Raw genomic sequence first — 132,936 nt, 5'->3', positions numbered from 1 at the left:
GGCTGGACCGAATGGGCTGAATTTTTTTGTTGACACTCACGGGTGGCCGGGTGTGTAATAGGCTAAAAAATTGGAATTTTTTTTTCCACGGTCAACGCCGGGATCTACAGCTAGTATAATATGTAGAAGATGACAATCTAAACCATTCGCCAACTGTTCCGTGGGACACCCTGTATTAAACTTTACTTATAAATACACCAGACATAAAGGATGATATTTTAATGACTATTATCGGCCGAATCAAAATAAAGTCTTGAAATAACACAAAAGATAATTAGGCAAAGAAATACTAAGTATGGCACAGCTGTAGTGAACAAAGAATGTGAGAGAAAATATCAAATAAATTCAGAAGTCTCTACCACTTCTGAGTAAACCGGTACATAAATAATAAACTAGGTTATCTTGAGATTAGACTGTTTTCAATTCTAAATTAATTAGGTCAGTTGATCTGTTTTTCACGCGATATTGCATAAAAATGAAATTTACAAGAGAGTTCAAGAATATTGTTTTAAATATTAGAAAATCAATTAAACAACGTCGAGGATTAACAAAGATTAAACCCAAAAGCGTAATTTCAAGTGTCCCTTAAAATGCAAAGGTGGCAATATCTAATTTATAATACAGTGAATCCCAGATATATGAATACATAGACCGTCATAAGTTGTTAGATAATTCTAAATAAACTTATTCTTACTTTTACTTCAAGGTAAAATATAAATGCAATTGATAAATTAATATTGAACTCATTTTTTCGCAGCATTTAATCCTAAATTTGTAATACGACGTTATAAAAAAACTTGCTATGTATTCATATTCATATATCTGGGATTCACTACAGCATCCTTGAAACATAGATCTGATAAAAAATGTGGAATAAACGTCGTTTCTCCGACTAAAAAATATATAATTTCAACAATTGTTCAATTTATTCTTATAATAAAAACAAATAAAAAAAGTTATGGATTTCTAACTCGTATTTGATGAGACAATTCAGAGCACCGTTGTATATCGGGCATTGTCATCTTTGTATCACTTGAAATAACGCTTACTTGTTTTGAATAACTAAACTTTTAACTTGGAATTCCTAAAACCTTGTACGTTCCATTCATGTAATGAAAAATATATTAATTACCAATGGATTATTTTCTTGTTAATGTATAATTTGTTTTAAAGACTGTATTATGAGATCTACGTTGTAAACCGCAATCCTGCGAATTGTATATCTCCTGCCACTTTAATATGTTAACATGTTATTGTGCAATAAATATTACTTACTTACTTACTTACTTAAAACCTGTTTGTCAATTCCTAAAAATACTTTGCATAACAATTTAGAAAATCATAAAAGTTAATAATAAACATTTTAACCTTTGAAAGCCCTACAGCGCGAAACAAAACATATTAAGTGGTCATATGAGTGAACTAGCTGAAGGGCCCGGCGGGCGTTGCCCGTGGAAAAAAAATCGTATTTTTTGTAGTCTATAACACCCCTCGGCCACCTGTGAGTGTCCACAAAAAATTTCAGCCCAATCGGTTCCGCCGTTTGGCCGGATATATGCAACATATACATATACGAATGTCTTGTTTTATCATATAGATAATCTAACAGTATGGCCCATTACACTGGAAAGGTTAATTTCAAGCCTCTGGAAAGTAGATTTGCCTGAAAACAACATCAAATGCACAAAAGATTGCTTTATTCCACAGTTTGAGAGGCCCCACTGTAAGTCTATTATATCGAATTGATTAATCTTAAAACGTGCAATTAATTGTGTTCACAGATAACAACAATTAAAAATAAAATCTTAAAGAAAGTATGCTAATTCTGGATTTCAATATATTCAGATTTTTAAATTGTAAAACCAAGCAGACTGTGACCGAATTTAAAGAATTTGAGCGGTGGTTTAAATATGGTTGGTTCCACTAAAAATTATATCAATTGTTTCAAGATTTAAGCCGGCGCTTAATTTAAACTGGGTTTTGGCAGATTTAAACCGCGGCTCAAATTCTTTAAATTCCATCTCTGATCTTATGTAATTAGCATATTGCATACCTATATTAAACATTTTTTTAAATACTCATTTTATGCCTGTAAAGAATAAGATATGAGACAGTTTTTTGGATTAATGGAGCTTTAAACTTTTCCATTTTTTGTAAAAATTGCCCAGTTTTGAGGGAGAAGGTGGATATCTGCGTCAAAAATAACCCTGTAGGACCAACTTTATGTATAAAATTTGGTTCCATGATATTAAGAAGAAAGATTATATCATGAAAAAATTGAACCGCCTTTTGACCATAATTACAGACCTAGGATTCCGCCAACCGAGGGAAATTAAGTTACTGGTTACTACTGTCCCTTGGGACAATTTAGAAAAATAACCACCCCCTCTGCGAAGTTTTCGTTAAAAAAAATTCGACTTTTCATCTCAAAAGACGATAAAATTGTGTACAACTACTTATTCGTAAAATAGTTGTAAAATAGTTGTAAATACATAATTGTAACTTTTCCAAAGCCTACTTAATCGACTGGATTAATTTTTTTCTTAAAATCGTGTCTACCCATTATGGTTTAGGATGTCCAGTTGGTGAATAGTTTAAAATGTCTTCTTCAATAACTTGTTATGCTGTTTGATACCGAAAAGAATGATAAAAAATATTATGGCAGTTATATTATATTTAAATTGATATCGAAATAAAGTATATTTTAGTAAAAGATTTTTTAAACGAAATATGCTGCAAAAAGTTTTAATTTATGTAAAGTATATAAAAGAAGACACTCAAAACTATTCGCAAACTGTCATGTTTCATGGGACACCCTGTATAAAAGGGCTATATTTCAGCATCACAAAAAAGATGCTGGAGGCATTTGATGAGTCAATACACTCTAATTCTTCGTTCATGTTCCCTACATTATTAAAAGGTCAAAGGAAATAATTTTTTTATCGCAAACGTTTTTTTAGTCCCTTAATCTTTGCAACCCGATGTGATAAACCTTTGATATTTCAAACTATGAATTCTGTTAGATATGATAGTCTGAGTTTGACACATCAGAGGTATATACCAGGTTTCAAATACAGGGTGTCCCACGAAACATGATAATAGGTAGACGACTTGAAAGTCGTCTTTGGTATTTGAATTTATTTGTGACATTTAGTCTTCTATCTACTTTAACATGTATGATTCTTGAAACAATTATCACATAATTCTCCTAGCCCTGGCATTTCCAAAAAGTGGTCTGCGTTTTTTGTGCTTTCACTGAGATATAAAGAGTTTGGTGCAGATTTCAATTTTGTTAAATTAAAGCAAAATTGTCGAAATCTGAACGAAATTCTTCATATCTCGGGCAATATTGAAAGCACAAAAAAGGCAGACCACATTTTGGAAATGGCAGGACAAGGGAAAATTTGTGATATTATCTCTAGAAATTTACTTCTAAAATTAGGTTGACAAATAAACGCAGCAAATTATATCAAAAATCAAGACGACATTCAAGTCTTCCTGCATACTGTCATGTTTCGTGGGACACCCTGTATAAAAGGTTTAGTAACGACCTTTGTAATCATTTTATATTTAAAACCAGGTATAGTGTATATACCTCTGATTTGTCAAACTCAGTTCCTAAGTTGGTTTTGCTTTCCTACAAAGAAACTTTATGAATTGATGAAGTGGTCGTCAAAATAAACCGTATTTGGAAGACGACAATTCAATTCGATTTTCTCCTACAAAGTAAGCGATTATCAAACACTGAAGAAGGAAAAAAATAAAAAGAGAACTGATCAATGTTGCCCTTTTCCATTCTTTCTGTCTCAATAAATACTCCTGTATTCCGTTATATGGTTGCTCATTAGGTCGAATCGGAACACATGTCACAGATATCTGTTGTAAGTATGAAGTTAAAGGGAGTGTTCGCGAAAAATGAAAAGGGGTATAGGCTTAATGCGATATAAAAGCGCTTTTGATCGCTAATAATCTTATTGAAAATATGTACAAGATTCTATAAAATTTCTCAGGGTGTCAAGTTTCTCTCCACTGTAAGATATTTACTGTAGACCCACTCGTAGACCCCCCACGAGAGATCAGAGATATCGACGCGGCGAAAATAAATGCAAAGAACCATGATACCCGACACTGAACACACCACCAGAATTACAGATCAGAACTTGACAACGCACAGAGAATTCTAAAAAAACGTTGGAAAATTTTTCAAAATATTTTAGGGAATTACTTGGCATTAGTTTTCTCAAAAAGAACCAAAAATAATGACCAGAGTGTTTTCTTAGATTAATTTTATTTTAATTTATTTTGACGAGTAAATCCATATATAAACTAAAATTGAACTTTTTCTTATTTCAAATATTTTTTTGGGACCCTCTTCCTCCCCTAGTTATAAACTTATATATAAAGTTTATATAGTTTATATAGTGTTTATAAATTCTACCGGATTGCTTACCCCATATACATAGCTCCGGTTTCTAGTTTCTCCTGGTTATCCTGGTAGAGATTTTATACCTGTAAACCAGTGCGAACCTGTGATCTTTCAACTATAGAAATATTTATGCAAAATACTACATTTCATTACAGACATAAACTGTGCTTTTTTCAATCCTTTCCCTGCCCCCTCTCATTCATTCCATCCTTCCAATCGATCCCTCCCTTCAACCTCCTTCATCCCTCCCTTTACCACACCTCCTCCATCCCTTCTTTCACCACACCTCCTCCATCCCTCCTTTCACCACTTTCACCACACCTCCTTCATCCCTCCCTTCACCACACCTCCTCCATCCCTCCATTCACCACACCTCCTCCTTCCCTTCCTTCACCACACCTCCTCAATCCCTCCCTTTACTACACCTCCTCCATCCCTCCCTTTACCACACCTCCTCCATCCCTCCTATCACCACACCTCCTCCATCCTCCTCCTTCACCACACCTCCTCCTTCCCTTCCTTCACCACACCTCCTCAATCCCTCCCTTTACCACACCTTCTCCATCCCTCCCTTTACCACACCTCCTCCTTCCCTTCCTTCACCACACCTCCTCAATCCCTCACTTCTCCACCCCTCCCGCCTCCATCCTTTTTGTCTCTAAACCTCCTCTTTCCCTCACTTCTCAACCCCTCCCTCCTCCATATTTTCCTTCTTCATTCCTCCCACTTATATCCTCTGCTTCTCCATTATATTAGCGTACATTCTGGTTATACTTTAATGTTCCCCACCCCTTCTCCTCCACCCCCTTCCTTCTCAACTTCACAATGCACCCTTCCCACCTTTCACCTTTTATCCCTCTCTCTTCAATTCCTCTCTGCTCACACCCTTTCTACTCAATCCCTCTCTTCTCAATCCCTATCTCCTCAATCCCTCTCTCCACAATCCCTCTCTCCTCAATCCCTCTCTCCTCAATCCCTCTCTTCTCAATCCCTCTCTCCTCAATCCCTCTCTTCTCAATCCCTCTCCCCTCAATGCCTCTCTCCTCAATCCCTCTCTTCTCAATCCCTCTCTCCTCAATCCCTCTTTCCTTAATCCCTCTCTCCTCAATCCCTCTCTTCTCAATCCCTCTCTCCTCAATCCCTCTCTTCTCAATCCCTCTCTCCTCAATCCCTCTCTCCTCAATCCCTCTCTTCTCAATCCCTCTCTCCTCAATCCCTCTCTTCTCAATCCCTCTCTTCTCAATCCCTCTCTCCTCAATCCTTCTCTTCTCAATCCCTCTCTCCACAATCCCTCTCTTCTCAATCCCTCTCTTCTAAATCCCTCTCTCCTCAATCCCTCTCTTCTCAATCCCTCTCTTCTCAATCCCTCTCTCCACAATCCCTCTCTTCTAAATCCCTCTCTTCTAAATCCCTCTCTCCTCAATCCCTCTCTCCTCAATCCCTCTCTCCACAATCCCTCTCTCTTCAATCCCTTTCTCCTCAATCCCTCTCTTCTCAATCTCTCTCTCCTCAATCCCTCTCTCTTCAATCCCTGTCTCCTCAATCCCTCTCTCTTCAATCCCTGTCTCCTCAATCCCTCTCTCTTCAATCCCTCTCTTCTCAATCCCTCTCTCCTCAATCCCTCTCTCTTCAATCCCTCTCTCCTCAATCCCTCTCTCCTCAATCCCTCTTTCTACTTTTCTCCTTCTCTGTTTTTACTTTTTGCATTCTCTGTTTCTTTTTCTACTTGTTCCTTTCTCTGTTTCTACTTCTCCTCTTCTCTATTTCTACTTCCCTCTACTTTATTTTTCTTCTTCCTCTTTTTCTGTTTCTACTTCCCTCATTCTCTTTTTCTACTTCTCTAATTCTCTGTTTCTACTTCTCTCCTTATCTTTATTACCTTCTCTTCTCTGTTTCTATTTCTCGCCTCTTCTGTTTCTACTTCCCTTTTCTATTTCTATCTTTTTCTGTTTGTCTAACTTGAGCATGTTTCCATGTCTGCTAGTCCCCGTATACCGCCCTGTGTAGGTTCAGGTTGAATCTCAGGAGTTGGTTTCCAGTTTAGTTGCTCACAGGGTTGCCAACCGGGCATAATGGATGCCGTTTTTTCTAAAAACAGCATAATTGGAAAGGTGCAAAGCATCCAATATTTTGAAAGAGCATAATGGCACAATTTAGCATAATTTTAGAATATGTCCGAAAAAAGCACAATTTTTCTTAAAAATCAGCATAATTTTAGACTTTGTCTCAAAAATTTATTTTTTCTTAAATATATCAGCATTTAGTTTGAAAATATGTACAAGATTCTATAAAATTTCTCAGGGTGTCAAGTTTCTCTCCACTGTAAGATATTTACTGTAGACCCACTCGTAGACCCCCCACTCCCCCCACCCTTTTTCAGAGTAGGGGGAGTCTCACATGTTCATAAATATTTAGAGATTTTATTCTCGCCTAAGACCAGTCTGCGCAGGCGCAAGAAAAAAAATACATACCAAAACAGCATAATATGGCATAATTTGCTAAATTTTGAAATTGTAGCTTTAAAAATGGAATAAAACGGCATATTTTTCAATTTTATAGAAAAAAGCATAAAATGGCATAATTTGAATAGCTGGAATAGCATCTGAGCTCCAGTCAAGGTTGGCAACCCTGGTTGCTCAGTGTGTTAGCTGAGTATAGGGGGCAGGACGTATATGGATACGCTCCGAGTATAAACAGTGAACTCAGTTTTACAGTGTTTATTAGTCCTTATCAGTGTATGCATAGCATACAGAAATATTATAATGTGATTAACAAAAGTTGAAAGATTATAGTGAGGAGTTAATAATTGTGTTAAAAGCAACAAAATGTGAATAAAGTATGTATCTAATCCAGCAGTAATTTTGTTTGTAAACACTGGACTGCAGTACTTTGTTTGTATTGGCCTGAATCCCAGCATCTCCATTCTCCATAGGTTTCAGAAAGTTGTGTCGTATCAAATAGCAAGTTTAGATAAATATACAAAAATTTTAACGAACAGTTATTGGTCTGTGGCTGAGTTTTAAGATCTGTATGATATGGGATTGCTTCCTTAAAGAAGTGTATGAAACTATTGTATTCTAAGTTGGAAAGTGTATGAAACTATTGTATCCTAAGTTATAAAGTGTATGAAACTATTGTATCCTAAGTTATAAAGTGAAAGAAACTATTGTATCCTAGGTTATAAAGTGTGTGAAACTATTGTATCCTAAGTTAAAAAGTGTATGAAACTATTGTATCCTAAGTTATAAAGTGTAAGAAACTATTGTATCCTAAGTTGGAAAGTGTATGAAACTATTGTATCCTAAGTTGGAAAGTGTATGAAACTATTGTATCCTAAGTTATAAAGTGTGTGAAACTATTGTATCCTAAGTTATAAAGTGTGTGAAACTATTGTATCCTAAGTTATAAAGTGTGTGAAACTATTGTATCGTAAGTTATAAAGTGTGTGAAACTTTTGTATTCTAAGTTATAAAGTGTGTGAAACTATTGCATCCTAAGTTATAAAGTGTATGAAACTATTGTATCCTAAGTTGGAAAGTGTATGAAACTATTGTATCCTAAGTTGGAGAGTGTATGAAACTATTGTATCCTAAGTTGGGGAGTGTATGAAACTATTGTATTCTTAGTTACGAAGTGCATGAAACTAAAGCCGACCCTAGGGCTGCTTATTGTTGGGCTGGGTTTAAAAGGAGGGAGTGCTGGAGAATTGAAGAATTATTGATTGGTTTTCATTTGAAGATAAACCCCCGGGCATTTTCTATAATTCAGTAATACATTTCATCTTTAGGTTTACCAATTTTCAATATTTTTTACCTAATCCCAGACTTTGTTCCTTATCTTTGTCTTGGTTTTCAAATAAAAAAAAAATGTTTGGTCCCACATCCACTGCCCCGACGATTTATTAAAAACATTTTAATAAATTTCTTTGATGGGCTTCTTGAAGAATCATTTACACTTTTTGCATGCAAATGACAAGCTTAAGTTTCATATTTCTTGAGACTCATCGTGTTTAATGTAAGGTTACTACAGTGTTGTGTTAAATGAGTCATAGAGGCAGGAAATATATATAAAATAAAGGACGACACCTGAATGAACATATTTACTGTAAAGATCAAACAAAAATATTGAGATTTTAACATGAACTCAGATTTTACACATTCTCAATTTAAACTCAGTTCGAGTTCGAATTAAGAACTTAAGACATGGAGCTGATCAAGGAGTAAATATTATATCTGAGGTCATAATTTAGTAAAAGTAAAGAGGTCATAATTTAGTGTAAAAAAGGTGGAATTGTCCTGCTCCCAGAACTGAATTACTAAAATGTTTAATTTTACATTATTATATGATACATTATTGTACGTAGAAGGGTAGAGGGGCGCAGGTAGTTGCGGTTTTGTTAAAATAGTACGAAATATAGTTTTATAGATTGCTTTATCCTGTATATATATACGGAGAAACTGGCTTGGATTCTGCCTCAAGCAATTAGAGTTTCTCAGGCAGTCAGAATTTCATAACTCTAAGGGGGGGGGGACACAAATGAGTTCAGCTATGAAGACTTAAAGTTGAACTAAAGANTCTTTTATATAAATATTTCATGACGATTTTTTTTCTGATTTATACGATCCATTTAAAATAGATTAAGTTGGCTCCGGCTATTTATTTCTTTTTAAGTCCGTATGTAATTAAAACTGAGATGATATACTTTCTATGATATTTGATATTTACATTTTACCATCTCTAAATCTAAACAATAAAAATGGCAATGCATAGATAGTGTATAACGTAATGAACAATATATGCTAAACATCAAACATTTAACAATTGATAAATAATATGAAACTAAACCTAAGGCTAAAGTAATAAGCCTTGAGAAAACATGGCTAATTTAAAACTTAACCAAAATAATGAAATTGTAAATATTAGTGTTTATATACATATATTTTAACATTGTCTAACAAAAAATCAAAAATACTTTTGCAAAATTTAAATATTTTTAAAACAGACATACGCAAAACCGCTTTCGAATTGAAAATATGTGACTCCATCTTCCAAAGATCTGATAAGCTTTTAAAGAAAGTTTTTTTCTCAGATCAGGTTGAATGTCTGTACTGTAAATAAAATGTCTGGTTCAAATATTTGTTTAATGGTATGCACGGAAAATTGCTTTGCATTTCAATTTGAAACTTGTTGAATTGTTGTACCATATTTATAGCGTACATCTGAATAAAAAAGAGTGTAGCCCAAAGATGTAAAGCAAAGAAAGTTATTTCAGAAGTGTACGCATCTTTTGTACTGCAATGTACTGTCTCTGGGCGGTAATGTATACACAAGACGGATGGTACTGTCTGACATTGGATCCATTTGTCACATAAAAAAATCAATGAAATATTCTGGTCGTAGGAAACTATTATGTGAATTATCTCAATTATAAAATTTTTGCTTTTAACCTCCTCGGATACTAAAAGAACACTGATGCATCTATTCTTGTTTACAAATTCCGCCCAAAGAAAACTGGTTTCAATATGTACGCACTACGCAGAGTATACACGACCGCAATTAACTTTCCTTGCATTACACCCTTGGTGTAGCCTAAATCCTGTACCCTCTGCCAGCCACTATACCCTGTTTCCTGTACGTTGGATACTGTACATTTTATCTTGTGCCTTGTATTTTGTATCATGTACCCTATATACCTCGTCCTGCACCCTATTCTCTGTATTTATCCTACAGGGTGTCCCACGAAACATGACAATAGCAAGACGAATTGAAAGTCGTCTTTGGTATTTGAATTTATTTGTGACATTTAGTCTTTTATCTACTTTAACATGGATGATTCTTGAAACAATTATCACATAATTCTCCTAGCCCTGGCATTTCCAAAAAGTGGTCTGCGTTTTTTGTGCTTTCAATATTACCGGAGATATAAAGAGTTTGGTTCAGATTTCAATTTTGTTAAATAAAAGCAAAATTGTCGAAATCTGAACGAAATTCTTCATATCTCGGGCAATATTGAAAGCACAAAAAAGGCAGACCACATTTTGGAAATGGCAGGACAAGGGAAATTTTGTGATTATTATCTCTAGAAATTTACTTCTAAAATTAGGTTGACAAATAAACGCAGCAAATTATATCAAAAATCAAGACGACATTCAAGTCGTCCTGCATACTGTCATGTTTCGTGGGACACCCTGTATATATACCCTTTATGTACCATGTATGTACCCTGTACCCTGATTATTTACTCTGCATTGTACCAGTATGTACTCTGCATGGACCAATATGTACTCTGCATGTACCAGTTAGCACTCTGCATGTACCAGTATGTACCCTGTATGTACCCTATACCCTGCCTTAATTGACTTAATTTTGTATGAAAATGATTAATTACAGATAAATTAACAATGCTCAATTGTTTTATTGTTTTTCATCGGTAGTTAAACTTCAATGATATATCCTCATGGGATCGAAACTTTGGATTTTAACTGTAACAATTCAGGACGCTTTCCACCCCTCATTCTTCACTTTTTGATTTTAAGACGCTTTCCATTATTAATTCTACACTTTTTAGTTGTAGGACGCTTTCCACGCTTCAATTTACACTTTTTAATTTTAGGACGTTTTCCATCCTTCATTGTACACTTTTTAATTTTAGGAAGTTTTTCATCCTTCATTGTACACTTTTTAATTTTAGGACGTTTTCCATCCTTCATTGTACACTTTTTAATTTTATGAAGTTTTTCATCCTTCATTGTACACTTTTTAATTTTAGGATGCTTTCCATCCTCATTGCACACTTTTTAATTTTAGGACACTTTCCATCCTTCATTGTACACTTTTTTATTTTAGGACACTTTCCATCTTTCACTGTACACTTTTTAGTTCTTGGACTTTTTCCATCCTCATTGTACGCTTTTTAATTTTAGGACACTTTCCATCTTTCATTGTGCACTTTTCAGTTTTAGGACGCTTTCCAACCCTCCTGCTACTTTAGACCAAATTGTTTAATCCGCAAACCACACAGACCATATCAGGAACCAGATTTAATGAAGGGGGGGGGGGGATTACCACTTCTTTGGAGCTTAAACCAGCATCTCATAGTTCAACTACTTCTCACTGAGATCTAGACAGCTTTAAAAGTTAGTCATCAAATTTTTTAGACAGCCTCGGCTTAAAGTGTTGCAAAGCCTTGGCCTTTGGCTTTACTTTTACCTCACCAAGTCACTTATACTGTTTTGCAGTCTAGAGTCATAAACAAACGTGCTTTAATTAAATTATCGCTATTCATTAAATGTAATCCTCGGTTTGCAGTAAATTATCGCTATACATTAAATGTGATCCCAGGTCCCTTAAATGATTGTGCCAACCAAGGGTGTAATGCAAGGAAAGTCAATTGCGGTTGTGTATACTCTGTGTACATATTGAAACCAGTTCTCTCTGGGCGGAATTTGTAAACAATAATAGATGCATCAGTGTTCGTTCAGTATTCGAGGAGGGGGGTTCAATGGAGAAATTACTTCTCCTTAGTACTGTCTGTGAAAACATTGATCCAACTTGTATGTTTATTGGGTCTCATTGTTAAATAATTAAATAATGCATTTATGTTATAAATTCCTATGACCATAATATTTCATTGATTTTTTATTTGAAAGATGGATCCCATGTCAGGCTGTGGCACCCCTACTCTTGTGTTTACATTAGAGCCCAAAGACAGTACACTGCAGTACAAAAAATTCACACCACTGAAATAACTTTCCTTGGATTACACCCTTGGTGCCAACTTAGTTCATAAGTTTTAACGTTTTTTAGCAAAGAGTAGTTTAATGCAAGACCTAAAAACCTCACGAGCTGAGTTTAAATTATTAAAGATACCTTGCATCCTTTATGTTTCATTTCTCTCAATTACACCTTTTCCTGTAATTTCCCGCCATTTTTATTCTTATATTTTGGTTTCCTTTTTACATTTACCATTCATGGTCTTGAACTTGAGTTTCTGAAATAGAATTAACTCATTTCCTCCTCCCCCCCATCTTCTACCCTTCCCCTCCCTCACACCACCCCCTTCCCATCTCAAGTTTTTGCAACCTTCAAACTTTATTTTTATTCTTGATTTGTGTCCTTTCCAATCTAAAAACAAGATTTTCAATTTAAATCGGAATTTTTTAGCTGAAGGTCTGTTTACCTTTTCTCCTTCAATCCGATCATGATGTTATCTCTAGGGCTATCCAGTTTTTTGTTCTTTTTTACAAAATACACCTCACCCTCTCGATAACATTCTGGATTCCTCTACATTCATATCTCGAGCACTTTTCATTTTCAATTGCAGTTTGTCCATTCACACCGTGAGTCACAAGAAATACAGTGATAACCAAAAACTCCAGAATATGAAGACGACTTTTAGACTCAAGTTATGACTTTCAACAGTGATATCTAAAAAACTCCGGAATATGTAGACGACTTTAAGACTCAAGTTATGACTTTAAATAATGCAACAAGCAGGAGACACAGAAATTGTGCAGTGTAAATAAGCCCCTTTCACTTAATAAGTGATTTGATAAGTGTTTAGTAAAAGTATCTGCTTTATAACAAATCAAATAAACTTACGTAATGCTAAAAAGTCGTCTTCCTTTTTCAGAGTTTTGTGGTTATTACTGTAAGTAGTTAAGGTTTTCAAATCTTTACAAATTTATCTTAGAAATATTAAGAGATTTTGTAAATTTAGCAATTTTAGTTATAATATATTTGATTTGTAAAATCAGAAAAAAAATTTTATTTTAATAATTTCAAGAATACTTGTAAATCTAGATTCAAGAGGAAGCCTTTAGATTTTTAATTATATAAAGGTCCATGTTTGTTGGGACACCCTGTATATATGCAATGCATCAAAGTATTTTTATGCCTAATTTTGAAGCCAGGTGGGACTGCATCAAGACGGGGTTAAGGGTGCAAGGTTTTAATGTTTAGAGTGGAGGTGATATCCTGAGTTATAAAGTCTAGATCTAGGTACAGGATATACAACGTGATATCCTGAGTTATAAAGTCTAGATCTAGGTACAGGATATACAAGGTGATATCCTGAGTTATAAAGTCTAGATCTAGGTACAGGATATATAAGGTGATATCCTGAGTTATAAAGTCTAGATCTTGGTACAGGATATACAAGGTGATATCCTGAGTTATAAAGTATAGATCTAGGTACAGGATATACAAGGTGATATCCTGAGTTATAAAGTCTAGTTCTAGGTATAGGATATACAAGGTGATATCCTGAGTTATAAAGTCTATTTCTAGCTAGAAGGGTATACGAGGTGATATCCTGAGTTATAAAGTCTATTTCTAGCTAGAAGGGTATACAAGGTGATATCCTGAGTTATAAAGTCTATTTCTAGCTAGAAGGGTATAGGTGATATCCTGAGTTATAAAGTCTATTTCTAGCTAGAAGGGTATACGAGGTGATATCCTGAGTTATAAAGTCTATTTCTAGCTAGAAGGGTATAAAAAAATATAGATTATTTTCTGTTATGGTTTTTCTGCAAAAGGGATTTGTGCATTTCTATATCTGCAGGAAAACATAGGAAATATCAGAATTAAACACGGGACCTCATTTTTTGATTAATTATTGATTTATTTTCAATACTTGAGTTGACTGTAATTATAAATCAAAGATACCTTTACTTGAACTGAAACGTGAATAGGAAGTGTATTTAAATGTTAATTTATAACCCTTACAGAGATTTAACATTATAGAGCAACTCATACTAAAGTAATTCTTTATTCTGAACTCCTTTTACTTACGTATTGCTAGTCCATGTTTTTAATTTTATTCAATTGGATATCTACATTTGAAATTGCTAAAAACAGAAAGTATGACCGGAAATTTTCTAAATGCAAAAGAGAAAAAATGTAGTTTTTTTCTATAAAATGTATCTTAAAAAGTTTGAAGTCATTTAAAATTATATATTTCTACCTCCAGTTCAATATTATTGTTTTTCAATTTGAATTATCTTTTATTGTTCAATGATAAAAAATTTCTATTTATCCATAATCATTGAGATTTTTAGAAATTTTCATGTTTTTTCCCGATTTAAATTATTCATGTTTATGTTGAATTTATGATTTTCTAGTTAGCGTATGAAAATTAACCTTTTAACCGGTATTCTTTAGATTTCGTGTTTATCATGGGTAGAGGGCAGGGACCAGAGTAGTATATGCATAGAATAGGCTATTTTCATGCATATTTATAATCTACATGAAAATACGTTATTATTCAAATGGATTTTTATTATACTGTCCAATCAATTTATGAAAAAAATAGACGATAAAGAAAATTCCATCTAAATAAAAATGAAAATGATAATTTGAAGATTAAAGTTTATATTTGTTTATAATTTTGTTTAAGCAAAGATTTGCACAATCTCATGAAATATTAACATATTTTGATTTGCATATCTACAAGTAAATATTTTGACCCTCTTTCATTTTATCAATAAAAAAATATTTGATATCGGTTTTGTACGGGATGATGGTTGATCATTTATTCATTTATTCATTTATTTGAAGTGACAACCTGTTTTACAATTTCAAGTTGACCCAAAAATAAAAAAATTTAAATTTTTTTTTATATTTTAAAATTTTCTAAATTATTTAGATCTGTATCTAATCCTTATAAATGATAATATATATAATTAAATGTTTAGAAGTCAGAAATTGATCTCTATACTTATGCGGTAAAATTTAAGTCCTCTTCAATATCCTGTGTTGGTCAATGGCCATCCCTTTTAGGAATAACTAAATTAAAGGGATCAAGCATTGATCTTCATTTTTAGAAATACCCACATAGGATTTCGAGATCAAGAATCAGAATTAACGATGCATCAAAGGAAAGATCCCACCTCGGAGCACTTATTTAAAAATGAATCAGATACAAATCACAAAATCACAAACAATCCAATATTACCACTATAAGAAAAATATAAATAATCTTCTAAGGATGATCTCGGAGTTCCCCTGAATATATATATATTATATATATATTAGAGAGAATGCCGATTGAGCAATATTTCACAGTTTCCTTCTGGAACCTGTATCCTAGTCAATATTAGGTAATCAGTGTCAGGGACATATAATATTCTCTCTTCCATGGTTCTTAGTTCTGGTTTGAGTAAGGTTAAGCGTGCCGCTTTAATTCTCCTTCCTTAAAATACCTGCTGCTTGCAATAGATCAATTAAAGGGGTAAATTACGGAACCCTGTTAAAGGGATAAATTACAAAATTTGTTGATCATTCAAGTTTGTAAATTATACGCACAAACACAGTCACACGCTTATTAGTATTTTTTCCCTAGATATTTTCGGAATTCATGTAATAAATCTAGTTCCCGAGATTACTCAACTATTAGTCTAATCTTGTCTCTCAGACTATCTCCCTGGCCAAAACTAAAGGCTCTATGTCTCGTCCGTTTCAATCAACGTCTCATTCATTACTAATTTATTTATACAGGTAAATAGGACTGACCGGAATGGCGGTCAGGGTCAATATGAACACAGATAAAATAGATAACGAAACATCGATAATAGAGATCGTACTAATCATGGTAACATATATTTTACTACATTCACTTCCATATTAACCCCCTCAAAAAATATAAGGACAAACACTTAAAACAGGTATATGGAAGATAAACAACATAGGACAGTAAAAAGCAAAAAAGTATCAGTATTGAGGACCAAAATTATGGACGGACAACAAATTGTAGAAAAAATGACTGTGCTATTTATTTATTTACTCCAAGTACTTTTTATGTACAGTGACAGTGGAACGTGAAATTATATATAAGTATAACGCAAGACTGAATAAAATCTGTACAGAGTGCTGTCTTTTCTGAAGTCTCATCCTTTGAGGGTAACCCTGTATACTACTCCAAGTGCAGATTTAAATGATGATAATGGACTAATGTTGCCAGCTGTAGCAGATACAAGATACCACCCATACATGACAATTTTAAATTTACACCATGCAACCCACCCCACCCTATCTAATACACCCCCTCCCCCCTGTCTGTATTTCATGTCATTACACCTACTAAATTGCATCCTAGCTCCCGCCCTTAAATTACATAACATTTTATGTGAGAAAATAAAAAGGTCTCAAATTAGGCAAACTTTTGAGGTCTTAGAGATTAGGTATTTGCAACAAAAAATTGTTCATTTAAATTTTCTTTTGGATTGCAAAATTTAAACATGCTTGTTAACAATATTTGAATATAGAGCGTTCAGTTTTCATGGTGGTTTCATTTCAGGAAGATAAAAGACAAATATGTTGACAGAATAACACTTTTCTTAAAAGAAAACTACTTTACATATTTAGCATATTGTTACTATAAGAGAGGTTCATATTTTAAGTAATTTAAGTGAATCAGACAAGGCCAGTCTTTAAATGGAGGGTTACTCGAAATTAAGAATACAGTCCCTTTAAAAACAATTGCACCAAAAGCACAACACTTCAATCATTTTAAAGATATATATATATATAATTAATGATTATGGTTTCATTAATTTCAATTTAAGTACAAACATTTTATCTTTTATAATGAATTATATAATCGTAATACAAAATCTAGATACATGATATGAAATAAATTAATGTATGTACTTTGATTTATAAAAAGTACAATGAAGCAGAAAACTCGGGAATGGTTCTAAGACAATATTTAAGAAATAGATAAGTGTATTTGATGTTGTTACAAAGCAAATAGTTTTTCAATTAACAATTATTAATTCACTTATTATGTGAAATTGGTTTGTTAACACTGCACAGTTAGCTCTAAATTATGGACCATTTATAAAGTAGAAACTTGAGTATAAAAGGTGTCTTCCTATTCCAGAGTTTTATATTGACGTTATAATAAAAATTTTACATGTTTATGTTTGGCAAAAAACAAAAACAAAATCAGGGGGCGGAAACGTCATGTGTGTGTGTCTGTTCCAAAAAGAGTGTGTGTTAGTTTAAAGTACCAAAGGTGTGTACTACTACTTACTGTAGGTATATAGAGTACATACGAATCTCAGTATTTGTACAGTCTAGGAGAGTACATTTGTACATTTGCAATTTTCTTGACTGTAATCATGTTGTGTGTCTGTACCAAAAGAGTGTGTGTTAGTTTAAAGTACTGGTCTGCAAAGCAGTGCGACTGGCTTTCTCTTGGCAGACCAGCGCCATTTCCATTCCCTTTATTCCTATTCCATGGACAAAATTGACAGAATTAACTGCACAATTAAAATATGCAGATATATATTAACATATGGCATTAGAGAACTGGTTAAAGTAATGTTCTACTGAGGTCGGATTATTAGAAAATTAATTTGTTTATTCAACCATTTGACGCAAAAACGACATATTTCAGTGTATTCTTATTTTTTGATTTTTTAATAACAATTTTTTTCTTCAGAAAAATGGAAATGTTAAAAAAATGTTGAATGATGTTACTTTCTGAATTCAAATATACTGCAAAGTTTAGTGAACAAAGTGTGACTGTATACGTGCAGTACAGTGAAGTGTGTACAGTGTACAATTGTACTATTGTACTGGTATTAGTTTAAAATGAACGTGAAGAAATGTGAAGAAAAATAGTCCGGACGAAAAAATAGTGTTTAACAATGAGGACTTTAACTATCGGAGACCGGACTATAAGTTTTGATACTGGACTCAACTATGTCACTTCGCCACTATCTTCCTCAGGTAATTAAAAGTGTTTAAGTAACTTTTTTGTAAATAGCCCCCACCCCCTTTAAAAGGATGATTCCCCCCCCCCCCTCCCCCTTCTGACTCGTTGCAGTTTACTCATAAGACTCAGAATGACACTAATAATATCAACAAATGTATTTATACAGTTAACATCTCAACTAAACCTCAATTTAAACATAAACAAAATGGACGTATATCATTATCTTACCTTTAAATATGTATTTTGCATTATACGTCGTAATACATGTTTACGAAAAATTACGGATTGGTGTTCTTTTTATACGATCTTAATGTATATAATAACAATATTTTGTCTTATTAATCTACAGAATTTTGCAACAGTTAAGTTGTGCGAACTCTAGCAATATATTTTGCACGTGCTAAAATAGATCGTGCGCTCTAATAATACAGGAAGAAAACAGTTATTAATAATTCACACCCCCTTCCTCCCCCTCTCTTTCTGACTTAAAATATTTTATTAAAAAAATGTTGAGATCCGTAGGTTAGGTTTGTTGGTTGGATTAAATAGTTGCCAAGAGAATTGTCACATAAGTTGCCAGGACGGTTGGTATGGTTGCCACTGGTTAGATAGTTGCCAGGACTGTTGGTATGGTTGCCACAGGTTAGATAGTTGCCAGGACGGTTGGTATGGTTGCCACTGGTTAGATAGTTGCCAAGACTGTTGGTATGGTTGCCACAGGTTAGATAGTTGCCAGGCCGGTTGGTAGGGTTGCCACTGATTAGATAGTTTCCAGGACTGTTGGTGTGGTTGCCACAGGTTAGATAGTTGCCAGGCCGGTTGGTAGGGTTGCCACTGGTTAGATAGTTGTCAGGACGGTTGGTATGGTTGCCACTGGTTAGATAGTTGCCAGGACGGTTGGTAGGGTTGCCACTGGTTAGATAGTTGCCAGGACTGTTGGTATGGTTGCCACAGGTTAGATAGTTGCCAGGACGGTTGGTATGTTTGCCACTGGTTTGATACTTGCCAGGACGGTTGGTATGGTTGCCACTGGTTAGATAGTTGCCAGGACGGTTGGTAGGGTTGCCACTGGTTAGATAGTTGCCAGGACGGTTGGTATGGTTGCCACTAGTTAGATAGTTGCCAGGACTGTTGGTATGGTTGCCACAGGTTAGATAGTTGCCAGGACTGTTGGTATGGTTGCCACTGGATTGATAGTTGCCACGACGGTTGGTAGGGTTGCCACTAGTTAGATAGTTGCCAGGACGGATGGTAGGGTCACCTTTAATGGTTGCCAGGATGGTTGGTATAGGGTTGCAACTGGTTAGATAGTTGCCAGGACGGTTAGCAGGGTTGCCACTGGTAAGATAGTTGCCAAGCCAGTTGGTAGGGTTGCCACTTGTAAGATAGTTGCCAAGTCAGTTGGTAGGGTTGCCACTGGTTAGATAGTTGCCAGGACGGTTGGTAGGGTTGCCACTGGTTAGATGGTTGCCATGGAGGTCGGTAGAGTTACCCCTGGTTAGATAGTTGCCAGGACTGTTGGTAGGGTTGCCACTAGTTAGATAGTTGCCAGGACGGATGGTAGGGTTACCTTTTATGGTTTCCAGGATGGTTGGTAGGGTTGCCACTGGTAAGATAGTTGCCAAGTCAGTTGGTAGGGTTGCCACTGGTAAGATAGTTGCCAAGCCAGTTGGTAGGGTTGCCACTGGTTAGATAGTTGCCAAGTCAGTTGGTAGGGTTGCCACTGGTTAGATGGTTGCCAAGTCAGTTGGTAGGGTTGCCACTGGTTAGATAGTTGCCAGGATAGTTGGTAGGGTTGCCACTGGTTAGATAGTTGCCAAGTCAGTTGGTAGGGTTGCCACTTGTAAGATAGTTTCCAAGTCAGTTGGTAGGGTTGCCACCGAATGTATCATTAAAAGTGGAAATTTTGAAATTCAATTCTTTGTTTGTAATAAAATCTTTTTCAAGCAGAATTAATTGTCATAATTATATTCTTGTTAAAAGATTAAGTTTTATTGTTTTCTTTATATGTTTGTTAAATAGGCATGAAATTGGATTGGATTTTGACATTTAAAACTTTTTTTTAAAATGCCTTTCATATTTATGTTTCATATTTCATATTCATGTTGCCTTGTCTACAATTCAAGCCTTCAAGCCAAATTTGACCATACACGGAAGTATGATGATAGATAGATAGCTAGGCAGGGATCAAACCTCTATAAGCCATCTACCATTCCTTTATCCGATATACATCATACCAAAGACTCTCTATGTTGAGAGTCTTTGGTACGTTCTAAATAGTAGCTCTGCGTTATAATATACAGGGTTACCCGCAAATGATGCCACTTCAGAGAAGAGTTGTACACATTCTGCTTTGTCACCTTTTGTACTATTTGCATGTATGCAGTTCTTCATTCTGCGTGCATATCTTTTATGTATCCTTAATCCTTCCTAGGATTCTTCACTGTATCCTTGTATAACATATTCTTTCTCCGTTTCCTGATATCCAACATTCTTCTTTTATATCCAAGTATCCAATTTCCTTTTTTGTATCAAATTCAAATTGTTTCTATTTTGCTTCTCTGTATTCTTGTATCTCCTATTCTTATCTGTATCCAATTGTATCTATTATCCTTCTATGTATCCAGTTGTATCTACTATCCTTCTATCTATCCAATCGTATCTACTATATGCGTCTCTGTATCCTTGTATCTCCTATTCTTCTCTTTATCTATTTATCTATATTTTTCGTCTCTGTATCCTTGTATCTCCTACTCTTCTCTTTATCTATTTATCTCTATTTTTCGTCTCTGTATCCTTGTCTTCATTATCCTTCTATTTATTCAATTGTATCTACTTTGCTATTCTGTATCCTTGTATTCACTGTCTTCTTCTGTACCTAATTGTATTTACTTTGCTGTTCTTTATTCTTAAATCGACTGTCGTCTTCTGTACGGTGTACCTAATTGTATTTACTTTGCTGTTCTGTATCCTTATGTTTACTTTTCTCATCTGAATTAAATTTGTGTACTCTGCTTCTTTGTATCCTTGTATCTCCTTTGCTTCTCTGTATCCCTGTATCTCATTTGCTTCTCTGTATCCCTGTATCTCATTTGCTTCTCTGTATCCTTGTATCTCATTTGCTTCTCTGTATCCTTGTAAACCATATCCTTTTAAGATTTCCAATTAAATAAGTAACTCGCCATCTCATATATGAATCTAAGTATCTTGTAAACCATGTATCAACCTTGTATCAACTATGTATCTAATAATCATTAACCCCTCCCTCCCACATCGATTAACCCCCCCACCCCCACACCATTCAATCCCCCCTACACCAACCAACCTTATATACCCTCCCAAATTGAATTATTATCTATATATGAACTATGTTCTGTATTTCATTACAACCAGTAATCTCGAAAATCCAAAATCCGGTATCCTCAAAATTTCTGATACATCCGACTCACTCCATTGATAAAAATGTACTCTTATGATTATAATATCCTCGTTTTCTCTATGTGACTGCAAGTTTTATCCATCAAATACCAATAACTTAACAGAATTCGTCAGTTATACTCAAAATAGAACCCTTACTTGTTGTTTTTTATTGTTTCAATAATAATTAATTTAATCTATTTTGAAACTGATAATACATGATTGACAAGCTTTTAATTTCTTGTCTAGTTTTCACAACGATTAGTCTATTTCTTAACATGGGTTTTCATTTATCAGTGTCATAGCATTCATTATAACACTGATGACCCCTATATTTTAGGACGGTAAAGGTTGGTATAACCCCATAAAGTATGCATGGTGCACAGTGCACATGTTTGGCGCGCAGTATAGTTTATATTTATCTTGAGATCTTGACGTGTGTTTATTTCACAATAAGAATTGGCTTGGCTTGGTGACGATGAATTGTAATCTATCTATGCTTGAAGAATGTTGAATTAGGAGCAAAAACTTTGTCAATTTCTCAAACAATTGAAACAATTTAAACTTTTTAAATTTTATCTACTTTTCCGTAAGTAATCTTTTTTAGTTCTTCTCTTATGTATGTTATTTTTTACTCCCTCGATCTTTACTCCCGCCTCCATACAATCTCCATCTTTACTCCCTTTATTCCTCATCTTTACTAACGCCTCCATTATTATAACCTCCATCTTTACTCCCTTTATTCCTCATCTTTACTAACGCCTCCATTATTATGACCTCCATCTTTACTCCCTTTATTCCTCAAATTTAGTCCCGCCTCCATCTTAACTCCCATCATCCCTTGATCACTCTCGCCTCCATTGTTACAACCTCCATCTTTACTCCCTTTATTCCTCATCTTTACTAACGCCTCCATTATTATAACCTCCATCTTTACTCCCTTTATTCCTGAATTTTAGTCCCGCCTCCATCTTTACTCCCTTCATCCTTCATCTTTACTCCCGCCCTCATCTTTACTCTATTTATCTCCTATCTTCACTCCCGCCTCAATCTTTACTCTATTTATCTCCTATCTTTACTCCCGCCTCCATCTTTACTCTATTTATCTCCTATCTTTACTCCCGCCCTCATCTTTACTCTATTTATCTCCTATCTTTACTCCCGCTTCCATCTTTACTACCTTCATCTCCAATCTATACGTCCTTCATCTCCCATCTTTACTCCCGCCTTCATATTTACTCCCTTCATCTCCCATCTTTACTCCCTCCTCCTTCCATCTTTACTCCCTCCTTAATTTTTATTCCCATCATCTCCCATCTTTACTCCCTCCTCCATCCATCTTTACTCCCTCCTCAATTTTTACTCCCTTCATCTCCCATCTTTACTCCCTCCTCCATCCAACTTTACTCCCTCTACCCTCCTTCTACACTGTGATCTCTTGAAGGTCAAATTAATCCCTGTTTTATCATTCTTAGTTCTTGGAACGACAGTTTCATATTACGCAGAATACTGGGTTCAGTTAGTATTCATATATTTGCAACCTTATTTTGGCCTTTGTTTGGGGCCTATGAACATTTTTTATTTCCATTTTTTTGGTAATTTTAAACAATTTTCCTTGGTTCCATATTTTGTTTGTGTATATTTATGCACGTATTCATATTCTATTTAATATCTGTCATTGAATACTGCTTATGCAAATCCAATACATAAATACTGAATGCGTGGGAAGGGGGAGGGGGGGGGATATTCACTAATAATATTTACTTATTGAATATTTTATTTACTAAATCTATTTTTGTCTTGTCAGAGTTGACAACATCCTAAACAACATTTTATACAGAGTTGATGACGATTAGCTTTTCTTGGTCCTTTTTCCAAACCTTCAAGGACTATATGCATGACAAAGTGTTAAATATATTTTTTTTAAACGTTCCCTCTTGCTAACATTTTAATATCAGAGCACAATAATTAGGACTGTTAAATGAAAAAATCTACGAAACATGAGTTTTGAAAACTCGCAAATCTTCAGCGTAACTTGGAATCAATTTTGCAAAGTTTTGATGGTGAATCCTTCGATTTTTATTTTCCCAGAACTATAGCTTGTACAAACAAGTCTTTAGGGTCGTAATTTTTGATATTCTACCTTTTTATCGGCTCATAGAGAAGGTTAGAAGAGAGGGGGTATGAGAAGTGAGATAAGGTTGTTTTTTTACTATAATTTGATACCCCCTATCCCCCACACCACCCACCCCTCATTATAGCCTGGGTTACAAAGAAGGCTTTGATTAAAATAATAATCACTATAATGCCCTCAAGATAGATCAGGGGTATACTTCCTGTTCTTTAAATTATCCTGCTTCAAATAATTGGTTCTTGTTTTCAGTGTCTTGACTGCACATTTATTTTAAGCGAGATCCATTTTAGTTTTTTAAAACCTGAAGGTTTCCGAAATTTCTTTCTTGTAGAGGAGTTTTAAGTGAAAAGAATGAGATAAACTTATTTTTTCTATGGAAATTTAATAAATTAAACCTTCAAAAGTTTTGACCAATTAAAACTCTAATAATCTTATATTCACGCGAATTAAATGCGTTGAACTCATTCAGTTTATTTAAAAGTTCCCACCACATGAACTCCCGGAATTTTGAGCCCCTTAATACCTTACGCCCCTTTGCCCCCCTCCTTTCCACTTGTCCAACACTTCCTGTATCTGAATGTTGCATGACCGGAACTATAGTTTTATAATCTTGAAATTTTCTTATGTTTAAATTCAACAGCGCGCATTTATATGATTTTTATGAATATTTTAACTCTGTGAGAAATGAGAATATTCAGTCAATTGATATTATTGAAAAGGATTTGACCATTTTATTTATGAATAATAACATTGCATGTGTATTTTCTAATTTTGTTTTGGTAAATATATTACGCACGCCTTTGGCATGATTCAGGCCCGTAGCCAGGGGGCAGGGGGGGGGGGTGCAAGGGGTCAGGTAGGGAGGGGTGGCTGCTCTCAGGGTTTCGGAATTGCTCCCAGGGTTTTGGAGTGCTCCCAGGACTTTGAAGTTGCTCCCTGGGATTTAGAGTAAAATGTCAAAATTTTTCCGACCTTTTATGAAAAGACCTTAATAAAGGGTACTTTAAATCCAAAAATTGAAAAAATGGCTCTGCTGGGTTTTAAGATATTTTTTTAGATGGATACATTGAGGTTTCATTTGAGATGGTCTAATTCATCTGCAACATCTTTATAAGTTATTTCCAAGTTTTTTTTTCAGAAAAATCCAATTTTTCGCCTAAAAAAATCTTGAATTGATTTGTGCCATTAAAAAAGTCACAAAATATAAATTGTTTTATATCAAATTTAGAGCCTTCTCCATGGCGCGCACTATACCAAAAAATTATCAAATTATTGAGATATCTGAGGAAAACTCTTGGATCCTGCTCCATTCTACAACACCCCTCTTTGCAACTCCCTTGGAAAAATCCTATTGCTAATTTTCTTTAGTTGTCCCTTGGGATAATAAAGTGAATTAGCATCCCGGTCTGCAAACTTTTGTACAATATTTTTAAATGATTTATATTCTAAAACCGAAAAATTGTATACAAATACTTTTTTCTTTAAATCTAAATTTCCCCTTAATGTTTGTAATATCTCCTGTGAATCATACTTTAAAGTCATGTTTATGGGTTAGGTAACAACTTCTGTTTATGTTTGATTGACGCTAAAGGTTGTTAGACAGTAACCAGGGACAGGGCGGGGGGAAGTGTGCAAGATAGTTCTATTGTTTACAAATAGATGTCGCAAGAGAAACTACACGCTAGGTGGCCTTTATACTAGAATAGAAGGAATTCATTGAATTCATTCAGATCTATTCGTAGTATCACATCATCTAATCCAGATCCATAATCACATGATCCAATCCAGATCCATAATCACATCATCTAATCCAGATCCACAATCACATCATCTAATCCGGATCCATAATCTCATCATCCAATCCAGATCCATTATCACATCATCCAATACAGATTAATAATCACATCATCCAATCCAGATCCTTAATCACATCATCTAATCCAGATCCATAATCACATCATCCAATCCAGATCTATAATCACATCATCTAATCCAGATCCAAAATCACATCATCTAATCCAGATCATAATCTCATCATCCAATTCAGATCCATAATCACATCATCTAATCCAGATCCATAATCACATCATCCAATCCAGATCCATAATCTCATCATAGGAACCAGATCCATAATCACATCATCTAATCCAGATCCATAATCTCATCATCCAATCCAGATCCATAATTTCATCATCGGAACCAAATCCATTATCCACATCATCCAATCCAGAACCATATGCGATCCCATTTATCCCATTCAGATCACATTCATCTCATCTAGATCTCGTTCAGATCCCACCATTCATTCAGATCCCATCTAAATCCTCTCATTTCATCCAAATACCATTCCAATCCCTTCCAGATCCCATCATTCCATTCAGATCCATTCATTCCATCTAGATCCATTTATATTCCATCATTTCATCCAGATCCCATCATTCCTTCTAAATCCCATCTTTCCATCCTAATACAATCTAAATCCCAGCATTAAAAAAACCTTTCAATCACGAGTTATTGAATTCATCAATTTTGGATTTGATTCAAGTCGAGACGAGTTTTTAAACCAAGTTATTGAGTTGACTAATTTTCATCCTACCATGCCAAGTTTCTCTGGTCGAAAGTTTATGCTGAGACTCAGGGGCGTTTACAGGAATGTATTTAGGCCAACCTCCCCACCCCCCTTTAGGGCTTCTAAGATTGAATAGATAACGAATATGACAATACAATATGATATTGTATCCTTCATTTATATATTTTGAGCTTGTTGTGATTAATAGGATTAACACATTTTTGTTTCATCCGTTTCAGTAGATTTTTGTTTCGAATTAAAATGTTATGACAATTTAAACAGCTTTAATATTATTTTTTTTAAAGAATGTTGAATTTTTTCCTTTATGTTTTAATTGGAGTAATTTTTGATATTTTTATCAGAAACCTCAAAACATTCAATAAAAGATGTTCGTGAAATATAAATGATAAATCTTCAAATGTTATTTTTAAATTTTTTAACTTTAATTATTTGAAAATAAAATGCAGATTTGTAATGCCTTGATTTTTCACGCTATGATGGCTTAAGACTATAAGAAAAGAAATCTGAAAAAGAGGTCCCGTTATGAACCCCCCAGACTGCGCAATGTGCATATGCTTTAAACCCAACTAAGAAATGTTAATCATTGTTAACATCCAGCTGAGATTTGAATGATTTAATTGTTGTATGATGTGTTTCAGCAACTCATCAAAAACTTGCGATCTTATGTCATTGCAGCCTGATGTCGTCAACCTTTGATATTCCAAACCTAAACCAAATAGTCAAATATTGAAATATAAATATTATCACCACTTTCAAAAATTCGAAATTTGAAAATTTGAGTTTGTGGCGGGTACTAAAATTGATTTAAAAATAATCTAAACTTTTTTTTCCAGGAATGTCCCAAGGAGTTGAGGGACTTGAGGTAGAAAGCAATACAGGCAGTTCTGAGGCAGACGGGAGTACCACGGGTAGTTCGGAGGCAGATTACTCAGGAAATGCCTCCGTATGTTCGGAGGATCACGAGGAGGGTGAGGGACCTTGTTCCCTCGCGAGAGAGGGGAGTAGGAAATTGATAAAACCAGATTTGCTAGCAATGAGTCAACTTCTAAATTTTGATGAGGTTAGTGAATGAATTTCTAGAACAGTACAACAGACAGTACGGTACAGTGCATCATAGAACAGTACAGTACAACACTTTACAGTACAGCACTTTACAGTACAGTACTTTACAGCGCAATACTTTACCGTGCAGCACTTTACAGTACAGTACTTTAGAGCACAGTAGTTTACAGTACAGTACTTTACAGTACAGTACTTTACAGTACAGTACTTTACAGTACAGTACTTTACAGTACAGTACTTTACAGTACAGTACTTTACAGTACAGTACTTTACAGTACAGTACTTTACAGTACAGTACTTTACAGTACAGTACTTTACAGTACAGTACTTTACAGTACAGTACTTTACAGTACAGTACTTTACAGTACAGTACTTTACAGTACAGTACTTTACAGTACAGTACTTTACAGTACAGTACTTTACAGTACAGTACTTTACAGTACAGTACTTTACAGTACAGTACTTTACAGTACAGTACTTTACAGTACAGTACTTTACAGTACAGTACTTTACAGTACAGTACTTTACAGTACAGTACTTTACAGTACAGTANAATACTCTTTCTGCATTCGTGGAGATTAGGCATGTAAGATGCGTATTATGAGTATTATGCACGAATTATGACTTTTATGTCTTTAGCTTGAGAATTTCAACATCTTCACGATGTGAATGATGAATCTTGATTAAAAATCCAAGTTGTGTCATGGGTTTATTCTTCATAGAGAACCCGACTCATCATTCTTCATTGTTCATTTTATAACCTTTCAAACCTTTCATTTAACCTACATACAATGAGTTGCATGGAATGAAAATCTTAAACCTTTTTTACCTATTCTTATAAATGTGTTGCACATAGGGTTTCCATTTTTCCCGAAAAAAATTTCCATTTTGGAAATGGAATGATCCGGAAATTTGTTGCGTAAACCGGAATTCCGGGATTTCCCCTCATCCCTTTTATCAGACCACCTCATTCTTCATGCACGGGGTATTGCGGAGTCTATAAAACCGGGCTAAATTATCATTTTTGTTCATTATAGTTTCAGATTATGTCCCAGTGTTCAGTTCATTTTAGTTGTTTAAATATCATTTTTTTCTTCTTCAACACTTCCAGGCCAACTGTGAACGTAATATAAAGGTACCCTTCATTGAGCGAAGAACATGTCGGATTCACAACGGTATATTTTAATTTTTCAAGTGATTTTTTAAAGTGTATCCGCTGTCAGTCATTTTTATAGTCTCATTTTTTTGTGGGCAACCCTGTAACGTAAAATGTGGAACTAGAATCTTGCAGTAAAAACAAGCACACTTTTATTTCATTCTATTCATGATTTTTCTCGCAATATTTTGCATGATTTAAAGTAAACCATTTAGTGTATAAATTCCATTAAGTTGATCAAATACTAGATCATGCAATATCTAAGAGTATATGTTTCAGTAAGTCTCAGTCAGTTGTACAATTTAATTGCACAATAAATTGAATTCCGCTGGGTTTTTTACAGCACCCATTGTGCAAACGTTATTCAATTAGATCTATATATGATACATGTTGAATTAAAAAAAATTGTTTAATGAATATGATAGGATAAAGAAAAGTGTAAAAGATATTATATTGTAAAATATATTAAGTAAATGGCAAAAAATGTTAAAGATAGAGCCCTCAATGTTTTTCTTAGTTTTTAAAATACCGTTAGATTATAATAAAACATCAATCCTAGCTGTTTCTACACTGTCTGTACAATTGTGAATTTTCAAACAGCTTAATTTGAGAAGACCTCCACTCCTGGCCCCTTCATTCCAGTAGTTTTTTTGTCTAATGGTAAAGAATTCTGAAAATTTCCTCCAATCTGCTTTGGTAGCAGAAAACCGCAATTTACTTTTAAAGGAGAAGCCAAAATTGAAAAGTATATGATTTTATGGGTACATAGTCGGATGACAGAGGCTTCAGACCCTACAGATCTAATTTTTTTATCATTAAATACATTGCAAAGTTTGAAACTGATCCCTTGTGGTAAAAGAAAACCAAAAATATGAGAAAATTGACAGTTCAATGAAAGTGAGAATGAAATTAATTCAAAGTGATTAATCCTGTCTGATAAATCCAGGAAAAGTGGACAGAGGTTGGAACTTCTGTGCGGCGTTTAATTAATCTTGAACGATTGATCTCAATATCCATTGTGGGGACGATAGATGCTTGACAACTAAAGTTATGACCCCGAAGGGATATCGAAGAGGAGTTAAACTAATCCGCAGAGGATGGAGATCAATGCTTGATCCCGAGCACAAAAGTTCTGAGCTTTGGATTATTTTCCTATATCATGTCTTGGCGTAAACTATGAGTATATAGTGTATACAATATAATTAGAGTATTGTTGTATACAATCTTCATTCTACTTCCTGTATTTAGGTTTATTATGTTACAAGATAATTAAACTTCAATCTAACCTTCTTTATACATTATCTTCAGTTCTAGACCTTCTCCATACCTCATCTTTAGTAATAGAGCTTCTCCATATCTCATCATTACTAGACCTTCTCCATACCTAATCTTCATTACTAGACCTTTGCTATACCTCATCATCATTACTAGGCCTTCTCCATACCTGTTCAGTACTAGAACTTCTCCATACTTCATCTTCATTGCTACACCTTCTCCATACGTTATCTTCATTTCTACACCTTCTCCAAACCTCATCTTTATTACTAGACCTTCTCCATACCTCATCTTCATTACTAGATATTCTCCAAACTTCATTTTTATTACTAGACCTTCTCCATACCTCATCATCATTACTAGGCCTTCTCCATACCTCATCATTACTAGAACTTCTCCATACTTCATCTTCATTTCCAGACCTTCTCCATACCTCATCTTCATTGCTAGACCTTCTCCATACGTTATCTTCATTACTAGACCTTCTCCATAACTCATCATCATTACTAGATCTTCTCTATACCTCATCATTACTAGACCTTCTCCATACCTCATCATCATTACTAGACCTTCTCCTTACCTAATCTTCATTACTAGACCTTTGTCATACGTCATCTTCATTACTAGACCTTCTCCATACCTCATCATCATTACTAGGCCTTCTCCATACCTCATCATTACTAGAACTTCTCCATACTTCATCTTCATTTCCAGACCTTCTCCTTACCTCATCATCATTGCTAGACCTTCTCCATACGTTATCTTCATTATTAGACCTTCTCCATAACTCATCATCATTACTAGATCTTCTCTATACCTAATCTTCATTACTAAACCTTCTCCATACCTCATTATCATTACTAGACCTTCTCCATACCTCATCTTCATTACTAGACCTTCTCTATACCTAATCTTCATTACTAGACCTTCTACATACCTCATCATCATTACTAGGCCTTCTCCATACCTCATCATTACTAGACCTTCTCCATACCTCATCATCATTACTAGACCTTCTCCGTACCTAATCTTTATTACTAGACCTTTGCCATACGTCATCTTCATTACTAGACCTTCTCCATACCTCATCATCATTACTAGGCCTTCTCCATACCTCATCATTACTAGACCTTCTACATACCTAATCTTCATTACTAGACCTTCTCCATACCTCATCTTCATTACTAGATCTTCTCCATACCTCATCATCATTACTAGGCCTTCTCCAAACCCTGTCATGACTACCAGGCCTTCTCCAAGACTTTACACACTTTAATATAAGACCTTCTCTATGCCGCATCTTTAAAACTATAAAGTTCTCCATACTAATTTTTAATCTAATACCATCTCCAAACCAAACACCAGTTAAAGACAACCTCCATACCTTATATTTTCATATGACGTATCCGCGTATGAAGACCTCCTAAGAAGACCAATGAAGCAACTTTAAACAAATCATAACTTCACCAAACTCTGTGCTTCAGTTCCTAATAATTCCATAACCCATCTTTAGTACACATAGACCTGTTTTAACTACGAAATCAATCTTTACTCTTGAAGCTACATCTTACTTCCTATTCCTGGCTTATATGGGGGTTCTGTTGCACCGCCACAAGATTGGGCGGTAGAAAAATATTCAAGGTCATTCATGGTTGTATAGTGCAGAAATATAGGCGTATTCTAGTATATATACTTACATATATCTTGTATACACGGTTATATTTAAATCATTAATTAACACTGTCACAATTTGTCAAAATATACATATAAACTCTCCCTCCCCCACCCCTGAATCCGAAGTCCCTCAAATATTCAGAAGAAGATGCTGTATTTATGAAAATTTCAGGAGAAAAACGGAATAGATTTTACATTTTTTGTTTTTCCCTTGGTCTCCTTGGTCTACTCTTGAAATTTTAATTCTGCAACTGGACTTAAGTTTGCTTCTTATGTATTTTTGTTTGGTTGGATATTTCAATTCTTAATTCATTTTTTTTCCAAAATATTTCGATTTTTTTTTCGAACATAGATTTAGGTTTTCTGATAGGTTCAGTTCATCTTGAAATAGTTTATTTATCTGAAGATGAGTTTTTCTAGTATTTAAGTGAAGTTTATGTTCTCTAAAATTCTGGTCTCTGTTAACCTTGTGTGAAACCATGAAAACAGTATGATACACTATACTTTTAGGATTTATTTCGAAATTTCATTTTCTGTTTTATATCAAGAAACAGAAACAATGATTTATTCATTGCATTCAGAAATTTATTTACGATCGATTGCAAATCATTTCTAAATTCAATAATATTTATTCCAGGGGGTTATATTTCACCTTAAAATATAAATTTCTCCATCTTTCGATTTGAATTTCCTTCTTTGAAGAAAACGAATGATTTGAAAGGGAAAAATAAGTTTTCCATGAAACTATTAAAAATATCTTAGGAAATAATTTTCCATCCATTTTTCATTAATATGACCTGAAGTATTTAAAGAGCTATTAATTTATTTATGCATTCATTCATTTCTTATTATTTGCATATCACATGGTTCTCATGCACATTTTTAAAACTTTTAATCATCCTTTCATTCTTCATCACTCTTTTTTCTTTAAAATTTTTCTGTATTTTGTTAAAGGAGGACGAAGATGACCTGGAGAGTGAGGAGGAGGATGAGAATGAAGAGAAAGCTCCAAGTCCAACAGACTGGCAGAAAACAGGTTAATCCACGCCCTCTTCTTTAATACCAACTCCCGTCCACTCTTCTCCCCCTCATATCTCCCTCTTATCATCATTTCTTCTCCCCTTATTCTTCCCCCTCCCTTATTTTCAATTTTTAATCTCCCTCTTCCTTCTTCTATTTTCATTCTTAATACCTATTTTTCTTTGCCATGTTAAATAATCCTTCCTTTTCTTGCAAATTAAATCTCTTTTCTTTCTCCTTTTATGATAATTCAGCGCTCGGCCCAGAAATAGTCTTAACCTAACCTAACCCTCAATAATAGGAGTTTTATCTATCCCCCCCTCCGCCAAGCTAGGAACCATCCCGATTATTTAGGAATCTCGTTTTTCCTTTGTTGAGACTAATTGCGCCTTTTTCTAGTAACAATTTTAACTTTTAACTCATTTCTTCTCCGTTCTAAAAAGAACTATTTTTTTTGTGGATTTTTCGAAATAAATTCTTGCATTTTCAAAAATAATAAATGTCGACATTTTTTCTAGACAATATTTTTTTTAATTTGACTTTCCTTAAATATTTGGGCCCGATCGGTTCAACCCTTTTGATGTTTATGGATACAAAGTTTACAAACAGACAGACTTAAACATGCAAAGTAAATTTAGATAAATACTTGGTCTGGCTTTTTATAGTCTGGTGGAGCATGATCTTTATAGTCTGGTTGAACATATCCTAAGTCTGATAGAACAGGTTCCATAGTCTGGTTGAACAATGAACATATTCCTTAGTGTGATTGCAAACATGAATATGTTCCTAAGTATGCAGTTTAACAACGAATATGTCCATTAGTCTTCTGGTTGAACAATGAACATGCTCCTTGTCTGGTTGAACAATAAACATGTTCCTCAGTCTGATTGGACAATGAACATTCCCCTTGTCTGGTTGAACAATGAACATGCTCCTCAGTCTGGTTGAACAATGAACATGCTCCTTGTCTGGTTGAAAAATGAACATGCTCCTTGTCTGGTTGAACAATGAACATGCTCTTCACTCGTGATAATACACATATAAATAAACAATTACTAGATCTAAAAAGAAAAATCAAATAACGCATATAGTCCTTCATAACATTTATAGCAGAGATTTAGCTGTAAATTAAAACATAAAACTAGAGAACCGTGAGAACTAGTTTTGATTTTTTGCATCTTGATATTTTATGTTGGATTGGAAGTATGCCAGTGTGTTTCTCTGAATTTATGTATTTAAGGACAAATATAATGTAATGTAATGTCGTAGTCTCATTCCTTTTATAAACCTGTACTGAAAAATTTATCATAAATTCTCACCCAGAGTTAAACCCAATTATAGTTAATTAGGATTGGCAACAAACCTTATAGTTCAAATTGATTTAATTTGATATCTTTATTTTATTCAATTCTTTCCCGGATTTTTTAGATTTGTGAATTCAAAAATTCTTGCTAATACGGTGATATTATATCTCGTTCTTTTGTGCAATTTTAACTTATAAGTGAAATTTTTAAAATTGATTTGAGATGAACAGTGTAGAAAACAGATTTGGATAAAGCAAAGAAATTGAAAATTTTTAACGAATATAATGTTTTAATTAAAAACACGGTTTGTTTCTTTGGAAGTAAAAACCTACAAATTATTCATTAAGTAAATTCTCATCATGAATTGAATAAAAGATTAGGCCTAGGCATGCAGTGAGCATCAGGCCGTCGAATTCAGGGCTATTAAACAATAAACTTAAGTTAAACAATGGATTATCAATTTAAATGCCCGTAACGTTTAAGGTATTTAGACAATGCAGTTGGAATATCAGAAGAAGATCATGAGGGGGGTGGGGAGGGAATGGGATCAATTAGAAGTATTCTCAGGGAATGGATGCAAGGGGGTCAAATAGAAGTATTATAAGATAAGGGAAGGCAAGGTGGGTCAATTTGAAGTATTCCAATGGTGGGGAGGGCAAGGGGGTCAATTAGAAGTACAATAAGGAAGAGGAGGCAAGGTGGGTCAATTAGAAGTACAATAAGGAAGGGAGGCAAGGTGGGTCTATTAGAAGTACAATAAGGAAGGGGAGGCAATGTAGGTCAATTAGAAGTACAATAAGGAAGGGGAGGCAAGGTGGGTCTATTAGAAGTACAATAAGGAAGGGGAGGCAAGGTGGGTCTATTAAAAGTTTTCTAAGGTGGGGAGGGCAAGGGGGTCTATTAGAAGTTTTCTAAGGTGGGGAGGCAAGGTGGTCAATTAGAAGTGTTCTAAGGTGGGGAGGGAAAGGTGGTCTATTAGAAGTATTATAAGGGAAAGGAAGGGGAGGCAAGGTGGTCAATTTGAAGTATTCCAATGGTGGGGAGGGCAAGGGGGCCAATTAGTTCAGTGGGGGAGGGAACAAGTATTAAAATGTGTCTGCAAATATTTAATTACTTGTTTGTTAACTCCTTCTCCCTCTCTTGGCTTAGATTTCATGTAAAATCTATATTTAATTATTATGAAGATTGGTACGCGCCCCCACGCACAGTGCATGCAAAGGAATAAATTGCACGAGCCAATATCAGGTTTTTACTCTCTTTGTATCGATACTGGAGTGCTGAAATTTCTGAAATTCTGATGTCAGCACTGGACTTTGAATTTATATCGATAATCTTAGACACGTCTTTGTTCATCTTTTAAACAATGCAATATGGAAAGGTTTTTTTGTTGATTTTTTTGGAATTGGTGTTTCATTGCTCATTCAATCCACATTGGTAATATATGGATGACTCTTCTAAAAATAGTTCAAAGTAATAATCTCTGTTTGTCTGTCTGTTAGGATGTCCGATCATAACTCAGGAACCCCTTCACCAATTTGCTTTAATTTGATAGGGGAACTCGGGAGAACCACGGTAATGTTTTTAGCTTGGTTTTAAGTGTTGAGTGGATCGACTTAGCAAACGTTTAGTTTCGCGGTAAAATCGACCTAGTGTGGGTAAACGGCGGGAGAAACTATGAGTAACTAGGGAAATGCTGGGTTCCCAAGCTAGTCTAAAAAAACGTTAAGCTGCTGAGTGTAAAAATCCGCCAAATGTTCTTTTTCCCAATGTCGTCGGACAGATTTTTTTTAAAAGACCATCTTAATGTTTTAACTGCTTCAACTTTTGTTTCTTATTTCGTCTAATTTGTTTTATATAAAACTACTTTTTTATAGGAGATCCTAAAATATTTTCATGCGTCTTCAAGGCCCAGAATTTCTTATCAGTGCATATGTTGTAAATTTTTTAAACTGTCGGAAATTAATCTAAATGATGGAATAATTTGCATTGTTTTTATTAAACATGAAAATAATTGATTTTTTATCCAGGTTTTAAACTCATGAATTCCTGGTCAAATTCATATTCTCAACAATAAATCAAACTGTCTTCTCACACGATAGTTTATATAAATAAACAATTACTAGATCTAAAAAGAAAAANTTACAGGAAATAAAGTGAAGGAAACAATATAAAGGACGATGGAACTAACGGATTAAAGAAGTGATTGTCAATCTTCAGGGTGAAGAAAGTTACATAAGTAAAAAGAAGTGACATTAGTTAAGTACAAAGGAAGGAACATAAGTACACAGGAAGGAACAAAAGTACAAATAAACTGACAATATGATTAAAAAGGAAGTAACATAAAGAACCAAGAAAGTTTCATTTTGGACAAAGAGACTGATTTGAACGACTTTCAAAGCATAATATATGAAGGCAAACGAAGTGTGAAGTATAAGACAAAGACCAAAGGAAATGATAAGATTGGCTATAAAAGTGATACAACCTCAATGCCCCATTGGCAAATGGCATATTATGATATTTAATATTCTTGCTTTCTAATTACAAACTATGTAATCAATATTGATTAGAATTCAACCATATAGAATTTTTGTCAAAATATTTTTTTTTCAGTTGTGAAAGATCTGGCTCAGAGGAGTACTGAGAGGGTGGAAAGACGACATTCTATTTCAAACTGCGAGAATACATACAGGCAAACATACACAAACAAACTGTATGAATTATATCAGTCCTTTTCCATGTTTAACGAGTAAAAAATTTGATTTACTTTATAGGAATATTAATTTCATCATCATTAGATAGTTGTATTTTTTAGTTTTATCCTGGGGATCCTGGGTGGGTCATTAATGGGTTCTTGCAATTTGTTTTCTGCTTTAATTAAGTTTTTAATTATTAACCAATTTCATTGATTTGAACTAACCTTGCACACAAATACAGTTTATCTAAACATCTTTACTGCCTTATTAATGTGTATGGTTGAATTCAGGAGAAAACAATCCGGTTCTAGTTCCAGCTCCGGGTCTAGTTCTAGCTCTGGTACTCCTTGCAGCTCCGGGAAACCCTCTCCGAAGAACTCTATGTCCAGTTCCAATGATAATAGTCAGTAAGTGAAGGACCCTTTTTTTTGAGAAAAATATTTAGGTGGAAATGGAATTGTCTGAAAGGAGGGGAAGATTGAAATAGAAGAAGGTATTAATGAGGGGCAAGGTTAAAGAAAAAAAAGTAAGGAGGATATAAGGAAATAGAGCACAAGAGAAAACACGCAGTTGAATGAGAGAGAGCTAAATGTGAAAAAGTGGTAAATGGGAAAATAGAAAAATGGGAAAATAGGGAAAGAGAAATGGAAAAAAGAAAAAATGCGGGGGGGGGAAGGCAAGTAAGATTAAAGTCATGATACGCAGACAAATATATGGACTTTCTGAGTGTGCATTCTGTACTTCCATTTATGGCCGGGTAAGAGTACATTGATGTACATGTATTTATGCATTGAACTGTCTAGGTAACAGAGTAGTGTACATGTATTTATGTATTGTACTGTCTAGGCATGAAAGTAGTGTACATTTATTTATGTACTGTACTGTCTAGGTATGAGAGTAGTGTACATTTATTTATGTACTGTACTGTCTATGTATGAAAGGAGCCCGTTGTTTATGTATTTATGTACTGTACTGTCTAGGTATGAGAGTAGCCCTGTGTACAGATTGAACACAAGCCAGATGTACGCTAACCTGCAGGAGGAGTATAATAGTCCTGAATGGCAGAGAGCTCTACAGACTCTAAACCTCTCTCTAGAAGAGGTCGCACATATCAGATCTGTCCTAACCAAAGCAGAGCTTGAGGTAGGTTTATAATTCTATATATGTTTCTAAACCTCTCTCTAGAAGAGGTCGCACATATCAGATCTGTCCTAACCAAAGCAGAGCTTGTGGTAGATTTACAATTCTGTATTTGTTTTTGGAAAATTGTCGTAATTGTCCCAATTTTTGCCCTGCAAATTTCCGTTTTCTCCCGTCAGAGGAGCTTGGGCTAACTGTTGAACTGAAACTTTTAACTGTTCACTATCATCCTTTTTTTCTTTAACTCCCTTATTTATGAATACTGGAATATGTATATTATATGTACTTTGTACAAACATACAATGTAAGATCTTTCACACTGTCCTTTTCTGTAAAATCCATGTGTAACTTTTTTGCTGAAATTGTATAACGTTTCAAATACAATTATTTCAACTAACCCATTTATGCTTCCTTATATTTCAATTAACCCATTTATGCTTCCTTATATTTCAATCCCCCCTGGCCTGAATCTCCATGCAGACATTGATTCCTGTCAATGTTGAAAGGTGTTGTAACGGTAATATATAAAAATACTCCTTTATCTATAAAAAATGTAAATTGTTCATGAACTATCAAATCTTTACAATCTTAAACTTAACAACTTAACAATGAGATCATATCTTAACTGTACATTATAACAAAAGGTATATGTTAGACTTTAATATTTTATGAGAATTATGTATTTAAATCTTCAAAATGTTTCTTTTAAATTAACTTTTATCTTTTGTCTTTGATTATCAAAAAGACAATAAAGGCAGCGGATTTTCTCTGTAAAAATGCAATATAAACAGCTTGAAAGAAATACGTTACTAATCAGCTCTCTATCCCTCCCTACTCTTTTATTGTTCATGGATTGATTACGAAACAAGGAGAAATTTCTTAAACCATTAAACCATTGATTCTTTAATTCATCAATTCATCGATTTTTGTATGTTCAATGTATGTACATTGTTCATTATGTAGTATTTTTCTGTCAAGATGGAAAATATCTCTAACCCCCCCCCCCATCATATGGTTTGTGTTTAGGAAGGGGTAGGAAGGGGGGGGCTATATTTCAAGTTATCATGTTTGATCATCATCTGTCAAGATTTCTCCAGTCTTCTCTTTATATAACAGATGCAATAAATGTCATAATCTCAGTATTTTCGTCTTCAATATCATAATTAATTGTAGAGAATGTTGTAAACTTTTAAACTATGCCTTTTAATTTGAAATTATTTAATCTTGATTGGAAAAAGGCATTATTTGTAAATATTTTCTAAACTCAAAAAAGAACAAATTGCAAGCGCAAGTTTTTATTAAATAAAGAAATTATCATACTTCCAAGTTGAATTATCCTGGATAGAAGTGGTTTATTTGAGATAGCTGGGGTTTTTGTCGCTGGTCCGGTCTTAGAAGTATCAAGGAGCTGAAGTTCTTGATCAACCAGGGTTGGTAGTCCTAAGCCTAACCAAACCTTTCCAGACGAAATTCTGTGGCAGTACGAACTTCGGATTGTATAATGCATAAACAAAAGAATTAATGAAAAACGTGAATTATTATAATAAGATTTATATTGAAGGCTATTTTAAAATTACACTTTCACTTTTCTTGTTTTTCTTACTTGACTATAGTTGCATTGTTTCTCTTAACAGTGTCCACATCCCCCCTTCCTCTGATTTCATCTCCCCCCCACCAATCCAATCCAATGAAGTGTGTGAAGAACTATTTTTGAATTGGTGAAATAAAGTTTCTCAGCCAACTTCATGAAAACGTGACAAAACAAAATAGTGAAATCAAATCCTTAATGCTATGGGAAACTAAAACAACTCTAATGACTGTTATGTGACAGCTAGGTTGAGAATGATAGCTGTTATGTGACAGCTAGGTTGAGAATGATAGCTATTATGTGACAGCTAGGTTGAGAATGATAGCTGTTATGAGAATGATAGCTGTTATGTGACAGCTAGGTTTGAATGATAGCTGTTATGTGACAGCTAGGTTGAGAATGATAGCTGTTATGTGACAGCTAGGTTGAGAATGATAGCTGTTATGCGCTTATTTTAAGGAAAATGCGATCCACGTCTGTTCATAACCGCCTTAAGAATAACAAAGCTGGTTCAAAAGATGTTATATATGTAGTTTTGACAAATATATAACAAAATTGATAGCCGTTAAATCAGATCTTGACGTGAAATTTTTACATCAATTTTAAACGAAAGTTTAACTTTAAAAACTGTTTTGTACCCAAACAGCTGTTACAAATTTTTATCTTTTTTTATTTTTAAATTGCTATAATCAGAATTTGGTAGCTGTTATGTAACAGCTATTCTCCTGTCTGTTATGACAGCTATTAGTTATGAAGCATGACATTAAAAAGACTCGCACCTTTCTCAGTTTTATCTAAACTGAACCAGTTTTATTTCTACTTAAAAGAAACTTGAATATTGGGTTTAGCGTGGGCTGATAGAGGGTGTTTATCTAGAGATTTAGCCTAATTTTATTGCACATTATACACACCCTTTTATAATCTTTATGCATTTAATATAGATTAAATTATCTTTTGGCAGCTATGATATTCATCTCAATTAAGTTCGCGATCTGGGTAATAATCGGATTTTTTCCGACTTTTCCCAACTCTATGCGTTTTCGAAAAAAAGTAAAGCAAATATAAAAATGCCAAAAATGTTTTTATTTTGGAACACTTTGTAATGTTTTTTTTTTACGTTTTGTATTCAGGGCCTACCCCTGGATGGATCGGTGAAGGAGAATGTAGGACGGGGTAAGGTCTGCTTCCTTTGCATGAAGACCAGGTTCGGCCTGTTCTCCAGGGGGCAGAAGTGCGACATGTGCAAACAGATGGTCTGTGCCAAGTGTCACACCAAGGTAATTGTGTAAAAGGGATTCATTACTTTTTTAGGAATGACACGGGGTTTACCAAAAGATCTTGAATTATGAATATTACACTTTATAATCAAAAATAACATTTTGACGCGAAAATGGATTTCAACACTAAATCAAACGAAACAGAGCATTAATGATTTTGCAGGTTACTTTGAGTTAGAAAATACTTTTGATGAAGAAAAAATTGTTTAGTCTAGGTTCACTAAAATACTCCATTAGTTTTGAAGGGGTATTATATTAACCCTAACTTAATTATGAATCAAAAATAAAAAAATCAATAAAAAAGTTTGCGATCAAAACTTCATGAGGGGGGATGGTTGATGGGAAAAAATTTAACTGATTTTAAAATGTTGCTATTACAATCTACAACAAAACTTAATGGGGAAAAAATTTGATATTCTATATAAAGGGATTTCAAATCTATCTTTTTATTAATTTGTGCAGTAGTATTTGTAAACGGGGAATCAAGTTAGTTGTGTAAAAAATAATGGAATCTGAGTTTCCAAGTGTGCAATCTGCAAAATATGAACCTATATCTTGTCTGCAAAATTGTAAAATGTTAATGTTTTTGCGAAATATGGACGTACGTGTTAATGCTATTATAGGTTTAGTGCGTAACAAAAGAAAGAGAAAATATTGTTTTCGTGAGATGACAAGATCTTAATGTGTTTTCTCAACTATTAGATCTTCAAACTATACATTTACGCATACTGATCATGAATACATTTAGCGTTCTACTTGTGAGAATATGAGTGGGTTTAACCCCCCCCCCCCCCCCCCCCCCCCCCCCCCCAAGGGGAGGGGGGGGGGGGGGGGGGGGGGGGTGGTAAGCATTTTGAGTTTACACCATAAACCTCATATTCGAGTCAAATAAGACTCGGTCGCTTGAGTCTCGTAAGTCATCGTAATACGACGGAAAACTGGTAATTTCCTTGAAAACTCTTATATTTTATATTTACACGAATCAGAGCCCAACCCAATACTTGGGCTGGCTTGTGGCGCCCCTGCATCTTTAATTAATGGTTGTTAGAATCTATTTATATATCTAGATTATCCTGAATCCGTTGTATTTTGTGTAAAAAAAGCTATAATAAGTAATTATAAATTGAAATCATTATAAATCAATACAAGCTACAATTAATAGAATGTTTGTAAATGAAAAGATTATCAGAATATATTGATTTTGTCCATTCTCACCAAGAATGCATTTTAATAGGAGTATTGTGACAAAACAGTCACCCCCGGCCCATGACCCCCTAAGATACTCGACGTTGGGGGGGGGGGAGGTCAATTTGCAAAGATGTTACCAACGCTTTCATTTGTCCACTTGTTTAAAGTGTTGTATTTTAAGAAAAGATTTTGACAATTTTTTCCCATTAAACTTCGTGTGGGTTTATATTATATCTATTAAACCCTTTTTTAGAAATACATAAATATTTATTTAACTGCCCACCTTCTCTAGACTAAACAAATACTACAGATTCAAGATTTAAATAAATAATAATTCATACAAATTCATCTTTTCATCTTCAAGCTTTAAACCGCACCTAGATACTTCATTCATCTCGAAGTATAGGTCAGGGATGGATATGTTTCATATTAAATTCATAGAAATTTTTAAATTCTTTTTAAGATACTAAAAGATATTTCTTATTTTTCTTTTATTTTTTCTTCTTTTGTAGCTTGTTATTATCTACCCCTGAATAAAGTGCAGACCAAGGATTAATGATTTAAAATGTTTGAATTTTGAAGTACTAAGTCCAGTAATGAGCCTACAAAGAACTTCAAATACAAACATACAACACCTTGAGGCTACTAGTGTACACACGATGCAAAAATTAGGATTAGTTAAGCTGCATGTAACCGGATTAACATATTTTAGTATATTCGTGTTTGGATCTTTCTTCAATCCGGTTAAAGGGATTATAGTTAAAGGCGACCTTCGACATGTCTAATGCATTTATCTGAAATGTGTTTAATTCTGACAATGTTCTACATTGGTTCTAAAACATAAATGCACAAGACTCTTTACAGAGAAACCACAATCGAAAATAATCAATTTTCCAAGAGACAATGATAAATATCTCATTCATTTTGACAAAGCTTTTAGGGTACTGTTGTTAATGGGGAAAGTAAATCTACAAATGGAAAGTCACTTGAAGTATGTCTACAGTCTCTTTAAGCTTAACCTGAAACCTGAAAGGATATTGTCAAAAAAAAATGAAATATAGAAGCAGCCTTTTCAAAATAATTGTTCATTATTAGAGAATGATCATTGATAATGAAAGAGGAGGGAAGGAGGTCTATTATTTGATTCAACTTGTAATACCGTCTAAATTTGTTAAATGATTAAAAGTCTATAGTTCTCAACTATACATAATTCACTCTACAATATTGAATAAAATAATTAATTAATACATGATTATTTAGATGAATATACCTGTGGAACACTTTACTGCAACCCCAGTCTACGCCCTCTCCCCATCCCAGGATATAGGGGGAAAACAAAAACAAAGTTTGAACTACGGAAACCGTCTTCCCCTTTTTAAACTTGGAGTTCCTTCACTACCAGGTTAGTTCCTAGGAGTTCCTTCACTACTAGGTCAGTTTCTAGATGTTCCTTCACTACCAGGTCAGTTCCTAGGAGTTCCTTCACTACCAGGTCAGTTTCTAGGTGTTCCTTCACTACCAGGTCAGTTCCTAGGAGTTCCTTCACTACTAGGTCAGTTTCTAGTTCCTTCACTACCAGGTCAGTTCCTAGGAGTTCCTTCACTACTAGGTCAGTTTCTAGGTGTTCCTTCACTACCAGGTCAGTTCCTAGGAGTTCCTTCACTACTAGGTCAGTTTCTAGATGTTCCTTCACTACCAGGTCAGTTCCTGGGTGTTCCTTCAGTACCAGGACAGTTCAGCAAACATTTTTAGTGAATTTGTAAGTTTTGCAAAATAAAAGATTTGTTTCAATTTGTTTTCTTTCAGGGGGTATGAACAGTGCAGGGTCAGCTCCCAGCAGTCCGGGGTCAACAAGACGAATCAGTGAGGGAGGTTTAACCCAGCAGTCCGGCTCAAACTCAATAGATAACTCTCTATTCAGAGAAGACGGTAAAAATTAATTTATTTCGAACAATTAATTTGTAACGATGATTTATTTAAAAAACTTATTGCTTGAAATGATAAATGAATCAATGAATTTTGATATAATGAATTATTTGAAACTATGAGTTATTTAAGATAATGAATTATTTGAACTACAATTAAGGCTTTCAAATAATGAATTATTAAAAACACCGAATTGTCAAGAAAATTTTTTTAAAATATATTTCTAATTTAACGATTTTTTCAGGTTTCTTACTTTTTGCCTAGCAAAAATAACCCCATTGTTTATATTGCAGGCATTAGTACTATCAGTGGAATGACCAGCCTGCCACCGACCAGCCTGACCCCTAGTTTATTCCAGCCGTTCAGCCTGCCACCTATACATGATAAATATAATACACTACCTAAAAAGTAACAATTCAGTATTTATATTTATATTTTATTATTTACAATAGTTAAGTTTCTTTTGCATACTTCTGTTGAGTTAAAATATAGTTTCTTGCCAGTAATTGATTACAAGGGGTTTTTTAATTATTAGGTTTTGGTCAGCAATAGATTGCAGGGGAGGGGGGGGGGGTTGAGAATAAAAGTAGTTTTTTTTTTGTCAGCATTGCATTGCAAAGGGGTTTTGGGTATATATAAAAGTATTTTTTGGCCGGCAATTAATTGCAAAGGGTTTTTGATTTTTAAAGTAAGTTTTGGTCGGCAATGGATTTCAACTTGAAAATGGGGTTTGATTATTTAAGTAGTGTCTAATTAGCATTGGATAAAAAGGGGGTTTTAAGTATAAAAGTAGGTTTTGGTCACCATTGGATTGCAAAGGAGTTTTGAGTTTGAAAGGAGTTTTTAGTCAGCCGAACTGTTAAACTAATTAATTCTTTTTCCAGGGTGAGTAGAAGATGGAGTATGGTCTCCTCCAGGAGTATTGAGAGAGAGAAGCTTGAAGGATCTCCTCTAGCTGTGTGTTTAGACTGTAAGGAGATGGTCCTCCAGGTAAATATAATTTGGTTCATATTTGATACAGTGGTAGGCGATCATATCAATACAACGAAGACGACTTTTTATTTAAGTTTTGATTGTTAACAAACTTTTTTCAAATTACAAGTTTAAAAGTAATCAAAGAGAAGCTTTTTTATTTAACAGCTTCTCTTGACTTCTATATCCATATGTTGTTTAAGAGCTTGATATAAATCAAAATTGGAATCAAAAGTCGTCTTAATTGTATTGATTTGTGCAACGACGACTGTAAGTAAAATACTTTGGAGAACAAAAAAAATGCAGCCTGCAACCATACACTTTGGAAGAGGAAGTTTTAAAGTTGATCATCTTTTATAATAGAAATAAATCATTGTTTACAAAATGCTTTTTTTTACATTTTTCAGGTTATTCGAACCTCCCGCACCACCAAGAAGATGCAAATTGCCCGGTCCATGTTCTTCAATAACTTGAACCCTAACTCCTCGTACTCTATGCATAGGATGTAGATCAGCTGTTATCCACCTGCTTTATGAGTATATCAGGCTATCAGCTGTTCTGTAAAACAAATCAGCAGCTGTGTCAGCTTTTGAGATTCTGTCAGCTACTTTTTTTCGGCTTTAGCTGTTCGCCAGCTGTTCTGGACTGTTGGACAGGATTTAGGAGTCATGTTTGTCGGCTGCGGGTTGATTGTGTGATTTGTGTACTAATATCAGCTGTTTGATCAGAAGTTGTACTTGATTTATTTTGGATTTAAAAGTGATCAGAAATATTTTCTGGATTTATGAAGCCGGTTAACTTGATCTGAGACAGATAAACTGCTGTAATCGATCAACTATAGTTTTTAGACAAACATTCGAGGAAACTTTTAAATTTGAAATTAAGATTAATTTCTTGAATAAATATTTTAATATTTTTTTAGTACTAAGTATGTCTGAATAATTGTATGAATGCTGTATTTACCAAATATTGTACTGCGCTACCCACTTTCTAATTGGCAAAGATATTACACTGCAATTTTTTCCAATAAATCCTATCTTATTTTCATTAATCAATTGTAGTTCAATATTTACAACTGTGATACCTAGTAATACTAATATTATATTTACCCTCTTTACCTTAATCATACTATCCCTGAAATATATTTTGGAATCTGAAAAAAAGATTATTTGAATAAAAGTATACTACATGATTTACAAGATATCAATAAAACCTAGCAGGTAACTTCAACGTTATATAAACAGGTATCGTTTACACTCTTTTTAAATTCGTAGTATTATAGACAAGCCTCTAATTCTAGTAACAATTTTGCTGTTGAATAATATTTTAATCCTGAATGGCCATATGATTAAACACAACTATGAATTCTTGTATGAAAAATATGTTCTTGTACAGAGTTTCCCACAAAGGATGAAACTTCAGAGACGACGAATTTATACGATTTGTTTCAATATATCAATGATTTCCTGCAACTGAAAATTTGTTTTTCTTTTCTTAATCACTAAATTCAAGGCAGAATCCCAAACCTAAGCTTGGAATCATCAGATCAGGTCGTCTTTACACAATCATCATTTGTGGGTAAACCTGCAAATAAATTTGACTTGTCTGTTCGTTTGTTTTATTAAAAAATGTCGTACTGCAGTTGGAATTCTCGGGACCATTTTTTTTTATGGGAACTCACATTAACCGCAAGGGAAGATTTATAGCCGATCAAAATCTTTAAACTTTGCCCCCACAACATTTTTGAAATCTACCAATAAAACAGGAAACCACTCGAAATTTTACATTGTTAAAAATTTGGAAGATAAAAAAGAAACATGGTTTCCGTTAAACAAACATTGGCCATATAAGCTAAATCTAGTGCGAGAAAGGCTCTATGAACTGTGGAAGCCTAGTATCATAGATTAATAACAATACTGATAGATAGGGTTTCGTCTTTTCCCCAGCGCAACTTCCCCGACACAAATTCCCCCGTTACAACTTCTCCACAGCAATTTCCCCAACCGCTAATTTCCCAAATACTAACTTTCCCCGGTCACTAATTTGCCCAACAGCAACTGCCCCAACCAGTTAAATTCTTAATTTCCCCTACAGAAACTTCCCCAACAACGATTTTTCAAATGCAGTAAAACTCTTTAATTAAAATAAATTAATTAACCCTATTCCCGCTGGGGGGGTGACCCCCCCCTGTAGTTTTTTTTACATAACTCAAAAAGTATTAGTCTGAGGCTGTTGAAATTTTCTAACTTTTCTAACATACCCAAAGCCCTCCCTTTAGGCCTAAAACCGGGCTTTAATACTAACTGCCTGAGTCCTCAGGCACACTGCCTGAATGACTGCTTTTGCCTGTAACAAACTAAATCTTTGTTTTGACCCACTTTCACTTATCAGATTTTGATAAAATTTAGCTTTTTGGAAAGCCTATGACATAAGGAAACGGATTGCACAAGTTTTGCGAAAAAAAATTGCAAATTTTTTGCAAACAACCTGTCAAAGGAAATTTGCACATTTTTAGTTTTTCTTGATTAAAAATCAGGTTATTTAAAATTTTGCAAAAATTTTTGCATATTTGAAATGGCATGGTCAAGGGCTTTTCAAAAATGTATAATTTGTCATTTTTTGGACAAATTTTTTTTTGCAAACATTTTTACTATAAAACTGGATTTTGCGATAAAAAATTCAATTTTCGCAAATTTGCAAATTTTTTGCAGATTCTAAAAGTAGAGCACAAGAGCTTTCTAATGATGTATCATTTGTCATATTTGGACATAAAACATGGGATTTAGAGGGGGGGGGGGGGCAAATTGACCCCCCCCCAGCGTATCCTGGTTTTCAAGTACCCCAGCAGGGATAGGGTTAAATATTTAAACACTTTTTTAAAGACTTTACAAAATCCCAAATAACCAAATTCTCAATATCTGGCCGAGCATCTCTCACATTATTTTGAATTAGGTTAAGACCATTTCTGGGCCGAGCGCTGGGGGTTAGTATGGGTTAGGGGGCTGAATAATGTGCTATTCTCATTATTTTTTTTGGGGGGGGGAGGGGGTAAAGACTACTTTGGGGGCAAGTGCTTTGGCTAGAACAGACTATTACAGTTATGCAAAAGTTTAAAAAAAAACCTGAAGAAGAAGCGTGAAATAATCAGCTAAAATCAACATTCAACATTTAAGAGGCCGCAGCGCACTCGGCCCCCTATCTGCAATTATAGCTGCAGTGCTCGGCCCAGAAATTGTCATTAGAATAATGTTTAAAAACGGAAATATTTAACATTTTGCTGCCTGGGGAAGTTGTTGTTGGGAAAATTGCTATTTTTACTGCATGGGGAAATTGTTGTTGGGGAAGCTTCTGTTAAGAAAATTAGTGATTGGGGAAATTGTTGGGGTAATCGGCTGATGGGGAAATTGCTTTTGGGGAAGTTGCGTTAGGGAAATAATTTAACAGGTCGGTTATTGTGAACTAAATTACCTTTAATCTTGAAAAGACGACATCTAGTGTTCTATCTGAATTGTTATTAATCTATGCCTATTTATCTGTTGTATAGATATATATGTATAAAATATAAATCTAAATAGATACAATAAACGAACATTTTTGTGGATATGTTAAGATAATTTTGAAAATCGGAAAATTTTTCCTGTGACCATTTTTCAATTTCAACCAGCTATAACTCTTCCATGGGGTCATTTGCCTCATTTGGGTCCTATCGGTTTAACGGTTTTGAGATTTATCGGATCGATTACAAACAAGGAAAATATAAACATACAGTGAATCGCAGATATATGAATACATAGCAAGAGTTTTTATAATGTCGTATTACATATTTAAGATCAAATGCCGCGGAAAAATGAGTTTAAAACTAATATATTAATTGCATTTAAATCTTACCTTGAATTAAAAATAAAAAGAAGTTTCTTTAGAATTATCAAAAAACTTATGACGGTCTATGTATTCATATATCTGGGATTCACTGTACTACATACATAGATTTGAACACTGCGAGAGTCGGTGTTAATATTACAGAGTTTCGTTCATATTCGATCAAGATAATTGACAATAATTGATCAGATCAATTGTAAATACACAGGAAGACTGAAAGATTACAGAAAATTGCAGAGACGGAAGCAAATTGGAGGATGGATTTCCGATTCATAGTATATATGATCTAAGGGGAGGGGTAGATATGCAATTAGAACTGCAGCATTATTACAAGATATGCAATTAGAACTGCAGTATTATTACAAGATATGCAATTGCGTTACTAACAATACTCACAAAGAGAGAGGAGGGGAATACGTATAGGGGGGATGAGTATATAAAGGGAGGAGGAAAGGAGTATTAAGGGAGGAGGGGGTGGGTGGGTTGATTGAATGGCATGGAAGGTGTTAAGTCGTGATTTTCATCCTTTTTAAAGCGTTTCATGATTAAATACAACCTTGTATAGATAAACCTTGAAGATTGTAAATATCCTATAAATCAAACAGATTCATAATTCTTTCTTTCTTTCAGCCATTGTCTTTAGATACAGATATCCTATTCCAAAGAAACTGGGGAATGGAGAGAACAGATTTTTCTTGTATTTTCTTATCTTTTATTCATAATTTGCCAACTTCTGAAAAAGTCACCCATATCTCATCCATATTCTCATCCAACCTTGGATAAGTTGGGATGAGATAAAATATGGACATCGTGACATGTGATGAGGTATTGAAAATATATGTGGAGGAATGATAGATGATCTCAGGATTTGGACAGAGAACTAAGGACAATACAAAAAAAGGAAAAATAAAGGATATAATGATGGAAAAAATATGTAACATGGCCTTGCCTTTTCAGCTAGAATAGCCATTTATAGTCGACCACTGTTAAAGGGAACTATAAATTTTGATCTCACATAAATGCGTTAAACTTTCTAAAAGTTTTTTTTTTGATTTTTTTCGAAATTTTAAAGGAATTTATTTTTAATAATTTTGATTTCCACAAATTTATATCTTCTTATAACTTATATGTAGAAAAACGACAGCTAGGTGGTGCATGCAGTATAGTTTTAAAATCAAATATAATAGTCAACAATTATAGTACCTAAAAAAATCTTATTTTCTTGAAAATCGACAAAAAAAAATACTCAAAATTATGTAGTTTTCTTATCTTTCGAATGCAAAATAAGATAAAAAATCAGAACACATTTCAAAATCCGAAAACGTGAAATATTTTATTCCTTGCAGTTGTTTCCGCGCCTATTAATTATATTGTTGAAAAGATTGAATGCATAATTATGGCCTTGAATTAGATTAATGTGATTTATCATATTTAAACAATTCCTTCCAATTATGCTAAAATAAATAATGTTCAAGAATACAACATGAGAACTTTAAGTTTAAAGTGTGATACACCTTATAAGGCTGAGGGNGGGGGGGGATATAAACAGTAAAGTAAAAAGTATTTTCTGAATTTATATTATCAAAGCTTTGCCTATAGAACTATATGTATTTTTTTAAGTCAACCTAATCAAATTAGAACTTTAAAACCAAGCTAGAGCATTTCCTTGTTTCTTCCAAGTTACCCAATCAAAATGTCAGGCTAATCAGCCAAGGGGCTCATGAGTTATGATTGGGCATACAAAGTTCTCGTTTCCCGTTTTTTCTTCTTTCTCTTCCCTATTCCTCTTTCCTATTCTCATCCCATCCCCTTTGTCTTTTCCTCCCCCTTTCCCCTTTCCCCCCTCCTTTTTCTCATTTCTCACTTTCCCTTCCTGTTTTCTTTTCCTCTGTATACCTTCCGTTTCCCTTTTCTTTTTCTTTCCTCTTTCCATTTTCCTTCCCACTTCCCTTCGTCTATCCTATTTCCCCTTTCCCTTAGCCTTTCTCTGCCTCTTTCCCGTCCCTTTTCCCTTTCAACCTTCCTCTTTCACCTTTCCCATCCCCTTTCCTTTCCCCTCCTCTTTCCCCTCACCTTTCCCTTTTCCTCCGTGTTCCCCTATCAATTTCCCCTTTCTCTTTCCCATTCCCTACCCCTTCACTTACCTTTATTCCCTTTCCCATTCCCTTTCTCTTCCCCCCATTTCCTTACCCATCCCCTTTCCGATCTGCTTTCCTTTCCTATTCCCCCTTTCCCCCTTCTTGTACAAAATTAAGCCTGCATATCACATGGAAAGCTTCATCAAACATTAAACTCATATAAACCCTCCCCATGTGAGAAGGCCTGGCTGATTATCAGGTATTTCAAGAAGTAACTGTTTTCTAAACGTATAAACCAACAGTCTTTGCAGCAGTCTATTGATTGGACATAATCATTAGAGTCGGAGCAGCAAAAGTGCCAATATCATCCATAGGATGTAACAACGGTTGGATTGGAATTATATTTTATAAACGCATTTATCATTTGAACAGCAAGACATATTGATGGCTAAATTTGAAAAGAAAAAAGACAGCAACGTAGAAGGTCAATTATTGTGTTACTTACTTGATACTTGTGTGTTGATACTCAGTGTTCCATCTAGGAATATGTAGAGGATTTTTTCAGGAACTAATGATCATCTGCTGGAAGAATGGTATCTTCTAGATTTGTGAATGTATCCCAGTGATCATTGTGAATCTAATGTAGTGGTCATACTTGTTTTTGCAGAATACATTAATATTTTTGGCGGATTTAACATCTTGTGGTAATCTATTCCTATACTCTATTACTAAACTCTATTAAAAAATATATAACTTTGTTTGCATTGTAAAAGGTTGGTTTACAGTAACTATCGGAAAATTAAAGTATTTAGTTAATTGATCCATAGAATGGGCGGCTTAAACTTTATACATTTAATTGAACATGAACAAACATGGTTCTACGAACCAATATTTTTAATAAATTTTACACACCAAATTGAAAGAAAGGGTAATTTGGAAACAAGGCACAGGGGTAAGGGGGGACGGGGTGCTATATTTATTTTGGAACAAAAAAATTAATTATCTTGATTTAGGAAGCAAAAGAACCGCCACAGGTGAACATTTTTTTTTTGACTTGAAAAGACTTAAAAAAAGTCAAAATTAATGATTAAAGACTAAAAAACTAAATTTTTAACTTATCACACATTATAGTTTATTAAGATAGATATTTTTCCTGTTTTGTACCAGGTTTTCTGCCCCTTAAAGTGCTATTGAGAAAAAGGAACAAATAATTCCAAAAATAGAATCAAAAACATCAAAATGCTAAGCACAATTTTATTTTCTTCTGAAAAAAATCACAAATTTGAAAAGTAATTTAATGATTCAATAATTCAATAAACATTATAATCCCATTAAAAAATCAAATAACTTGAAAAAGTCATACACATACTATGTATCAAATTGGAAACATTTTTTGCCTCGTTAAACCTCAGGGGGTTGCGAAGGTCCTGCCGCCCCCCTGTATCCGCCCCTGACAAGTCAAATATTATCATGACTGCTGAATAGTTGAATCAATGTTCAAGACTGGGTCCACTTCGACTTTACCTAAGTAACTCACGTATACTTTTTTGATAGCCCTGAACCTTTAAAAAATGGAACAGTGAAGCACTTGTTTATATCTTTAGCGTTTAAGAAGTAATTAGAAAAATTATGATTGCTTTTTGTTTGAGAGCTTGCAACCTTGGATAACTTTGGGAAGGAGATTGGAGGGATGAGGGGAGGAGTATTGAGGGAAGACGGTATAGTATGGAGGGAGGAGGATGGAGAGAGGAGGGGAATACGTATAGGGGGGATGAGTATATAAAGGGAGGAGGAAAGGAGTATTAAGGGAGGACGGTAGAGAATGGAGGGATGAGGGGAGGAGTATGGAGGGATAAATATGTTACAGGAACCGGGGTGAGGAGTTTGGAGGGAGGAGGGGAGGAGTAGGGAGGAGGGGAGAAGTATGGAAGAAGGAGAAGAGGACTATGGACATGGAGTGTGGAGGAAAGAAGCATGGAGGTAGAGGGGAGAAATATGGAGGGAGAAGGGTATAGGAGTATGGAGGGAATAAGGCCGGGGGGTGGGGTATGGAAACTGGATAGGGACACAGTAGGAGTTAAGAAGTATGAAGAGAGGAGGGAGAAGGGGAGGAGAATGGAGTATGGAAGGGTGAGGGAAGAAATATAGGAGGAGTATGCAGAGAGCCGTTAAAATTATTTAACTGCTACATTAATTAATTCTTGTTGCTGAAATTGTTGCGTTTTTTAAATCATTGTTGCAATCTCCCAATATTTTGATTAGCGCGGACTGAATGCCGCATCAATATCACAGATGTGTTATAATTTTTGAATGAAAACACACGTGTCGTCACAATTTCAGACGAATTTTCGCCAATTTGACGATATTTCTGGGTAATTTTCTAGAGAACGATTTTTGGGTCTGTCCTAGTATACGATTTTTGGACCCCCCCCCCTCCTATCAATTTTGTACATGACCATTTATTTTTCAGCAAATTTATTATTTATTTTTTTGTTATTTAGGGTTAGGTTAGGTTAAGACACTTTCTGGGCCGAGCGCTGCGGCTAGGACAGGCTAGGGGGCCGAGCGCTGCGGCCACGGGTTAGGTTAAGTTAAGATACTTTCTGTCAAACCAATGTACAAAATTGATAGGAGGAAAGTGTCTTAACTAACCTAACCCGTGGCCGCAGCGCTCGGCCCCCTAGCCCTTCCTAGCCGCAGCGCTCGGCCCAGAAAGTGTCCTAACCTAACCTAACCCTAAATAACAAAAATAAATAATAATAAATTTGGTGAAAAATAAATGGTCATGTACAAAATTGATAGGAGGGGGCCCCCCCAAAAATCGTTCACTAGGACAGACCCAAATTTTGAATTTGCGTAAAGGCTATATTATTTTAAATATAGATTTATGACGACACAAGTCTTGTGCGAATTTATTTCTACGATTGTTAAACGTGAAACATGTCAAATAAAGTGAAATATTGTTTCAGAACTATCTGTAGCATATATTGAAGATGAGTAAGGTAGAGATGACCCCCGAGGAGATGGAGGCGAGGGAGCAGGAGGAGTTTAACACGGGACCACTTCGTGTTCTCACAGACAGTGTAAAGAACAACACTCAGGTACGTGTGCATGTTGTCGTTAACACAAGTCGAAAGGTAGTTATCAAAACAGTAGGATCACAGTTCATTTTGACAAGTCTAAGTTCCCCTATCAATTTCCCCTTTCTCTTTCCCATTCCCTACCCCTTCACTTACCTTTATTCCCTTTCCCATTCCCTTTCTCTTCCCCCCATTTCCTTACCCATCCCCTTTCCGATCTGCTTTCCTTTCCTATTCCCCCTTTCCCCCTTCTTGTACAAAATTAAGCCTGCATATCACATGGAAAGCTTCATCAAACATTAAACTCATATAAACCCTCCCCATGTGAGAAGGCCTGGCTGATTNCCCCCCCCTCTGTTCAGAATATGCATAAGAGCATTCTGTAGGAAACTGCTGTTTTCTCGCTGTGATGTGTTCACTTTTATAACTTTTGTCTGAACATTGAATTGCTAAGGTATAATTAAGTCTAAATTCCGATTAATAATAACTTTTGGCTAACGTGATTGATGAGTTGTTTCTAGGGCTTTAAAAAAGTTATGACTCAAAGATAAAGAAAATTTTTTTTTATTTTTTCCCAGGTTTTGATCAACTGTAGAAACAACAAGAAGCTGTTGGGCCGAGTGAAGGCTTTTGACAGGCATTGCAACATGGTTCTAGAACAGGAAATGATAACTTTATCCATTAACAACTTTGGAACCCAGCATTGTCTGGAAACAACTTTATTCTTAAACAACTTTGGAAGCCAGCATTGGAAACCAAACTTTCTCGTTTAAAACCAACCCACTAAAATTAATTTTTAAACCAAATTGGAGACTCTCTTGTATTTTTTCCGAGTTCGTATAAATAAACAGAGATTTCTACTTTATATAAATAGATAAATCATTATTTCTGATCTTTAATTATTTGAGCAGAAAGGAAAATTATTTCCAAAAGTTGCATATTGCTTAAAAGTTTTACATCAAGTTTCATTTGTGTTGGACCAGGTTAAAGAGATGTGGACTGAGATGCCAAAGACCGGAAAGGGACAGAAGAAGGGTAAACCCGTGAACAAGGACAGGTTTATCGCCAAGATGTTCCTGCGCGGAGACTCCGTTATCCTTGTTCTTAAGAACCCCCTCGCAGCCGCAGCACCATAAATCTCTCTCTTTAGCTCAAATCAATCCATGACAGAACTCGCCGCAGATCATGATTCTACGGAACTCTCTGTTTGTGAGATGTGTGAAAGTTACCATAATATTGTATTCTCAATATAAAAGCATTTTTAGTGTCTTTTTTTTCTGAACTGTATTTTTGTGCTATATAACTGTAAATGGTTTACTTTTTGAAAATGCTCAAATATCACTGCCGTTCATTTTTTTTTAAATTTGTTTTTTCAGAAATGCATTGTGATAGTCGGGAATCCTTCCTGAAAAATGGATTTATTTTCCCCGTCCAAGTTCTTGATTCAGCAGAAACAGAGTATTATATGAATAAATATAAAGAATATCTACGACGCTATGGATCACAAGGTTAGTAAAATATTCTAGTTTTATTATTATTAATTAGCTTTGTTCTTGGTTATCGTTCTACCCAGAATTTAAGAATCGCTGACATTTTTGTTTTTGTTTAAATCGAAAATTATATCGCACAAGACATGAATTTATTATGGTACCCTTAAAAGCGTTGAATTATATGCCCAAAGTGACTTACGCGTTTTTATTGCAAGAAAACCTATGGGCATTATTCGAATTAAACACTGTTCCAACCTAGAAAACTGACAATATCTTCCACATTATAATTAGATATTAGACAATGGTTTTAGATTTACCGTTGTGAATCGGGCACGTCTCTATTTTATTTCATTTTTTATATTTGGGGTCACCAAAAACTACCACCATTGGAATTGGGACATTAATTGGGTCTTTTAAAATCTCTCGTAACTTTATCGTTTTAACAGTGTTTTAGTGTTATTAGGCAAGGATGGGATCAAAAGAATTCGTGGAAACCGGATATTTCGGCTTCATATGGTAGCAAAGTGGGCTGCAGACCTTGTCAGGCATCCTAGGCTTATTCAGGCAGTTTCTCAGGTAACCTTATCAAACATTAAAAATAATAAAACAATAAAGATTATGATGAAGGAAATATGGCCTCTCTTCCAATGGCAATCTGGGGATTCCATTTCGGGGATCTGTTCAGACTTTTCTTTTTATTCTTATGCTTTTCAAATAACCAAGGGTTTATATTCCCATAAGAAAAACTCCCGTTTGAAAAAGTTTTCAAGGTAATTTGTCCTCGTTTATTAAATGAACACGAACTACCGAGCTAGCAATCCACGCCATAGGAGAAACTAGAAAGAACAGGAAGAGAACAGATCACCTAAATACAGGGAAGAGAGGGGTAAACAGGAAACTCGGTCAGTCGGATAAAGCGAACCAAAACCAAGCCGGGGGTTTGCGAATAACACACGGTAGTGTAATATAAAACTCAGGTACAGTTCTATGGAAATACGGAAACGGAGAACCATAAATAAACCCATAGTAAAACAATAGTAACAGGGTAAAACCGTAACCGTAAACCATAACACAGAAATATTATCACCAGAAACAAAGAAGTTATGATGGGAGGGAAGGAGGGATAAAAGAACTAAGTGAAGCAAAGAAAGGTAGAAGACTGAAGAGTGAACACTAAACAGGCTGTAATGACGTGTCAAAACCAGCTGCGCAAAAGGTGCAGTACAGTACACAGGAAGAGGAGAGAGAGAGCGTGGAACCCTGCAGCAAAAGTCGTCGTCCTCATGAAGTTTAACCCACGGATCCAGGGATTATCGGGCTAACCAAACAGAGGAAGGAGCACGAATTTTGAGAAAGACTTGTCTCGTATTTTCTAAGCCCATTTTTTTATGACTAAAATTAGCATTTTATGTTAGGTGTTGAATACAAGTGATATATTAATCTGGAGTTCAGATCTAACTGTTAAACCAAAGAGAAGTAGTGAATGCTTTGGTTGGCACCAGGACGAGGCATATGCGCATCTAGGTAAATAATTCAACATATTTTCCTAATCTCCGTCCTTAGACCAGATCTAATAAACTGTAAGACGTAGTTACACCACGTAGACTTAGTTGACCCGGCTCTCATCAACTTGAACCGGCTCAAAAGAGATTTGGCTCAAGTACATTTACAATACATAGTTTCTTGCTATTCATTAAATCTGGCTCTAAAAGCTTTATTTATAACCTTTAAATTCCTTTTAAGATTGATGGGGATATAAGGATGTGTATCGTTTGATGTAGAAAAATTTCTATTGTCTTCCGGTGCCATTTTTATTCGTTTTTATTTTGCAATTTATTTTTTTGTGTTAAAGGTCCTGAGACTAAGCTCGTGACTGCCTGGATTGCTTTGTCTGATTCTAGAACTGAAAATGGCTGTGTTAAGTTTATAAGGTGAATTTATATATAAATATACAACTTCTACTTGAAATAATCGTTTGTGTTACAACATAAAAAGTGTTCTAATCGGGTATTGAATAAAACTGAAACTATTTAAACATCTAAATTTTGAAATCTAGCCCGTCGTTGTCAATTTTTAAGTTACATCAAGAAGATTAAGTGAAAGTATAAATATCAATATTATCAACAAATATATTAATGAATAAAATGTCGATTTTTTCACCACCGGCATGATTAGTATACGATAAGCAATTAAAATTAACAATGTTATGTTTTTAAAACTGTAGTATTATTTTAAGTTGTGCAATTAGAACTGAAATATCATTATGAGATGTTACTGCAGCATTATTACAAGATATGCAATTAGAACTGCAGCATTATTACAAGATATGCAATTAGAACTGCAGTATTATTACAAGATATGCAATTGCGTTACTAACAATACTCATAAAGGTTGATTTGTCCACTGTAAAGAAGTTTAACGCTGTGAATCCTCCTTCCTGTTCGATCATTGATAGAACTAAAATAAAAAGGGGATTATATTTTTTCAAAATTCACCCCCCCCCCCTCCCAAAAAAAATCGTGTTCCCGCAGTATTGGGGTTTTTTAAGGTTCAAAACACAGAATATGTTTGGGATAAAATGAAGGTTGCTCTTTTAAATTTTTATCAAAGCTTCGAAAATAATATTTAATTTCAGAATTTTGAAAAGAACGGTTGTTTTGTTTCCAGAAAAATAGTTTTTATTTAAATATATTTAACCTGCTAATATTTCAAACTTCTCTGAATCTGTGCTGTCCTTGCAAACTAATCTAAATATAAACAAATTTTATGACATTTTTTTTAATACTAAAGGATTTTAGGACTTTTTTCCTTGCATCATTACACAAAAACAACTTCCCAGATTTTTTTGTTCTCTTTAGAAAATGGCGACAAAGATTTCAACATCAAAAGAAAATTGGAAGGGATTTATTCCAAAGGTTGATATTTTTGATAGATAAAACTCTTTTAAAATTTAGAAACAAAAAACCAAACATTTATTTTCTGACCTGAGATGATCATTGTTTGTAGAGAGAACTCTAAATGTCTGATGACACTGAGATGTTAGTTTATAAAGGATTGCAAGAGCTAATATTCCGTTACTGATATTCAAAGTAACGACAAGACCATTAGCTAATAGTGATTTAACGGCGAAGAATAGCAAGAGTGTAGTTAGACCCAATAGCAAGATAATAATAAAGAGGATTGGACTCAAACCTTCTTTAATATTTCTGAATGTCTTGACGAGCTCGGTTTGCTGCCAGATCAAAGTTTTAGCATGTTTAAGTCTTCCCAATTCCAAAACTCGATCTTTAAAATCGTCACAAATGAGCTGAATGGTCAGAAGTAGGCTAAGAATCCCTAATGTTAGAACACAAAATGTTATTATCGTCATCACTAAATTAAGAAAAGCAAATTTCATCGACGAGGCTAGTGGTAACATCATTACAGTTACTAAAAAGATGTTGAATACTACGGCAGTTATACAAGAAATTATTGTGATAATATTTTTCTTGATTGTCGTGGTTGTATCCAGGTCTATCTTGGACTTATCGACCAAGTTTGTCATTAACCTCGGAATTAGAAGAAGTAAGACACCACTAGATAAAATCATAGATTTACTTGCCAAGTTATAGGCATCTAAGGAAAAGAATGCAGACCATGATGAATAAGACAAATAAGGAAATATTAATTGAAAAATTAAACAGCCAATTGGGACACCAATCCATATCATGTAGGAAATTGCCCTCCTTGGGGAGAACATTTTGAACTTGGATTTATCGGTTTCTTCTTCAACAGAAATAAGTCCTAAACATGGTTTTGATTTGTTTATTATTGAACAAGAAATTTCCAATTAAGCTTGGCCTAGCAAAACAAACATTCCCTCAAATAAGACTTATTAAGGTTTCATCACTAAACTTATAAAGGCGATAAATGATTTTATAAGGAAAAAAAATAAAAGTAAATGGTATTAAAACAAATGAAAGAAGCGTGCAAAAAGTTATGGATGTGATTTGTAACATTACTTTGATTGTCCAATTAAGCATTTTTCGTTAAAAAAAAAAGAATTAGGAAAAATGTCAACGGGGTAATAAACTCAAATAAATTATATTCAAATCCACATAAAAAAGTGAAATTGTATATTTATATGTATAAAGCTGCAGTGGCATAATTTTTTTTTTACAATACTTACCAATCAAAGCTAGAAGCCTTAACAGTTTCATTCTCGCAGTTCTCTATTTTTCCTTAAAATCAAGAAAATACAAACTGTTCATTCTAGATAAAAAAGGGATAAATAGTTAAAAGAGTGGTCTTGGTCATTGGTCAAACTTCCAGTTGATGTCCAATCTTATTTTATTTTCACCAAAAAATATAATATTTTAAACCTAAATATTACCTTGTTCCTGTGCAACTGAACTCAAGGATTAATTATTGGATTTTCTTTAGCGTTTACTCTGTTTGCTTTTTGACTTGTTTTGGAAACGCTTTTGTATGCACTACATTATAATCAATACTGTTCACATGAAAACTGAAACACAAAAAATGAAAAATAGGCTAACATTGATTAGGTTTTTACAAAATTTGGCGTTTTTGTTAAGGAATATGTTATAGGTACTTGGGAGTTTTAGTTTTTTCCTTATAATGCTTAAAACATAAAAAGCTATTTTTCAGTTTTTATTGTTGTTATTCATTAGAATCAAAATTCAAAAAGTTCAATATTTTAGAGGATCGAATAGTTTTGGTCAGCTTGCACACATGTCTCGGAGAAGAACGGAGGATTGTAATCTGGTTTTAGGTCAGGTGGTTGCAGATCAATTACTTATCCAGGTACAGAGTACAATCTGGTTCTAGGTCAGCTTATCCAGTTACAGAGTACAATCTGGTTCTAGTTCAGCTTATCCAGGTACAGAGTACAATCTGGTTCTAGGTCAGCTTATCCAGGTACAGATTACAATCTGGTTCTAGGTCAGGTGGTTGCAGATCAACTACTTATCCAGGTACAGAGTGCAATCTGGTTCTAGGTCAGGTGGTTGCAGATCAACTAGCTTATCCAGGTACAGATTACAATCTGGTTCTAGGTCAGGTGGTTGCAGATCAACTACTTATCCAGGTACAGAGTGCAATCTGGTTCTAGGTCAGGCGGTTGCAGATCAACTACTTATCCAGGTACAGAGTACAATCTGGTTCTAGGTCTGGTGGTTGCAGATCAACTGCTTATCTACGTACAGAGTACAATCTGGTTCTAGGTCAACTTATCCATGTACAGAGTACAATCTGGTTCTAGGTCAGGTGGTTGCAGATCAACAACTTATCCAGGTACAGAGTACCATCTTGTCCTAGGTCAACTTATCCAGGTACAGGATCAAACTTGTGAACACGCACTTATTTTTCATAACGCTTTTTTCTCATTTTTTAGCGTACTTTAGCTAGTTAATCTAGGAACATAAGAAGGATGTAGTTGATTGCAATCTTCTGGCTGGAGAAGCATCACTTCATGCCTGGAGAACTATTCATTCTTCTCAACCAAACCATTCCGACCAGGATAGAATAGGTAACATTATTGGAAATAAACCCCTTCCTCCCTAAAAAGTGTGTCCTTAATTACATTCAAAATTATTAATCAATTATTTTTTTTCTGATATATTATAACTTCAAGACTTTCTCTTCGATATAAGGCTTAAATGTTGTATCCTCCTGTTCAAATAAACATTAATTTGTTTATGGACTTCCTGTTCGATATATGGCCTGTGATGTATCCTCCTGTTCAATTAAATATTATCACTTGTTAAAGGACTTGCTGTTCGATATATGGCCTGTGTTGTATCCTCCTATTCAAATAAACACAAATTTGTTTATGGACTTGCTGTTCGCTATATGGCCGGTGATGTTGTATCCTCCTGTTCAAATAAACATTAATTTGTTTATGGACTTTCTGTTCCATATATGGCCGGTGATGTTGAATCCTCCTGTTCAATTAAATATTATTAAGTTTGTTAAAGGACTTGCTGTTCGATATGTGGCCTATGTTTTGGTATCCTTCTGTTCAATTATATGGTTATTTGTTTTAAGGACTTGCTGTTCGATATATGGCCGGTGATGTTGTATCCTCCTGTACAGTAATAAATGAGTTGGTCACCTTGGCTGCTGGTCAGTACAAGGGAGACTCTTTCGAAATAGGTAAATTTGATATTTTCTTAAAACCAATCGGCATTCACCATGAAAATAATTAATTAATTAATTTAGACTTAAGAAACTGACAATACGGATTCTTATTATTCATAACCAATCGTTCTTTTCACGGGGGGGGGGGGGGGGCTAATTTTACAATTGAAAACCCAACGTATATTAAGTATGTAACTATGTATTATGGCAAAGTGAAAGTTATCTTTTTTATTTTTGTAGAAAACATTCCTGAAGGAGAGTACGGAAAAGAAGAGTGGGCCCTCCACAAGTAAGAATTAATTTCAGAATATTTTATCAGAAATTATTAGAAAATTAGAAGATCTAGAGTACTTAATTTTAAAAGCTTGTCGTTACAAACTACTCTGTTTAGAAAGTCCATGGACAGGGAATGGGAGAGGAGAAAAAAGAGCAAAGAACTAGGTGAGTTTAGTTTTACTAAAACATAGTTAACTGATTTTCTTAATCGCTGAATTGTTTTGTAGGTTTACTCCCAAGTCAAGAGTTTGAGAACAGGAACGGATGAAGGAAAACGAAACCAAGAGAGGAAAATAAGAAGAAGGAGAATTTGACAGATTTGTGTCCTGTTAACACCATTATGTTAGATTGTGTTAAATTTTTAAATTATATTTCAGAAAGCTTGGTCAAAAATCATGGCTCTGCCGGATAAAATTTTGGCTCGAAAATTAAAAAAGAAAGAAAAGAAAAAACAACAAATGCTCCAAGAAAAGAAAGAAGACGCAAATACATCCGTAAATGGTAATTTATCATTAAAAATAAAATTTGTTAATAAAGGAAAAATTTGAACTAAAAAGATTTTTGCTCCTCGATTACGATTTGTCCATTCATCTTAAATTTTGACAATAATTTTGACTAATTATGATTTTAGAAGAAGGTTCTGATGAAGAGAGTGGGTTAGATACTTCTGTAGCAGAGAATATTGAACCCGAACCTATCAAGGGAAAACATAAACTCGAGGAAGAAGAATCAGGGAGCCCCAAGAAGAAGAAAAAGAAGAAGAATAAAAGTAAGAAACTTTAAAGTAATCTGATTTAGAATTTAGTCTCAACATTAAATTTGTTTTAATTTCAAGTGACCTTTTTTTTAAGAGATGCATGTCTGATTCACCCCCTTAAAGCTTTGTATTGACAAGAATGAATGAAATATCCATTTTCCTAACTTTAAAATTGATTATTTTCAAATAATCAGTATCTTCATAAAAGTGAATTTCGGATTTCTTGTCGAGAAACATGGGAAGAAAATTGTCAGAATAAAATGGAGATCACTTAAAATTAAACAACTTTCATTTTAACCGTTATTTTACCAGCCTGATATCCAGTTTTTCTTCAATGATTATTTATTCCAGATCCAGAAAGTAAGACCAATAGTGTAGAAGATGCTACTGAAAGCGAGGAACGGGTTGACAATGTAGAAACAGGTTCGAGTTTAAACGTTTTTTAAAAGATGATTTCAAAATTGAATTAAAAATCAACCCAATATTTCTCAATTAACAAATCCCAAGAGAACATTCGTTACCCCTAGTGATTTACGACTTGAAGTATTTTTTTTGGGAGGCGGGGAATTAAGCTTTTTTTTCAAAATTAAAAGAATTTAACAGTTAAAACCTTAGATGTGATAGATCATAGCGAGGGAAAAACAAAGAGAGGGGGAGGGTTTCTATATAAAATATTTCCTATTGTAACCTCCTTTTGTTTTCAGGAGATAACGATAGGACCGGTGGGTCAGCTCTCCCTGGTTCAAGGCTCGGAGCAGGAATCCTCTCCGATAGATCTTTCTCCGGACTCAAGGATTCAGTATCAGAAGCTACTCTCAAGGTACAGCAGAATATTGTAGATAAATGAATAACAAGAACAAGAGCAACTAGTCTGAGGGATCATTGTAGGAAAGTAGAACATAAAAGTCTCAGAAATAACCAGTTATGATGATTTAGTTATTAGACTTTCGATGAGCCAGCTGTGAACGGTAGCTGACGTTCATAGCAGTGAAGATCGGGATGTTTTGTTCGAACCAATCCTGTCCAGTGTCCAACTTTAGGATTACGCCTTAGTAACTATTTACTTTTACTAATAGTAAAATCGTTCAAATTAAGAAGAGGCTGTCGACGGTATTTCAAAAGACCGTTCATGGGAAGAGTTTCATGCACGCCTGATTAAGAACGTTACCCTTTAAAGCTTTTTTTGAGTGACAATGTAGAGTTATTTCAAATTAAGTTAACATCCCATTTAATTATGAGGTTGCAATTTATATTAAACTAACAAAAAAAAGGTTCTAATATCACTGCGGTTCAAAGCTTTCAGCTGTGTACTTGAATTAGTTTGTTCAGAAAAGATGGTTCTTGCTATTCATAAGTTTCGACCTTATATTTATTGATAGAGAGAAGTGGCTCAACCAGTGATTAACTGGTTTAACTACGGTTTAACAACTTCTCAGTGTCCAACTCTGTATTAATATTCTGTTGTGCAGGGTATTGAAGAGATGGGATTCTCTATGATGACAGAGATCCAAGCTCAGACTATTCCTCATCTTCTGGAAGGAAGGGATCTAGTGGGAGCAGCTAAAACAGGTGCAGTTTATGATCAACATATAAAAAATCAGCGAGCTCTTATTTTTTAAAGAAAAATATAAATATTTGTTAACGATAATTCATTTTTAGGTTCCGGTAAAACACTAGCTTTCCTGATCCCCGCTGTGGAGTTAATCTTTAAACTCAAGTTTATGCCAAGGAAAAAACCCAATTCTTATTTTTAACAGTTGTTATCGATGATTTTCGGCAATTATACATGCCTTTACCCCACAAGTGCAGTAATAAAACAAATATCCCTGACCCTCATTTGTGGTTTGCAATCTCCCTCTTTAACTTATGCTTTTAATCTTAATTTCTTGAAATATATTTCCTAGTTTTCCGAGTCATTTGATTTTTTTTGCCACTTGCAGATTTCCCAGAGACCTGTCCCAGATTTAAATGTTTAGAATATTAATAAGATTGTTATGAAATCAGGAACGGGACTGGAGTTATCATGATTTCTCCAACCCGAGAACTGGCAATGCAAACCTTCGGAGTGCTCAGGTTAATCATTTATTAATTGCTAATAATGTTTGAATGATCTTGGAATATTGATTTTCTCATTTTGGGGTGTTCCCTTTCTTACAGGATTTTTCTTGTTCCTATTCCCTTCAGTTTTCAATATCTTTCTCCTTGGCGGAGTTAGTGGACTGTTTCTAACGTTCCCAGTTTCAGTCGCCATTGTAATCCCTTTTTAAATTAATCTTAATCTTCTCCCTGTTTTGTTCCCCCCCCCCCTTACCCCTTTCGCAATTTTTCCTCAAATTTGTATCACTTATCTTCTCGAATTCCTTTCTTTTTTAATTGAGATAAAAGTTTGAATATAAATTCATATACAGGGAACTGCTGAAGCACCATTACCACACCTACGGACTAATAATGGGAGGAGCAAACAGGAACTCGGAGGCCCAGAAGCTGGCCAAGGGAATTAACATCGTGGTCGCGACCCCGGGGCGTCTCCTAGACCACCTCCAGAACACTAAGGATTTCCTGTACAAGAACCTGCAGTGCCTCATCATAGACGAGGCGGATCGAATCCTTGACGTAGGGTTCGAGGAGGAGATGAAAAAGATCGTGAAGCTGTTGCCAAAGAAGAGGCAGACGATGCTGTTTAGCGCCACCACCACCAAGAAGACGGAAGACCTGATAGCTGTCGCGTTGAAGAAGGAACCTATATATATCGGGATTGAAGAAAAGAATACGGTAAATTTTATTTATTTTACATAATACCATCTAGTGTAAATCCAATGTCAAGTATTTTTTAAGCTCTGAGTATCTGCGTTTTTTCATATGAAATCCACATATTGCTTTTGCAGAAATCGAAAAGCCTCTCATGGATTTCAACTGTGCGACATTTGTCTTCAAATAACTAAAGAACGAATTACCGCAAATTTTTTTTGGTTCATTGTAATTATTCTGATATTCAGGGGAACATGGCTACAGTTGCTGGGTTAGAGCAGGGATATGTCGTCTGTCCCTCTGAGAAGAGGTTCCTGCTCCTCTTCACCTTCTTGAAGAAGAACAGGAAGAAGAAGGTGATGGTCTTCTTCTCCTCTTGTATGTCCGTCAAGTTCCACCACGAGCTCCTCAACTATATTGGTGAGATATTAATTCTACTTGTTTATCTTAATAACTGTTACAACCCTTGGTAAATCAAATTAATAAAGGGATTGTCAACAGTTATTAAAACATGTCATATTTTATTTGGATTACAAAGTCCTTTGTTAATTGATTGATACGTGGCATACTTCTGTTTGGGTCCATAGTAGTAAACCTATCGTGTACGAATTCCCATTATTAAACAGTTCAGAAGAAAAATCTTCAAATATTGTTCGCTTCCTGGCGTTTTAGAATGCTTATTCTTACACTGAAGGTTTAGAATTTTCATTCTTTAACGCTCAGACCGTGTAAGAATGGAAATTATTACACGGTCAGAGCGTGAAAGGATGTATATTCTTACACGCTCCAAGCAATAAAGAATGGAAACTATTACACTAGTTGGAAGAAAATTCATTCTTACACGCTCCTTTTATTGATCTTTTCAAATTAGATCAGTATTGATAGTAACTTTATTATTTTGTACGAACAACATGCACACTCACCTTTTTCATTTATAAGGACATGAAAACTTACTTTTTATACTTCATAACATCATGCTTACTTACCCTTTCATTTGTAGACATATTGATAAACCTTAATTCAGAATTTTCCATTCAAATCTTGACCTAGCTCAGTCCTGACAGAAGAGTGGAAGGGGGACCCCCCCCCCCTCTCCCCGGTGTATAATTAACATATCTCATTATGAATGATTCAGCGTTAGGCATTTTCATCAAACTGTCTGAGTCTCCAAGCATACTGCCCGACTGCCTACTTTATTCAAACAATTTTTTAGTTTTTCTTTATTGCAAACCAAGTTTTGTAAGCTTTTGGAAAGCTCTGCATATTTCTAATAGAACGTTCAGAGCTTTTCCAAAATGTAAAGGTTATCATGTTTTTCACAATTTCAATCAACTGCTTTTCCACTGGAAACTGAACCAATAGAGCTTTATAACTGGATACTGAACAAAAAGAGATTTTCCAAAATTCCACATTTGGACAAAATAGACAGCTAAAACTGTGTTTTGAAGTACCTCAGCAGTCATGAATAAAAGACAAAGATCATCATTTAATTTCTTGAACTAGTTCTTGCGAGATAACCTGATTTTCTCTCCTCTTTTTGGAAGATTTAGGATCTAATATCCAGCAAACGATTTCTTCTGTAAATGATTTCACGCTTTTGTTCAGTCAGTAGATTGAGACAACCCACTACTATTATCTACCTTCTCTCCATCATAAAAAACTATGAGCACATTCAACATGCAAAATCTAAATGTAGCATCAACTGCTGCCTTTGTTAAAGAATACATCATGATTTTTTTATCTTGTTTAAGAATTTCCATATTACATTTTTTCCACATAAGATTATCGTACTCTAAAGCATCCTCAATTCTATAAAAAGTCGAAAAACGAAACTTATTATACTTCATAGTGTGACGTACAGAGCAACTTTTTCAGAAACCAAATTATGAATTAATATTTGCGTGCAATCTTTCAGTATTAACTCATTGAAATATTGAAAATAGTTGTCCAACGTTCGAATAAACCTTGCTATAAACATTTTCATTTCCTTTAGATCTTCCTGTTGCCTGTATTCATGGTAAGCAGAAGCAGACTAAACGAACGACGACATTCTTTTCCTTCTGTAACGCGGACTCGGGTATTCTTCTCTGTACAGATGTAGCAGCTAGAGGTAGGTCAGGGGGATGATCAATGTTGATAATTTTTAGACAATTTTATTTTTGCAATCCTAAAATCTGAAATAAAAAATAGGTCTAGACTCAAGCTTAAGTTTGAATGCAATGCTATTTTATTGAACTGACAGAATTTAAATGACATAATTAAGGAACTGAACACTGGTAACAAACTCTAATTTTCTAATCCCTTCCCTTAATTTATCTGTTCAACCTGAGGCTGAATTCAATGAATTTTCAACCGCGTATTTGAACCGCCAATCACCGGTTAAAATTGCTCGCTGGCTCTAAATCTCGATTATTTGATGTAACGGAATTCGTAGTTAGAAATAGTAAAGATATACGTCATTGAATGATTAGAAAATTAGAATTTGTAACAAATGGTCAGTTTCTTTCAAGATAAAACTTATATAGTTTTATAAAAAGGGGATGGTGGAGTTGGCACATTTCATGTAGGGGGGGGGGGGCCCTGCCTTCATTTTTGGTTCAAATCTTCCAATTTTTTGGGTGCACGCCTAATTAGGGTTCGAAATTCCTATAATAAAATCAAATTGAACTTTAATGACCTCTAATGACCTCAACAAATAGAAAATATTTCAACTATGGCTTAATGCATATCAAACGAAAGCTAGGAACCCAGGGAATACAGTAGCAGNGATATGCATAAAGCCATAGTTAAAACATTTTCATTTTTGGAGGTCATTTAGGTCATTAGAGGTCGTAAGAGGTCATTAGAAGGTCAAACACTGGATTTGTTGCTGCTACTGGACTCCTAGCTTTCGTTTGATATACATAAAGCCATAATTGAAACATTTTCTATTTGTGGAGGTCATTAGAGGTCATTAGAGGTCATTAAAGTTCAATTTGAATTTATTATAGGAATTTCGAACCCTAATTAGGCGTGCACCCAAAAAATTGTAAGATTTGAACCAAAAATGAAGGCAGGCCCCCCCCCCCTACATAAAATGTGCCAACTCCACCATCCCCTTTGTAGTTTTATTATTTTGATGGTTTTGTGCAGGTTTGGATATCCCTGACGTGGATTGGATTGTCCAGTTCGATCCCCCAGATGATCCTAAAGAGTATATTCACAGGTAAAACTAAAATTACTTTTATCTATTCATTAACTATGCTAAAGCGCATGTCTTAGATTTAAACTATTATTTGTCGCTCCAACTGCGGCAATTTTGTTTTTAAATTATCAATAAAACAACAAAAAATTCGCGGATTTATCAACTTTTTTGCTTTGAACATCCGAAAACCTTTATACAAAAAATTTGGGTCCGATAGCCTTTTTACATCCATTGGATACAAACAAACAAGCAAGCAAAGTATATTTATATAGATTGTAGATGAGATTGTTGAATAATCATTTTTTTGGTTGTAGAGTTGGTCGAACTGCTAGAGGAGAGGGTGGACAGGGACACGCCCTTATGATCCTGCGTCCTGAGGAGTTGGGGTTCCTGAGGTACCTCAAACAGGCCAATGTTCCTCTTAACGAGTTTGAGTTCTCATGGAACAAGGTTGCAAATATTCAGGTAACAAATTTACACAATCCGGAAATCCCCCTCCTCCACCTTTAAAGGGTTTAAAGGGACTGTTAATGTAATTTGAAGTGTCCCTTAGTTTTCAATTACATGATTGCAAAAACAGGCAAATCACTTATGTAAAGCAACTATTAATAACTCATTTTTCAAATAAGAATATCTCCAATAGTTCTGACAAAAGTTTAAAGGGTACCATGATTAATCAGACATATCAGGAGTATCAAGAGAAAGATTTGGAGAACCCTGACCTTTCTAAAAAAAGATCTATTATGTTCACATACATGAATTAATTTTTATGCGTATACAAACGGTATTAGTCTGAGGGGTGGGTTTCTGTAGTCCCTAGAGGGTGCAGACGCGACATAATAGATAGATAGATGAAAATTATTTTAGATATATAGATAGATAGATATTAGATAGAAACAGAAATGGATTTGACAGGGAAATTTATTCTTCTTACTAATTTGACTAAATCTTTGATTTAAACAGATGATTCGAATAAAATGTTATTTAGTTTCCTATTTTTTGATAATATTAATTTCTGTTTAGGCTCAGTTGGAGAAACTAATCTCCAAGAACTATTTCTTAAATTTGAGTGCTAAGGAAGCATACAAAGCGTACGTGAGAGCCTACGAATCCCATTCTCTCAAACATATATACGACGTCCAAAATCTAGGTCAGTTTTTAAATTAAGAACTATTTATAAATACACCAAAAGTCACTGCAAATACCAACAAATATCAACGGCAAATACAAATGTGAAATCGGATACAACAGTGCAACAAATATGACAATAACTATCTCAATTCTTAACAAATACCACACCAATTATTGGATCGAATACTATATAAAGTATCTCAACTAATACCGCAATAGTTACAACAAAGATGACAACAAATATTTTACCAAATACAACAACAAACACGTGACAAATTCAACATCAAACGAGGCTACATATGCCGTAAAGTTGCCGCATCATATGCCAATACAAAAACTGCATCAAATACCTTTATTACTCACAAGACACATGTTGAGTGTTGACACAGAGTTATTTAACTTTTTCATGATTTAATGTTTATTCTAGACTTGAAGGCCGTTGGTAACTCCTACGGGTTTGTAGTTCCACCTCACATTGATATCGGTGTGGCACCGAGTAAGAAGGGTCGGGCAAGACAAGGAAAAGGCGACAACAACTACAAGAAGACGAAAATTTTCCGGCAGCCCAACTCCAAGGGCAAATTTTCTAGATAGGACGCTTCGCATTTTCATTATTTCAGGTTTAAAAATGGGTAAAATGAAGAAGGGAAGGGTGTCTGGGAAGAAGAAAGTGAAGAAATCGTTTTTAGATATTCAAAAAAGGAAACGAAATGAATTTAAGAAGAAAACTAGCGGGAAAAAGTAAGTTTATGTTTTCATAAATTGATTTCATATCTTCAGGAATATTAATAAAATATTTCCTAAACTGTTGCGAAGCGCTTTTAATTTTTAGTATTAATGGTTTTTTTCTAGGAACCCTGATGAAGAGGCTAAACCTCGAAAAGCTTTCAGATTTGAGAACTTTGCTGATCAGATTGCTAGTGTTGATTACAGTATTGTTTATCAACTGGCGGGGGCAGCTAATCTTACAAAGGTACAAAATGACATTTTTTAGGGGAAACTATGTTTTATTTCTGCTTATTTTCAATTGTTTAATTGTCTTACCTTCAAAAAATGAAAAAAGAATAAAACGTCGATAAATAGAATTTTCCAAGAAGAGCTTCAAAAAGATAATAATTTTTTGTTCACAAAATTTACGACAAAAAGTCGGAAGACTCAGCCGAGAAAAATTTTGGGTCTTAAAAAATCTAATTGGTTTTTTTAAATAGGTTTCTGACGAGTTGAAAACTAGTGTATTCCGTGAAACCTTCGAGCATTGGAGAGAGTTAAACCTGACCGCAGAGTTTACAGAAATTGTGAAGAAATTAAACCAATTCGTTACTTTGCCACAGGTATTCTTTTATTACAGAATCTAAACTTTAAGTACCTCCTATTTAAAGAGTTAGTTATATGTCCAATAGGGTGTTCCATTTTGACCCTGAATCATGAAGTGCAATATCAAATAACACTATGGCTTATATTGTCAACAATGTCGAATTGGTCGTTATAAAATGATAATTTAATTTCTTCTCTGTCGCACAAATTTGCAATTGGAAATTATCAAACAGAAAAACTAGAAAATCTTTATAACTTTTGCTCATACAAAATTTGTCGAGGTTACAGTTGTAAATCGGACATGGTCCTCTGTTGTTAAAATTATGTCGACATATCCTGTCAATTAGAACAAATGCTTCCCAAGACTTTGTAAAATCTTTCAACTGATTGTGTTCCTCCATTGCCGACATATTTTTTCTTTAGGTTATCTTCAGTCAGAGCAGTATAGTTGAAATACTCCGGGATGGGTTAAAAGATAGTACTCCGCTCAGCGTTCAGCCAATACTGGAGCTTATTGCAGGTACATTGTTCTTTTTAGTGTGTTAACAACAAATACTATTTTAATAGCAGTGTTTTAGAAAAAAGTTTAGTTCAAAATAAGTCTTATTTCTGTCAAGAGTAAATTATCTAACTGGAAGAGACAACAAATATTTGATTTTTAGACGTAACGTGTTTAGGATTAGCCACTGATCTGCAGCATGAGTTCTACCCCAACCTGGAGATCTTTGTCGAGCTGATCACCAGCACCACGCTTAAGGTTCAGGATGCCAACGTGATCAAATGGGCCTTCAGGTGCCTGGGACATTTACTCAAAATACTGTGGAGACCCATCAGCTCGAACCTGGAACAGGTCTACGGGTATTTCAAGAACCTATTCGAGCTCAAGCAACCAGACTACATCAGGTTAGAGAATTAATTTTCATCTTTTTCTTAAAATTATTTTAGTTATTTTTTGTCTTCACTTTCTTCAGAATGTTTAATTAAAATATTTTTTATCTCTGAACTCTTCCAAGCTATCTCAAGTTAATTTTTTTACTTTTTTCTCTATTCGTTCGCTCATTTTCATTCTCTTAAATATTTTTTTTTTAAGCCTGCTTATTCTTTTCCATTGACTGGTTTCCTTTTTTGGCATTAATTTTTCTGTTTTCTTTTTCTCGACTTAGCTCTTAAATATTTGTCTTTCTGTTAAGATATCTTGGAGCCGAAACCGTCTCTTTTCTCATCAGAAAATCCAGAGACAAAGAAAATTTTTGCAAATTTATTCTCACACAGGAAAGAGTTATTTCAAGATCTAGTGGCATTTTTTGGGTTTAATGGATGTACAGTGCCAGGTTGAATCGGTGGGGGTCTTTCACGATCTTTTTCATTTCATTTCACACTGTACATAACAATGATCAGTATTCACCCAGATTAATCTTAGATGAGCTTTAAGCCATTCCCCCCCCCCCCCCCCCCCTCCTAAACAGTACACAGTGGGATTCAAGCTTGCAAGCACATTTTTGACTATTTCCTCGATGAAAAGTGCAAACCAAAACCATTTAACAAAACTTACTATTATCAATCATATTCAGAAAAAAGTATATCTTTTAAAGGGAAATTCTACCCCATATGCATTGAAAATGAATTTTTAAATAACTCTAAAAACAGATGACTGGAACTACTGACCACGTGGCGGTTGCCAAACTATTTTTTGAGAGCATCAAGACGGTTAATGCGCAATTCAACAACAATCTGGAGCCGTCTTGGCGGATTTTCCTTCGACTACTTCCGGGAGATTTCAACGAAATTTTGAAAAACATTTTCCAATTTAGCTGTGATCACACCGGTCCAGAAAACGTAGATCCTATACTCAGGATTACCCTGGAGAAGGTGGATGAAACCATGGAGAATATAAATAAAACCTCCGAGATATCCAATGAGGAAATAGAATTATCAAAAGCTGGTCAAGATGTTCAGACAAACATTATTCTTGAATGCTTAGAAATCTTAATAACTAATAAACAGGGTAGATTGATTAAAGATTTCAAATCTCTGCTCTGCTTTTTTAACGGATTGGTGAAGAAAGGCTGTGCGTCGGACGAATTAATGAACTGCATCAAGTCTGTGGTAGAATCTGAGAAGATCGTTAAAACTGAAGATCAGGTTCGGGAAACAGTTTGTTTAGTTCTTGAAACCGGATTTTCCAATCAACAAAAAATGGATTTTGTCTCCCAGTTCGACGATGAATCCATTTTCGACCGTTATCTAATAAAACCCTATCTTTCATTTGTCCAGAGAGAGATAAAAGAGAACTTTGAACCTCTATCAGCCCATCTTGCTGCAATTCTGTTGCAGAGAAATCCTGCTTGTGAAAATGGATCCGAAATGGAATCTTACTCAAGCTTCTCCATTGATCTTCAGCTTGTTCCTGCACTGAGGAAGATAAAAACCGAGGATCTTTTCCCAACACTGTGCCTGGATAAGATTGACCAGCATTACTCAGCGGAGACGATTAAACACGCTCTAGTCATCTGCTCTTCTATCCGTCCTATCAGCAGTGAGAAAGTTCTTAAGAAAATCACGACACTATCCCGGCAGGTTTTGGCAAAAAAGGATTGGTCTCTAGTTCCTGTTTTACCCCTGGCCCTGCAAGCTGTCTCCTCTCTCTCTTGTCCCAAGACCGTGGTAGAGTACTTCGACGTAGCTAGTATTGCTGAGCTGTTTCTAGAAGATCCAAACAGAGATATTCTAAAACTTTTCAACTTTGCTCTGACTTGTGAATCTTGGACAGAGACTTGTAGACTGAGTTCGGAAACATTGGAGCTAATTATAACCCGTCTCCTTCCTCTTTTATCTGACCCAAGACCTCAGGTGAGACAACTCACCCTGCACAGTCTCTCCCTCATCCTCTCCAGTCTAGGGGAGAAGTACACCAAGGTCCCGGAGGAGAACTATCTCTCTGTCCTGAACCTGGTTGAGACGATGCTAGCTGCAGAACGGACCCCGGAGAATCTGTCCGAGTATAAGAAGAAACTGAACCTTCTCCAGAGAGTAGAAGCGGAAAGATTACACTCAAGTATCAGGTATAAAAAAAACAATTGGAAAAAAATCGATGACGTTTTTGTATACTTTGGATTATTATATTTGTTTTATTAGTTTGTTAATTATCGTTCTTAATTTAATTTTGTATATTTTCTTTATTGGTAAATTGCCTTTTAATACCATTTTGTTTAGAAATGATGAACGATTGAATACTATGCCTCTCCGATATTTATTAGGTAAGTGATTTAGAGATGTTAATGATATTTATCATAAAATATTTTGATATGGGGTTAAAAGCAGTGTTCTGATCGCCAGATTGAAATTTGAAAATTATAGTTTATTTTTCGATACATCATCTACAATTAACATGTAAGTTGGTATTTAAAAAAAGTAAACCGAAGTAATAACCTTAGTTACTTTACAGCCCATTACACCCAAGGAACTCTTTCTCGGTAGAACTATGTAAATTCTACCTTTCTGAACAAGACCAGGCTTTATTTTTAAATATCAAATCTCTGGTTTCTATTTATGTATTTATTTTACTCCCAGGTTGTCTGTACACCAATTTCACCCTGCTCTGGGTGCCTGTACAAAGTCTGGTGGCCGGATATGGAAACTATATCAAGAGAGAACATTTCTGGAATATCTTCGGAGCAAAGCTGCTCTCAGCAGATCAGGATATTCAAACCTATCTCCGGGAGCTGCAGGACGGATCCTTTTCCCGGAGTAATGAGGCTAGCAAGAGGGTAGATTATATCAAGGTAGGAGAAATGCAATAGAAATTGATTTATTTACAGGAAATTATGGGAAAGGACGGGAACTTCTCCTTGCAAGGATATTATAAATCTGATCGATCCTGCGGTCTATTGAGATATTCTTTAATATTTCTGAACCTAGGAATCCTGATATAATCTTCTATATTTGAAACAGGAACCAGCTCTAGTATCTATTGAGAAAGTTCTCCGATATATCTGAACCTTTGAACCCTGATCTAATCTTCTATATTTTGTTCAAGAATTAGCTCTGGAGTTTCTTGACAAATTCTCCGGTAAATCTGAACCTAGGATCTGATCTAAGCTCTTAAATTTAATTCAGAAATCAGTCTGCGGTCTCTTGAACAAGTTCTCCGATATATCTGAACATTGGAACCCTGATCTAAGCTCCTATATTTAGAACAGGAACCAGCTCTGGGGTATCTTGAACAAGTTCTCCTATATATCTGAACCTAGGAACCCTGATCTAATCTCCTATATTTAGTTCAGGAACCAACTCTGGTGTCTTTTGAACAAGTTCTCTGATGTATCTGAGCCTAGGAACCCTGATATAATCTCCTATATTTAGTACAGAAACCAGCTCTGGGGTCTCTTGAACAAGTTCTCTGATGTATCTGAAGCAAAGAATCGTGACCTTGTTTCCTTGTTCTTGGATAATTTCTGCACGGTAGAATATAAAACCATCAGGTACAAACCTTTGAAATAACGTGTAAGTTCTTTAAACTTGAATATTTAAACATTTCCAGAAGAAATTCTGTGCCTATTCATTTTTCCAAATGTATATTGTAAATAAATTAATTTTAAAAAGTCCTTTGGGTTCTTTTTGAAACTTGTAGATTCTCGCATGGAAACGTGGATCCTTTTGCTGACTTTTCTTCATCTTGAATAGAAATTCTCAGCTCCCAACTTTCATTGATTAAGTCTAAACTACATTTAATTTTAAAGTTTCCAGCTCGTGATTATCTATATAATTAAAAAATACATTCGTTTATATGTTCCAAATTGCCGGCCAAACGGCTGGACCGAATGGACTGAAATTTTTTGAGGGCACCCAGGCGTATCCCGGGGGTAACACAAATTCTAATTTATTTTTTCCCCAATAATTTTTTTTTAATTCCACAGGCAACGCCGGGCACCTCATTTAGTCTTTAATATTATTGTATTTGAAGAGGATTGTCGGATAACCGTGATGTTTGGTTAAATCATAAAGAAGTAATCAACTCTACAATCAACTCTCTCATCGCACATCTTAACGTTTTCACTTCCTTCAAGGTAGGGATTTATTTTTGAACTTTTTTCCTGATATTTTTCAAGTACTCATATTTTTTTCTAACTTGTGTTTTCTTCCTCTTAAATTTGAACTTTTTTCAGAGAAAATGAATTATTTTTTTTTACCCATGTTGGATTATTATGACGATTTAATTATATTTGATCTATATAATAAAACAAGAAATTCGTATATATATATGTTGCCTATAGCCGGTCAAACGGCTGGACCGATTGGGCTGAATTTTTTTTTGTAGACCCTCAGGGGTGGCCGGGGAGTGTTATTGGCTATACAAAAATCGGAATTTAAAAAAAAAAAATTTAAAAACATTTTTTTCACGGGCAACCCGGGTCCTTCAGCTAATAAGCTGATATATTCAGTCAGGAAGAAGCTGTTAGTTTATGTTTATGTGGTATTGATTCTCAGGACTCCTATTGGAGTATAATGAGAATTTCTTGATTTAACTGTAAATGATATTAGTTCACTATAGTTCTGGCCATCATTGTTCATCATAGTGTTAAACGAAAAATCCAAGTCAACCTTAGTTATTTTGTTTTGTTTTGCTGTTCGCTTCTCTGCTTTAATTACAAAGGAACTGAGATTTTACCACTAACATAAATTTTCTTAGTTTCTATATCTCTTTGCAACCTGATGGTACAAACCTTTCATATTTAACACTTAGACTATTTGATCTAACGGAAATCATAAAGTGAAATATCTTTGGCTTAAGACATTGGATTGCGAAGATAATGGGATTAAAAAATAAGAGATTGTTGCAAAAGCTCAATTTCTTTATTCTGAGCTGAAAACTTTAGAATGGTAGATATTGAAATTAATGCTTGATCTTCTCTTTTTCTTAATATCGAGACGAACCTAATCTTGTACTTGTGTCCTAAAAAGTGTATAAAATTCAACCAATCAGAGTCGCATATCAGAACCCGATAAATTTGAAATTTTGCGCGCCATTGAAGATAACTAAACAGAAACGGGAGGGACTCGCTAATTTAAAAAACCGGTTTTTGATTTTTCTCTGCTATATCCAAGAAAGAGTGGTTTAAGAAGAAAATCCAAAGTGTGTCCATTGGATACTCAGATTTAGTAATCGGGATTAAGGATATCTCATTCTAAAGTTTTCAGCTCAGTTGTTATGAATGCACACATAATAAATTTATGATCAAGTCAGATATAATGCTGTAAACCACCTTTTGATTAATATTTTTTATGCTAAACCTTATTTCCCGATTAAATTATGAATCTTATGAACATTTCAATATATTCATCGGAAGTTTTTCCTGCATTTTTTTATGCCAACTTTGACGTTTCTAGGATTTGAAGAGTTTACATCGAGTAGATGAGGTGAAGAGCAAAGTAGACGAGCTCCTCAGCCATCGTGTAGCTCCGGTACAGAGGATAGCTCTAGAGATACTCATTGCTTTCAAACTCAAGTTTATTCTACCATATAAGGTGAGACAATTTTTTAAACATTCTTTTCATTTTATGATATGATTTAATATTGAAAAAAAAACACAAAATAACCTCAGTTATTTTTAATATCCGGTAAATTAAGATCTGGTTAAATTTTCACTAAGTGAAAAAATTATTGACTCTGAAATTATAAATTTGAAGAAAGGATTGCCTGTATTTCTGGTATTTTGCAACAAAAAGATTGGTTGCCTGTAAACAATTATTGTTTACAGGGAGTTTCATAAAACCGTGAATTAACGAAAGACGACTGCTAGACTCAAGTTTTGATTTTAAGGATAAAAACATAAAGCACAGCAATCGTGGAGTTTAAACTGACCCATTTACCTTAATAAATTGTTTTCAAGCAACTGGTAAACCTAGGTTGCTTTATAGCAACATAAAGTACACACAAGATTGCTTGAATGTCGTCTTCTATGAGTCTCACTGTATCTTCACAAAAAGAAACCGTAAAAGCCCTTAAAAGTTTAAATTTTTCTGTTGCGATTGAAAAACAATCAAAACTTGAAATTTCTGTTTTGTTTAGGATAACTTATTGAAACTGCTGGATGACAAGGATTTTAAAAGTGAACTGGTGGGGTTCCCTTTAGGAGAAGAGAGTTCTGAAATCAAGCAGGAACACAGAGACCAAGTTATCCCGGTAGTACTAAGAATCCTCTATGGGCGCATGCGTGCCGTTAAGAAGGGAAAGAAGGACGGGGGCAAAGGTGCAGTATCGTCGCGTCGAACTCTAATCCTTCATCATCTGATGGATCTATCCGAGGCGCACATTCGATACTTCCTAGATCTAGTCTACACGGAGTTATACAGTGGGTCGGGGATCAAGGAAGGGCAGAACGTGTATGAGTATATTCTCCAGGGTGGGAAGGCCCCAGAGAAGAGTATAAAGATGATTCAGGCCAGTGTAGAGATGATTCAGTCCGTGATCAATAAGCTGGGGAAGTTGATGGTGAAGAACCTGGATTACATCCTGGAGACCATTGTCTGGATCGGTTTTATCTTGAGTTCACACCATAATACCCATGGGAAGGTTGTCGGATACAAGGCTGTGAGAAATGCTATCTATTCTCAGCTTGCAAGTTTCTTCTCTAGGTTTACAGAGTACGAATATTCCTCCCAGGCTGAGACGACCATTTTTCAGATGTTTGTTTGGAAACCCTTGGAAAACTTTGACAAGGACTATATTCATAGTCCGAGCGGATTACTTCAGTTGATCCTATGCTGGTCCAGGGAGCCGAAGTATAGAAGATATCTCCAGGTTAAACAACCCAAACTTCGGACCAGGATACTTCAGAATGTTGTCAAGGTTCTCCTTAAACCTACCACTGCCGGGAAGGTTGTTGACTGCGTCCTGGAGGTTATCAACAACCTCGTCACTCCGGTTGATGACATGGAGACGGAAGAAGAGACCAACTATGATCAGATCGGAATTGAAATTGCACTAGCAGAGCTGGACACAGTCCTGATACACTTCAACACCTGGATCCAAGCGTCCAATAAGAACGTGAAGATGTTAAAAAAGGTTGGATTGAAGTTGGATATTCTCACGCAGCTTGCTCCGCATATATCTAAACCAGAGGTTGCTTCTGACTTCTTAAACCAACTTTTCATCATGCTCGGATCAATCAAGAAACCTGAAACTATCTGTAAAGTTCTCGTGATAACCCAGTACCTAGTGGAGAAGGTTCCCCTGGAGAACCTAAAAAGTATAGTCGAGCTAACCGTCCCATACTTCAGCAAGCTCGCCACAAGACAGGAGAGAACCGAACTCAGCAATTTCATGTGTAAGCTCTCGGAGAAGGAGGAATCTTTAAAAACTCTGTGTGATATTTGTATAAATCTGAACGCCTATGACCGGAAAAGGTTTGAAGAGCCAGACTTTGAAGTGAGAATGAATGAGTTTATCAAGATCCGTGATAACCTGAGAAAGGATGTAGAGTTTTCACTGGAGGAACTGAGAGCTGTATTCTTTAACTGTAGTTTCTTCCTACAGCATGAGAAGGATTCCTCCTTGAGATCCAACAGTTTAGACACTTTGGTCACAGTGTGTCAGGGGATCAAGAAACTTGGGGAGAGGGATCAAGACTCCGCTAGGAAGATGATCAACAAGGTCTGCTTGGAGCAGATCAAACGCGGGATCAAGTCTAAGGATGACATGGTCCGTTGTGACTTTATCTCCGTCCTTCACAAGCTCGTGCTGTCTTGTCAAGATATAAACTCCAGACTCAAGGATCTTGCAAAACTGTCTATCTCTGCTGACATTGATACAGATTTCTTCGAGAATGTTCGTCATGTTCAGCTTCATCGACGCGGCAGAGCGCTGACTCGATTAGCTAAACAGTTAGACTTAGAGGTAAAATAAAAATAAAAAATCACGATCATAGTTAACCTTTGAATTCTCTTATCTAAAAATTGTATTTCAGAACGATGAGAAGTATTTATCCGAGAGAAACCTGACCCAATTAATCCTGCCCCTGTGCACCACCTACCTGCTCAACCCCGACTATGTGAAGCACTCCCAGCTGGTGGAGCAAGCAATAGTTCTATTCGGAGCTATTTGTAAAACCCTGCCCTGGGCTCAGTACGAAATTTACATCAAATACTATACTGGACTCTTCAACAAGGTAAAAAACAAAATGGCGGAAATTATGAAATGGCGCCTAACATTTTTGTTTTAGCAAGAGACTCCACATCAGAGACAGCTGGTGAAGATTACAACTGAGATACTGAATGCTTTCCACTTCTCTCTGAACCCCAATGAGGAAGGGTTGGAGGAGAAGGAAAAAGAACTAAGAAAAAAAATACATTTCACCGTCAATAATTCCCTCCTGCCTAACTTAACTGGCACTCTTGCGGGGAAAACAAAAGGTAAAATTTTGAATTAAACTGTTCCATGTAAACTTTAATTAGTTCATACATGTTTTCAAACAGGTTCAAAAAATAGTTATAAGGGCTGTAATCCTTGTAATCCCAAAGTGTACAATGTACATGATAGTCTTGAACCCAAAGTTTTAGCTTGTAACTCCTATAATGTTGTAAGTTGTAAACCCAATGACAACAGTTGTAATCCCCAGCCAGTATGCTTAAAGGGGACTGCGGAATTATCACTCTTATAAAAAATGTAATGGAAATAATAATTGAATGAAACAAATCATTTGAGAAGTTTCAAATGAAGCTGTTCGTTTTATTAAGATTTTGAAGTAAAAAGTTTTTTTCTTTCCCAACTTATTTAAGAATAAAGGGATTTAAGTTGAATTTACACTTTAAGTTTGCATGAAAGGGGAATATAAAATTTAAGGCGAGAAGTTAGTGAGAGGTGGGGGTATTTAAATTTTAAAGGTCATGGATATTTAGGTTGTTTTTTTGTTAAGGCCCTATTGCCCTGTCTGACGAGGATCAACTGATCCAACGAGTTCCCCTGGCAGTTCCTATAGTTCGGATCCTGCAGTTAAACACTAAACAGGTTCTAGAGAGATCTGTTCCGGGGATTATTGCTAAAATTGCATCATTCCTCAGATCCAAGGTTAGAAACAGATCTTTTTGTACACGCATATAGTACTGCAATGTTGCAAGAGTTTTTATGTATCAGTACAAAGTGCTGCGGCAGGTTTCATGTTCGAGTTCAAAGTACTGAAACATTTACCGCAATATGTTTTATGTACAAACTCAATTTACTATAATAAATGGTTTACATTGTAACAATTCTCAAAAAAGTGACATGCAAACCAAAGTCATGTACGCTTAATTATAGTATCTAATTTACAGAACATTTAAATTGCACAATTTATGTACCTAACAAGGTTGATGTACACGTTTTATGCAAAATGTAGTGCAACATATTTCTATTCCCATTATATCGAAACCGGTTTCAATTACTTGATAAATTTAATGTTGTAAAATAATAAAGGATCATTCTATAATTGAGTAAGAGCATATTGTATACTCCGCAAATCTTACTCGTTGTTAAGGCAGTAGAGATCCGTGAGGCTGCCAGAAGCACTCTATGCTCCGTGATGGAACTCCTAGGAGCACGGTTTATATCATTCGTGGTTCGGGAGCTCTCTAGTTTCCTTACTAGAGGATACCAGGTTAGGGGGTTCAATATCTGACCCATTCTAAACCCCTGATCCTTCATCCTTTCGTTTCTTAACTCTTTTTGATTAGTCGGGTGCATTTCTTAAACTCCGTTGGGTCTTTCAAGATGGAGAAACTTTCAGATCTTCATTCATACAGCGAGTGTATAATCATAATTGTCCTATATATTATATATTTGATCCTTAATCTCTTCTTTAACCTTAATTCTTATATCTTCCTAAACTGAGATCCTAATCTGATCTTAAATCCTGATCCTTTATCTCTTCTTTGATCCTTGACCTCTTCTTTGATCCGTCGTCTATTTTTAAATCTTGATCCTTCATCTCTTTTTAAAACTTTGTTTTTTTTCTCTGCTTGATCCTTGATTCTTCTTCAAGCTTAATCTTCAATAGTCGTGTATCACTTCTTGATCCTTTATCTCTTCCTGAACCTTGATCCTTTATCTCCGCTAGAACCTTGATACTGTATATCTCTTCTTGAACCTTGATCCTGTAGTTTCTGAACCTTTATCCTGATCTCTTCTTCAACTTTAATATTAGATATCTCTTTCATCCATTATTTCTTCTCATGCTTAACTGTGATCTCAAGTCGTTTACATTTCAATCTTTATCCCCTTGTTTTTTCGTAATCTTCCCTTTAACTTATTTTCATTCTTGTGAAATTATATTGTGCAGGTTCACGTCTTGACTTACACTATTCACAATATGCTCCATTTTATGGCGGAGAAATCTCTAATCCAACCTGGAGATATAGGTAATTTATTCTTACACTTCAGTATTCACAATATGCTCCATTTTATGGCGGAGAAATCTCTAATCCAACCTGGAGATATAGGTAATTTATTCTTACACTTTAGTATTCACAATATGCTCCATTTTATGGCGGAGAAATCTCTAATCCAACCTGGAGATATAATTCTTACACTTTAGTATTCACAATATGCTCCATTTTATGGCGGAGAAATCTCTAATCCAACCTGGAGATATAGGTAATTTATTCTTACACTTTAATATTCACAATATGCTCAATTTTATGGCGGAGAAGTAACATATCCAACCTGAGCTGAAAACTTTAGAATGGTGGATACCGAGATTTAGGCTTAATCCACTCTTTTTCTTTATCTCGAGATTAAATATTGCTTGTTCTCCACTCATTTTTAATCTCCAGATTAATTATACGCTCAGGATTAAGGATATCCCATTCTAAAGTTTTCAGCTCTGGAGATATAGGTAATTTATCCTTTGTCTTCGGGTTTTAACAGCTGTTTGCAACTTAAAGCAACCCTCTATTTAAAGAATGTAACATCGGTATCCTTATAAGTTTTGTCTGATAAAGAACGAATGATATAACCATGTTTTCTTTTTAAAAAATTTGCTTTTTAAGTTGTTGTTTTACGTTCCATTATAATTCCAAACTTGACTCTCATGATCCACTTTTGTATATTTTGCAGATTTTAAGATAAAATCTTTTTTTCATAGTAAGCTGAGAATAATGTCATCCACTCTAGATTTAGGTCAAATTATCGTCCGTCATTAATGAATTCTGGATAGCGCTGTAAAAAGAAAAAATTTTGGACAATTGTTTAAATTTTATTGAGATGCTTTAAGATCTTTTCACTGGTACTCCTGATCATTAATTCTTTTTCATCAAACTGTAAAATCAAAGTCTATTACTGATATTGTACAGTCAATAGTCACCTTCGATTTTGGGACAGGAGATTAGGACTTAAATAATTGATTTGATTTGTCAGTATGTTATGCACGCGTTATTGAATCCGATTATTAGTCATTTATGAATAAATGTGGAACTAACATCTACTTTTTTACTCTACAGAGGTTTGGTCCATCACCATCACTGAATTTTAAATCATTTATGAATGTTAGATATTTAAGCTCTGTAAAATGACTGGCCCCATATTCTAGATAGTTCTGTCGGTCAACTTGCAGAGCTGGCGCTGTCTGAGATGTTCGGGGTTACAGCTGAAGAGAAGGATGTTAAGAAGATTACAGGTATGCAAACAAACTAGTTTAGAACAATGGATATGAAGAATATATATTGATAGATTTGTTTTTAAATTATATTGGGGGGTGGTTCATAATTTTTAACATTTTATTGCAAAAATAGGACTCACTTTTTCTCATGCATTTATTCCAATCTAATGAGGAGGCGCTGCTAGGGACGCACGGAAAGAACGTACATTAAACAATGGATTGAAAACTTAAAATAAGAACCAGGGTTGGAAAAAACCCGGTTAAAAAACAAACAAACAAAAAAACAGCCCAATGGGTTTCACTGGGTTTTATTGTTTTTTTTATTTAGTTTTATTGGGCTTTTTTGGGGTTTTCAATATAGAAGTAGTTTAAACCTATTTAAAGCACTATTAAAAGTATACTAATTTATAATAATAAGACTATTTAAGCAATAAAGAATAATAATATTGTTGTGATGATAGGCTATGCCCATAATAAATACTCTTCAAATACAATAATATCAACTTCTTTCTTCATAAGGGGATATTAAAGGGGGGGGGGGAATACTGAATTTTTTTATATTATAGTTCGATGAAGTTCTGTTTTCTCACTTGGATACGTATTTATGATTGGGGGTGGGGCTACTCAGATTAATCGGTGGATGTTTATATGCTCAAGAATGAAGACCACTGTTAAATACCGAAAAACTTCATAACTAATACTAATTAACCGTACATTAATAACTTAAAATGAAATATAATTGAGTTTTTAAATTGAAACTTTTCACCTGTAGGTAAACTTCTGGAGGCTAAGAACACGAAGTCCTACGACACCTTACAGATCACCGCCAGGTTCCTTTCCAACCAGGAGCTCATGTCACTTGTCAAACCTTTTTCTGAGAAACTTTCAAACCTCTCCGCTTTCAAGAACATTGTCAAAATCAAGGTGAACACACTTCTCCTCACTTAACTTAAAGGGACTGACCGGAATAACTTAAAGGGGCAGACCGGCAATGTATGGTGGTTGAACCGAATATGCATTATTGTGGACAACTTTTTTAGCATTCATTTGAGACATATAAAAAGTTTCCACGGTGTACGAGTACTGAGTTTAAGTGCAAAATCGACGTTCAAAATCCTGAATTTGGGTGGGTACGTTTTCAGAACTGTTTTTTTTTTAATTATTAAAAACAACGACAAAAAATTTAAAGAAAATTCTACAGTAAACTTATTAGTTGTTTAGGAACAGGTTGAGAAAATGAAAATTAACTCTTATTATCGAAAATAAGTAATCTTATTTAATATTAGTTTCTATAATCTCTCATTATTCTCAAAGATTATCTGCAGATTTTCTGGAATGTTTAATGAAAAGACGACATTTGAACAATTTGTAGAAATATGCGAACAAATTCATAGAAAATAAGAAATTCAATATAATGATGAAAACGAAATAATTGATTCTAGCATTGATTTATTGACAAATTTCGTTTGAGAAATATGTTCCTAAACATCTAAATAGTTTACTGTATAATTTAACTATATTTTTTGTCGTCGTTATTTAATAATTTAAGAAAAACCGATTCTGGAAACGTGTCCACCCAAATTCATAATTTTAAAGGTCGACTTTGCACTCAAACTCAGTAATCGTACACCGTGGAAACGTTTCTTAAGTCTCAAATGAATACAAAAAAAAATTCTACAATGCTGCATACTCAGTTTAATCACCATACATTGCTGGTCACTCCCTTAACTTACGGAACCTTTCGTAATTTCAATTGACAGTCCATTTAAAAAGAGGGACTATCCCGATTTAAAATGGTACCCTTTTTTCTAGCTTTAACGCTGTTCTATTCCAACAATTTCCACATTTGAGAATAATTATTTTCAATGAGAAAATTATGGATATTTCATAAAATTAAAATTACCGTTTTTCGGACATGGCAATCGAGAAAAAAGTCCCTTTAATCTGTCAAACAATAATAGGACCTCTTCCTCTTTCCTCAAGGCACAAATTTTTACTTTAAAAATTATTGGTTTTTGTCATTTTCTAGATTTTTACCAAGTTTACATGATTTCTCACCTGGTTCAAATAAAGATAAAAATAAACTTTATTGTTTGTTGTAGGAATGTATGAGAAATATTGTTCTTGGATTACTAGCCAACACAGCGCTTGATCCAATCTTTGCGATGACGTTTATCTTCGGAGTGATAACGGATCAGATCAAGCTAGGACGGGATCAGAAAGTAAAAAAGGAGAAACCGAAACCGATTTATGAAATCCCCGACTCATTCCTAGTTCCTAAAGCTCCAAAGAGAGGCGGAGCCGTGGCAAAAACTGCAGCTTCTACCAGCCAGTATGTTATTCATGAGTTTGGTTTGAACCTTCTCTACTTCCTGCTGAAGCGCGCCAGCATTGATCCGACTAATCCGGAGCATCAAGCGCGTTTGAGTCCGTTCTTTCCCGTGCTCACAAACTTTTTAAGCGCATCTCATTCCTCTGTGGTGACGGTTTCGCTGCGTTGCTTCCAGTGGGTAGTCAAGGTACCCTTGGAGACTAAGACCGACGAGAACGTGATGGAGTTGACCAACAAGGTGTTTGGGCTCCTGAAGAAGTATGGAGGAGGGACGGACGGAAGAGGAGAAAATCATGATTTAGGTAATACTGTCAAGGTTAACGTAAAAGGTGCACTACCATGGCTTCACTTGTTTGTACATTACAAACTAGAATTTAAAATATATACAGCAATACCAAATCCGAAATTGCGTAACAAAAGGCAAAAATCTTGAAATATGCAAGTTTATGTTCTAAGCCTTCGTTTATCGTTATGTCTCAATGCAATATTTTTTTAGTTGTGATGGCTTCCAAACTTCTGGTGATTCTCATTCGTGACGTAAAACTGACACAAATAAAAGATGACCAGTTGAAGCTGATCTTCGACTATATCCTTGTCGACGTCTTGGATCCGTTGAAACAAACCACAGCCTTCGGTCTCCTAGCCGCTGTTCTTGGTCGCAAACTTGTCTCCCCTGACTTACACGACATAATGATGAAACTTATCGAAATGAGCATTCAGTCGCATAGTCAGCAGGTTCGGCAATCGGCCAAAATGGCTGTTATCACATACGTTGCTAACTACGACTTAAAAAAGAAACTGGGACGAATACTGGACGTTTATACGGCGCAGCTCAGTTACGAGGTAGAGGTTGGCCGGCTTATGGCAGCTGACGCTATCAGATCAATCATCATCACATTAGGTAGTATTCTATTTCTTGACATTTGTTAAGGACAAAAAACAAAAGATGAATTGATAATTAAGCTTTATCAAATTCATGAATATTTTAATGTACATTGCAAGGATATCCCATTTTTTCAGGAAATAAGGTTAATCCACATGCCCCCTTCCTCTTTATTTCCATAGCACCCTTCCTTATCAACGAGGAGAGCGCAGAGTGCAAGAAGGCGCTGGCGAACACGCTTAGTGCTCTGTTGAATGTGCTCCCCGAGGCCACTATTGAAACACTAAAGAAGAGCACGATGACCTGGTTCCGCGGGAAGAATATTGCGCATTCTCAACTTGCCTGTAGGATTCTTGTCATTTTCATTGATACACTAGGAATACAACCCCATCAGAATACTGGTTTTAGAAATATAATTCTTTCTTCATTAAAGGGACTGTCGACGTAATTTAAGTGATTCATAATTATAAGTGATTTCCATAAATTCTCAAGTAACATATTAAAAACTGCAATTAAAAGTAAATAAATTTGAGATGGGAAAACATGGATAAATCCATCATATTTTTTAAGCATAGCAGTTAAAAAAGGGTAACAGTGTAAATTGGACATAAAATGAAATTACTAAATTTGACTCTGGGGTTGTGTTGAAGGCATAAAAGTTCTGAGGCTTGAACTGACCGAAATTTCTGAAAAACTACCAGAGTTCTTTCGGGGGTCGGATTCACTCTGCATACAGGTAATATTACTTTGAATAGGCAGTTCTTATTGCAATAATTACAAATTAATAAATGATAGGATCCTATATTAGTAATTTTTATGAAATAAAATTCAAAACTTTGGGAGATTTAATTCACCGTGAAACGTTGGTAACAATTTACAAAGTACAACTGATAATAAATGAAAATATTTTTCCTTAATATTAGGAGATGCTAAAGTAAAAGATTTTTGAGGTAAAAACTGTAAATAATTTAGGCGTTGAGTTTGCTGCAGAGGATCGTAAGATTAGATATAGAGAATATATTTTGGAAATCAAGGTATTTTTCGAAATATTCAAAGTTACCAAATCTTATTAACTAAGGGCACTTGCACTTGCACTTGCACTTGCACTTGCACTTGCACTTGCACTTGCACTTGCACTTGCACTTGCACTTGCACTTGCACTTGCACTTGCACTAATGTGAACTGTTATTGCATATATATCTGTTACATGACTTTTTTTGCACCCTTTTTCCAATGAAAATTATGGGTTTACTGGTATTTTTAATTAACTTCCAATTCTTTAAAAAACGGTATAATTCTAGTGATATCTGTGCTGGGGTTCACTCGTGTTTGCTCCATCCTCATGCCTGGGTTCGTCTTCTCTCGTCCCAGCTAATTGGACTCTTCCTCTCCAGACTCCTGGAGAACCCGAAGCTAACCTGGCTCAACGACATGGACACACTCAAGAGCATTATCTTAGATAGTTTCGAACAGTTGAACCTAACCGACTGTGTAACTGAGGACACGAGTTTACAGGTTGTCAAGAATCTTGTCGCTCTCACTAAACTTATCATCAGTAGGACGGATGAGAAACTAACCCTGAAGTATGTGATGAAAAAGGCTGTGAAAATATCCAACAATGAATTGATCTCTGCTCCGAAGAACACTGTGAGACGAACCTTGATCTTCAACTATATAGCAGCAGTTTGCCTCCAGTGCTCGCCGAGCCAGGTCGAAGATCTGCTCCGAGTTATCCTTCCTCCGCTCCAAAGAGAAATCTCTAGTTCTAGTTCTAACCCGGAGCTTAAGTCTCACACCCATGAGGTGCTGGAGCTAGTGAAGACCAAGGTGGATGACGAGGTCTACACCAGAACCCTCCTCGAGGTCCAGATGGACATCACGAAGAAGAGAGGGGAACGATCTGCCGCCAGAAAACAAACTTTAATCCTTCATCCTAAAGTTGCCGCCAAGAGGAAAATCCAGCAGAACCAAGCCAAGAAGAATGCAAAGAAGGCACGACGAATGAATTAATATTTTTTCAGAAAGAATGGGAATAGGGTTCGAGAACTGTGATGTATGTTCTGACAGTGGAAAGTATAAATGCCCCGGATGTTCCACTATCTCTTGTTCAGTAGAGTGTGTTAACCAGCATAAGAAATTATCAGGTAAAAAGTCTCCCATCAATTAATTATCAAGATTATATAAGAAAAGGAAAAATATTGTATTTTAAATATTTTTTCACAATTTCTCTTTTAGATTCTTAAATATCTCCGTCTTTTTATTAAGAACTTCGAGTTGCTCAATTTCTTTTCTCCTTTTTTTCTTTTTGAACATCCCTTTGTCTTGCTCTTTGTGTTTTCCACTTATCCTATTCGTTTCTTTCTCCGTAATCAAGGCTTTTGGCACTCCTGTTTTCCAGCAAGGCGCTAGTTTTTCTTCCCTCCCTTAGGGAAAGTGAATAATTAGAAATGTGCGAAAAAGAGAGGGAACGAATATCCAGATCGTTCCTTTCTCCATGTTCTTTAAAAATCTTCTAATTATATACCCTGAGGCCCACATCTCCTTATCTAATGGCCTGGGGGTTCTGGCAGGTTGGGTTTTTCTTCAAAGTTTACTTAGAGGACAAATGAGTCCCTTCGGTATAAATAAATACAAAATTATTACAGTTGGACCCACAAAACACTGTGGATTAGAATTATGATTCTTAACAGTCCAATGAACATGAAACACGGCAATTGAGCAGAATACACAACACAGACCTTTTTCAGGCCTAATGTTTTTCTAGCAATTGGTAAAACTATTTTCTTCATTACAAGATCAAATAGACAGAAGATTACTTAAATTTTCGTTTCCCAAGTCTACAGTTTCATGGGTCCAACTGTACCAATTCTTTTTGATAAACCTTTCCTATTTTTCCTTGTTATGATGATTTACTATGCTAAGGTTGTGATGGGTTGAGAAAGAAGACTAAATATATTCCTTTGAATGAGTTTACGGAGTTGGATCTGGTTTCAGATTTCAGGATTCTAGAGAATGCAACCTCAACCGTAGATAAGTAAGCAATCTCTTTGATTCATATTAACACCAAATCTTCTAATTCTGATAAGGATTTTTCTTCTTTTTTTTACTTTTTTTCTCGATATTTCTATGGATTTTTTTCTTTACCTTTTGTTGTTAAAACTATCAGTATATTGACATATTTTACCTCTTTATTATCTTAGTTAAATTTCCCCTTTTTTCTAATATTAAATTCTAATCTGATTTTTTCTATATTTTTTCTCTTCCATCAGTTAATTTGTTTTCTTCGTATTTGAATATATTTATTTCCTACTAGCTGCAGAACCCGGCGTTGCCCGTGAAATCTTTTTATCTAATTAAAATTTTTTTTTTTCTAATGAAAATGCTTTTTGAAAATAAAAAAAATTGAAGAAAAAAAATTCGATTTATTTTTACCTATAACACTCCCCGGCCACCCATGAGTGTCCACAAAAAATTTCAGCCTAATCAGTCCAGCCGTTTGGCCGGCTTTAGGCAACATATTTATATACGAATGTCTTATTTTATTATATAGCTATCATAATATTTCTTCCCTCCGGTAGAGGAGTAAGTTCTCCATAGCGATAATTAAAAATTTTTTTAATATAGTATGAACATTTAACAATTTAACATAAACCATTTTTCTAGATGCAGACGGGATAAGCTGAAGCGGTCAACCCGCCAGGCTGTTGATGGTTTCTGTGCTCCTAGGTTCCCTAAAGCACTGAAAAGGCTCCAAACAGAGGCTTACAGGTAGAATAAGCATAATGTGATCCAAATTAAGTTTGACATTCGGCTTTGGATCCATGTAGCAAAACATCGAAAAAAATCTTGTTGCCATCTAAAATCATTTTAAGTGTCAAACTATGAGATATCATTAAACATTCTTAATTATCGAATCAAGAAAGAAAGAAGAAATCATTGGAAATTTTTATTTAAAAAAAGCAAAAATTAAAATTAAATTTTATGTGATCTTGTTAATGTCAAATGATATAGTTTTTGATTGTCAAAAAAATTAATATTCTTTACACAGGTTATTTTTTCTGTTCTTGTTTTGTGAACATCAAGAATCAAGATTATTTCATTTCTTATTAATTTTTCTTTCTGTACTAGATCTGGAGTAAAACTGAAAATTCTTCCTCCGCATTTTGTTCGCAGAAAAGCCAACACATCAAACTACGACTTGAAAACCAAGGTATCCATTTAAAGCAAGATTATCAAAACTTTTTATAAAAAAGTATTCTCTGTTATTTATCTGACCATACTAAAAAGTATAGATGCTTTAATTTTATTTTGAAAACCTAGGATTAATATTATGTAATGAATTACTAAATGAAGAGAGGATAAGACTTAAACAATTTTTTTTTAGCGGTTATACTGGCATGTAGAGCTTGTTTTGCCGCATATAAGCAAAACTATTTCTGTTCCAAGCATCTGTGATAAAACCAAAATGTGGAAACTAATCGAATCTCTGATGGAGCCTGGAGAAAACTCAATTGATTTGTCCGTGTCTGGGGCGGATCTGGATGTGTACCGGTCCGTCGGCTATGGCGGTGTACAAATGTACATGAAGTGTGAAAGTTTACCAAACCAGCAAGATGAAATTAGACATTATTATCCTATCAACATGAAACATTCCTTAAGGTGTGTGAAAAGATGACTTATTACTCTAAAACTTTTTAAAAATTTAATCTTTGTAGATATAATTTGCGGGAGCGAGTAGTTGTGGAGCATCCAGTAATTCATGTTATAATGAAGTCAGAGGAATGTAATTACAGGTTAGATAATATATTTAGTAGCTGGAGTACCCTATTTTTATTTTTTATTTTCTAGGTTTTTGTAGTTTTATGCTCTAATGGGTTCAAATCAGTTTTAATACTATATTTGGGATTTTTCTTGTATTTAACTAATGTTGATGATTAACTTCTTTGGTATATTCATGATTAACATTTGTTTATGCAAAGACCTACCACTTATTCAGGTCGTATCCAAGTATCAAACGTTGTGGTTAACTGCATTCTCATATTTGCAGGGATGACTCTGATGCGTTTTGTGTGAACGGAGATATTTATCAACAGGATAAAGAACGTGAGAACAAGGAGAAAGAAGGCGCTCATTCTGTTGGAATGGTTTTAGGTAATATTAATCCTCGTAAATAAATATCATTGGCCATGAAAGGAAATAAATTAACATTTGACACAGAAAAATAATCGTAGCTGTTTGCTGATTTTTTCCCTTCAAGTACAGAGTTGTATCTTAAACATCTTAATTTATAATTTCTAGGAGCTGAGGAAAATATGAAGGCTGACCCTGAAGCATACAAGCAATATTTCGACTTTTATCTGAAGTATTATACGCAGAAGTACGAACATCAACCTCCACCTAAGACCTTCTCTTTCCCACCTCCTCCATCTCAAAATACACAATCTCTACCCAGTGCGCTCACTCAGTTCAACACTTTCTCAACTCCACCCCCTAATATCCAATCCTATGGTCAGCCATACGCTGGTAGTCACAGTCAACCTTCGAAATTTACACCCCCTTCATTTAGACCTATGCCGGCTTCAAGCAATGGAACAGCAGCTGTGAACAAGTCAAATTTGGAAAATGCGCGAAAAATTCAGGCAGAAATCCGGGAAGAGGCGCGGAGCGGTGGACTCAGTGCCCTAGCTGCTTATGATGATTCAGACTCAGACGAATAAATTTTTAAGACTTGATATTGTTTCAGAAAATGATGTTAAATGTAAGCTTTTTATGTTGATATGCCTTTATAGCTTCCTGTGTGCACCTGATTCAGAGGAAGGACTTAAAGGTTAGTTTCTATTTTTGAAAGATATAGTTCTTGACGTTGACTAACCATACTTAAAGCTTCTGATTTTTGTGCTGTCAAAAATATCAAATTCATTTTTTAAATCTGCTCAAATTCTTAGTTTTTTGATCCATTAACCATTCATCAGTGTTTTACAACCATAAATAAAAATCTCAAGACGTTCGCTTGTTTCAACTTTTGCACCTTAAATGGTTAGTTCGACACAATTGCGTAATTTGGCATGTTCAAAAACTTAGATTTTAGATGAAAAGTCTAGAGTTTGATGCTGCTGGATTCATTTGTAATTACTTCTCGAAAAAAGAAATGACTTCAGCAGGTACACTCAATACACAATATAAAGGTTCGTTTCTTTCTGATTTTTAAGATGTCTATAGTTGTTGGTCTAGTTGTTGCCAAAACGAGCTGAATAATTGTGCAAGTGTTCTGTTCAAAGGTTGATCGATTTCTGACTTTTTGGAAATCACCTAACCACCCAGCAGAGGTCGACATATGTAAAAAATGAACAATTTTTTCCTGTTGGCCAAAAATTTAAAAATTTTAAATGACAATAAAAATTTACTGTTGAAATGCATAATTTTTTAAAAAAATTTATGCTGAATTAAGTTTGAAAACATGCTTAAAATATGTTGAAAATTTAATGAGTTAGATGATCCAGGGGCGTACCAAAACAACATCTCGGGGTGGGGGGGGGGATTGAAAAAGCAGTAAATTTCCAATTTCTTATTTTTTATCACATTTCGAGATTTAAATATCGAAAATGAAACATTTTTATTGAGATTGATTAAGCATAAGTATCTTATCGGTAATTAATAAATAAACAATTAAGTTGCTGTCAAATTCATAATTCGAATAGGAATTTAAACTTTTTACCAATTAAAACGAATTTTCCGTGATAAACAATATGGAGCATTTTAGCATTTTTAACATTTTTACATATATAACCAAAGGTAATAATGTTGGTGATCATCTTTTCTTTTTTGAGCGCTTACTAATAATTTAACAAATCCTTTTATTACGTGTTTAATGAATTTTTAGTGATAACTATTAAACTCAAGTTATGACTGTGTTCAATGAACATTAGACATAGCAATTGTACAGTGTAAATAGACCCTTCTCACTTAAATTGTGCTTTGCTAAGTTACTAGTGAGCGTATTTGCTTTTTGTTCCATTGTTTTCTGGTCATCACTGTATGAGAAAGCGATTTTAAAAGGTATTTCAGTTTAGGTCATTATACTATTTTCGTTGTATCTGTCATCCCTTTCTTCTATTTCATATGCCCCCCCCCCTCCAGGAGCTCAGGGGGGTGCCTATGGGCCCAGGCCCCTCCCCTCTTGTCCGCCCCTGGTTGGATCGCGAAAACCTACCAAAAATAATTTAAAAGATAATGCAGTTTTTGTTTTGTTATTTAGCTTTAACCTTTTCAATTTTTAATATTTTTAAAAAGGGTTTTCGAATCTGAATTCAGCATATATTTCAAAGAAAATGATGGGTAACATGAAATTTCCGATTTTTTCCCTAATGTTGGTTCATTTTGTATAAAATATCAACTCAAAAGGCTAAAATTTGGCAGAAAGCCTATTCAATATCTGGACGGTTAGATTCGTTAGACGATTTTTAAAAAAGTATAAAATCGATCACCCCTAAAAACAAGGAACAAAGCTAGTTAATATATATTTCTTGGATAAAATTATTTTCGTTTGTTTTAAACAAATTTTTTCACCCAAAAAAAGTATTTTTCATAAAAATATACAAGACCAGTATTTTGAACGTGTGTTTTCAAATTAAAACAGTACTTTTAAAATTCCTTCCCCTCACTTAACGTTGAATATGTTTGTATTATTTTGGTTTCTTTGATAAATGTGATACTTATTGCACCCTCCCAGTATACGCATGCGCACTAGCGCCGAATTTTGTTTTTCTCCGCGTAGCGTTAGTTGTACAAGGGTCGGGAAATGCAGGTTTACCCAGAAACCGGCTTTGGATCAATATTTAAAAACAGTATTTTATTTTTTAGTGAACTCGTCCAAGTGTTAATACATTTTTTTCCAATGAGTTGTTGTGTGATATTAATTGATTATTTGGTATCTTATTATGTTCTTTTTCATTTTTCTGTTAAGTCCAGAATAGAATTATGTTTATAAAATTCATGTGATTTTAACTGATTTGTAAATGTGTTTTTACCCATTGCAGGATTAAGAAAAGTTACTTTCTTGTTTTTGGGTACTGGAGAGGATTATTTTTGATATTTAAGACGAATTTGGATCGGAAATGCCGTTTCATCGGAGTGACCGAGAAGAGGGTTGCTCTCGGCGGGTGTATGGAGCAGATTCTCCAGAATACAAAGATGGACCTGAATGGGATTCTGGATATCAGGGGGGTCTCAATATTTCGAGATATGAGTTTTTAGACGAAGATGGCGTTCCGTCCCAGTTTGAAGATGGTAGATCTCAGTCGCCGATTCCTCAGTCCCATCATAGACACATTTCTTCCACTTCAGGGTTCAATATGAAAATATCCATCCCCGTCTCGAGAATTTATGATGCTTCGTCCCAGAATTCCCGCAGTGGTATGTTTCCAATTGAGCAAGATAATTCATTCAGAAGATCGATAGATACAGAGGATTCATTACTGCACAACCACTCTGTTTCGGGTTTTAAGAATCCCTACTTTATTTCTCAAGAAAATACATCCGGGAAAAGAATGAGATCATCAGACATTTTTGAAGACGGTACATTGCGTCAACCTAAATCGACCGATCGACAAGTTTCAGTTAAAGATCAAATCAAATTAAAGATCAAATCAAAATCTCCGCGAAAGGATCGACGTTCAAGGTCTCCGAGAAGTAGTAACTCCAGACCAAGATTGTCTTCAAGAGAACTTAATTCACATTCGAGAACACCATTAATGGATATATCACCTCAAAGGGAGCATAGAACTGAATCTCTGGTGGTCGAGTTAAGAAATAGATCTCCGATCGGAGAAAATACATGCAAGGTAACCGTCAGATCTCAAATTAATGTTCCTTCAAATAAAAAACCAAATAAAGACTCGCAAAGAAGATCACGGAAGACAAGTCCTCGAACTAAATCGCCAACCAGAGATCTGTTAAGATCGCCGATTAGAAATCCAAGAAAATCGTACATCAGAGATCTAAGAAGATCACCTATTAGAGTTTCTAAAAGTTCGTCTGTTAGAAGTCTAAGAGGATCACCAATCAGAGATCTAAGAAAGTTGCCTATTAGTGATGTTAGAAGCAGAACGTCTATCAAAGACCTGAGAAATAAATTGCCTGTTACGGATCGTAAATCAGGACATGATTATGATCAGAGAACGAAATTATCCTGTGAAGATCGCTTGGGATCTTCGTCAAAGAAATCTCGATCACCTAGTTTAACGAAGATGTCAGTTAAAGCTCGCTTAGGTTCGCCAGTAAGAAAAAGACGCTCAAAATCGCTTCAGCGGAAAACTTGTCGAAATTCGTCTGATAGCTCTTCAAAGCGCAGCAATGACCGCCGATCCTCTCAACGAAAGAGATCACGATCTCCATTGAAAGATAATTCACTGAGTGAACTGCTTAGATCTGCGAGAGAATTGGATTATTTAGCTAAAGAGAAGAACGAGCTAGAGAAGGAGTGCATGGAGTTCTATCAAACCAAACCTAAGGAGAATGAGAAGGAACCTGAACCTAGACTGAGGCTGGTCAGAGTAAAAGATATCAGCCTCCTGATAAATCCTGAGCCCTCTAGTAAAGACGACATGAGGTGAGGGGACCAATAAGTTATACAAAAAAGAATTCTAGATTTTGATTAGCACTTTGATTTTTATATTATCTGCTTTGTTTTTTCATGTCAAAATATTTACTAAATATTTTCTAAAATAGAACAAATGCGCTGGTTGGAAATATAGACTTGGAGACAAACAGAAAGGGTTTCGAGATTCTTCAGAATGAGAGTGCTTTTGAAATAGAAGACCCCGGAGAAGATAGAAGAACTCTGCCGTCGACTAGGCTTTACCCTCCGCTAGATCCTAAGGCGGACACTGGTTCTGGAAGAAAATCTGATGACAGAACTAGCTCAAGATATGGCTATGTATCCCGGAAGGATGGAAAATCTTCCCGAAAATCTCCCAGAACCTTATCGCCAGGGAGAAAAAGGAAGAGTTCGAGGGAGATAACTAGATCAAGAGAAAGGCAGGAATTGGGACAAACTGAGCAGCGTAAATCCACTTCCATGGAGAAGACTGTTTTCACTCGGCTTCAGCCCAGGTAAACAATTTGAATTATTTTTAGATGGAATATAGACGTAATTAGTCCGATCCACAACGGTACCCTAAACAGATTAAAAAATAAGCTATTTATATTTTTTGGTTTGGTATCTCTGTGACTTACAGTTCACAAAACAAATTTCAGAATTAAATACTTGTTAAAGCTAGAAAAACGACTGATTTTACTTGTGAAGTCGACTTCGAAAATAGAACATATTTACATCACATTCTTTATAAGATATCGTTGTGAATATGGCATATCCCTCATTAAATAGAAAGCTACAATCCCTTTCGGCTGGGATGAAAATTCCTTGACACAACTTTTAAAATTGTTTACATATTCTCCACCTCTTAAACTCTGTTTAATTTTGGTCATAAATATCATTGGCGATTTGTGTTACTCCTTCAAATTTAAAAATGCGCCAAGATTTTTGATTAGAAATATTTAAAAATAAGTATTCTTAACAAATATAATATTAAATATTTTTAGTTTGCCTCGAGAAGAGACAGACTTGCAAAAAAAGGTATTATTTTTTTATATTAAAAAATTTCACTTTATTAAATTATCTTTATGGAAAAATGATGATACATACTTTTCCTATTTTTGCAAATATAGTGGATATTAAAAAATCATTCTGTAGACAGTAAGTCACAAGCAAGTTTTTTCCACTTTGGACTTTATGCAAAGATGGAAATGACCGATTCACACAGGAACCCCTAAAACCATAATCTGATGAGAAAAAAAAAATTGGAAGATTTCGTCGGTTTTCACTCTGGAAAATTGTTTATTGTAATTGTTTATTTGTAATAATTTCTTCATTGAAAGAAATGCATTAGTCGCTTTCGAAGAGAAACCGCTAATGAAATTAAACTGATTACAGAAGCAAAAACAGGGATGAGCATTGAGCAAGTTTTGACAGGGGGTGGGAACGATAGTCCTCAATAAATAATCACTGCCACCAAACTTGTTTTGCGACATGCGCGCTCCTCAATTAGTATTCTCCACCACCGCAATAGGTAATCAGACAAAAAAAGTGTAACATTAAATCATTTATTTCTTAGAAATAAAACCATAATGACCTCTGTTAACGGCCCTATGGTGTACAATATTGTTAAAGCTTTTTTTATTGCTCCTCAGTTTCGAAAATAATGCCACATGGAGCGCTAGAAATAAAATTAGTTTTAAACCTTTGCGCATGCGCCATTCTCAATTAGCAATGAAGCACTAGAGATAATTAGTGAACTTAATACTTAATTTTCACTAGTGGGTGCAATGAGACCAATTTTTCTAAATTTTTGTTCTTTCTATGCATTTTATTAGTTTTGTTGTTGATGTTGAACTCGGATAAACAAATAAAAAATCTAAACACTGTAAAAGGAACTTTTAGTATCTTAACTCCAATAATGAAATGCAGTCATTAAATTGGCGAATTTGATCTGAGATTCGTAATTTGTTTTTAGCACTTCATGTGGCTTACTTACAAATTTATTTTCGAAACTGAGGAGCAATAAAGAAAGCTTTAACAATATTGTACGCCATAGGGCCATTAACAGAGGTCACTATATTCTTATTTCTAAGAAACAAACGGCTTAATGTTCACTTTTTGATTTTTGATTACCAATTGAGGAGCGCGCATGCTGCAAAACACGTTTGGGGGCGTTTGTTTACTTTTGCACTCCCCCCTCCCCCCATTGTGAGCCATGAAAAGCCAGAAGCTGTCGATCATAGCAGTGTTGAATAGGACGTATTGTTCGATTTATTCTGTCCGCTTTTATGACTAAGTCCTAGTGTCTATGTACTTTTTAGTGATATTTTGTATCTAATTTATACTTGATCAGAAAAAGATTTCAAGGGTACCGTTGTAAATTGGATAATTGCCATCTTTGTATGGAGGGTAACTTGAAATTATTCTTTAAAAAGAATGTGTAGATAAAATATTAAATTAAGGTTAATATTCTTAGATGTGTGTGGTAAATGAATTCAAACATTTTTTTCATATTCCATATTTTTATTCAACTACAAATAACGAGATAGTTCAAATAAAAAATCAAAATATACTTTCTAGTTTGGACCCGTCTAACCAAGGTAGGTTGAAATCTAAAATAAATTTTTGTCTAGGGAAAGAAGAGTAAGAAGACAAGATGGAGCAGTGGCGAGGACAACATGATTTCTGGAAAATCTCGAGATGAACTTATTCTTTTTAGTAAACCGCTTCCACCTCCTAAAGCAATTATACTTAAAAAGATGGCTCTAAATATTATGACAAGCCAGGCAGCAAATCTGGCCACTTCAACGACTCATTGCCTGTCAGCATCAATGGCTAAGACGCCGACAGCAACCCTTGCCCAGACACTTGCTTTAGCGCAGGCAGCAGCTCTGGAAAAATACAAACCCTCCAAGGAGGTTCTGGTGGCACAGATGAGAAACAAAATCAGAAACCAGAGGAGTTTGCTTAATGCTAAGGTTTCCAAGTCTCTCGAGATCCCTAAGCTGGGTTCTAGTGAACCCCTGGGATATCCTGAAGATATTGAGGATACAACTGAGTCTTCTGATAACACTGCTCCTGCCAAATCACTTATGGTTCACTACTGTGATTATCTAAGGTAAAAACAAAACAGAACCTTATGAAAGAATATTCTTTTCCAACTTACAAATTCTTGAAGTCACAGCCACTAGTCTTGAATAATCGCATCGTACTATGCTTGTCTTAGCTAAACCAGCCGTTTAGAAATTACTCAATTTCCTTTAGAGAAGATACATATTTTTGTTACTTGTTATACAATTAGATGAACTGAAGTCATAACGTTTATGTTCAGGATCAAGCATTAATCTGCATCTTATGAAGGTCTGTAGGCAATTATTATTAATTAAATTATTAATGTTTGATATCCCGTGGTTGTCATACCCTGCAGGTATAACTTTATTGAGAGAAAGTATTGATCCTAAAGTGCCCACAATGGATATCAAGATTTAAGATTGCCTATCTCCAATCAAAAGTTCTGAGGAAAATTAGTTGAGCTGATATTATTTCAGGAAGGAGGATAAGCCCCTGGGTTACTGTGATGATATGATGACAACCTGGATACTGGCGGGGATACAGGACGAGAAATCTCTCCGGGAGTATATAAACATGGAGAACCCGAGGTCGGTGGATAAACTCAGGTACTGATTTATACTCATCCGGAGATGTGTTCATATCAGCAGTTAGCATCCTAATATATTAAGCTGCAAAGTAATTTAGTCCATATTATAGGCCTACAACAGTATTAAAATAGGAGTCCTGAGAATCGGCACCATATAAACATAAACAAACAATTCTCATACTATTTTTATTATTTGTATGATTAGGGTAGTACTGGCGCAGCTGATAACTCGTATACCTGGAGCAAGGATACCCAAGTCTGTAAACGTGACAGACCTGCTGGACCAAACCATCAAGTTCTTTGTGACGGAGAACCCGGACCTGTACAACAACACGGAGACAACTAATCAATCAATCAACACAGAGGTTTCCTTCTTACTGGACAGGACGGAAAGCCAAGAGCCCGGGTACTATACCTCGGAGTATCTCGGTGGAAGTGGAAAATCATCTAATTCACAGGTTTATGTTTATGTTTATGTGGTATTGATTCTCAGGACTCCTATTGGAGTATAATGAGAATTTCTTGATTTAACTGTAAATGATTTTAGTTCACTATAGTTCTGGCCATCCTTGTTCATATCATTCACATTTTCACATGTTCATCGTACATTCTTTTGAAACTGTCTACATTCTTGGCATTCTGAATAGTTGCAGGTAAATTGTTCCATGGTTGGACAACTCGATTGCTGAAAAATTTCCTTCGAATTTCACCTTTGCACTGTTTTATTTGTAGATTCATATAGTTGTCAGATTGACGAGTGGTTCTTAGGCTGATGTCTTGGACCCTGGTAAACCATATATCTGGATTAACAGCTATCTTATGGTTCAGAGTTTTGTATGTATGTATCATGTCAAACCTTAACCTCCTAGCTTCCAAGGTTTGGATACCAACTTCCTTTATTTTGTCCTCATATGAAACACTTTGCAGGTTTGAGATCATATTTATGGCTCGCTTTTGTACATTTTCTAGGACTCGGATGTCCTCAAGTGTCCAGGGACACCAAGCTGATACAGCAAATTCTAAGTGAGGTCGGACATAAGACTTGTACAAGTTGAGAAATGTGATTTTATCTCTGAAGTGGAATGCCCTTGATATTTGTCCAAGAACAAAATTTGCCTTTTTTGCAGCAGATAAACACTGGGTTGACGGCTTGAGTGATTCGTGGGTTATAACACCAATGTCTTTTTCCTGGCTAACATTTGTCACCATTGAACCATTCATGTAATAGGTGTAATTATTATTATTTCTGTAAGCTACATTAGCTGCCACAGTCATTCAGTTATTTTGTCCCTGTCTGTCTCAAAATTACTATTTCATTTGCTTAACAAAGGTTCTATCATTATTCATCATATTCATTTGGTTCTTAGTTATTTCTGACAGTAATCTATATAATAACAAGACATTCGTATGTATGTTTCCTCTGGCCGGCCAAATGTCCGGACCGAATTTTTTAAATTTTTTTTTGTGGACATTCATGAGTAGCCTAGGGGTGACAAAGGCTATAAAATTCAGCTAGATGTAGATGTTTTGTTTACTATTTGATTACAAAGCCAAATATTTTATAAAAAAAATTGAACTTATTTATTTTTGAATTATTTATTTTAACTTTTAGGATATGCATACCTCTCACGCTTCAGTTCTTCCGCATTCTGTGTATACTGGCGCATTTCCGGACAAATCCTTTCCGTTGTTCGGCCGAAATATTCCTGACTCAACCAAACCTAGCCAACCCAGTTTAGGATCATGTACGCTTAGTTTCCCTCCTCCAGTTCTAGCTGTGGAGGGGATACCTAGAGCACAATCTTTATCAAAATCTCCATTTGCCCCAGTAGACTCAAAACCACAGGCCTTTACATCACCCCCGCCGCCTGCCACATTAACCTCCCAACCAAAACCTTTTACGGTACCTCCACCTGCAACATTAACCTCCCAACCAAAACCTTTTACAGTACCCCCACCAGCCACATTAACCTCCCAACCAAAACCTTTCACAATACCACCACCTGCCACATTGACCTCCCAACCAAAACCTTCAATCGTACCCCCACCTGCCACATTCACCTCCCAATCACAACCTTTTTCATTACCCCCACCGGCTAAATTAACCTCTGATCCCCCAGTTGAAAAATTAACCTCCCAACCACAGTCCTATACTGCACCCCCGCCGGTCAAAGTAACCTCTAAACCTGATTCCTATTTGAAAACGGTAAGCCGGTCAAGTAAATATAAACCCTGGATACCCCAAACTAGATGTTTAAGATATCTGGAACGTGGAATCCCACTAGATGAAAATATAGGTTCGGTGCAGTCAGACTCCAACTTGTCATCCAACTTCACTCAAGCCTCAAACTGGTCATCCTACACCACTCCATGCTCCAACCTACAATCTTATTCTACTCAAGGCTCCAATCTACCAACTTACTCCACTCAAGACTCCAACCTGCCATCCTGCTCTACTCAAGCCTCCAACCTGCATTCCAACTCCACTTCAGGCTCCAATCTGCCAACTTTCTCCACTCAAGTCTCCAACATGTCATTCTTCTCTACTCCAGGTTCCAATCTGCCAACCAACTCAACTCAATCCTCGAACCTGCCAAACAACTCCACCCCACGCTCCAACATGTCATCCTACTCTTCTTCTGGCCCCAAGATGTCATCCTACCCTTCTTCTGGCCCCAACTTGAAAACCTACTCCACTACAGGCTCCATATTGCCCAACTACTCCACTCAAGTCTCCAACCTTCCAACTTCTTCAACTACGGTTTCCGGTAAGCCAACTTATGCAAATTTGTTCTCATTCTCTAAATCTATCACATTACCACCATTAACCATGTCTACCGAAAGTACTCCAAGATACGAAGCATGTCCTGGTAAACCAAATACCTCCCACCTCCAAACTGTAGGATCTACCCAAATCTCTTACTCAACTCCAGGATCAACTGTCCCTTCATTCTTTAACTCTAATACTCTACCTAAACCCGGAGGTCCAACCCAGAAGTTGTTTACGAACTCACTCCCCCAGCATGCGTATACTATCCTCCAGAATATATTCGGTACAGATCCTACCTTCTCCGCAAAGTACGCTAGTCTGCAGGATCTATATGAGTATTTCAGCAAGAAGTTTTCAGTCATGACAAATTTTGGATATGACGGCAGTTACATAGAGGTAATTTGCTTTATGCTCATTTAATTTAGTTTTTCTTAATACTATGAGGCTTTTTTGTTTTAATTTTTACTATCACCTTCTAAGAAACTAATGTTAAGCTTAGGATGTATCAATTTGCTGCATACAGTGAGAACCGTAAAACTTTGTTAAAAGAAGACAACTTTTACCCAGCCTTGTGTGTTGATGTGTTGTTTAAGGCAAATGATTTACCAGTTGTTGTGTTCATTGTACATTATTTTTCAAATCTAAATGGTTCGAAAACGCATCAAAAAAGAACAATTATAAAACGGTTTATATGTATCTTACTACGATTTCAAAATTGATACTTTAAATGTAGAATCGTTTTACTTGACAGATAATTTCTTCAGTGGCCGAATTTAAAGAATTTAAGCGGCGGTTTAAATTTAAGCCGCGGTTTAAATATGATTGGTTCCACTTAAAATTGTATCAAATGTTTTAAGATTTAAGATTTAAATGTAGAATCGTTTTACTTGACAGATAATTTCNATTATCTGAGATGGAATTTAAAGAATTTGAGCCGCGGTTTAAATATGATTGGTTCCACTTAAAATTGTATCAAATGTTTTAAGATTTAAGATTTAAATGTAGAATCGTTTTACTTGACAGATAATTTCTTCAGGATTCTGATAAATTTTCGCCAGAAAGATAAGAGCTATATTTTAAAGAAATTTTCTGCTTTACATAAAGAAAAAAAAAATATTTAAATGGAGCAGACACGGGCATAAAAATAATTTTAAAAAAAATTGCAAACCTAGACATTTTTAGGTACAATTTATTCAATTCAAATCATAATTTGACTCTAATAGTCATCTCCTTATTCTACAGTTGTTTTGCGCCTTAGCATATTTTTGTGAACTAAAAAATAATTCCTCAAATGATCAAAGCATCATAATTCTTGAAATATACTTCTTAAGTTCTTATGTTATATTTTTGTTGTGAAAATTATAAATTCATTCTTAAACCTACTGTAGGGCCTGGCACGAGGAGGTAGAGAGCTGCTGGCTAGAGCAGGATGGAATATATCCAGTCTCCGCCAGCTCTGGCTAACCTCTGGCAGAGACGGAGTTACTGTGAGGTGTGTTCAACCTTCTCCTGTTAGATATAATTTAAATCTAAATGTTTTATTACTTAAACCCAGTTTGTTATGTTTTTTGTTCTTAAACTCAATTCCTTCAAAACCGACCTTTTTAAAAGTCAATTTTTAATACAATGTTCATAACGTTTTGCTGTTTTAAATGATTTAATTTTTTTTCAGGAATAAATTCATTCTTGGCGAAGAGGGTGGAAGGAATATTTTTTTTAAGTTTTAATTTTTCACACTGTTTCGTTTTGAGGAACTTATTCCTTCGGTTGATATAATATTGATTAGGTTGCGTGATGAATTGGTGAAACTGGAGGACTGCTTCCCGGCAGGGTTAACTTCACTCTTCCTCACAAACATCACTACAGACTACCTTGAGGAAACACAGTAGTTAAACTAAAAATAACTTTGAAACTAGATTCATTTCTATAGACAAGATGCTGCCAAAACCAATTCCGGAGAAATTCTGGAAAAGGAACAGAGAAGAAACGAGAATTTTCCGGATTCTTGGACACAAGTTCCATTTGCATGATTTACAATTTATTCAGAATATAAAAATGAACATAAACTTTAAGCATAGAAAGCCCTGTGACATACGTTCAATCAATGCCTTTGTAATGTCATGAAACTTGATGTTTATGTTGATATTTTTTGATGATGGCTTGCTTTCACTTTCTTTATAAGAAAATGTTGATGCATATAATGTTAACTATGCCATATATTTATTTTACATTGAATTTTCCTATTGGAATAATACATCCTGAGTCAAATATGATGAAAAACCATGATTTATCCAAATTATTTTTACAATTATATTCATTTTTTCAGAGTTGCTTCTCCGAAATAATGCTAGCTTTGGGTTCTCAAGAAATTCAAGGGTGAGTTCATTCTTTTTAAACTTAGCTCCATATAAAGATTTAAAGGATTCATATCTAATTCAAGTTTATAGGACATAAAGAAAGTTAGTGAAATTAAGTGAACCAAGTGAAAGAATGGCGGAGAAGAGTAAAGATGGTATTGGTGAGGATACTAGTGAAAAGTTAGAAGATCAAGATGATCTTGTTGATTATGAATGTGATCTTACTCTTGAGATGAACAAGGAACTTAGCATTTATCTCGGGGCTTTCTTGATTTATATATACCGATAAGGGCTCCTCCAAGAACTAATTTGGGCCAGGCCACCCCAACCAATTTGCGAAAAACTCTGACAATTTTGGGGACAGTTTGCCAATTCATAACCCTGAAATAGAAGTCTTTTAACTTTTACAAGTATTTCTTCTCTTTTAAGGGTTAAAATCTTACTAAATAAGGTCTAACACTGGTGTAATACATTATGTTTTTCAATATGGATTGCTAATCCTGTTCGAAGATTGTTTTAATTACTGCATGGTTTAATATTATGTAATGGGTCTCCTGTGTTTACCCCGAGGTATATGTATGTTCCTGTGATCTAGGAAGAGTTTAGTGATTTAAATTGTGATTCTGACGAGGGTCCGGAGGAGCCTGTGCTCTGTTACTACTGTGACACCCAGCTCCCTGGACCCGAGGATGTATCCTCGCATATGACTCGGTTTCATAATATTATCAAACATCTGGATTTCATCTTAGAAGTGACCTCCAGGAGGCAGAAACAAGGTAAACAGGAACCTGAAGGTTTATGAGTGGGCGGAAGGTGGTCCGCCGTAGGTTTTGGGCTGAGGTTGACCCGCGGTCCGCCTTACGGGTGTACTTAGATGGCGGATAATGGGCCTTTCCGCCAATTGTTCAGTCCTTTTTGTTGTTATTTACTAAACAGAATTTTACCAGGAACGCCTTATGTGTTTTCTCTTACTAGGTTGTATGTTATCCCGGTAAATCATGGGTTTTGTCGGTTCGGATTATTGAGTGTTAGTGTTAATTGTTCGGTTGATAGTTGCATAGAATCATTTTACTAATATATGGGATTTCTTTTGGTTAGAGGTACCATCATTTACATTCTGTACTTGTAAAATATTTGTTTCATTTTAAGCGCCATAACTAGTAACTATTGGCGTCGCGTCAGTCCGATTGTTTTGTACTTTAAGTTTTTGACATACTATTTTTTGTGGAAGTTGAACGCATACAGCTTTTTTAACTTGATTTTTATTATCTATTTATTTACAGTATTTACTTTTATTAACCAGAAATTAGCGTTTTTTTAATTTGACAATTTTTGAAGATAATTTTTTGATTATTTTCACTCCTAACTTTCTAGGTTCAAATATGTTAGTCACTCTCTTTGAGTTTAATTCATTTTAATCGAATTCATATCAACGTTGTTTTCTTTGATAAAGTTTCAAAGTTTTAAACGCGCTTAATTTTTAGATTTGGCCGGAGCAGAACCAATATCTCCGGAACCATTTACTTCAAATCCAACAAAAGGTTTGTACTGAGATGAAAAATAAGAAAAGAAACTAAGGGGGACACACTGCTAAAATGGAGTGTGCTGGGGGGGAGGTTCTGGTAAAAGATGGGTTCTGAAAAAATCATTGTAATCATTGTAATGACTAATGATTAGTATGTAGGGTATCAATTAACTGAAAATGTAATTAATCATTATTAGTCCTTGTCAATTTTTTTATTATTTTTCTCATCGATTATTTCCATTACATCAAATCTTTTCATGTTATAAATCTTTAAAAGTTCCTGAATAGTACTTTGAAAATTGTTTTCTTAAAAAGATGATTTTACTATTACAATTTATTTTTTAGAAATCCTCGATGATATCTCCGATATAGAAAGTGAGGAAGAAGAAGGAAAAGGGAAAGTTGAAATTAAAGAGAAAGATGAAATCAAAACCGAGAAAGAAGATGAAGAGGAGATCAAAGAAGGGGAAAAGAAAGAAGAAAATCCATCCAAACCAATTGAGTTAGAGATAGATAATACAAACATGGAAGCAGAGAGCAAGGACGAGGGAGAAGAAAAACGAGACTGGATGTATAGCACGGAGAAAGCTGTTTTCGATATTCTCTCTGATCAAGAACTGAGCGATGATGCGGAGAATGACTCTAGATGTGTTAAATGTGACCTGGAACATGTTAAAGGAAAACCTTGTCACTTCCTCCTCAAGAATGGAAAATCTACAGATGATAAAGAAAGGGATAAGGATATCAGGGGTAAGAAAGGTTCGAACCAGGATAAGGACATCAGAAGCAGGTTAAACTCGAACCAGGGGAGAGGAAAAGGAGGCTCGGGACGCGGACGAGGATTTGTTCGCCAAGGCATAGTTGGGGATAAACTGAGAAAGAGTAAGTTGTCTGGTGTACGTAAGGTTCGGGTTGCTCCTCCTAGATCCGACCTTGAGAAGGGTAGAGCGAAGTCTGTTCGAACTCTTCCTCCCTCCCTCTACAACAATCCAGATGCGCTTTCTTCTAAGTCAAGGTTGGTGGCTTATTGAGCAGTTTCGATTCAATAAATCTACTTATTTGTGTGTTGGGGGGGGGGGGGATAGTTTTTATTTTACAGATTTTTATCTTTATTTTAGAAGTTGGAGGGATCATGATAAGTTTGAAGAAAGTAGTTACCGAAAATCTGGAAGTCCATCAAGGTCCCGAAGTCCTCGAACCTTTGATAGTTCCAGGAAGTCCAGGAGTCAGGACTACCGGGGGTTGAGGTCTCCGAGTCCTGACCGGATAGGCTGGAGACAAAATGAAAAAAGGTTCGGAGATCGTGGGAGATATGAACTAGAGGAGGAACCCAGGAGGGATACTAGTCAGGGAGGGTGGAGGGATGATTGGCGGATCGGGGAGCGTTGTGAATTATGTAAGAAGGAGAACCATGCTAGTGAGGACTGTCCAAATTATTTTTGCAACAAGTGCCACACACAAGGACACTTCGCTAAGGTAGATTTTTTTTTCATTCTTATTAATTAATTCAAAAAAGAATAAATACTTTTAGAAGGACAATAAACTGGGTGGTAATTTCAACAATCTACATATTATTTTTATCCTGAGAAAATTCAAAATTGTAAAATTCTGATTTTTATTCTAGTTCTGTACGGCTGATAAAAGTTTCTCCGCTTCTTCATCATTTTCCCATCCTCCTCGCGCTCTTCCGATTCAACAGGTATTAAATAAAATTTGAGAACGATTATTCACCTATTTGGATTAAAATAAAGGACGTTCTTTTTTGAAATTGGTAACATTTTTATCGATCTTTTCTTGACACAAAATTTACATTTATTTATTTTAAGATGCTTTTATTTTACTTTAGGAGCTTTGGGTTCAGCCTCGTGGATCTCAATCTTATCCTGCCAACGAGAATCCGTCCTTTCCTGGTGGTACATCCTTCTCCGGGGGTACTAACTATCTCGGAGCAGGAGCAGGGGGTTCCAGCTATCTCGGAGCTGGAGATACCAGCTATCCAGGAGCTGGCGGAACCAGCAATACTGGAACTGGAGGTATCAGCTATACTGGAGCTGGATCTGGAGCTCCCAGCTATCCTGGAGCTGGATCTGAAGGTTCTAGCTATCCTGGAGCTGGATCTGGAGGTTCTAGTTATCCTGGGTCTGGAGCTAGGGGTGAACCAGGGTATCCAGGAAGCCAGTTTTCTCATGGATTCAACACAAACAATCCCCAGAGTCTTCCAGGCTACTCGGGAGCATCAACCGGATATCAAGGTTCTGGATATTCCAGTTACGGACCTGGAGCTGGATATCAAATCCCTAGTCAAGAATCCGGATTTCCCGCGGATAATCGAGGATCAGGATATGGACAATCATCATATCCTCCCTTGAATACAGCCTCGGATCCGTCCTCAGCCTCATATTCGACTAGTTCCTGGCGCGGGGGATCTAAACTTTAATGAGTCCCCCCCCCCCCCAGACAAGATAAATCACGACACTAGTCTTTAAACAATGTCGATTCTTAATAGTTAATGATACTGATTTTATGTTAATTATTTGTTAGTAATTGATGCATTTATTACAGAGGACTTGATTCTTACTATGTAACTGATGAGCTGGCCGGCCTGCGGAGAATGAATTGACCTGCTACTGCTGCTGCTAATTAGTTAGAACCAGAACTATAGTTCAGATTAACAATGTCGACGTGGAAGCAATCCTGTCTTTACTGCTCGGATACTGTTTCTACAGGTAATTAAACGTTCGATGCAACCCAACCTACTCAGCCTTACACATAATTAAGGATATATGTGCTTAGCTTTTGTTTTTCTTATATACATTGGTCAGCATATATTTCAATACAGTGGCGACGGGGACTGAAATGGTGATATTATACTAGTTCTGTACCTGATAATTCATTTGTATATACACCGACACTCTCTAGTATTTCATTACCGAATATTGTATTCAAGTGTTTGTCAGCCTCGGTATAAAATTACCATTTTAGTGAAGGTTTTGCAGTGACAACGGTATGAAATCAAAAGCACTTTGCAAAGTGCGCATATTTTTTTTTAGAAATAACTGTCCAGTATCCACTGTCCACCTCCTCTTTCTCAAAAAAATTTTATGACTTTTTGGTCGATTAATTGATTGCAAGTTCAAATAAGAAACATTTCAAGAAGTTGCATCTAGTTCCCCATGGTATGGAACATTATTGAACTGATTTATCATGGTAGGGAGTTTAAACCGAGGGTACTACAAAATGCATCTGGAGAATGTTCACGGTATTCAACACAACTCAGAGAAATTACTCACCTGGACTCTAGCTCAACAGAACCTATCAGGTTGAACTAAATATAGCTTATTTATACTTACCCTCCATTTATAGAGTGGCATGTCCGATTCAATCATGGTACCTTTCAAAGCTTTGTCTAAGGAATAAAAACTGATAATTTTTAATTGTTGTTTCTCTTCAAAAGTGACGTGCACAATTCATTCTGCTGCAGAAACTGTCAGAAACGATATCTTCCACGGTATTGATCAGTTGAAGGTTTTAAGGGTACGGTGAATCCGGCATGCCCCGCTTTTAAAATGAAGGATCACTAAACTACAACAAAAGGTCCCTCTATTACACTATTGGGATAGTGAATTCCATTCAACATTTTGTATTTTTCATAATTTTATTTTAATGTGAAAGCATGTAAAATTTCAAATGAACAATCGCGATTTTAGTTTAGACCCAATCATTCGTATGATAACTTTTCAATTTTTTTCTCTCACATTTTACTGAAGATGTCTATTATATATTCATAAAGTTCTGTTTGTTACTTTACTTGTTGGTGCAGGTGGTAAAGGAGGTAAAGGAGGAGGAGGAGGGGGTGGATCTACCCTCTCCTCTGTAGCGAGTATACTGGGGATGAAGGGAATCACCATCACGAAGGACACCAGCAGCCCCAGCAACGGAGTCCCTAATTCCCTCATTAATATCAAGGTTAGCCAAGCACACGGAAAGAAAAATGATAAAAATTCCCCCCCCCCCCCAGATTGAAAAAAGGAAAATTTACATGTAAAAATTTTTAGTGATTGGTGAAAATAACATGATTTTGTCGAAGAAAAAATCGAAATTATATTAAAAAAATTATAAACTTAAATCGGAGCGTATCATTTAAGATAGAATCACGTAATTGTACACCCAACAAAATCCCCCGCCCCCTCCCAATTAAAAAACAGTTTTGCCTCTACAACTCATTATTATAAAAAAGGGACATTTAATAATTTTCCATTTTATATAAAGAATTTCCCATTGTAATTACTGTATTTTGGCACCACGACATTGATTCAGCGACATGTCGAGACACGTCGTGATGGATTTAGTTGCGCTGAAGCTGTTTATTGTATCGAACAGTAGGTACAAGTTATTTTTGGATTAATAAAATATCTCTTGTTTAGGGTATAACTGTACAGAAAGTAAGTGATGATATACACATGGGCGGATCTCCTGTAACCGGGGCAGTCATGGGGCGAGGTGGGCGTGGTGGTATGAACCGCCCACCAAGCGCAATTGCCAGGCAACAGGAGCAAGCCATAGAAAGGTAAGAAGTCCCTGTTTAGTGTTGACTGTCGAACTGTCAATGATCAAATGAAACAGGTTTTTTAAAAAAAATTCCGGGGAAAATATAAAATCAAACTTTAATTACTAGCATACATTGTTTGGAACAAATTCTCTATGAGGAGGGGGGAATATTTATTCGTGAATATTCTCACCCCTGTGTTTTTGTCGTTTTTATCTTTATTTCTAAAATGAACGGTTTTGATATCAAGAATGAATGTTTAGATGGTCGAACGCTTGTGAGCATGGTTGCAGGATGTGTAGAAGAGAAGGAAAGAATTTCACAACCTTCCATAGAAATACATTGATCAAACACTTGGAGCAAAATCACAAAATAGGAGGTTAGTAGAACTTTCATAAAGGCACTTTTATATATATATATTGCTACTTACTTTTAGTAATAGTATTTAATCTAATATATATGACTATATTGGGAGTCCAGCTTTCCCTGAAATAAGTTTTCCTTTCAAAACTTATCCTACTTTTAAACAATCAAAATATCATCAGACATTAAAAAGATAAATAGATATTACTACTTAATATATATATAGATGTATTACTCTGGTTACTGGTTTTCAAAATATTAATAATCTCCCCGCCATTGTTATATTTTAAGCGGTAACATGTCTTGTCTCGAGTGCAAACAGAAAGTGAAAAGAATACCAAGCAGGTGAAAAGATCTTATTTTTTCATGTCTTAAAATCTGCCACATGTTTACGCAATGAATTCGCACATCCGGATCGCAATAGTCAATCGCAAGTTTTTGTGAAGAATAGAAGAAAATGTCGATAAGTTATCAAAATTATGCTTTACAGTGATCTTTCTTCTCTGGAAATGATTAAAATGTTTTCAAAGAAAGAAACTCAGTCGTAATGCATTAAAGCAACCTCAATTTATTTACGCAATATTGTATGTTTAACTTTAAGTTCTTAACATTTGATCGTTTTTTTAAACGAGCTTTTTTTCTAACCATTTCTGACTTTCAGTTTGAGCGCACACATGAAGAAACATGGTTTGACGATTCGTCAATACTGGATTAAACACATTGCACCTAAGGGCTCAGCTCTAGCATCCTACACAGGTCCCTTAAGGACTGCACCACCTTTGAGGGGCGCCATGGCAGGGCGTGGCTGGGTCCGAGGGGGTATGCCTCCAAGAGGACGTGGAGGATTCCAACCACAGTTCAGGGGAGGAGTCAGGCCAATTTTAAGGCAACCAGGAACTCAGGTATTTTTTACTTTTTAAGGGGCTGTATGCGCAATATCAAATGACCCTTTATTTAAAGTCGGCAATGTCCGATTTACAATGGTACCCTTAAAGCTTGGTATGATTTAGATATCCATGCTTTGTTTTTTAAACTGTTTCTTTTCATTTGTGGTTTCTCTGCTAAAGTGACTTGCGCATTTCTTGCTCATGAGAAACAATGGAGAAATTATCTGAATTAAACACCTTTCGAGTTAGTAAAACGACAATATCTTCCACATTTTTAAAGTTTAAGAAACGAAAACATGAATGAAAAATAATAATAATTCGCACTTAATCAGACAAAGCTTTTAATGGTACTGTTGTAAATCGAACATTGCCATCCGAGAGCATGGAAGGTCACTTTAAACCTATTAATTTATGATCGTTAAAAATTGAAATGATCGCAAAAAATTACAAATTCCTAAAGACATTATTTATTATCTTAAAACATTTAATATGGGGATTATAAAAAGGACTTCTTAGTTTGCACTCCTGGGTGCCGCTTATGATTTTTTTTAAAGATAATTAATGCATTGGGGCTGACGTCTTCTTTGCTTCACTTAATGGTTTCCTATTGCGATCGGTTGACTTATAGACTAATATTTTCTAATTTCTAGACAAATAAACCTGTTAATGGAAACTTTAACCCTAAAGTTATGCTAAACAGGTAACAGCTACAAATAAAGTTTTTTTATATACTTTTACAATAATTTAGTTATAATGAGATTTTTGAGATTTTCAAACTTAAAATCGTTATCGTTGATGATCAACGAGGTTATAGTATATAGAGTGATGATGTACGCTAATCCTTCACTAATTGTACAGGCCATGTACTTCACTTCCAAAGGTCAATCTGCATTACTCGGGGGTGATTTCTGAAAATATTTAAATGGAGAATTTGTTTCCATGTAACTTTTAAAATCCACTACTCCTTTATCGTGTGCAGGATTCCATTTTCACAGAAAGACAAACTATTACAGTCTTTTACCGTGCAATATTTCATCATAAACTGTTCTGAGAAAAATGAGTGAAATTCAAGATACAAAACCTCCCCATACACTTGTACTCCGAGAGCGTACTGAATATTTGATATTTGTACTGTATGAATAGGCCATAATCTCTTAACATCTGAGGCTAATATACACGGAGAGGTAGCTAAGACTCAGCCCCCCTGTTGATGATCCGTAAAACCCCTTTTCCTGAAACAGAATCTTTAAAAAATAAAACTCCTGGCTTATCTTAGTCTACTGTTTTATTATTATCGATGCCGATGTTTTTTTTAATCTGCAAATCCATCATAATACTTTTGCAATCCTGAAAATACTACTGAACTTCTACAGGAAGGGGAGTCTCAAGATCTGTATATAGTTTATCCATGGATGTAACTTTAAATTTTCTCCTTCTCCTCCCTTTTGAATTTTTTTCCAGCTGTTTTTATTATACGGTTTTTATCCCCCGTATTGGGGAAATTTTAGATTTTAGGGAAGTTGGATGATTTTTGGGTAAAATGCATTATAAAGGATTTTGATGTCCAATTTTATGTTTTTCCTAGGTCATCAAAAATACCCCCCACCCCCCCCCCCCCCCCTTCTAATGCGGAAGGTATAATTATTTTAATCATATACACATTGCGTTTTTATGTTAAGGGTTTTAATGGTGTTTTAGATATGAATTGTTGAAAATTACTTTGACAGATGATAATCCCGTTTAAGATCAGTTTTTATCAGATTCATGAGAATTTGAACCGGGGGTAGGAAGTTCAGCGGCCTCTTCAGTTCATTTAGTCGGTCCCTGAATAGTGAATAACCGATGTTTTTGAAAACTATTACTGTAGGGTGGATGATGATACAATAGCTCGAGAAGAAGCTGGACTAGGTGGGGATGATGCAATGGAGGTAGAACTAGACCCTCTCACACTTCTAGAGATGGGGATGGGGGAGGACTTTATTCAGCTGGAGGTAGGTTCATTTGTTTTATTTTTATCGGACATAAAATAAAGAATCTGAGATGGAATTTAAAGAATTTGAGCCGCGGTTTAAATTCGCCAAAACCCGGTTTAAATTAAGCGCCGGCTTAAATCTTGAAACATTTGGTACAATTTTAAGTGGAACCAACCATATTTAAACCGCGGCTTAAATTTAAACCGCCGCTCAAATTCTTTAAATTATTCAAATTATTTAAATAATTTCTATTGGAACGGAGTTTGGAACTTTTTGATGAGAAAACCCTCATCCCATCATTTTTGTTGGGCGCAACTTTAAAGAATCCTAAGGGAAATACCTTCATCTGTCGGACTGCAAAGATTAAGCTTAGTGCTTTCCGACAAATTAACTATACCAAAGTTCCGACCTCTGTTTCACCCTTTTCCACATTCCCTTCTTAAGTTTTGTGTTAATAAAATATTCCTGGTTCCATGTATTTCGTTTTAATGCTGTTATTTATTCCCATTTTTCCCACGGAATCAAAACCTTCATTCTATTCTTAAACCCCTATTTTAATGAAATGTTTTGCACTCATTATTATATAATTAAACTTAAGATAAACTTTCTAGTCTTTGATAAGCGCTTAAAGTTTTATATAATATTTTTTTATTATCTTTTCCAGCTCAATTCCATTTTTAAGAAACAATTAATCTTTAATAAAATATCATTCCGAATTATTTTTTATATTATTTAAATTTAATACTAGGGTGTGGCAGTTAAGGAGGAGGTAGATAGTGCTGGTGAGGGTGATGGGGATGGAGATGGAGAGGGAGAGGACATGGAGTCTGTACAGATAACTCCTGATGAAGATGATCAAGGTCGAGACCTGAGTACACCTGATGTCAAGGAAGATGATGAGGCTGAAGTAACAGCAGAGGGAGATGGAGGAGAGGAGAATCAGGAGGAAAAACCTGAGGCAGGAAACTAGTTAAAACTAGTAGATTAGATCTCAATGCATGTACATTCTTATATTGCACTATAACATCGGCAAGCATTACCATTATGTTAAGGCTTCGGCATGCACTACATTCCACTTATCACTTTGCACTAAAACATCAGGATTCATGTTAATGTCAATTTTAAAATCTTCTAAAACCAATGTTATTTCCCTAGTTTTTGTTATTTGTAAATCTTGTTTCTATCTCCTTTCTCGTTTATATCACTAATTGCACGCATTTATATACACACCTTGTAAAGCACTAACATACTTAACATATTGTATTGTGTACAAAAATGTACCGAAATCTATAAAAATGCTATCTCTGAACATATTAAAAAGATTTTAGAATTGTGACGAAAGTATACGAGTGAAAATTTGCTAAGAAATATTACAACTAACCCTGTGGTGTGTGTTATAGTTAGAAACCTTCAATATAGATTATAAATCAGAGATCAACTATAAACTTATGTTTCTATTACAGAATGAAGATATCGAGGTACTCAGTGACGTCATCGCCCTCAAGGCAGATCCTAAAACTGCAATTCCGCTTCCAGATCTCTCCTCCCCTACCAAGGAGGCTGAGAACAGATCTGAACCTGAACCTACCAATCCTGAGGATAAAACCAGTTCAGAGGACGGAGGATCAGAGAGAAATGATAAGCCTGCTGTAAACAAGCACAGCATAGGAAATATACTAAGTGATCCCCCAAGCCAGGTGGAGGCGACAAAACCTCCGGTCCCGGAGGAACTAGTTAATCAGTATTCTCAGGAACACAGTTCTCCTGTTAAACAACCCACTCCTCCTCCTCAATCCTTTCCAACCCCACCAGCCAGCACGCCTTCATATCCTGATCCTAACCAGGGATTCCAACAACCTCCATTCCAATCATATCCTAACCAACCTCCATCCTTTCCATCCAATCCATACTCGCCCTATGCTCCATACCAAGCCGGTCCGTTTGATAACAACTATCCTCCGACAACCAACCAGAACTATGCCCCACCTCCTAATGGTTCTGCCTACCATCCACCTGCTGGGAACCAATCCAGCTCCTACCCTCCTGTAACTCTAGGAGCCTATCCCCCTTCATTTGTGCCAAACCCCTTTTCAGCGCCTAAAACCCGTTGGGACACCCTCTCCTGTCCCTATTCCATAGTGCAGTGCCCCTTGTACTGCTGCCATGTGAGAGGGATGCAGGAGATAGAGGAAGGATCAACGGATTGGTCTAGACCCTACGGTCCGCCGGCTAGTGGGTTCGGAGAACGTTGTACGTGCTGCATAAATACCTGAAAACATTTAACCTGTCGCAACCAGGAAATCATATTTTCTTCAAAGCTTTGAAACCAATAAGTAATCTCCATTTAATTGTATACATTTAACATTGATATGCAAGTGCTCCGATTGCGAGCAAAACTGTAAAAATGACGGGGGGAGGGTGGGGGGGGGGGGTTGACTAATCCATGTTCAATCGCGGGATCAACGTACGCGTTGTTACGATACATTTCCATGATCTGAGATCCTAAGTAACATTATACTCACTATATGTAATTGTTTTTGTGAACATATGGAAAAATAGCATCGTTAACTCTTTTAATTGAAATCTGAATTCTTGTACATAAAGGATATCGTTTCTTATCCAGCTTTAATTAAAGAGTTTCTATAGTCAGTAGCGAGGTGGTAATAACCTAGATGAATGAAAAGATAAAAGATGCAAGTTCAGAATTGGAAACTTCAATTTTTTATCTTAATTTTTCTATCCAGATACAAATGTAGTAATATTCTTAAATTTTGGTGGATACATAAAGATATCAACTGTACATGAGTAATTTTAGTTGGTTGTACTGAATGTGATTTACTGTTATGTACATATGATTTTTAACATGTGACTTTGTCTCCCAAGGAAAGAGGAGTAGAGAAGTGAATTAAAGGATAACTTTGTAAAAAGATAATTTCAAAGTCGGATTTTCTTACCTTTCTAATACAAGCCGTAAGGTCGTCAATCTTAGTTAAGATTTAGTAAAGTCACATAGATTGTGCTGTTGAGGTAGGTCCACCTTTTTAGTCTTAGTTTAATGCATTAGTTGGTTGGTGTTAACAGTTTAGAAACTATAAGTACAGGGCTCAACATCATCAAAAGATCATATTTCCCTTTTTAGTATCCTGTATAATTTTACTGAAAATAACTTAGTTCTAAAGAATCTATCCATTCACTAAAACTGAGGTGTGAACAGGGTAAGATCCCTTCGTTGTAAATAGGGTTAATAAATAATATCTTAATTGTTGTTTCGCCAAAATTTAACCTAATCTGTCACATTTTTAAATTATAAATACATTTTATAGAAGTGCACCTTGCCTTAAACCTTGTTCGTATAAAATGAAGATCTTTTATTGTCTACAATTAATCTATTAGATTTATTTGAATTTATCTGCATAGTACATGATTTTTATATTTTATATGATATTTTACATTGACTCATTCAGATTTTAAAATTAAAATCCACATTTGAAATGTGCAGGTCAGAGTGTAAATAAGAATCATAACTCTTATTAATTATCATTTTTGAGAGCGTGATAATTATCATATTTTCTGCATAATTTTTAACTTAAAAACCAAATTGTTTACATGACTAGAGATAAAATTGTTGTTGATGAACCTGTCTACAAAATTTCCTTATCTATCTACTTAAAAGGAATCCATTGACAAATTAGTTGTCTTTATGCTAACATAAAATGAACATCAGGTTAATTTATGAATCAAAAACGAGAAATTATTTTCTTGTGAATTTCAGGATATTTTAGCGACTAATTGTATTTGAATCAAAGTTGAAATCACATTTTTCTTTTTGTACATTGTTGTTTTTCTTATTCTTAGTTTGTTGAATGATTTAACAATAACTCATTGTATGACGAATTGCAAGGAGAAAGCGTCGAATAAAAGATAAGTGAATAAATAAAAGCCCAGAGGCCAAATTTACAGAATTTGAGCCGCGGCTCAAATATGATTGGTTTCACTCCAAATTATATTCAATTTTTAAAGATTTAAGCCGGCGCTCAATTGAAACCGGTTTTTGGGGGATTTGAGACACCGCTTAAAGGTATAATGTTGCATCGTCTATACGCAACATCCCCCCTACTGAACTTTTGACCTACTAACCTTCCGACTTACCGCAATATCGGAATGATAGAGATCAATGCTTGACCCCAAGATTTTCTACACAAAAGTTCAGACTTAATCTACAATCTACATGTATTTAATTATTAAAAATTCACACAATTTGGTATAATTTGATCAGTTCTAATTATTGGAAATTATGGTTTCCCCCATTTTTTATCATTTTTATAATCTTTTTAAAAAATTTTAAAGTGCATAATACCGGAGGTAGAAGTTTATGACAAATGAAACTATTGTTATGATTAGGGCTGCATGGAAGAATCTGTTGACGGTGAGAAATTTCTTTTGGGACCCCGGCCGATATATTTTTAATCTGCAGCTTAAAAATAAGAAGATAAACTGAGTAAACGTGGTGTACACTTTTAGATTAAATTATTATAAAAATCGACTAAGAATAAAAAAGGTGTTAAGTGCATTAGATTAACCAGATCAATTTATGGATGATCATCAAACTAAAGAAGATACCAGTTAAAACCATCGATATAATTAGTTAAATCCCCCAAAATTTACCTACAGATGGAAAAGTAGATATTCATAGTTAATTATCCTGTATTTAGTTAAATTTATAACATGTTATTATGTAGTTTTATCCTTTGGTAATTTGTTATTTTGTCACTCATTTCAAATATATATCTTTTACGCTTGTAAAACAGAAATACGTTTTAATTATGTGTCATTAAAAAAAAATTCTTATATTTATTAAGATATTACACCATTACAATGGACCAATCATCAGTTCTGGAGATAACTGAGATTATTACAAGTACAGTGAGGAGTAGAGAGATCGTAGATCAACTGATCAAAGCAGGTCAACCTATTGGACTCGACGCAGAAGGGATTGAACTCGGACCTAAAGGTAAAAAACATGATTTAGATGTAGATTTTTTATTTCAAAGATCATATCTAATGTATGGGAGAAGTATAGTTGAATAGGTATGGTTCACTGTGATTTAAATTTCTCAAGCCAAAATAAATGAGAATTTTGCCAATTACTTCATAAACAATCAAAGCTAGCAATAAGTGCTTTAAAGTGCTAAAATTTAACATGTAAAGGGCTATAGAAAAGCCAAAGTGAGTTAGCACGGTAAAATCAAAGCCTTTGGCGTTGTTCAAATTAAAATTATTGTGACTTTTTATAAGCAGGTTGAATCCATGTGGGTAAGTTCAACTACCGCTTATCTAGCTAAACCACTTCTTCCTATTCATAAATTATCAGGGTAAGATTATCTGAACTTTCTGTTTTTGTTAAGGACCGGTCACCTTAGTACAGATAAGTACCCAAGAAGGTCAGATTAAACTGTTTGATGTGAAATCTAATCCATCTTTATTCCTGGGTGGAGGACTAGCAGGACTTCTACAGTCCAAGGATATTGTCAAGGTACAATTGGAGAACACCATAAATATTTTTGTAGCAAATAAATTCGGTCACATCCAGTTTCATTTTCAAGACTTACAACTTTACAAGGAAGAACAGTTCCTAAAAAAAAATTTTTTTTTTTTATGAGATCTTAGTTTAGTTGCATCTTGAATGTTAAACATATTTTGATTTTATTGTTATATTTGCACTTAAAGAAAGATCTCGAACAGTTGAATTCTACCTGATGTTTCTGTCAAGGAAGTTGAACTTGCAGATATTCAAAAATCAGTAGGAAAATCAGTTTTTTCTAGCGGAGCTAACTTTCTGTGTGAAGTTCCGTGGAGGATGTTTAATAGCAAATATCTTCTTTTTCAGAAACACAAATTCATCCTTTTTAAATTTATTATTATTTTTATGCAATTATAAATTTTTATTTTTATGTAATTATCAATGCCCCCCATCCCGGTACGCCACAAGTTTTTATTTGTTTATTCTTTGTTTTTTTAAATTCTATTGTAATTTGCAAATCATGTTTTCGCAGGTAATTCATGCTTGCATGCACGATTCTGGAGCTTTCTACTTCCAGCATGGAATTATTCTACAGAATGTATTTGATACACAGGTCAGAGTACAATATAATTCAGGGGTGTACTTTTCACAAGTAAAGTAAAAACCCACATCCAAACAAAAAAGCGACCTCTTATAAATTGAGCATTTTTCTGCAAGGATAGTATAATGATAAGGTCGACTCATTCTCTATTCCATTCTCTTTGATTTTTCACCTCACTGCACTGCTAACCAAAAATGCTCTCATTTTTTAATTCTATCGATTACTTCTTGTTTGTTAAATATTGGGGGGAAAGTTGTTTTAAAACTTAAAAAATGAAATGGAAAATTAAATTTTTAAAACAAGATCTGGTTGTTGTTTGATTCCAAATAATGTGTTCAATTTTTTGTGTAAAAGGTTCTAGAAACACAAACACTTGTTTGATTTTATTTCCAAGTATTTTTATGATCCTGTGGATTTTTTGTCCACCAAGATCTGTTTTTTTCAGATCCAGATCCGGAGCCTTTCTCTCCATGAATAACATTTGTCTTCCTTGCTCTTTATTTCAAATAATTGTTCACCAAATTTATTGCAGGGTTATCTGTTTTTTCATTAAAAAAATGCATGAAAAAAGTCATTAAAACTAATTTTCACTATTGAAGAAAATAAATTACCCCTAATTTGGTGTCTAGGTTGCGGATGAAGTTCTACAGATGAAGAATAATAGGATTCCATACTACAAGACCTCAAAAAAATCCTTCAACCATATTTGTGAAGTTTTTGATGTTCCAACCAATCCCATCAAGATGGAGGTTAACCAAGTTGAAAAAATAGTTTTTATTGTCTGCTATTAGAAGATTATACAAAATTAATCTCTTGGCAAAATTCCTGGCCTAAACACACAAATATTTTTCTTAAAAGAATAATTTAAAAAATAAATTATTTTTATTTTGTTGCAGTATCTAAATATTTTAAATTTTGAACAGAAGTTTCCTTAATTGTTTTGTTTAAACCCTTTTCGAAAATCATTATTCAAAATAAGAACTGGAATATATAATAATGTAAATATGTACTGTGCAATGGGTTGAAGTTTGCTGGGTAATATTGCACCCAGAAATTGTGAAAAAGGTAGACAACATTTAGGTCATCTTTTTAGTGATGTTATAAGAAGGCTAACAGTTTTACCGGTTGCTTGAATTTGAATTATAAAATTAAATGGGCAGCTGTGCATTGCTGTGTTTCATGCTCATTGGACTAACTTAAGTCTAACAGTTGTCTACTTTTCCACAGATTTTTGGGCCCCACTGTATACATTGTTTGTATATTTAGTTGAACCGATGTGAAAGGTAAAACCGCAAAGGATGAACTACTAACAAGTCAAACTTAATGTTTGTGTGAGTGTACACGATTTCCTACAAAGGATGATACTTTAATGACAACCGGAAACTCTTAAATGACAACCTGAAACTCTTTAATGACAACCTGAAACTCTTTAATGACAACCTGAAACTCTTTATTGACAACCTGAAACTCTTTAATGACAACCTGAAACTCTTTAAATAAAATTATCTAAAGGTATTTGAGGTTTTGCCTGAAATACTGTCTAGGATTGTATATTAACTGATTCTGTAAATAAAAAAACAAGTTTACAGCTAGAGGGAGCTATTTATGTAAGGAATAAAATTGAATTAATTCTTTTAAGTCTTTTCCTATGCGAGAAACCTTTCTTTCTACCAAGTGTTGTTCCTTGCTAAATTCTACAATTTAATATCAGGTGTTGGCTGAGTTCAGGAAGGATAAGTACTTCTGGGACAGAAGGCCTCTCACCCCTGATATGCAGTACTATGCTGCTTGTGATGTTATTCAGCTAGTTCCAAACCTTTATCAGAAGTTGAAGAGGTGATTTGGTCTTGACTAGGACTTGTAATTAAATGATAATTTTTATAAGACCATTTTGAATTTAAAAATTTAAAAACAAAAATATATTAAAAAATTAGTTAAGAGCTTAAAAAATTAAGAGTTTTTTTTACAACAAATCATTTTTTTTCTCTTTCATGCAGTACCTTAAAACTTGACAATATACAAAATGTCGTGCTTAAATCTAGACTTTCTTACTAAATTTACAAAACGCGATAACTATTTTGACACAAATTCGCGGATCATCATAAGGAACATATAACTTTATTTTTGACATATTTGCTTTGAAGGTTTGTTCATTTGTCTTGAACTAATGTGATTATTTCTATATAAAACATTTGCTTTTTTACAATGCAGATAGCAGAAATAATAAGAACCTTTTTTCATTTAAATTGAAAAATTCTAGAATTGTAATTTTTTCGAAGAAAATTCCCGAACTTTATAGTTTAAAGCTATATATATATATAATAAACACTTAATCTAAAATCCATATTAAAGTTGAGCATGACTTGAGCATAAATTATATTGTGGACAAAAGTTTGATAAAATAGTTGTTTATCTTGTAGTGCTCTGGATTTTACCGATATGACGCTATATGAAGAGATGGTTGAGGAGACTATCCATATGTACTTCCTCTCTCCCTCTCTAGACCTCAGGGTTCAGAACAGGGAGGCTCCTGTTCTTATCAGAGCTCTTATACTACCCGAGGTAAGCACTACTTCCTGTTGTTGTAGCCTGGGCTGGCTTTCATCCATGGCCATCTACTTCACGATCCAACTTCAAAAGTTTTGCGACTTCTGTGGGATTGTTCCAAAGGTTTCTTACTGTGAGGGGAGTAGGGTTTTCAGGGCAGTTGAATAAGTGTTTTGTAGTGTGTGGATGCTATGTTTGCCTCATTTGAGAAAGTGGTGAAAATGGTTGCTGATGATTTTAAAGGGGGAAAAAATAGATTTCTCTCTTTAAACCAGTTGTCTAGTATGTCAAGGTAGAGGTTTATATCTAGGCAGATTGGTTCATGTTTGGGTCCAGATTTTTGGACTGTGGTGTCATCAGCATATGTTTCAAAGGCTCTTGACAGATCAATTGTTATGGTTCGGTTCACTGGTTTCTTATTTCTTATTGTTGAGTCCTTTTGTTATGTGGTTACTGATATTCTGTATTGATGTGGTGGTCGAATGTCCTTTCCGACAGGGAGTCTCCTGTTCTTATCAGAGCTCTTATTCTACCCAAGGTAAGCACTTCTTCCTCTCCTCCTCCCTATCTAGATATCAGGGTTCAGAACAGGGAGGCTTCTGTTCTTATCAGAGCTCTTATTTTCCCCGAGGTAAGCACTTCTTCCTCTCCTCCTCCCCATCTAGATATCAGGGTTCAGAACAGGGAGGCTCCTGTTCTTATCAGAGCTCTTATTCTACCTGAGGTAAGCACTACTTCCTCTCCTCCTCCCTAGCTAGATATCAGGGTTCAGAACAGGGAGGCTTCTGTTCTTATCAGAGCTCTTATTCTACCTGAGGTAAGCACTACCTCCTCTCCTCCTCCCTAGCTAGATATCAGGGTTCAGAACAAGGAGGCTCCTGTTCTTATCAGAGCTCTTATTTTCCCCGAGGTAAGCACTTCTTCCTCTCCTCCTCCCTATCTATAGATATCAGGGTTCAGAACAGGGAGGCTCCTGTTCTTATCAGAGCTCTTATTCTACCTGAGGTAAGCACTACTTCCTCTCCTCCTCCTCCGTAGATATCAGGGTTCAGAACAGGGAGTCTCCTGTTCTTATCAGAGCTCTTATTCCACTCGAGTTAAGCACCACTTCCTTTCCTCCTCCCTAGATTCAGTGTAAGAACAGGAAGTCTCCTGTTCTTATCAGATCTCTTATTCTTCCCGAGTTAAGCACTTCTTCCTCTCCTCCTCCCTATCTAGATATCAGGGTTCAGAATAGGGAGTCTCCTGTTCTTATCAAAGCTCTTATTCTACTCGAGGTAAGCACTTCTTCCTCTCCTCCTCCCTATCTAGATACTAGGATTCAGAACAGGGAGTCTCCTGTTCTTATCAGATCTCTTATTCTACCTGAGGTAAGCACTATTTCCTCTCCTCCTCCCTATCTAGATATCAGGGTTCAGAACAGGGAGGCTTCTGTTCTTATCAGAGCTCTTATTCTACCTGAGGTAAGCACTACCTCTTCTCCTTCTCCCGAGTTAGTTATCAGGGTTTATAACAGGGAGGCTCCTGTTCTTATCAGAGCTCTCATTCTACCCGAGATAATCCGTCAGAGGTTTTTCAAAACTTTATAGATCGCTTCTTAAAGGAATTGATCACTCACTTAAAACATTAATGTTCTAATCATTATCATTTCAATCTAAAAGTGTAAACCTTTGATATTTCAAACTTGAATTTTTTATGATTCAACTAAGTTCATAACTTGAAATATCAGAAGTCTACGACATCAGGTTGCACAGATAAGAGAACTAGAAAATTTTAATTTTGGCAAGTATTCATCTCCCTTAGCTTAATATAATGTATTTTTTACTATTTGGATATTTTTCAAAGATTTCCCAACTTGTTTAGAAAGCAGGATATGTTATCGGGAAAGCTGGAGCTACAATCGACCAAATCAACGGGGCTGGAGATAATGCAGTTGTGAGTAATATTTTTGAAATTATTTTAGAATTCAAAAACGTTGTAATCGGTTGTAAGATTTTCTTGTTAGAGTTCGAAAATAAATCGTTTTTAAGCCCGAACTTTTTAAAATATCGAAAAATAAAAAATAGGACCGTAATTATCGGCCTCATAGACGGATCATTAGATACTTCTTTTAGAATGTTTTGATGAAATTTTTTCGTTTTTGTTACTGGTGGTTTTAAAAAAATCCTTTAAACTCAAATCAAAGTTTTTCAGATTTTTATGCTCGAGACAAATATGGATGAAGCCATTTAGATTTTAAAAAGCCTTTAAAAATTCTTACATTAAAATCTTTAGATTCGCTTCGGCAGGGCTTCCCGTAACAATGGTGTCTTAAGAGTTCTTAACGCTTATGGGGAAACCTGCCAAGCCACTGTTAAAGTATTAGAGGCTGGTTTAAGGAAGACGACACCTAGCAGATCGGAACCAAGGTATAATGGGTAGATAATTAACCATCTCATAGCAGCTTGTCTTGCACCAGTGCTAGGAACTCGTGAACTATATGTAGATATTGAGATTAATGCTTCATCTCATACTTATTAATCTGCAGATTAATTTAAACTTTATACGATATCCCGCATGATATTCGCACCCAGTCAGGGGTTGAAGGGAGCTTTGACCAGGAAAGGAATAACTAAAATGAAGATATGGAAAGGTGTATTTTTTTATAGATCCTCAAATTATAAGTGCCTACCGGAGAAAGATTAGAGTATAGAATGCTGATAGGCAATGTGTACAGGGAAAATGTACGGTGCCCTCAAAATTTGACGAAAAGGTCAACATGTACATATAAAGAAGACGTTTTTTTGATTATAAATCAAAATTAAGAGAATAGTTTTTAAGCCGTTGTCCATGGTCCCTAAAGGACTGTAGACGTATGGGCCCCTATATAAGCTTTGTAATATTGAAGAAAAAAAATAGTAAGATATCCATATTTTAACTTTATAAGTAATTCTCATTTATCCGATGTACTGTATGTCACTACATGATCTATACCTATAACACCGATTCCCTTCTGTCCCTGATCTATCCCTTGGTGCCTACAGGAGATATCGAGATCAACCACATGGGTGAGACTTTCCTTGTACGATGTTTTTGTTAAGATCTGTCATGTTTCTGATGAACAACCATATTGTTGACATTGTCTTTGGACGTGGTGCCGAGAAGATCCAGGGTATCTGTGAAACTAAAGATGTTAAAGTTCTGGTAAGTAAATTAATTATGATAAAATTATAAAATGTAATTAGATTTAATGATGATTTGACATTTGAGATTTTCTCAAATTGATTTTTGCAATTATTAGTTAAATATATATATCTTTGCCAATAAAGAATATTTGTTTGACAGAGATAGCTAGAAATTCATTTTTTTTACTTTCAGCATGTTGTTCGTTTTTAGAACGAACTACATGTTTTTTTTTGTATTCTTCATGAAAAAAAACTTCGTTATATTGGTACATTGTGCCTAATTTTGCTATGGATTTAGAGGGTAGATTTTTTAAAGGGATTATTTAACTTTTTATTAAAAAATTGTCATAATTGCAAACATAAAGTATACATCCATGCCAATTCGGAAATTGTTGAATTTAATACTATATCTAGATTAAACTGTAAAAAAAATCGTCTGTTTTGAATTTTTTTTCCTATTTTAAAATATTTTCTTTATTTTTGTAGATTTCTACCAATTTTGCACTGCATTCAGATGATAGAGTCATCAAGGTATTTATTCCAGCATTTTCCATAATTTTTAGTATTATGTTTCAATTATTAAAATTAAGGATTTAACAATATTTTTTTAAAATAATAGATAAATATAATAAGTAGTGCTATTTATGTTATGACCTATTTGTAATGACATATTTAAAAGATTGCTTATTTCTGGATTTCTGTATTTTGAAATGTAAGTAAATTGTAATTAGTAGATATTTGATATGAAAGGAAGATGTAATCTGTGTAGTTTCATGTCTTATTCACAATGGCGAACTTTTAACCTTTATCTGAACAACCGTGAGGAAGATATCCACGTTTTTATCTTAAAAAGTCTTGAATCCTTTAATAATCTTCTTACAAATCCACATTCCACAACTCACAAATAGTTTTACGGATAAACTACAATAAAAAATTATCAATTTTAAGATAGAATTTTTTTTAGCAATTTTATATCATTACATCCTGGTGCCCAAAATCTGATATTTCAAATTTGGATTATTTGATCTTACAGAATTTAATTTTAGAATATTAAAAGAGATAAAAATTAGAAATTTTGAGTTTGTGGCAAAAACTCGATTCCTATATTTTAATTAATTCCACATAAAGATTGAGGGAAGCTGTGGAAACATGATGTCAGCTCTCCAGCAGATCTACGATAGAGTTGGAGGGACTAAGGTGAATTTAATTATTCAATTAACAATAATATTTAATTATTTAATTAACAATAATATTTTACTCAATGCAATATATAGTTTGCATATTAGACATTATTAGCGTAGAAAAAAACAAGTTCATCTAAAAATCTAAAAGGAGAACGGTCTTCGCCAAAGAATATGAACTCTGCCTTTACTTTTAGATTCTTTGCAACCTAACAGTGTAAACCTAAGATATTTCAAACTTTGACACTTTGATCCAACAGAATTCAGAATTCAGTTGGTGTAATGTTCAGTTCCTTTAAAAAATACCTAAAGGAATTGAGTTTTTGCACCAAACTCAAATGTTCTAATCCCTATATATCTGCATTCAGATGGTGTACACTGTACACCTTTGATATTTCAAACTCGTAGCTTGAAATATAAGTTCTGCAAAATTTGGTTGCAGAGATATAGGAATTAGAAAATCAGAGTTTGTGGCAAAAGATGGAAATCAGTGCTTAGGATCCATTTAAGTTTGATACGGATCCGGATCCAGGTCATAAACATTTACCGGGTTTTTTTACAGAAGAAAAATTTTCAATTTATTTTTCTTTCTTTTTTCGCTTATTTTTTATGCTAAAACTTGATGAACATTTGATAGAGAAGGAAATATTTATTAATCTCTCTTTTTACAACAGTTCATGTTTGTGTTTTGAGAGAAAAAGATTTTCTTGGGATATATTTGTTGATATTTTGACCCTTGGATCCGGATCCTAAGCACTGATGGAAATATTCAAAAATATTTGAAATCTGTTCTTGTATTTTCTAAATTTGAAATTGAGAGATATTGAGTCTTTACCACAAACTGATACCTATATCTTTGCAACCCATTGTCGTAAACCGTAGATATTTTTTAAACTATGAATTCTGATAGACCAAATAGTCAAAATTATCATATTTAAATTTGAATAAACTTTAATATGGTTTGAATGGTATAAGTTTATTCGTAACATTTAAACAATTTCAAGCGTTCAAAACAATTATGTAATTTTGTCGCTTTTTTTATTTTTTTTTAAATTAACTATTGAATTTAGGGTATTGGGAAGAGATATGACCCTGAAATTCAGGAGATCTGGACTCCAAGATTCTAGAGGGTAAGTTTTTAAATATTATGCAAATAGAGAAACAATGCTTTTGTGTGAAATGTTAAAAATTAAAATGAATTATTATCTGTACTTCAATTGAAATTAAAGAGAAAGGAATTAAGTCTTCGCCACAAACTCAAATTTGCAACCTGATAATGTAAAAAATATTTCAAACATAGATTTTTTGATCTAACAGATTTTATAGTTTGAAATATCTTAGGACTACGACATTGGGTTGCAAAGATATAGGGATAAAAATCAGAGTTTGTGGCAAATTGACTCAATTCCTTTGCGGAAAATGTTATAATGAATATAGATTGAATTTAACTACATTTAAAGGGGAAACAAAACTTGTTTGGTTAAATACAAATAAATTCCTATTTTATTAAACTTTTGGCCCAAAAACTCTAATATCTTTTTTGTTTAAGTATTTTACATTTATTGTGTTTTAGTGAATAATTATAAAAAGTATATATAATTTTTTAGGAGCAAGGAGGATAGTCGCAGACATATGTGTTTTTGTGATTTTCTCAGCTTATCTAAAATGTTGATGATTTTTTCATCTCTGATGTTTACTTGTGTGCTGTTCCTTTTTCCTTTTTGTGATAGATAGATTTACTACAATTTCAAATGTATCCTACATTCTCATTTTGATTAATGTGATAGATGGATTGATGAAAATTTCAAATGTATCCTACATTCTCATTTTGAATAATGTGATAGATGGATTGATGAAAATTTAAAATGTATCCTACATTCTCATTTTGAATAATTTATGTGAATTCTGTTTTTAGTTGTCAAGACTTCTGTATTGAAGATTTTAATGCTAAACGTGTGCCATACATATTTTTATTTCAGATAAGTAAGTATGGGAAAGGTCTCTCTCATCCCCCCCCCCCCCCCCCCCCCCCATCTCTATGCATAACCTCCTATGAATGGGTTATGTTCCAGTCTGGTAAAGATGCATGTATATTGTATAAAGACTAAAGAATGACGAGAAGGAATATTATTTTTTAAATCTTTCACTGGAACCCTTCAACCTTTACAACAGGCTGGTTTAAAGTATCTTATAACTTTTGAGCGCCTTAGATTCAGAACTAAAAATCCGAATTTTTCAAAACAGTATTTTTTGTTCGCATGTCTCAAATATTAGATTAGGGTTTAAAGGTTTTACATCTAGTTAATACCGGAAAACCTAGTGTTGTGTGACCCAAAATCCAATTTGCTGTATTATTTAAACCGACAAATTACTTCATTAGTATTCTTAACAGGGAAAAGCAAAATGGTGTAAAAATACTTTTGTCTCTTACGGTATAATTTTATTAGATTCAAACTTTTCATCATTTGTACTTTTATAGTGCAAACATTCATAAATAGGCATTGTTTACTTTGTATCACATAATATCTACGCATTATAGTCTTAAATCTTATCGCTCATAGACATTCATTAGGAACGCAATATTATATCCATAAAGTGTTCTTTTTCATTGATTCTTACTCATTTTAACCATGCATTACGTTGTGTTTAATATTTAAAAAAATGTTGGTAACTTCTTCAGCTATTAGATCTCCATTCGAGAGAGTATATTGGAATTGAAAATAAATATATTTGGGTCTGGACACTGGCTTTTAGCCCATTAAATTGGAGACATTTGAGTAGACTGGACTGGACTTTTAGCTTAAAGGTAGTGTTCGCGAATGAAAGGAGGATAGGCTTGCGGCGATAATAAATGCTTTTAATCGCTACTAATCTTACTTCTATCTGTTGCGTCTAAAAGGAGTAAATTGTTAAAAACGACTCATGCTAAAGAACTTAGCGTCCATACAAATTCAGAAAGTTGCAACTTTCTCAATTTGGAGCGTAAAATAATCAATTTAATTCCAAACAGATGATTCAAATATTACAAACAATAGTCATCGATTATTTTTCGATGCATTCGCATATGGTTAATATTTCCTAAGATTTTTGATTTTGTTTTTAAAATAATATTTCGCTGGGACTGGATTTTCGAACATTCCTGGAAAATATGAAAATGTCGTCTTCATTATCAAAAATCCTCTGAAGAGGAATAAATGTTTTCCAAAGTAACTATCTTTTCATGAAAAAAAAAAATAAAAAGTAATATGAAACATCAACTTCATATGAATGCGTCGAAAAATTATCGATGATTATTGGTTGTAATATCTAAATGATTTGTTTTGAATTAAATTGATTTTTTAACGATCCGAGTTGAAAGTTGCAACTTTCTGAATTTGTATGGACGCTACGTTCTTCAATATAACTCGTTTCAAACAATTTTCTCCTTTTAGACGCAACAGATAGAAGTAATTGATTTCGATCAAATGCGCTTATTTTTTCGCCGTAATTGCTTATATACCTCCTTTCATTTTTCGCGAACACTCCCTGTAAGGCTATATTTGCTAAATGAATCTCTAAATGAGTCTCGCACATGAATATAACAACTTTCAATTTACACTTTACATTTATACATTATATATACATAGAAAAAAAGAAAGGACGTCAGGCAATCCTTCCGTACGACACGTCCGGAATATATACTTTCGGTCGTTCTTGCAGACCTCTTTTTTATACTATCCCGCCAAATTTGTTTCTTTTATAAAGCCTGTTTTCCCAACTTGATGTGAGGCACAAAAACTCTTAGACAGCTTTTTTCGATGAATTTTGAAATAAAAAGGACTGAAGGAGGAACAAAGGCCGCTTTGAAGGACCTGAAATTATTTGAATAGCGGCAGTTTAAAAGTGGCCCAGGAGACAGCTTGCATTGACTAGCTCAAGCTGTATCATATATTCATATTTTCTTTTCCATGACATCTCTTGCGCCACCAATGAGGTTTGAATTATTGAAGAAAAAATTATTTTTTTACATAATAAATGCAAATATGATTTTATTTTTAACTTAGAATAGAAAGTCAAGAATTCTTAAATGCCAATGTTGTTTTAAAGAGATTTTAGTGTACATTTCAAGTTTCTAAGAAGCCAAATGTTTTGAATTTACAGTTCAAATGTGCCCCCTCCCCCTGTGGGGGGGGGGGCAAAAATAATATTTGCTCTTCGCGCATAATTGGCCCCCCCCCTCCCTAGATTTTTTCTGTGTACGCCCTTGACTCCTCGCAAAGTTTTTTTTTGCAACGACATAAAATTTTAACATTAAATTAAGTATGAATGGAATATAAAATAATGACAAAAAATGGTAACATTAAATTAAATAAATGGAATACAAGTTTTTATAGATATATATAAATAGATATTAATTTGGTTTAGCACTGATATGTACATTGTACAATATGCACACATTATCTTACATACATCATACAGTAGAGCTGTACAATGTAATTGTACATACATTAATGTGTATTACACATTAATGTATGTGCATTGTACAGCTGTACTGTATTGTGTGTATGTATAACAATAATAACCTGAATTTATTTCCTTCTAAACAACTTCATAATTAACAAAAATTCATAAAAAAAATATGATATTCAAAACAATATTCTAAAAATTTATTTGTTAACTCTACTAAGCTGCTATATGCAGTACTCTCAAAGGTATTTGGTTTAAAAACATGATAAAATATATTTGCAAACCCACAAAGGATAAGACTTCAGAGACGATTGTGCGAAATTTGATTATCTTGTTTTCTTGCAGTCAGGGTTGCCTGTAGTGTATTTCTGTGCTTAACCATTCAACATACTTAAATAAATGCAGAAACCACAAATCAAGCTTTAAATCGTCATATTTTTAGAGTTTTTGGTCCTCTTTGTAGTCTTTTGTGGGTAACCCTGTTGTTGCAATCAAGTCGACTTTTCATTCATGATAAAAAAGTAAAAGAAAATATAAAAGACTTTTCATTTGTTAAAAAGACCTAAAAATTCAATTAAATAATGCATTTATTCTGTTATTTTTATATATACACATTACACAATACATTTGCACATATTTCTTAATCCTCAGGTCTTAAATAAAAGTAATGTTTAACCCAAAATTATTTTTTTCGACAAATTCTTAACAATTGTTTTTAATATTTTGTTCTTGTAGCTTTGTTATGAATTTAAAAATCTTGGGATATAAGAAATTGAGTAGTTGCCACACAAAGTGATTTTCTTATCCCTCTTTGCAACCCTTTGTCGTCGTTTACATTAGATATTAAACGTTTTAAATTCCATTCTGGAATATCAAAGGTATACACCATAAGGTTGCAAAGATATAAGGATTAGAAAATCTAGGTGTGTAGCAAAGATTCAGTTCCTTTGTAGATATTTTCATACAGCTAGTCTTATACAATGCAATCTACAATTATATCTCTATATATCCACTTGATGAAATGTTATATCTTTCTTTATATCTAAGAATTTACATTAAACTTAAGTTCAAATAGAAGGGGGGTAAAGTAGATTAAACTTCTTATACAATACAGTAATAGTTCAAAATTTCTTAATGGTAGACATTTTTTGTTCAACATATTTTAAAATCTTTGTTCTTTATCTTAGTTTTAAGCATTATACCTTTTAATCTTTGCTTCTCAATTTAAATGCTCAGCATGTTTGAGTACCCTGGCTTTGTGGCTAAACCATATTTTTAATTTCAATGGTTTCATACCACATAACTATAGGTCACCCACCTC

At 34.8% G+C, this 132,936-nt stretch overlaps 12 protein-coding genes and 1 long non-coding RNA gene across 21 annotated transcripts; 11 read left to right on the top strand and 2 right to left on the bottom strand.

Annotated features, from left to right (window-relative positions):
- Positions 1–17,868: 17,868 nt before the first annotated feature.
- Positions 17,869–45,478, top strand: LOC111699632 (protein spire). The gene is made up of 12 exons (XM_023470353.1): positions 17,869–18,160; positions 27,121–27,347; positions 32,409–32,490; positions 36,389–36,467; positions 36,762–36,878; positions 37,452–37,614; positions 40,330–40,476; positions 42,925–43,066; positions 43,471–43,593; positions 43,884–43,998; positions 44,475–44,580; positions 44,970–45,478. The coding sequence occupies exons 1-12, from the start codon at positions 18,079–18,081 to the stop codon at positions 45,069–45,071; spliced, it is 1,485 nt and encodes a 494-aa protein (XP_023326121.1). The 5' UTR covers positions 17,869–18,078; the 3' UTR covers positions 45,072–45,478.
- A 7,989-nt stretch (positions 45,479–53,467) lies between these two features.
- LOC111699628 (probable small nuclear ribonucleoprotein Sm D2) lies at positions 53,468–54,978 on the top strand. 2 transcript variants are annotated; one of them, XM_023470350.1, is made up of 3 exons: positions 53,468–53,620; positions 54,178–54,258; positions 54,580–54,978. In XM_023470350.1, exons 1-3 carry the CDS (start codon positions 53,513–53,515, stop codon positions 54,733–54,735), a joined length of 345 nt encoding a protein of 114 aa, XP_023326118.1. In that variant the 5' UTR covers positions 53,468–53,512; the 3' UTR covers positions 54,736–54,978. The 2 variants fall into 2 exon arrangements, with proteins under 2 accessions (XP_023326118.1, XP_023326117.1); XM_023470349.1 differs by having other exon boundaries at positions 53,469–53,620; positions 54,178–54,261; positions 54,583–54,978.
- LOC111699626 (uncharacterized) lies at positions 54,888–61,883 on the top strand. 3 transcript variants are annotated; one of them, XM_023470346.1, is made up of 10 exons: positions 54,888–55,107; positions 55,553–55,665; positions 56,505–56,613; positions 56,942–57,020; positions 59,790–59,892; positions 60,505–60,616; positions 61,135–61,242; positions 61,468–61,516; positions 61,619–61,668; positions 61,731–61,883. In XM_023470346.1, exons 1-10 carry the CDS (start codon positions 54,909–54,911, stop codon positions 61,769–61,771), a joined length of 963 nt encoding a protein of 320 aa, XP_023326114.1. In that variant the 5' UTR covers positions 54,888–54,908; the 3' UTR covers positions 61,772–61,883. The 3 variants fall into 3 exon arrangements, with proteins under 3 accessions (XP_023326114.1, XP_023326113.1, XP_023326115.1); XM_023470345.1 differs by having other exon boundaries at positions 55,544–55,665; XM_023470347.1 differs by lacking the exons at positions 61,135–61,242; positions 61,468–61,516; positions 61,619–61,668; positions 61,731–61,883 and adding an exon at positions 60,857–60,996 and having other exon boundaries at positions 55,544–55,665.
- LOC111699625 (uncharacterized) lies at positions 57,038–59,774 on the bottom strand. Its single transcript, XM_023470344.1, has 4 exons — positions 59,258–59,774; positions 58,074–58,872; positions 57,787–57,836; positions 57,038–57,546 (listed from the first exon to the last, which is right to left on the bottom strand). Exons 1-4 carry the CDS (start codon positions 59,286–59,288, stop codon positions 57,422–57,424), a joined length of 1,005 nt encoding a protein of 334 aa, XP_023326112.1. The 5' UTR covers positions 59,289–59,774; the 3' UTR covers positions 57,038–57,421.
- LOC111699623 (ATP-dependent RNA helicase HAS1-like) lies at positions 61,877–69,943 on the top strand. The gene is made up of 14 exons (XM_023470341.1): positions 61,877–62,004; positions 62,135–62,272; positions 62,612–62,683; positions 62,965–63,080; positions 63,730–63,829; positions 63,920–63,989; positions 64,265–64,333; positions 64,669–65,032; positions 65,257–65,428; positions 67,002–67,118; positions 68,141–68,213; positions 68,507–68,657; positions 69,216–69,342; positions 69,751–69,943. The coding sequence occupies exons 1-14, from the start codon at positions 61,899–61,901 to the stop codon at positions 69,915–69,917; spliced, it is 1,842 nt and encodes a 613-aa protein (XP_023326109.1). The 5' UTR covers positions 61,877–61,898; the 3' UTR covers positions 69,918–69,943.
- Positions 69,923–88,505, top strand: LOC111699619 (small subunit processome component 20 homolog). 2 transcript variants are annotated; one of them, XM_023470334.1, is made up of 26 exons: positions 69,923–70,064; positions 70,176–70,296; positions 70,532–70,654; positions 71,061–71,157; positions 71,315–71,540; positions 71,828–71,909; positions 72,285–73,699; positions 73,851–73,894; positions 74,208–74,419; positions 75,000–75,118; positions 75,601–75,703; positions 77,025–77,162; positions 77,707–79,525; positions 79,602–79,804; positions 79,859–80,048; positions 80,552–80,703; positions 81,149–81,268; positions 81,950–82,028; positions 83,198–83,284; positions 84,039–84,190; positions 85,369–85,900; positions 86,095–86,499; positions 86,619–86,858; positions 87,132–87,217; positions 87,454–87,515; positions 87,783–88,505. In XM_023470334.1, exons 1-26 carry the CDS (start codon positions 69,952–69,954, stop codon positions 88,489–88,491), a joined length of 7,629 nt encoding a protein of 2,542 aa, XP_023326102.1. In that variant the 5' UTR covers positions 69,923–69,951; the 3' UTR covers positions 88,492–88,505. The 2 variants fall into 2 exon arrangements, with proteins under 2 accessions (XP_023326102.1, XP_023326101.1); XM_023470333.1 differs by having other exon boundaries at positions 77,707–79,533; positions 79,604–79,804.
- On the top strand, positions 88,483–92,228 carry LOC111699624 (box C/D snoRNA protein 1). Its single transcript, XM_023470342.1, has 8 exons — positions 88,483–88,625; positions 89,404–89,515; positions 90,145–90,249; positions 90,610–90,691; positions 90,866–91,140; positions 91,197–91,274; positions 91,529–91,632; positions 91,780–92,228. The coding sequence occupies exons 1-8, from the start codon at positions 88,508–88,510 to the stop codon at positions 92,196–92,198; spliced, it is 1,293 nt and encodes a 430-aa protein (XP_023326110.1). The 5' UTR covers positions 88,483–88,507; the 3' UTR covers positions 92,199–92,228.
- LOC111699620 (uncharacterized) lies at positions 92,216–104,570 on the top strand. Of its 4 annotated transcripts, XM_023470338.1 has the most exons (12): positions 92,216–92,308; positions 92,570–92,666; positions 94,579–96,088; positions 96,208–96,591; positions 97,081–97,114; positions 98,710–99,194; positions 99,625–99,753; positions 99,940–100,192; positions 101,347–102,222; positions 102,388–102,900; positions 103,893–103,996; positions 104,291–104,570. In XM_023470338.1, exons 2-12 carry the CDS (start codon positions 92,570–92,572, stop codon positions 104,391–104,393), a joined length of 4,488 nt encoding a protein of 1,495 aa, XP_023326106.1. In that variant the 5' UTR covers positions 92,216–92,308; the 3' UTR covers positions 104,394–104,570. The 4 variants fall into 4 exon arrangements, with proteins under 4 accessions (XP_023326106.1, XP_023326104.1, XP_023326103.1 ...); XM_023470336.1 differs by having other exon boundaries at positions 92,570–92,642; positions 101,347–102,900; XM_023470335.1 differs by having other exon boundaries at positions 101,347–102,900.
- A 260-nt stretch (positions 104,571–104,830) lies between these two features.
- On the top strand, positions 104,831–108,847 carry LOC111699622 (uncharacterized). Of its 2 annotated transcripts, none has more exons than XM_023470340.1 (8): positions 104,831–104,880; positions 104,952–105,102; positions 105,457–105,637; positions 106,346–106,402; positions 106,732–107,401; positions 107,505–107,862; positions 108,011–108,085; positions 108,233–108,847. In XM_023470340.1, the coding sequence occupies exons 2-8, from the start codon at positions 104,995–104,997 to the stop codon at positions 108,821–108,823; spliced, it is 2,040 nt and encodes a 679-aa protein (XP_023326108.1). In that variant the 5' UTR covers positions 104,831–104,880; positions 104,952–104,994; the 3' UTR covers positions 108,824–108,847. The 2 variants fall into 2 exon arrangements, with proteins under 2 accessions (XP_023326108.1, XP_023326107.1); XM_023470339.1 differs by having other exon boundaries at positions 104,945–105,102.
- Positions 108,848–108,947: 100 nt separating this feature from the next.
- LOC111699627 (uncharacterized) lies at positions 108,948–111,342 on the top strand. The gene is made up of 5 exons (XM_023470348.1): positions 108,948–109,112; positions 109,598–109,705; positions 110,207–110,352; positions 110,811–110,953; positions 111,196–111,342. The coding sequence occupies exons 1-5, from the start codon at positions 109,061–109,063 to the stop codon at positions 111,314–111,316; spliced, it is 570 nt and encodes a 189-aa protein (XP_023326116.1). The 5' UTR covers positions 108,948–109,060; the 3' UTR covers positions 111,317–111,342.
- Positions 111,343–111,593: 251 nt separating this feature from the next.
- LOC111699616 (histone-lysine N-methyltransferase SETD1B) lies at positions 111,594–117,485 on the top strand. The gene is made up of 6 exons (XM_023470330.1): positions 111,594–111,640; positions 111,957–112,197; positions 112,833–112,882; positions 114,050–114,173; positions 114,904–115,113; positions 115,619–117,485. Exons 1-6 carry the CDS (start codon positions 111,594–111,596, stop codon positions 116,426–116,428), a joined length of 1,482 nt encoding a protein of 493 aa, XP_023326098.1. The 3' UTR covers positions 116,429–117,485.
- Positions 117,486–118,993: 1,508 nt separating this feature from the next.
- Positions 118,994–129,052, top strand: LOC111699617 (uncharacterized). Its single transcript, XM_023470332.1, has 13 exons — positions 118,994–119,166; positions 119,561–119,688; positions 120,209–120,289; positions 120,907–121,026; positions 121,989–122,113; positions 122,698–122,839; positions 124,688–124,759; positions 125,099–125,232; positions 125,905–126,007; positions 126,475–126,519; positions 127,117–127,185; positions 128,240–128,299; positions 128,777–129,052. The coding sequence occupies exons 1-12, from the start codon at positions 119,031–119,033 to the stop codon at positions 128,294–128,296; spliced, it is 1,212 nt and encodes a 403-aa protein (XP_023326100.1). The 5' UTR covers positions 118,994–119,030; the 3' UTR covers positions 128,297–128,299; positions 128,777–129,052.
- LOC111699618 (uncharacterized) lies at positions 119,685–120,966 on the bottom strand. The gene is made up of 3 exons (XR_002764785.1): positions 120,889–120,966; positions 119,909–120,057; positions 119,685–119,787 (listed from the first exon to the last, which is right to left on the bottom strand). It is a non-coding gene; the product is annotated as an uncharacterized LOC111699618 (long non-coding RNA).
- Positions 129,053–132,936: the final 3,884 nt, after the last annotated feature.

This window comes from Eurytemora carolleeae, unplaced genomic scaffold (assembly GCF_000591075.1).
Source record: "Eurytemora carolleeae unplaced genomic scaffold, Eaff_2.0 scaffold368, whole genome shotgun sequence".
NCBI classification, from domain to species: Eukaryota; Metazoa; Arthropoda; class Copepoda; order Calanoida; family Temoridae; genus Eurytemora; species Eurytemora carolleeae.
This window is presented reverse-complemented; position numbering and strand designations above follow the sequence as displayed.

Excerpts from the sequence above, each read along its gene's own strand:
- LOC111699632 (XM_023470353.1), top strand. The coding sequence starts at position 18,079 with ATGAGGACTTTAACTATCGGAGACCGGACTATAAGTTTTGATACTGGA. Across the intron at positions 36,468-36,761 it reads AACTGCGAGAATACATACAG|GAGAAAACAATCCGGTTCTA; the intron begins GCAAACATACAC and ends GGTTGAATTCAG. Across the intron at positions 43,594-43,883 it reads CTCTCTATTCAGAGAAGACG|GCATTAGTACTATCAGTGGA; the intron begins GTAAAAATTAAT and ends TTTATATTGCAG.
- LOC111699628 (XM_023470350.1), top strand. The coding sequence starts at position 53,513 with ATGAGTAAGGTAGAGATGACCCCCGAGGAGATGGAGGCGAGGGAGCAG. Across the intron at positions 53,621-54,177 it reads GTGTAAAGAACAACACTCAG|GTTTTGATCAACTGTAGAAA; the intron begins GTACGTGTGCAT and ends ATTTTTTCCCAG. Across the intron at positions 54,259-54,579 it reads ATTGCAACATGGTTCTAGAA|CAGGTTAAAGAGATGTGGAC; the intron begins CAGGAAATGATA and ends TTTGTGTTGGAC.
- LOC111699626 (XM_023470345.1), top strand. The coding sequence starts at position 54,909 with ATGGTTTACTTTTTGAAAATGCTCAAATATCACTGCCGTTCATTTTTT. Across the intron at positions 56,614-56,941 it reads CGAGGCATATGCGCATCTAG|GTCCTGAGACTAAGCTCGTG; the intron begins GTAAATAATTCA and ends TTTGTGTTAAAG. Across the intron at positions 61,517-61,618 it reads GAAGAGTGGGCCCTCCACAA|AAAGTCCATGGACAGGGAAT; the intron begins GTAAGAATTAAT and ends TACTCTGTTTAG.
- LOC111699625 (XM_023470344.1), bottom strand. The coding sequence starts at position 59,288 with ATGAAACTGTTAAGGCTTCTAGCTTTGATTG. Across the intron at positions 58,873-59,257 it reads AAGGCTTCTAGCTTTGATTG|GACTTATTTCTGTTGAAGAA; the intron begins GTAAGTATTGTA and ends AACCATGTTTAG. Across the intron at positions 57,547-57,786 it reads GAAGTTTGAAATATTAGCAG|TTCTATCAATGATCGAACAG; the intron begins GTTAAATATATT and ends TTTTTATTTTAG.
- LOC111699623 (XM_023470341.1), top strand. The coding sequence starts at position 61,899 with ATGGCTCTGCCGGATAAAATTTTGGCTCGAAAATTAAAAAAGAAAGAA. Across the intron at positions 62,273-62,611 it reads GAAAAAGAAGAAGAATAAAA|ATCCAGAAAGTAAGACCAAT; the intron begins GTAAGAAACTTT and ends TATTTATTCCAG. Across the intron at positions 63,081-63,729 it reads TATCAGAAGCTACTCTCAAG|GGTATTGAAGAGATGGGATT; the intron begins GTACAGCAGAAT and ends TCTGTTGTGCAG.
- LOC111699619 (XM_023470333.1), top strand. The coding sequence starts at position 69,952 with ATGGGTAAAATGAAGAAGGGAAGGGTGTCTGGGAAGAAGAAAGTGAAG. Across the intron at positions 71,158-71,314 it reads AATACTGGAGCTTATTGCAG|GATTAGCCACTGATCTGCAG; the intron begins GTACATTGTTCT and ends TAACGTGTTTAG. Across the intron at positions 80,704-81,148 it reads CATCATTCCTCAGATCCAAG|GCAGTAGAGATCCGTGAGGC; the intron begins GTTAGAAACAGA and ends CTCGTTGTTAAG.
- LOC111699624 (XM_023470342.1), top strand. The coding sequence starts at position 88,508 with ATGGGAATAGGGTTCGAGAACTGTGATGTATGTTCTGACAGTGGAAAG. Across the intron at positions 90,250-90,609 it reads CTCCAAACAGAGGCTTACAG|ATCTGGAGTAAAACTGAAAA; the intron begins GTAGAATAAGCA and ends TTTCTGTACTAG. Across the intron at positions 90,692-90,865 it reads ACTACGACTTGAAAACCAAG|CGGTTATACTGGCATGTAGA; the intron begins GTATCCATTTAA and ends ATTTTTTTTTAG.
- LOC111699620 (XM_023470335.1), top strand. The coding sequence starts at position 92,570 with ATGAAAAGTCTAGAGTTTGATGCTGCTGGATTCATTTGTAATTACTTC. Across the intron at positions 99,754-99,939 it reads AGGTCGGTGGATAAACTCAG|GGTAGTACTGGCGCAGCTGA; the intron begins GTACTGATTTAT and ends TTGTATGATTAG. Across the intron at positions 102,901-103,892 it reads ATGACGGCAGTTACATAGAG|GGCCTGGCACGAGGAGGTAG; the intron begins GTAATTTGCTTT and ends AACCTACTGTAG.
- LOC111699622 (XM_023470340.1), top strand. The coding sequence starts at position 104,995 with ATGGCGGAGAAGAGTAAAGATGGTATTGGTGAGGATACTAGTGAAAAG. Across the intron at positions 105,638-106,345 it reads CTCCAGGAGGCAGAAACAAG|ATTTGGCCGGAGCAGAACCA; the intron begins GTAAACAGGAAC and ends CTTAATTTTTAG. Across the intron at positions 108,086-108,232 it reads GCGCTCTTCCGATTCAACAG|GAGCTTTGGGTTCAGCCTCG; the intron begins GTATTAAATAAA and ends ATTTTACTTTAG.
- LOC111699627 (XM_023470348.1), top strand. The coding sequence starts at position 109,061 with ATGTCGACGTGGAAGCAATCCTGTCTTTACTGCTCGGATACTGTTTCT. Across the intron at positions 109,113-109,597 it reads CTCGGATACTGTTTCTACAG|GGAGTTTAAACCGAGGGTAC; the intron begins GTAATTAAACGT and ends TTATCATGGTAG. Across the intron at positions 110,954-111,195 it reads CAGGAGCAAGCCATAGAAAG|ATGGTCGAACGCTTGTGAGC; the intron begins GTAAGAAGTCCC and ends ATGAATGTTTAG.
- LOC111699616 (XM_023470330.1), top strand. The coding sequence starts at position 111,594 with ATGTCTTGTCTCGAGTGCAAACAGAAAGTGAAAAGAATACCAAGCAG. Across the intron at positions 114,174-114,903 it reads AGGACTTTATTCAGCTGGAG|GGTGTGGCAGTTAAGGAGGA; the intron begins GTAGGTTCATTT and ends ATTTAATACTAG. Across the intron at positions 115,114-115,618 it reads ATCAGGAGGAAAAACCTGAG|AATGAAGATATCGAGGTACT; the intron begins GCAGGAAACTAG and ends TTTCTATTACAG.
- LOC111699617 (XM_023470332.1), top strand. The coding sequence starts at position 119,031 with ATGGACCAATCATCAGTTCTGGAGATAACTGAGATTATTACAAGTACA. Across the intron at positions 119,167-119,560 it reads GATTGAACTCGGACCTAAAG|GACCGGTCACCTTAGTACAG; the intron begins GTAAAAAACATG and ends GTTTTTGTTAAG. Across the intron at positions 127,186-128,239 it reads ATAGAGTTGGAGGGACTAAG|GGTATTGGGAAGAGATATGA; the intron begins GTGAATTTAATT and ends TATTGAATTTAG.